The sequence below is a fragment of the Candoia aspera genome, chromosome 2, assembly GCF_035149785.1.
Source record: "Candoia aspera isolate rCanAsp1 chromosome 2, rCanAsp1.hap2, whole genome shotgun sequence".
In the NCBI taxonomy this organism is placed as follows: domain Eukaryota; kingdom Metazoa; phylum Chordata; class Lepidosauria; order Squamata; family Boidae; genus Candoia; species Candoia aspera.
Window position 1 is genome coordinate 205,980,335 of NC_086154.1, and position 144,179 is coordinate 206,124,513.

At 39.8% G+C, this 144,179-nt stretch overlaps 2 protein-coding genes across 4 annotated transcripts; both read left to right on the forward strand.

Annotated features, from left to right (window-relative positions):
• The first annotated feature begins 44,367 nt into the window (after positions 1–44,367).
• SPIN1 (spindlin 1) lies at positions 44,368–101,977 on the forward strand. Of its 3 annotated transcripts, XM_063295236.1 has the most exons (7): positions 44,368–44,684; positions 83,995–84,195; positions 84,280–84,411; positions 89,890–89,938; positions 91,000–91,253; positions 94,510–94,743; positions 98,535–101,977. In XM_063295236.1, the coding sequence occupies exons 4-7, from the start codon at positions 89,913–89,915 to the stop codon at positions 98,732–98,734; spliced, it is 714 nt and encodes a 237-aa protein (XP_063151306.1). In that variant the 5' UTR covers positions 44,368–44,684; positions 83,995–84,195; positions 84,280–84,411; positions 89,890–89,912; the 3' UTR covers positions 98,735–101,977. The 3 variants fall into 3 exon arrangements, with proteins under 3 accessions (XP_063151306.1, XP_063151304.1, XP_063151305.1); XM_063295234.1 differs by lacking the exon at positions 84,280–84,411; XM_063295235.1 differs by lacking the exons at positions 44,368–44,684; positions 84,280–84,411 and adding an exon at positions 45,534–45,549.
• A 7,761-nt stretch (positions 101,978–109,738) lies between these two features.
• Positions 109,739–116,681, forward strand: NXNL2 (nucleoredoxin like 2). Its single transcript, XM_063296718.1, has 2 exons — positions 109,739–110,648; positions 116,354–116,681. The coding sequence occupies exons 1-2, from the start codon at positions 110,347–110,349 to the stop codon at positions 116,520–116,522; spliced, it is 471 nt and encodes a 156-aa protein (XP_063152788.1). The 5' UTR covers positions 109,739–110,346; the 3' UTR covers positions 116,523–116,681.
• The last annotated feature ends 27,498 nt before the right edge of the window (positions 116,682–144,179 follow it).

Genomic DNA, 144,179 nt, shown 5'->3' on the forward strand with positions numbered 1-144,179 from the left:
TTTGGGGCACGTGTCTTACTAACTTGACCTCAAAGATTTTTTGCTAACCACTCTTGAAGGCCACATTCCTCCCCTCAACCCCACCCCATCAGTTAGGCTACCTAACTTCATATTTATCCGATCCAACATTTAAGGTGTGTTCCCCATCTTCTCCTGATTTAAGCCTTGCTATATGCATAATGTGTGATAATTTGGCAACACAACAGTGATTATGAGGCAGGGATTAGGATCTGTGCAGCTTCTGAAGGTGCTGCAGGGACATCCCCTAGTCACCAGTCACTGGCAATTATTGCCATGGCCATTTTGGCTTGGGCAGTGAAAGTGATCAGGCACCAGGCATCTGCCCATGTAATGCCTAACCAGTGCTTCACAGGAAAATGGCAGAACTGTTATCAATTTCACCCAGATTTTTTTAAGTCTTATGCTTCGTTGGTTCAGCTTAAAAAAAAAAGTCCAGCTTCCTACCCATCTGTTAGTCAAAAAAGTCTATCATTCAATGGTCCACAGTGATGTTTATTTTTTTTTAAGTTCACTGGTCCTCTCTGACCAGTGCACTAACTGCTGGTATGCCAGTTGCATAAAATAGGAGCTGGATAACAGGTACTTCAGAACACTGTTTCCTAAAAACATAGAAGGAGCCCATATAAAGCTTGAGATCTGCCTTGCAAATCACAAAAGGTTCAGGATTTACCTAGGCATGTTTTTCTCTTGAATACAGACAGCCCCAAAATGGCTGTGGAGGGCAGCAACCAGTCATCAGAGGGGAAGTGGCAGCAGCTCTATACAGTAGGATTGCAATGTTGACCAGGTCAAATTAAAGTGCAATAGAGGAACCACATAGCTGGGCTTGTTGCTGCACAAGTAGGAAAGCACCACTTTTGAAGACTAAGAGGAAAGCATCATTTGCAGGCTGCCTCTGCACTGAAATAGGAGTGAACTGAGTGTGACACCATCTACTCAAGCTCTCTCAATGCTGAAGTGTTGCCCATCTGCAGTTAGCAGGTTGTGCAGAAGAGTCCTGAGGCTGAGTAGTAGCTGGCTGGCAAGACACATTGAATTATTCTGGCATACTTTTTAGTGTGCCCTTAGGCACAACAGCCAGCTGGGTGGCTCTGGGCCCATCACACTCAGCCCCAGAATGAAAGTACTGGCAAACCATTTCAGAACTGTTGCTGTGAAAACTGCCTGAATGTGTCCATGTAGTCACTGGGAGTCAGGATTGACTCAATGGACCTTAACAACAACTTTTGTGTCACCTCATGGACTGGAAGAAACAACAAAATGGTTCTGAGGTCCCAGTTGAAGCCATTTAGTGGCCTGCTAGGACCACATAAAGGAGCAGAGTTTAACACAGTGGAGGAAGCTATGCACAGAAAAAGAATATTATCTTGCATAGCTCTAATGAGCACATCAGAGAAACACAGGTTATTGATCTTACACACTTAGACCTCCCAAGCATAAAGAATCACACGCTTAGACAGAGTAGGTTCAAAAGTAAAAAGAATCTTACTGACTTTATTATTTGGTCCAGTTACATTCATCTTTGGTGGAAAATGAAGTTTCTTGTTTCTTCTGTTCTTTACCTATACTTGGTGATCTCTCAGCCCTACAGCTGCTAAGAGCTGCATATAGAATAGGGGCAGAATTCTTCATCAAGGCCCCAGCACGTGGCCCTGATGAAGAGAGCAGTATCCATGCTGCCTACTTACCCAGTGGTGGTGGAAGAAGGAGGAAGAGAGGGAGATGGAGGAAGTGGAAGTGGCAACAGCTTCCTATAACAAGCATCATGGGACAAACTCTATTTACATGCTAATTGAGGCATGCTGATTTGCTAACACTTCTAACACCAGTCAGGTTCAACCAACTATAATGGGCAATAGCTATAACCTTGAACAACAGGAGGAAGAGCTGCAACCAAGACAATGTTTGGACAAAAGAAATTTGAATCCAAGGCAGAAATGTAATTTGAGGAAGTATCTCAGACTTGACCCTCCCTAGTTCCCATGAAGATAAAGTGGGGAGGGGAGAGGCACATTCAGACTTGCAAGATTCTGTTACAGTAACCTTATAATAACATTAGTATTAGCATTCATAATTTTGTTTTCCTAGTCTGGTCTACCTTGAAGGGCTGACATCAACTGATTACTACCAGACTTGGGCTGCAAAGCTTCTAACAATTGCTAGATGGCAGGAAAAAGCAAGTCTTTTTTTCTCTCTTTGTGGCCATCTATTGGTCTTCTGGATTTTTGGAGTCCAGATTTGGTAGCTCTACAGCTTACAAATGTATTATTGTTTCTGAGTTGTTCAGTCACTTCTAACTCTTCATGACCCAGTGGGCTTTGTTTCATCAAGGTTGTAGCTTCTTCTCTGAGTTCTCACAAGCTTATGTTTCCCCATCAAGGATAGTATCTAGCCACTTTGTTTTCTGACCACCTCTTTCTGGAGTGCCTTTAGATTTTTCCAAGCATCAGGATTTTCTCCAGTGACTCTTGCCTTTGAATCATGCAGCAGATTTATGAATTTTCTAAATATTGCTTCATTGTAATATTAATTGCTTCATTAATATTTATAATAAGTGACTGCTCAATAAGTTAGGGCTTACAATCTTTACTCCTTGTGAAACATGCTTCCATGAAACCAACCAACCTTCGAATGCCTATCTTTCAGGATTTGTAACTGGCCTAATCCTGAATCATATCTTTCAGAAGACAGTTCCTAGTTCAAAAGCTAATCGTTAATCCAAAGCATGCAAATGGTTTTATGCTGTTAATGTTGATACCGTATGTAATATTTTCATTCTTGATAAACTTCAAGAATGTGCTTGACCTTGAATAATACAGTTCTACAGCTTTTGACTCTTGCATAGCTTTTTTCATCTTGTTCCAGCATTCTCCCTTTAAATAGTATCCAAGCAAGTCTGCTCATTCGTTTTTTACAACCTTGGCTGGAATTCATGTAAAGTTTCTTGCATTTTTCTGGGTCTTTCTTGGAATACAATAACGTATTTATTAGCTTCCTTCTGTATGGGGGGTCATTCACATAGAGGCTTCACAATGCTTTGCTGCAGTCCCAGAGTAGTGAGGAGATCATGTCAGCCTAAACTGTGCTATCCCCACAGCATGCCCTTGATATGCCTCTGGAACAGATCCATACTATGGTGTTATCTGTACAGCTCCTCCATGAAACACTGTAAGGTCAGCAATTGGCATTTTTTCCTGGGTGAAATTCAAATGTCAGCAACCATGGGAACAGCAGCCACCAATCACAATACAAAATGTGTGTTGGGTTGGTACTGTACAGAGTAAACAGGATGGCCTTGAATGAGAGAAGGAAAGCATAGATTAAGTCCAGGACATGTAGAAAGTGTGCACAAACATCTGAGAGAGGTACCTCCCTAATTCACACAGTTATAAAAGAGAAAGGAGAGGAGCCCAGCCAGACTTACAAGATTATGTTACAATAGCCAATCTAAATAAAAGAAGTGTTTAGTCTCCTGTGGAGTTTATTTCTTGTTCTGGTCTCCTCCTAGGGCTAACAGGTACTTGTACTGGTCCAATATTTTTTCTGTTTCTTTTCCTCAAAGGACTGTCACTCTATCAATCTAACACTAGATGGCAGCATAGGATTTGCCTCTCTTAATTCCAACGTGGTGGTCATCTGGATTTATGCTGTTCTTGGAGCAGACACTTAAGAAAGGGGGTTTTAATGAGAGAGATGTTCAGCTGTCAGGCACAGCAGCATAATTTCTCCAAAATGATTATAGATCTGTCAACCAGTTGACTTACCAACCTATCTACCACTAGGTGGCAGCAAAGAGTTTTTCTCTTCCTTACCATCTTGTGGTGGTTTGGATTTACCCAGCTGAGATGCAGCAGAGGGATACCTGTTGAAGAGTCACTATGTTATCCAAAAGGGCAGGAGAGGAAAAATGTGTCTAAATTGAAGCTATATTTGTGCCTTTTATAACAGAATGAACTGTTTAAAAGGGCATCCAATGAGAGCTTCTCAGAGCAGGGGCCACAGGGAAATGGAATTCCCATCAGCCAGGCTACAGAAGCTCAAAAGCCAATGCCAATTACTTTTGCAATTGTATGTGTTAAGCCAGGGATGGGCTAGTCAATTTCAGAGCTGGGCACTCCCTAGGTGCCTTGACAGCAGTGGCCAGTCAAGCCAAGGTCTTCTTTTAGGATTCAGAGGCAATAAACATACCCAGGGAGTACAGGCAATGCAACAAAAGTTTGTCTGCTACAAGATTTAAAGTATAGAGAGAAACATAATGGACATGTTACACAAACACATGCTCATTCTGCTGCCAGAATCTCCTTCAAGGCAGCAGCCAACACCCCCAGCCAGTCCAAAGGAGCATCTCACCTTCTCAATGATCTGCACTGAAGCCCCCAAAATACAAGTGTCCTCAACTGCCTTTAATATTTTAAACCTCACTTTTTTCACTGTAAGTTTTGTCCTTGGGCCAAATGCCAAGGACATCTTTATCTGGGTATGTTTGGGTCTCTGCAGATGTGCTATTAGGGAGTATCCTGGTGCTAGGCAGAAGATTCATATACAAAACTTTGTGTCAGTTTTCTACATTGGGAGAAGTCCAAGTACAAATAGGTAAGTGGGAAAAGAAATAAACTACTTTTAACCTGTTCGTGTGAGTGAAAAATCTGGCCCCCCACAACACCTCCTCACCCAATCTGCCAATACACTGGGTCAACTAGTTAACTGGTCCACCAACTGGTTTTAAAAAGATGCCCCCCCCCAAAGGAAGCAGCTGCAGAAGTTGATGTTCCGGGGTCCCTCACAATCAGAGCAGGCATCAAGGTCAGGGATCAGAAGGAAAAGGACAGTCCCATAGCAAAACTGTCAGGACAATTGGCAGGTTTTCCAATCCAAGCAATTATTGCCCTGATCGTGTCACCTCAAGCTTCCTACTCAATGTGCAATGGATTGAGATGAGAGATCTTCCTTCATTTTCCGAAGGAGGTGGGGGCAACCTACTTTCAAGCCAGAATACCTTGAACAGTGGGCTGCCTATGAGATTAAGACTGTTGTGAGAACATGTCCTCAGCAAACAGTAAGTGAGGTATCTTCATGCCATGGTAAGCAGGCTGTGTGAATGAGGAGCTGGTTTCTAGCAGCAAAAAAAATGGAAACATCTTTTTTTTTGGTAATAACTTTATTAAATTTTAAACTGGAAAAATAAAAACTAACAGAAACTAATGTTTAAGTTAAGGAAAAGAGAAAAAGGGAAAGGAAAGAAAGGAAAGAAAGGAAAGGAAAGAGCCAAGAGTGCAAGGAAAAAGAAAGAAAGAAAGAAAGAAAGAAAAGAGAAATATCAAGAAATTACGTCCGATTTTCTTTTACAGTAGTTATAAATTTAAATTGAACTCTTACTCTAATGTTACAACAATGTAACTTTCATTTTTTCAATCATCTAATAATTTTTCTAATTGTCAAACCCATATAGCATGATTTCATTTTTTTTCTGTTTCACGCAAAAAGTCCAGAAGAGGTTTCCAATTGGCATTAAACTTAATGTCTTTTCTCTAATCAGTCCTGTCAATTTAGCCATCTCAGCAAGCTCCATCATCTTCACGATCCACTCTTCCAATGTGGGTATTTTCAAATCTTTCCACCATTGTGCATATAAAAGCTTTGCTGCTATCATATATAAAAACAAAGTTCCATAAGTTTTTTCCAACTCTTTACAGTCAGTCCCAAAAGAAACTCTGGCTTCAGTTGTGTATTAATCTTCAAAATCTTCTGAATTAATGTAAGTATTTGAATCCATTTTTTTTTACCATTTTTACATGTCCACCAAGCATGGTAAAGATTCCCCTCTTGTTCGCATTTCCAGCATAGATTCAAAGTCCCTTTATACATTTTGGACAATTTTTCCAGTGACAAATGAAAGAATTTTGTTAAATAAGTTTTAATTAATCACAGTCCTGCATGGAGGAAAGGAATACACACACACTATTGGGAGGGATGGAAGCTACAGAGGAAAGAAGTGGTGAAAGAAGTGGTAAAAGATACTGAGAATTGCCAATAGTGATCACAAATAAATCTTCAGGTCTGATTCAGGCATTCTTGCACTGAATTGCCAGTTAATATAAGAATTATGTAGTTAATCCATGTGAAATTGTATTGTATCTTATAATGAATTCTACAACTGAGTCTTCCCTCAAGAACTACTACTTGTATTTTGTGATCCGTGGCAGAATGCCCTGGAAAACTGAAATGTTTCTCCAATGCTTTGGGTTATTACTAATCTAGATGTTATATTTGTGTCTTTTTATTCTTCTAGATGGAGATTGGCCAGGTTGTCCAATGTGAAGTGTAGAGGGACAAGGCTGACTGATGATGTCATACCTCACATTGGTGGATGAACAAATGCATGTTCCTTGACGTTGTGGGAGAAGTTATTAGGTTCAGTTTTAGGGTCAGTGTAGCTATGAGGGCATCTTTTTTTATTTATCTATTTTTATCTTCAAATAGTTATTTTTTTAAAATAAATGTTTTCAGTTGACCTTCATCTAATAATATATTTAAAATAACTATATTGATATAATCATGCGACAAGCTGGTCTTGAGGAATCCAAGGCTGGAGTTAAAATCTCTGGAAGAAACATTAACAATCTCAGATATGCAGATGATACCACTTTGATGGCTGAAAGTGAAGAGGAACTGAGGAGCCTTATGATGAAGGTGAAAGAAGAAAGTGCAAAAGCTGGCTTGCAGCTAAACCTCAAAAAAACCAAGATTATGGCAACCAGCTTGATTGATAACTGGCAAATAGAGGGAGAAAATGTAGAAGCAGTGAAAGACTTTGTATTCCTAGGTGCAAAGATTACTGCAGATGCTGACTGCAGTCAGGAAATCAGAAGACGCTTAATCCTTGGGAGAAGAGCAATGACAAATCTCGATAAAATAGTTAAGAGCAGAGACATCACACTGACAACAAAGGCCCGCATAGTTAAAGCAATGGTGTTCCCTGTAGTAACATATGGCTGCGAGAGCTGGACCATAAGGAAGGCTGAGCGAAGGAAGATCGATGCTTTTGAACTGTGGTGTTGGAGGAAAATTCTGAGAGTGCCTTGGACTGCAAGAAGATCAAACCAGTCCATCCTCCAGGAAATAAAGCCAGACTGCTCACTTGAGGGAATGATATTAAAGGCAAAACTGAAATACTTTGGCCACATAATGAGAAGACAGGACACCCTGGAGAAGATGCTGATGCTAGGGAGAGTGGAAGGCAAAAGGAAGAGGGGCCGACCAAGGGCAAGATGGATGGATGATATTCTAGAGGTGACGGACTCGTCCCTGGGGGAGCTGGGGATGTTGACGACCGACAGGAAGCTCTGGCGTGGGCTGGTCCATGAAGTCACGAAGAGTCGGAAGCGACTAAACGAATAAACAACAATATTGATATAAGGGAACCCAGTTAGCAGACCAATAAAGTTAAATCAACATCTCTTTTTTCATCACAATATATGGTAACATAGTGGTCAACAGAATGGTTAGTGTAAAAAGCTTCAAATCCAGAAGCTCTTACAAAGATCTTTAAAAAAAAATGGAATGTCCAGCTGTAACATTATTATCCAATGTCATGCTAAAGTTTCATAAATTATTCCTCCCTCCACCCACTCTGTCAAAGCTGCCTTCCAGCTCATACACATTAGCTTCTTGCTTTACCAACGTGTCTCAACTTTGGGTAGTTCAAACGAAATGTTTTGCCCCACTTTGAGCTGGTCTCACTGTTCTCATGATGTCGTTTGTTTTCAGAAGGTGAGCCAGTATACCTCTGACTCTGCTCTAGTTTATTAGAAATGGCTGCAAAACTTGTTTCTGGTTCACTTTACTTTTGAATTGCAAAGTTTCCAAGAAGCTCCTGCTGAGTTCCTGTTTCAGTTCTTGTTGCTTGTTTTCCCAGCAAAGAGAATCCAGGCCTTGCCCTGCCCCTAGTTCCAGGCCATTACCCAGCTGCCCCCAAGGAAGCTTCCATCGTTCCAATGGATGTCAGTACTCTATTCCTGAAACTTACATTTTCATAGATAGATGCTTTAGAACACATCCTCCTTCACTCTTGCACAAGTCACAACTACTGGAAAAGTGCCTGGTTGCAAATTCTATGACATACTGTCATGCCACCTTCACAAGTTACAGGGTTATTTTAACATAGCAGTGAATGTCACCGTGTGAGTGGGAAGCTTTGGGGAATTGTTAATGGATTGGTTTACTTTTTTAAAACTCTTCCTTCCCCCACATATCTTCCCTCCTAGCAAGCTGTCAGAGATTTTGAAAACATCAGACAAATATAAGTGGAGCCTTTTAAAGGACACTAAGTTTGCAAGCGTCACTTTCTAATCACTTTCAGGAATTGCCTATTAACCATTTTAATGCTATTAGAAACCTTTCGAACAACAAGTCTGAAAAGTCACTGGGTGAGTTTAGCTTCAACTGTGAACAACAGAAAAATTAATTATAAGCTTAAGAACTTAAAGAATTTGAAATAAACAGCTAAAAGCTAAATAAGATTTTGATCTAAGAAAGTTATAAATGTATTAAGGATCCAGATAAATTTGGAATATTGACTCTTGCTATAAGGTTTTGGAATTCACTATACAAAATAAATAGCTTCTAGAGGGAACCAGATTTATTTTGGCTATCTTGGCTATTGTAAGTCATAACAAAGATAACAGACTTTATGATTTTATTTTAGAAACTGGACACTAGAGGGGACTAAAGATTCTAAGTAGAAAGGAAAAAATATACAAGCCTGCTTTTGGTGCCGGTTAGTACTGGGACTTAAAAAATGACACAAAATGTCATAACATTGGAAATATTAAATGAGATCTTTGAAGAATGGAGCCAGAAATTAGTAGCTACAATATCAACAGTATCAGTAATGATGTCCGACTCTATAGATAAACTGTGTCCAAAAGATGCTAATGAGGAAATAACAAGTGTGGTGCAAATTTTGTCTGACAAGACAGAGAAAATACTGAAAGTGGAACTACATATGACAGGCTAAGAGAATGATTTGGAAAAGGATGCTTTATTGGATATACACAAGAGATTGGGTGAAGTTTTAAAAATACTTGGATTGTATATTGGAAAAGGATGCTTTATTGGATATACACAAGAGATTGGATGAAGGGGAAATACAAATGACAGACCAAGAGAATGACCTGGAAAATGTTTTCTTATTGGATCTACAAAACAGGCTTGTTAAACCCTTGAAGTCGTGTGATGGGATAAAGAAGAATTGAAGAGAAATCAAATCTTACAACAACATTTGAATAAACTAAAAATTAAGATGATTAGAAGTAAAAGGAAGGAATATAAAGCTGATTTATTTGATCAAGGTTAAAACAAGATTTTTGTTTGTTTGTTTTTGCAAAATTCTGGCAGCCTTTTACAGACACCAAGATTGAAATGTTGATGTTTTATGGATTTGCTAATAGATAAGGGATGGGATATGGGATAAAGAGATATCCCATCAACAGGAGGGATTTATAGGAGGTAAAGTGCTATTAAATTTCTCTATACTTGTTGTAATGAAGGTTGGAAGTCACTTATTAATATATTTCTTTTCTTGCACTTTTTATTCTTTCTTTCTATTCTCTTTTCTTACTTTAAATTTAGTCTGTATTAGTTTTTACTATTGTAATCAAAATCCATAATAATAACAATAATAATAATAATAATAATTCCATCTAGACAAGAAATGGCATGGTTTGCTCAGAAAACAAAGCTGAAAACAATCACAATTTTCTTTTAAAAAATCCAAGCTTAATTGTATAGTCAAGGACTACAGCTGCTATCATCCTCAATTAACTTACCCAACTGCCATGGTATTGGGCATTGTGGTTCAATGCCTTTGAAAGGCACCAACCTGGGAAAGGTTGGGGTGCTCAGCTTGACTTTCCCAGATCTCAAACCAGAAAACTTCCTTATTATATACACAAGGATGGAGGAGGAGATTTTGAAGTGCAGGAACTCATGATATTTCCTTTGCAATGGAAAATATATAGTGAGATTCTCTCTCCCCCCTCTGGAAAACTTATATTCTCCTTTTTTACCATTTACACACCAGGAAATGACCACTTGGCTTAAGACCCTCTTGTAAAACACAGCATCCCAAACAAGGAAGCTTGCAGAGGGGTCCACAGTCATATGCATTGTTACCCGGGAGAAAGCCCACTGAACTCTGAGGCCAGTTTCCTTCTTTGTTAACATCACATATTCTGTGAATCCAACTAAATATAACTTATTCAACAAGTCATGATTAAGTAAAGTATGGATGACTATGTTACATGATGCTTGCTTCTGAGTGCATAGGCTCCACTTGAAAACATCTTGAACATTAACCTCAAAGATCTTGAGCCTGCTAAAAAGCAATTACAGTACAGCCTTTAGCTTATCATTAGAAATGTAAAGACTCTTGCTCAGTGTTAGAATTTAACCCACTAGCTTGATTTAGTAAGAGATATCCATGTTAGTCTATGGTAGCCAACAATCAGGAGGATTCTGGTAGCACCTTTTCAGACTTAACAAATTTTATTGGCAGGTTTTATTTTGTTTTTAATAAAATGGGTTAGTCTGGAAAGGGTTAGGGTTAGACTCCTCCTGAGTTTTAACATGAGTGTAGAAGTCTCCAATCTCTACCTGGATTCACACATTGTGTAAAATCATGGTTGGTTTAATAAGCCATTGTGGCTGGATTTATAACCTAGCCATTGTGGCCTATTCCACAGAGCATAGCTAAAACAAATACTGGTTTAGATGGTGTGAGGACACAGTCTTTGACTTTGTCAAATAGGGCTACCAAATTTGGGCTGCAGAAACCCCAGTCTCCACTAGATGGGAGCAGAGATACAGAAAAGGCCAGCTCTTTGCTGTCAACTAATGGTCATCTGGATTTTTGCAGCCCAAATCTGGTGGCTCTATCTAACCAGGATTGCTTCCATGTATTAAAGAGGACCCATTGGCAAAAAACTCCAAAAAAACAAAAATCTAAAACATTGGGAAAGGACAGGTAGAGGAAGATGCTGGCTAAAGTACATAAGGGAATTTTTTTAAAAGTAATCTTATACTGAATGATAAGCTAACTTAATGAATAACAATGAACTGATACATACATATCATACTAAACCATAATGTGTTTTGTCTGACAGTACTTTATTCTGTTGTATAAATGCACCAGTTGTAGTTCATTCAACAAATTGCAGTTAAGTAAATCATGGAATAGCATGATATAGGAACTCAGTCAAAAAACTCCATGCACTCCATGCACTTTAAACCTTTAGCTTTCATCAGCCATGTCTTTTCCGAGTTTGTGTTCCTTAGCTGCTGCAAACTTTCCATGCTACACTACCCATGGTTCTGGGTATCCAAAAGTACAGTAGCAAGTGGTTTTGTGACCTATGAGACAAAACCACAGGCTGGTTAAACAAACCTGACAATTACTGTCTCACTGTTAAGTATGCTGGGAAACAAACAGCCTCTCTAGTGACACTGAAAGTTGCATTCTGTTTCCTTTCTGACTTCTTTAAAAATAAGTCTGGAGGGATTTGGAAATACAAATTGGTTTTGTTTCCACATTCTTGCATGTAGCAGAAAAAGCAGTATAAGTAGATGATTAATCTTCTAATGTAGCATTTTAATGTTCTGGAAACAGAAAATGCATTGGTGATAAATATAGTTTAAAAAGGGAGAAATTATGTGGGAGATAGAGGCTGCCATGGCAATTGAGGTGGGGGGGAAGTGATTTAATTCTTGAATAGCAGGATATTGTACTATAGAAATAGACTGCAATTGAATGAGTTAAAATCCTGTACTTTCCCAGGCTACTATCTGCACATACCATCTCCATAATAATTGGAGGAAATTCAGTCTGATTTTTACACTACTGCATTTCAGTGTCAGAACTTCATGACATAGATCCAGACTGAGTTCAGACATCTCTTTAATTGCGTTTTCTTGAATGTATCAAAATTAGCTGTGTTCTCAGAACACACTGAACCATAAATCACAGTTTAGAGAATGTAGTTGCTAGCATCAAATACTGAATTAACTCAAAGCATTGCATTGGGCCAAGCAAGCCATGTTGCAGCATAGTGGGCATGAACCCTTGGCTTCAAAGGTCCTGCACATGAATTGAGGTTAGACTACAGGAGCTGACAAAGGTCCTGCACATGAATTGAGCTTAGACTACAGGAGCTGACAATCTACAGCTTGAAGCCATTTGTAGCCCCTGGTCTCATTTTAGAGGACCTCAGCATAATTGAAGAAGTTCTTTGCAATTATTCATCGTGCAAGAGATACTTCTTAGCAGGTTGCAGAGCACAGAAAAAGAGGAGGAGATTATAAGGGACAAAGAATATAAATAAAATAAAATAAATAAAATATAATATAAAATAAAATAAAATATTGCAAGTTTGATGTCAGCCATACCAGGTAGACCAAACAGGAAACATGACCAGATAAGCTAATTCTACTTTGTTGTAAAGCTACATTAACAGAATCTTACAAGTCTGAAACTACAATTCTCCCACTGCCTCCTTTACAGCCCGAGAAACTAGGGAGGGTCCCTTCTGAGCCTCTTGCCCCGCCCAGTACCCAGCTGTGGGCTATGCCCTCTCTTACCTGACCATTCCCTAGGCAGCTCTCTTCACCCCTCTCTCAAGGCCTTTCCCACATACCATTACAACTTCATAGAGCATATGGGCAAGCTGAGAACAAATCTCATAGGGATTATTTTTAACTATTACAGCTATGATCACTAATATTTTGTTTCATATAATGGGGGCTGACATCACTCTGAATTCCGAGTTTCTGGCTAACAACTATTTATGCAAGCTGTTCATAAACTCTCAGTTGTTCCTCATCAGGCACAGCCTTCTTCATTCTTCAGTTATTTCTTCATTCCAACTTTCACAAACCTAAAAGAAAGAAAAAGTAACCTAGTATTTTCCTGTCACGATACAAGTTACAAATATCTGAGTTGTTGGCTCCAAAAGGTTTTAGAAGAAAATGCCAATATTATGAATCATGGAAGAACTTCTCTTAACAAGAAGACTCTTTCATGGGAAGAAAATGTCTTGGTTACATAACCTTCTGTAATTTAAACTAATTTTGGAAAAATGCAATACAGTCATAGGTCCTTTAGATTGTAGAACTAGTGTCTGTCTATTGCATGGGGAAAGAGGAAAGCTGCAAATTTGGGACCAAGTTTTTATTAAACAGGTCATGTTTCTAAAGCTTGAATCTAAAGAAGTTGTGGTAGGAAAAAAAATACTGCAGTGGTATGTTTCCAACTGCATCATAATAGTTTCCACAGCAATGTTCCACTCTTGTTATAAACGTCACATTTCCCAGTCATAGAACCGAAAGGGATCAGACAGGCGATTTGTCCAACTCCTTTATGTTACAAATGTTCTCTTAAACCAAACTTCCCCAACTGGGGTCGTCTAGATCCACAGGAGTACAACTCCCATAATCCAGGGAATATTATCCCAAATTGAAAATGTAGGGAGCTTTGCTCTGACATATTTGGAGGGTGTTAGCCTGAGGAAGGCTGCTTTACACAGATCCATCTCAATCCTGGCAGTGAGAGGAAGGGGGAACTGCTTCTTCCTAAGATGGCCAAATGGCTTCTGCTGCAACAAATATGCCTGCAAGAGTCATCCTCCTGCCTACAAAACTATCACTGGCTGGGAATAATGGGTATTATTGGTCAGCATCAGGATACAAAAGGCAGCAATAGCTAAACAGCCACAATCCAATTTCCTTTGGTTGAAGCAAAAGGGATTGTTGCAGTATCTTTATAGGATTGATTTTCACAAAATCCACTCTGTTCCTTTCTTTGCTCTGATCATTTGATGAGTTTCTCTATATTTAGTGTTGCTTGTCAGATGGGAAGCTGATGAGAACGGTGGTCCAATGCTTCTGAAAGGCACTGGATTGGGAAAGGCTGTGCTGCAGAGCAAAAGGGGAGACCTGTTTGCCATAAGAAGCCCAGGTGTGCTCTAGACAAACAGGAGGTTATGCCTGCAAGTACAGATCTGTGAGGTCTCAATGGAATCTTCCCCCTCATGCACTGCAGGTAGCTTTGGGCACTGGGACTAACGTGGTGGTTAGTCAAGAATGAAATCATCCCATTTCACCTCACTCCATCTTAAAAGGCAACCACACACTTCAGCCCCAGTAGAAATGCAATCATGTTGATCTTGAAGCAAATACAAAATGTTTGCAAACACACATCTAAATCTTGAGAAAAATACCTCCTACAATTTATACAGTGTTCTGGTTATATTACTGCATCATAATAGCTTTATTCAGGCATTAAACTGTATGTAAATACAATATTCTAACACAAGTAAGCGAGATAAGTTTAGTGCTCTATTCCTACCCATGCCCTTGCCCTTGCTGTCACCTGCATTTCCTTGCAGCTGTATACCAGTTCCAAAGCTTCTATCTGGAAAGCGTGCATAGGTTATAATCACATTCACTTCAGGCACTTTTGCAAAGTTTAAAAGCAGCTCTAAACTTCAAAGATCCTGCAGGGTTTGATTGCTGAGCTAATCTATTTTTTGTCTTAAGTAAAACTAAAAATTTCTTTGAAATACTACACTTTTGTGGAGCCCGTGAGTTGTCCATTTTCAGAAACTCTTGCACACTCCAACTCCTGAGCTTCAACTCATCTAGCAGGAAAGGTGATTTGTTGGCTTTGCTGCTGCTTCATTTAGGAACTGTTTGGATTTTTCTTTTGTTTTTACAAAGAAATGTATTTATTTATTTATTATCCTACCTTTATTATTTTTTACAAATAACTCAAGGCAGCTAACATACCTAATACTTCTTCCTCCTCCTATTTTCCCCACAACAACAACCCTGTGAGGTGAGTTGGGCTGAGAGAGAGTGACTGGCCCAAGATCAACCAGCCGGCTTTCATGCCTAAGGCAGGACTAGAACTCACAGACTCCTGGTATCTAGCCCAGCACCTTAACCACTAGACCAAACTGGCTCTCTATATACATCACATGAAATAACGATGTGTGTGGGAAAGGTGCAAGTATAGATTGGGATGAGAAAATGTTTGTTTCTTCAGTATCTACAGTGGCTCAAGACAGGATAGCAATTCTTTGCTCCCTATCCTCAGCTTTGAGAGCTGTATTCAAACTGCTTTGGGGAATTTAAGGGGGTGGGAGCAGAGTGGCCTTGAATGTGAATTCTACTAGAGATAATCTCCAATAAAGTAGGATTTCAAATGAATATGAGTAGAAACCCTAGGAGATTTCTGCTTTCTACACAAGGAAGCTGAAAAGAGTTGTGAGAAAGTTGGAAGTCAGCAAATAGGTCTAGCTAATGTTTGTTACTCTTGTTAACATGCTTCAACAGACTAACAAAAGTGACTTAATTAGAATTTCATTGCTAGGAGCTAATAGTTGGGACATCATATTTTAATAGTTGGGGTAATCTCATCATATTTTTTAATGAGATACCTTTCAAGATGATGGTACTTTCAGAGCTCAGAAGAACAGGCCAAGGTATTTGAACCAGAATCTTACTTGTAGATTACAAAGAGAAAGAAATACAAAAAAAAAAAAAAAGTTGAGAGTTTTTAGTGAGGGTTAGCTAAACCTAGAAAAGTATCTTGGGAGGCTGCATATCTTTTTGTAAAAAAGTAAATTCTGCTTGAATATTTATAAATAATAAAATAATATAGAGATATAAGGTTCGTGTTCTCATTCAAAAGGAAAATCTAGTAGAAATCCTATATGCACGTATTTGGGGATCAGACTGATGGAATTCAGTAGGATTTCTTTTGAACAGATATATGTAGGATTGCAGTGTAAACCAAGTAACATTGTTCCAGGAATTTCTTGCCAATTTGATAGCATGCATCAAAACTTTTACTTTTTATCAGATGTGAAAACAGGGAGCTATGCGAAACAATTTGGGCTTTTTATTCCCTCTTTTAACCTTACTGGTTTGCTTGGTATCCTAACGCTACCAGCTACTTTTTAATTCTCCTTTCTAGTATTATACTGTGCACTGATATCTTACTGAACAGCTCAAGAGCTTGTGTTTTTGACCCTGTCTGGATCTACGTATGCATTATGTCTCATCACAAAACACAAGTAGATGCTCTGTCCTCTTGATACTATATTTCCTTAAAGCCTGCGCTCCCCCACCTGACTGCTATCACACTGGGTGTTTTGTACAAAAGGTTGTATTGCCAAGTGCCAGGCAATTGGTTCTTTTAGGATCCAGAGACAATAAACACGCCAGTAAGGAAGGAGATTTTAAGCTTTATTGTTAACTTTAGCAAGCAGATTAAACAGAAATACAAAAGCATAACATACCAATAAGATGATAACAGATCTCTGTTCAGCTGTCGGGAGTCCCAGTGGAACGACAGTGGAGAGGTGGCCAATTCACACAGCACCCAATACCAAGTCTGTGTTGAAGCTCTCCCTCAAAGGGCAATACCAGGGTTTTTATTCCTATCTTGCACCAGACCGTGTGCCAAGAGGTTGACAGTCTACACCTGGTACCAAAACTTCATGACCTTGTTTACATGGTCCTGAGATTACATGACCTGACCTTAGCTAGATGTTATATCTGTTCCTCATGCACACTGACAGCACCTGAGATGTAGACCAAGAATCTGGTAAATGTACAGATAAGCAAATGCCAACTTAAGTAATCTTGGGGTCCTCCCTGATGTACTACAGCTGTGTTAAGATTCTTCCCTTATCTTTATCTGTTAGCAGAAGTAAAAATCAAGCAATTTAGACATCATCATGACTCAGAATGAACTTTAAGCTTCTAGAATCTTTTTAATATGAAGGAGAAATTAAAAGATGTCACTACATTCCTCAAAATACAATGTTGTTCTGCAATGTCACTACAAAGGTGTTTAAAAACTTGTGATAGTTCCATTGTGGGTTGCTGCTGGAGAAACTGCACACCATCTACATAAGCAGGGAAAACCAAACTGAGGAGAACTAACCAAATTCTGACACACTGATGATTTCTAAGTTTGTTCTGTGAAGTCAACAATTCCGGGAAAAGATGAAATACAGAGTTGTTAACTGGTTCTGTACAGAACATGGTCTTATATTGTTTCCTTTTAGAGCTCCCTCCTAGGTTATTTTATAAAGTAGTTAAAAGCCTTTGGAAGTAAGTCCCCATCCTTTTTGTTGCATAGAAAGACTTCAAATTTTGAGAATATACTGTAAGCTTTTCTACACCTTTCTGGCATGAGGGCTTACCCATTGACAAAACAGCTGCTATCGTCAAACTTTGAACCAGACATTGCAATAAAACCTGACACTTCAGATGTTCAACCTTGTGTTCAGGTAAAGCAGAAGTTTCACAGACATAACATGGCTAGATAAATTCCTTTATTGCAGACAAGAAGATCTGCCCACTGCAGAACACATAAATCAAACCCTACTAATATGTCTCGATAATATGTCTGCTACAGGGTTTAAATTTTAGCCCTTTCCTCCTCTGGCTTCAAGTCAACAGACTTTTGATCTTTTCTTGGCTATGACAGCTGGAAGCATCTGCTTAGTGTTGACATAATGGGTCTATCTTGGCTGAGAATCACTGGTTCTACCTCATCAGTTTCAGCCTTATACCACATTCCTTGATATTACCTCCTTCCCCTCCCCCTGAAGTCTGGCAATCACAGATCCAGCTGGCACAGCTACAAAACTTATTTCCTTAAGGATGAAAGACCATATTGGTAATAATGATGCAGTTCTATCCATTCCCAAGAAAAGGGAAGGTGAGGAAAAGATGAGGTTTCCCCTCAAAGTGAAATAAAATTAAGGATAGTGCTCAAGATTTAAAAATGGGGAGCAGCAAGGAGTGCCTACCTAAGAACATCTAACCAGATGGATCAAATGAACTCTCTCCAATGAGCAACAAATTGTGAATGTCTCCTAAAACCCAAGGTCTTAGTCAAACAAATAATTCAGCTAGGTTGGTTTTACTGATTTTCTTTGGAATTGTGCACGTGGGAATGTTGCCTTCTATTTTCTGAAAAAAATTCTTCTACATCTGGAAATTTGGCTTCATTAGTTTAATGAGAAAATTTCTTCTCCATATGCAAGTTGTCCACTGTGTTTTAGGATTGGAACAAGGTTTGTTAAGGTCATTACTTCTGGCCTTGGGCAGGAAGATCTAAAGCATAAACCTTTCTACTTTTGTTAAAACTGGGCTGAAAGCAGAAGTCCTTGGTAGAAAAGTTGAGCACTCCACATCTCAGTACATTAGACTGGGGTAGGAGGTTCAGCCTGACTAGTGATACCTATTGTAAGTATCTTTTACTGTGGACCCTTTGTAAGAAAGGGCCTGCCAGTTGGATTTTAAATGATTGCAGACCCAGGGGGCTCTGTCCCAAACAAAACACTGAGTTAAATCCACCTGAATTTTTAAAGAATGCTTACGGAAAGGATGTCAGGTCCAGAGGGGACCTTGAGACAATCACTTCTTTCAGCCCTAGGAAGAAGGCAATGGCAAACCACTTCCAAAAATCCTGCCTAAAAAATTGAAGGGACTAGTCCAGGTAGTCACCAGGAATCAAGACTGACTCAAAGGAAGACGTGTGTGTGTGTGTGTACGTGTGTCTGTCTGTCTGTCTGTCTGTCTATATCTACACCTACACCTACACCCACACCCACACCCACACCCTGATAGAGACAGAGACAAAGAGATAGGCATTGGGAACAACACCAGAGGCTCAAAACACCAGTTGCTCATAGATAGAGCAGTCGCCCAAGACTCAAAGTCTAGACAGACCTATCTGAGCACAGCCTGGATTGACTACAGGAAAGTCTATGACTCACTGCCACACACATGGATCTGTGAATGCCTGGTCAACAGGACATTAAGGACTTTCCTCAAGAACTCAATGGGACTGTGGAACACTGGAAGTCAACTCAAGACAGCTCACACAAGTGGCCATCAAATGCAGCATATAACAAGGTGATGAACTGTCCCTGCTGCTGTTCCACATAGGCTTGAACCCTCTCAGCCAGACAATCACAAGGTCTGGATATGGATACAGATTCAAAAGTGAAACTACCATCAGCCACCTCCTCTACATGGATGTCATCAAGCTGTATGCTAAGAGTGAACAAGAGATCGACTCACTGATCCACCTGACACGGATCTACAGTGAGGACATTGAGATGTCATTCGGACTGGAGAAGTGTGACCGGATGGTAGTAAAGAGAGGGAAGGTAGTTAAGACTGATGGGGTGGAACTACCAGCAGGCCACATAGCAGACATACAGTCCAGCTACAAGTACCTTGGTATCCTACAGTCACATGGGAACATGATGAGGCAAGGAAGACAGCAACATCCAAGTACCACCAAAGGATAAGACAGATCCTGAAGAGCCAGCTCAATGGGAAGAACAAGATCCATGCCATCAACATGTATGCCCTGCCAGTCATCAGATACCCTGCTGGTATAATGAGCTGGCCAAGGGAGGACATGGACTCATTGTCAGAACCAAGCTTGCCTCTGACTCGGAAAGTGAAACTATTTCTGAGTCAGAGGAGGAATTGGAAACTTACTGGGCTGAAATCGGAGAAACGAAACTCCAGCATGACTCAGCAGAGTGGGAAGAATCCATAATGCTGATTGGGCAAGATCTGGAGGAGGATTTGCATATGCCAATCAGCACATGCCAGAGATGGGCTGAAAAGCATGCGAAGGAGAAGGCAGCCCAATTGGCTACAGGAGACTCCAAGCGTGCCAAAAATCGGGATAAAAGGCAGCTGCGCAGACAGCGAGCTGCCAGAGACAACCAATCTCTAACGCTGCAGCTTCGGGAGAAGAGTCCTTACCGGTATCAGAGTCAGCGTCTGTGGATGAAGAGGAACCAGCACTCGAGCTCCATTCTGAAGATGGATTGAATCCTGCTTCTGCTGCCAGCGAGGAATCAGCGTCAGTCATGCCCAGTAGCCTTTGCCTTGCTTCCAGCTGTAAAACTCCATGATCTCCTTAGCAGCATGGGCAAGCCTTGATGTTCCAGCATTGCCATTTGCCTTCAGGCCTGCGTACCCACGCTTCTCATGCTCCATTGCATCCAGGAATTTCACACCTATCACGTTCAGGATCTGGGTGCCAGCTTAGTCTGGGGATTCCAGCCGAGTCCAGCCTTGCTCCAGTTTCAAGCCTTGTCTTCAAGTCTTCAGTTCCGAGTATCCAGCCTAGTCTAGAACCCCAGCCGAGTCTAACCTTACTCTGAGTTTGAGTCCTGCTCCAAGTCTTCAGTTCATCCTTGTCTGTTGTTCGTAGTCCTGATCCCAGATCCAGTGAGTCAGAGATTCAGTGTCAGTGTCATTCTAGAACTGTTCCAGTTCGAGAACAGTTGCCTCCAGCCTTCGTCTTCCAGTCAGATCCAGTCAGCCCAGTTGGGCTTGCTTAACCCAGTCTCACATATCAAGGACTTATTGTAAATAGTTATTTAATAAAGAATATTATTTGAGAACTTGTCCGGTGCTTAGTCTGAACAGGACACTCACAATGTACAGAGGCTTCCACCCCAAGTCCAACACCCAGAGACTGTACACCAGCTGGAAAGAGGGTGGGTGGGGTCTGGTGAGTGTCAAAGCCACTGTCCTGGATGAGACCCAGAGCATCCAGGAGTAGATCAGTAAGATGGCACCTAAAGATGAGCTGTTGAGAGAATGCCTGAGGCAGCAGCAGACATGGAAGGAAGACCAAGCTGAGGAAGTGCCATGGCAAGACAAGACCCTGCATGGGATGCACCACTGACAGATAGCTGAGGTGGCTGACGTTGGGAAATCCTACCAGTGGCTGGGAAGGGCTGGACTAAAAGATAACACTGAGGCACTGATCATAGCAGCACAAGAACAGGCACTAAGCACCAGATCCATAGAAGCAGGGGTCTACCACACTAGACAGGACCAGAGGCGCAGACTGTGCAGAGAGGCCTCAGAGACAGTCCAACACATAGTGGCAGGATATAAGATGCAGGCAGGAACAGCATACACTGAACAGCACAACCAAGTAGGAACATCTGCACAGTATATGGGCTAGACCCTCCCAAGTCCAGATGGGAGATTCCACAGAAGGTTGTGGAGAATGGACTTCCAGATCCAGATGGACAGACAGGTACTGGTGGTGGTAGATTGTGATAAGAAGACAGCAGTGGTGATAGATGCAGTGGTGCCAAGTGACAGCAACATCAGTAAGAAGGAGTATGAGAAGCTGGAGAAGTACCAGGGCCTGAAGGAGGAACTAGAGGATGTAGAAAGTGAAGGCCAAAGTGGTCCCAGTGATGGTAGAAGCACACAGCGCTGTGACTCCTAGGCTGGGAGACTAGTTCCAATCCCAGGAACACCATCAGAGCTCTCTGTCCAGAAGAGTGCAGTGCTAATAACAGCTAAGATACTGTGCTGAACCCTCAAACTCCCAGGTCTCTGGTAGAGGACCCAAGGTTGAGGAAGACACATGCCACCCATAGAATTGAGAAGGGATTTTTTATATATAAACAATCAGGTGTGGCAGTGATCTGATGAATGCCGAGCAGTGTTCATAGGTTCATTGGTGCCCAAAGACAGCTAAGTAAGGATTCTAAGAATAAGTGACCCAAGGCATATATTTCATTTGAATGCATCTCATGGATGTTATCTAATTAGTTTGAAAGACCTGAAACCTCAAGTGAAAGGATGTTCTCTTTCTGAAACTTTAGTGGTTATCTTACTGAAACACAGTATTTTTCTAATGATTAGCCCCTACACTCAGTCTTTCTTAGGATAGATCATGGAGAATGACAGGGCTAATGTGGACTCTCCTATCTGGACTCGGGAGGGTCTAGCCCACATACTTTGCAGTTGTTCCTGTACACAATGCCAGCTACTTGGTTGTGCCATTCCCAACTTTTTTCCTTCATGTAGAACATTACGTCATCAATAAAATCTTTCAACAACTGCCCCATATGCCACTTGCTGGTAATGTGGTATCAGGGATTAACCAAGTCTCATGTGGTCTCTCTATATGTCCTCTGCAGATCCTGGAAATTCAAGAAAAAATAATTTTCAAAACAGCTGAAATCTTGTAAAATTGTCAGATCTGGCGATTTGTTTTGCTTGACATTTTATTTGTTCAAGAATTGCAAAATTTCATGAGATTTGACAGGTTCCTGAGGTTTTTGCTATTTTAATACACAAATGCATGCACCCACCCACCCATCCAATTTTTGCACCCACACCAGAGACCAAAGAACATTGGTTTAGTTAATCAGTAGTCAAATAATCATTCCATAGTGAAAACAACATGAAGCTGACTTATTATAAGCCAGATTGTTGCTTTCTCTCTTTGAGTGGGGTTAATATCTGCTTTGCTCAATCTATAGCCCACCAAACAAACTGGACTAGAGTGGTATGAATCCAACATATCTGGAAGATAAGCAGTTGGGAAAGGCTGGTATCCATGGGCTGACATCAGTTCTCTGGAAACTTGGATGAAGATTCTGCCAAGCCTTGTTATCTGAGAATATTTTCAACAGAAGATGCTGGAGAAGAGCTGTGGAACTCTCTCTGTCCAAAACCTGCACTCAGCCTCTCTGCATAACTGTTCCCAATTCCCAAAAATAAAATAAAATTCAGTAAGAAACACCTAATTTTTCTATAATAACCATTCACTTAAGTGAAAATATAACTCCTATTTTTTTGCATTTTAAAAAACAAAGTAAAACTGAAAACTAGCAGAACAGAAGTGACAGCCTTCTTACAGGAATATTTTGGGTTCAGGTTGGGCATTTTCTTGCTCTTTTCAGACATTTAAGGTTCCTTCCTCTTGGTCATATTGTTTTGAATTGTTTTTAATACTGTACACCACTGGAAGTCATTTGAAAGTTGGGCAGCCTTAGAAATGTGATAGATAGATGAAAGATAGATAGATAGATAGATAGATAGATAGATAGATAGATAGATAGATAAGTAAAACAGGACTTCAAAGGTTGATAAAATGACATCATATGATTTCAGGATAAGTAGTCTAAGATCTGGTAACATTAGAAACAATATCTCCACATGAATTAGAATGAGTGTTTAAAATACTAGAGCATGCTTCTCAACTTGGTACCCTTTAGGTGTCTTCGAGTACAATATTTAAAGTTCCCAGTCAGCTTATGAGTGATGGGTATTATAATCCAAATGAGCTTAACAACATACAAACCTGGGGACCATAAAGATGTCTCCATCATATCGAGACAAATTAAGGAAACTTTTCAAACTGAAACAATTCATCCAGCAATACGTTGTGATAGCTACCTTAGTTAAGGCTTTTATAATGTTGAGGTTGAACAAAATAAAATAGAAGGCAAAGTTAATAGCCTTCAGCCCAGGAATCAGAACAACCTATCTAAATTAATGGGGAAAAATCATTAATTTATGTTCTGAAATTGATAAAATTACCAAATATATGAATTTTCACAGAGGAATTGATTTGGTTAATCTATATCTGGGAAAAATTAATCAATGTATTTTATTATTTTTTCAAATATAATTTTTATTGAAGAAATTTTTAACAAGATAAAAACAATATAAGTATTAGAAAAGAAACAAAGAAAATAAGGAAGAATAGTGAATAAGAAAGAAAATAGGAAAAGGAAAAAGATTATAAAGAACCATCTTCCAATCTTTTTGACAGTGATTATATATGCATTTATATTTTATTCTTCCTCTCTCTCTAAGGTTATATCATATTTTCCTTCTTTCCATAAGCTACCCACCAATGCAATGACTTATGAATTACTTTTTTACATGGCAGCAGAAACTGAAAACATGTGAAATTTATACACGTTATAATGTTACAATGCTTCAGGAGTCTAACCTAAACAATAAAACAATATAGAAATCTGAAGAAAATGAAACAAAATTAACAAACCACCTGAGGGTTGTGTCAGGAAAAAATATGACATCCCAAGAGTTTATTAAGGTTTTGTTTGTCTGTTTAAGGATGAAACATTTTAAGAAACTACGAACTGTTTTAAATTGAATCAAATTACTGGCCTATCTAGTCTAGCAGTGTCTACTAAGGCCATGCTTGGCTTTGGATCAAGAGGCATAAAGTAGCTTGGGAGTGTAAGATGGTTTTCACATTGCACCTGTTGGAAACTCTTTAAATCAGCTGAGTCTTTTCCTGGGATCACATGGCTGTCCACGTTGCAGTGCAATCCTGGGAAAGGACATGTTTGGTTGAAGGAGTTACCAATGGTTGGTATGTCCAAACCCACATATACTCTGAAGCACATTTTGCCCTTCAGTACTGCATAGTCCCTTTATCTAACTGAACTAGCAATGACTATCTAGAATCTTAGGTAGATATACTATCTGTCTCTTGGTTATTATCATGCTCTTTTATTAGTCAAAGCCTAAACCTGGGATTCTCCCTATAGTTAGTGGCTTGGTTTATATATCTCATTAAAATATAGTTTGCTTAAGCTATGGGTTTCTCTCTCTCTCTCCCCGGGTCTATGCTACGTGGCATATAGGGCAGTAAGGGCTCTCCAGCTGTTTCAGTCTTAGGTGAGTGTTTTGGCATCCTTCCATGTGATATGCAATGCCTTCAGGTCTTGTGTCAGCATTCTTTGCCATGTTATTGGAGGGTGTCCTTGTTGTCGTTTAGTATCAGGAGTAGTCCAACTCATTGCCACTTTAGGGATCCGGTTGTTCTCCATGTGAAAGATGTGACCAGCCAGTTGAAGTCTTCTACGTGCAACGTTATGAAGTTTCCATGAGCTACTCCTTCGGAGCACCTCCTCGTTAGTGATGTGATCAACATTTCAGATTTTTAGAAGTCGGCAGAAGCATCTCTGTTGGAAGACGTCAGGCATCTTGTTAATACTTGCTGATACCTTCCAAGTCTTGCTGGCATAAATAGCTGTCGGGATCATGACAGAAGTAAACAGATGGAGCTTAATCTTCAGCGATATGGACGGTGAGGACCAGAACTTATTTATCCTCCAAAAAACGGCTATTGCCTTCCCAATGCAGCACTTAAGGTCCACCTCTGCATCTCCATTCCAGGCAATCACACTACCCAGATAGGTGAACCTCTCCACTTCCTCTAACTGCTGCAGTCCAAGTACAATTCCCTGTACTGGGGCTGTGGAGCCCATGCGCATGATCTTAGATTCCTCAGCGCTTATCCTGAGGCCAACTGTATTTGCCTCATCGTCCAAGACAGTCATGGCATGTTGTAGTTTCCACTCATCTTCCTCAAGCAAAGTGATATCATTGGTGAAATCCAAGTCACCAAGGTAACATCAGTCAGTCCAATGGATGCCTGTCCCATTGCATACTTCATCTCACCGCATGACATAATCGAGGCCCACGAGAAAGAGGAGTGGGGACAAGATACAACCTTGTCTGACCCCAGTGGTAATATCGAAAAAGTCTGTATGGCCATCCTCTGTCTTAACACAGCAGCCTGATCGTTGGTACAAGTTCTTAAAGATGGCAACAAAGATTGCCGGCATGCCATATAAATGCAGGATCTACCAAAGGGACTCTCAAGGGACACTATCAAAAGCTTTTTTAAAATTGACGAAGTTAATGGCTAACAGGTGCTTATATTTGATACACTGTTCTATGATATTTCTTAAGGTAAAGATTTGCTTGTTGCAGTTGCAGGACCTTCCACAACAGAATCCAGCTTGTTCCTCTCTCAGGCGTTGATCAATGGCGTTTCTCAATCACCTCAAGAGGACTGCACAAAATGCCTTCCTGGGTACTGAGAGAAGGGTGATGCCCCGCCAGTTGATACGTTCAGAGATGTTACCTTTCTTGGGGACTTTAACAATAGTACATCTTCGCCAGTCTTCCAAGACTGCACCACTTTGCCAGCACTTATTGAACAGCTTTGTCAGCTCTTTCACCATAGTCTGACCGCCATACTTTAGGATCTCGCAAGATATCTCGTCCAAGCCAGCTGCCTTGTTGTTTTTAAGGCTTCTGATCACAATTCTGACTTCTTCAATAGTAATCCCACCAGGGTTCACCTGGAGCTCTTGTTGGGCATTCTCTTCATTGAAATTATATGTACTGGTCAGATCTGGTTGACTGAGGGTCTCCTGGAAGTATTTGACCCATCTTCTGTTTTGCTGTTCCTGGGTGACCAGAAATTTCCTGTTCTTATCCTTGATTGGGACACTGATGCTCTTCCTCATTCCAGTCAATTCCTTAATGATACAGTAAAGAGTCTTGGAGTCATTTTGGTCAGCCTCTTCTTGTGCTTCAGCACCTTTCCATTCCATAAGCTATGGGTTTATTGAAGAAAAAAATTGTTGAAGTTCTCACAACATTCTGCTCAATTATTTACAAACTACAATGGTCAGTTCACATAGCAGACCACATTATGCAGTTTAGGAACCCAGGCCATAATTTTTAAGATTGTTGAACAATGATGTTATTCTACTTTAGAATAGGGCAATCATAGTAAAACGTTTTTGAATCAAAGACAGACATTAACATAAGAATAACTACTGCATAATTTTTTAAAAATCCTTTTTTTAACTGTCCTTATTCTGCCAACAGGAGAAATATTCCGAGTTCATAGGTTAACTTCTTTTATTCATATGAAACCTGTTAATATAATTAGGCCATAAAAAACTGCTAAGAATATGTTAAGAATTTAGTATTAAAGGCATATTAGCTGACTTCACTTGCAAAGTATACAATTGTTGCAACAGTTCTCTTTTCTGTGTTTTACAGTGTAATACACATATATGTTCTCTTACATTAAGCCTAATTTCTCTCTCTCTCTCTTTTTTTTTAAAGTAAGACCATTTAACTTTTTCCCCAGTATTGCATTTGGGTTTAATCTTGTCCAGCTTTTTCAAAAGATACAGGGAATAAAAATAGGACACTTAGTCTGGCCTGTGTAAGTTCTAGATAAACCATTTTGTCAAGGTACTTGTCATGAGTACTGATGGTGGGCAGGAGGGGGCCCCTATCCAGGGGGGAAAATGCATGCGTAGTACTGAGGAGTTAAGCAGCCATTCAAAGAGACACAGATCAGACCTGCCTTAACTTTTGGGGTTTATCTGTCTGGTTTTTTCCCACGCTTCTTCAGTTTGTTAGGATTCTGTTTAATGTAGCAGTAATAAACACTAGAGACCTACTCCTTGTCTCAGCGTGGTTCCTGGCTGTTAGGACATCAATCCTAACAAACTCTACTACTCTCATTGAAAGAGGGAGGAACAAAAAAAAAAAAAGGAAGAGACATTTGGGAAAATGTCTTCGGAAAACCAGGAAATTCAGCAAGCCATCCAACAACTGGCAGCAGCATTGCAACAACATCAACAACAAGTAGATCTCCAGATCAACACATTACAAGCAGCCATGCTACAGCAGTTACAACAACCAGCTCCAATTAACCCACAACTGGTACCAGCAGCAGCAGCAGCAGCTCCGCCAGTAGTCTTGAGATCCCAGGGCAGTCTACCAGAGAAGTTTGGAGGAGAAGCAGGACAGTTGAGAACCTTTCTCACACAGTGCACAATGTTTTTTGACAGCAGACCGGCAGAGTTTCCCACAGACAGAACCAGAGTCAACTTCATTTTAAGTCTGCTAAAGGGCCTAGCAGCCAAATGGGCTGTTCCCATGGTGGAGAACAACGACCCAATTCTCAACAACTACCAGAATTTTCTGGCAGGGTTCCAAGCAAACTTTGATGACCCAATCAGAGAGGTCACCGCCAGCCGGGAAATTCAGAAGCTCAAGCAAGGCAACAAGAGGGTGGGAATTTACATTGCTGATTTCAAGCTGTTAGCAGGAGATCTGGACTGGAATGAGAGTGCCTTGAAAGACCAATTCAAACAGGGGCTGGATGAAGAAATTAAAAATGAATTAGTGCGCCAGGGAACACCAGCTACCCTAGAAGGTTTATATCAACTGTCTGTGGTCATAGACGCCAGGCTAGAAGAGCTCAGACAGATGCAGCCGGGGAGAAACAGGGGCCTCAGAGCGCTTCCAGGATTTCCAGCTCTCTCCGCAGCACCTCTTTACTCAGGACCAGAGGAGCCAGTGCAGATCAGGGCAAGCAGGAGGCTTACTTCCAAGGCTGAGAGACAGAGAAGGAGAGAGAGAGCCCTCTGTTTCTACTGCGGAGTCCAGGGGCACATGGTGAGAGTTTGCCCAGCGAGAAGCCAAGCAAATTCCGTAAGAGCCCCAGGGCAAGCAGCAAAACCAAGAGCCACCTCCACCTCGACTTCCAATCAGGGAAACTCCATTGGTCTCCCTCCACAGAGCTCAGCAGGGAGACCATCAATCAATTAAGAAGGGCTCATTCCGAGGATTCCAGGCAATCCTTTTACTACTTACCAGTCATAATGCACATAAACCCAGAGCACCAGGTCAAGCTAGAGGCCCTCATGGATTCCGGAGCTTCCACCAATTTTATTGATGTGCAGACCATACAAGACCTCAACATCCCGACCATAGAATTGCCACGTCCCATAGAAGTTGAGACCACTGACGGCCAGCCCCTCAAGGCAGGGCTGATTAGAAGTTTCACAGAACCTTTGCAACTAACAACAGGAGACCACACTGAGTGGATCCAACTTTATGTTATGGCATCACTTAATGTGCCTATAGTCCTGGGCACACCACAACCCATTGTTGAACTGGACTACGGGAGCAATCTCCTTCCCAGCTAAGGAATGCCAGCACAAGATTCAAGCCGCTCTTCTCTCTCCAGCAACCAACACAGTCACAGAAGCAGGGGGGGGGGGTCCAGTTGCCAGCCAGGTATGCAGATTTTGCAGATGTTTTCAGCGAACAAGAGGCCACAGCACTACCCCCCCCATAGGGATTGTGATTGCACCATTGAGTTGATACCAGGAGCCAAGATTCCAGCAAGGAAACAATATCCCATGTCCCCCAAGGAACTAGCCACCTTAAAGGATTACTTGGATTCTAATGTCCAAAAGGTTTCATCCAACCATCTACTTCCTCAGCATCTGCTCCTACCTTCTTCGTACCAAAGATGCCTGACCTGTTGGCACTGGCAAACCAGGAGGCACCCATGAGAGTGGTGCATGATTTCAGTTCCCTCAATAAAGTCACAGTCAAGGAAAATTACCCACTCCCCCTAATATCTGATCTGCTGGATCGCTTACAGAAAGCACGCATTTTTACTAGGTTGGACCTCAGGAATGCATACAATCTGATCTGGATGAAAGAGGGGCACAAATATCTGACTGCCTTCGATACCAGGTTTGGTAAATTTGAGTACCTTGTTTTGCCCTTTGGCTTGTCTAATGCAGGAGCCATATTTTCCTGATTTATGAATCAAATTTTCTCTGATTTACTAGATAAGTATCTGGTCATTTATCTAGATGACATATTAATATTCTCTGAGGATGCTACAACTCATGTAACCCATGTACGTAATGTCTTACAAAGACTGAGAGAACAAGCTGTTCGCCAGGCTAGAGAAGTGTGCCTTCGATTTAACTGAATTACATTTCCTGGGCTATAAAATATCAACAGAAGGCATATCCATGGATCCTTCTAAGGTCCAGGCAATTCTCTCATGACAACCCCCCCGAAATGTGAAAGAGGTACAAAACTTTCTAGGGTTCTGCAATTTTTACAGGAGATTCATAAATAAATTTAGTGACAGGGCTAAACCCCTCACACAGCTTTTGAAGAAAGGATCAAAATTCATTTGGGGGGAGAGGGAGCAAGCAGCCTTCCAAGAATTTAAGCAGCTCTTTGCATCCCAGCCACTTTTAAAGCACCCTGATCCCACAAAGCAATTCATAATGCATTCAGATGCTTCAGATTTTGCTATCGCGGCTGTTTTATTGCAATATACAAACAAATAAGAGAATACATTGCTCCCTTGTGCATTTTTCTCCCGCATGCTCTCACCAGCAGAGAGAAACTAAGATGTTTTTAACAAGGAGTTGCTGGCAATTAAAGCAGCATTTCAAGAGTGGAGGCACTGGCTAGAAGGTGCAACCTTTCCTGTGAAAGTTTGCACTGATCACAAGAATTTCAGCTTCTACAAAACACCAGATCCCTCACCCCACACCAAATCAGATGGAGCCAGTTTTTCTCCAGTTTCAATTTTGTTATTCCTTATGTTCCTGGGGTGCAGAACTGTTTGGCAGATGCCCTGTCTCGATCCATTCAGGCAACCCCCGCTACTCACCAGGAGGTACAGGCTACTATATTACAACCTCACAACTTTCAGCAGTCTATGAGGGGGAACCAAACAGAGATTTTAGCAGCAGGCAGACAAGCAGAGGACCTATTTACAAGAGTCAGAGCTCAGCAGCAACAGGACCCGTATGCCAGGGCCAGGATGGATGACCTCCAAAGGGGCCCGCAAGACACTGCCTCCCCATTTAATGTGGAAGCAGGAATCCTCTGGCATAGTGGGTGATTATACATTACCCCCTCATTGAGGGAAGAAGTACTGAGACTTTGCCATGACCATCAAACGGCAGGCCACGGAGGTGTTTTCAAAACTCTCCATAGAGCTCTGAGAGACTACTGGTGGCCTAAGATGACTGCAGACATAAACGTTGCTTCTTGTCATACCTGAAGACGAGCCAAGCCTCTCCCAGGGAAGCCCACAGGACTCTTGCAACCCCTACCCACCCCCAGTAGGCCTTGGGATACAATCTCCATGGATTTCATCACTGATTTACCCCCAGTCCAGGGGCTGACTTCCATACTAGTGGTGGTCGACCTTTTCACTAAAATGGCGCATTTTATTCCTTGCAAGGGCCTCCCATCTGTGCAAGCCACAGAGCAGTTGTTTATGGACCATGTTTTTAGGTATAGAGGCATGATAAATCACTTGGTGAGTGACAGAGGCCCTCAGTTCACTTCCAGGTTCTGGAGGGCCCTTTTCATTAGGGGTCCAGATCCACCTATCATCATTGCATCATCCAGCTAGTAATGGGCAAGCTGAGAAAATTAACCAATGGTTACAGCAGTATCTCAGGTGTTACACCACTTATCAGCAAGACAATTGGCCAGCCCTGCTCCCCATGGCAGAATTTACTTATAACAACTCTGTGCAATCCTCTACCAAGATGTCTCCTTTCCAAGGGTTACAGGGTTAACCCTCGGGTGTTGCCCACCTCCTCCCAGCATGGAACTGTTCCAGCCATGGCGAATTTTCTTAAAGAGCAACAAGCTGCACAAGAGTTGTTAAAGGAGCAGCTGAACAGGGCAAAGAGTGCTTACAAGAGAGCTGCAGATGCTCACAGACAAGAGGGGCCAGTGATTGCAGTAGGAGGCAAAGTGTGGCTCTCTACCAAGTTTTTGACCTCTACCAGGCCCTCCAAGAAGTTGGACTCTATGTTTGTGAGCCCTTTCACTGTGGTACAGCAGATAAATCCAGTGGCTTATCGCTTAAAGCTGCCAGCATCCATGAAAATCCATCCAGTTTTTCACAGAGCCTTGCTAACCAAAGACCCTCCCCCCAAGTACCTTACGATCACAAATGCCCCCCCCCAACTCCAGTAATTGTGGAGGGGGAGGAGGAATACGAAGTCAAGGAGATTCTGGACTCTAGGAGGAGGCGAAGGGGCATCCAATATTTAATACACTGGAAAGGGTACCCTGAGGAAGAGCACACATGGGAAAATGCCAGAGATGTGCATGCACCAGCACTGGTTCAATGATTCCATCAGCTTTTCCCTCACAAACCCAAGCCTCGCACTCTACCAGAGATTCCTCACTTGACTGAGCAAGCAGAGGAATCCCAAGCAGAGGAGTTTGTAAGTTGGCAACTTCCACCCCCGCCAGAGGCTCTGAGGCCAGCGAGAGAGGAGGAGGGGGAGCCGCAGCCCTCCACCTCCAGCTTGCATTTCCCAAGGGGGAGGGGGGAAGAATCTTCTAATTATCTAGCTATTTTCCAGCAGCAGCCACCTGGGCCAGAAGCGTTATCAGACCTGGAGAGCAGCACTGATTCATCCTTGGAGTTTTCCTTTGAAGAATTTCCATCATTGCCCAGTTCCCATGGGAGCTTGGAGGGGGAGATGGACTCTCATGAGACCCTGGAGAAGAAGAAACTCTGGAAGGGAGGGGGCTGAAATGGAATGTGAATCTGGAGGGGAGGGTGATGTCATGAATACTGACGGTGAGCAGGAGGGGGCCCCTATCCAGGGGGGAAAAACGCATGCGTAGTACTGAAGAGTTAAGCAGCCATTCAAAGAGGCACAGATCAGACCCGCCTTAACTTTTGGGGTTTATCTGAGTTTTTCCCACGCTTCTTCAGTTTGTTAGGATTTTCTGTCTAATGTAGCAGTAATAAACACTAGAGACCTATTCCTTGTCTCAGCGTGGTTCCTGGCTGTTAGGACAGTACTTTTGGTGTTTTCTTTAGAATAAAGAGAAGTTCCTACCTTACAGAGGAATGTTGGACAGTACCTGGACAATCATCAAAGAAATATGGAGTTTGACCAAACCTGAGAGACTGCCATGTTTGAACAGAAACTAATTTGTGAACATAAACAATGATCATTTGCTACATGATTGATGATCGGCTTAATGAGTCATGCTAAAATGATTCATTTGTTTGCAAATGTGACTAATGAAAGAAATCATGGGAATGAACAGGAAGTCATTCCATTCTTAACAAACATCCTTGTATCAAAGATGGGCATAGAATGCTTGGATGGATATAAGAAATACGATCCAGTGATCAAAAGCTGAAACGCTCATTCTGATGAAGATATTATATTGTTACCTGAAGATAGCATTCCAGATATCAGAAGAAAACAATTTGTTCCAACATTTCCCTTCCAAACAGGGAGTAAAATTGTAGTACTGTCTAGATTAGGATTAATTGGAAATTATGCTCAGAGCCCAACGCATTGTGCAGTTGAGTAGTATAAGTTGCAGGAAAGGGGCTAATCAATTCAACTTTTCACTCAGCTCATTCAACTTTCTCTCCAATTATACCCTAGCTTGTAACCTCTTCCCATCTTCAGACTGGGAGCTTCACTGTGACGGTTGCCTTATCCTAAATAAAACTCTCAGACTCAAAATGTCAATTCAGGTTCTGGATTTATTTAGAAAAGAGTGCAAACAGGTAAAAAGCTGAGAATGAGAAAAGCGCACCTAAACTCAAACTAAATAGTGTCTTTGCAAACAACACCCCACCCCCTCCCTCACATACAGTTCTCCCCACATTCCCAGGTGCTCCTAACGAGCTCTGCTGATCAACGGGCAAAAAGACCTTGACATTTCAGAGACAGCCTAAACACATTCCACCAGGCACAAATCAGTACGTCTTCTGTACAAGGTTCCCAGCAGCACCCTCCCAGCCCGGACACGTATCAGCACCTTGGCAAGCGAACCGTTACGATGTAGAGAAACACCGGAACGGTGAACATGACACACTGGCCTTCATTACTTTTACATTTACTGTACTTTACATCACTAAATTACCTTATAGAATCTACCATTTTAAACCTTTTTGAGTAGGAGCAATTAGACAGGAAATTATAAATCTGATTTTTCATTTAGGTATGTAACCTGTAACTGAACAATTGTCACAGAACAAAAGTAAGTATTATGAGTTTTGTGTTGCTGGTGTGACTGATGCTTGTGATCATGAGGAGAGTGAACTATAGTCCACATAATGGTGCATGAGGCAGAAGCCCTGGATGTTAGGACCCAGTTAGATATTGGGCATAATAAAACGGTTTGGATTGGAGAAGATAGGCTTTGTGCCAGATGGTCAACATCTGGACTTGCTGGAAGATGCAAGTCTGCTCAGATATCACTGGTAGTTTACCTGTCCCTGTTTTACAGTGTGATGATTGAAGAGGAGAAGTCTTATGGATCTTCCCTCTACTGGCAAATTGTGTTCATCCAAGCACTTATAAGAGTAAGGAAACGGGGGGGGGGGCATGAATGGAAGAAGACTGGTGATTCAGATAAATAATTCTGTTCCATTTCTCATTCTGACTTTCGGTGCTCACTTCCTCCTGTACTAACCTAACCTGGTTTGAACAGAAAGCTTTCTTGGAATGGAAGGAAAATAGGATGCATTCCTAATAGCCCCATTTAAGACACAGATATCTCCCTGTTCATCCTACTAAGAAAGTAATGTAAACAATTATGGATATATCCAGGAATTATGTCCTAGAATTGAAAAGTGCATTACAGGAGCAATTGTTTGAAATTTTAAATCTATAAATCTATGCAATCGCTGTTGAAATGCACTCTGTTGTCTCCTGTGATTGGTGGGCCCACTGAGAACAAAGGTCCTAAATTGGCTTAAGGTTATCCAGTCCAGTAAGGTGCACCATTATCATTGTTGTTGCTCAGGCCTTTAGACAACTTTATAGAATACAATAGAACCAACAGCAGTCAAGCTACTACTTGGTATATAAGAATTGCCATAAATGCATGAACACAGAACAAATACTCCATTCTGCCCAAATCCATCTATTATATCCAATTAATCACCTAAATAAGAGAGCCAGTTTAGTGTAGTGGTTAAGGTACTGGGCTAGAAACTGGGAGACTATGAGTTCTTGTTCTGCCTTGGGCACAAAGCCAGTTGGATGACCTTGGCCCAGTCACTCTCTCTCAGCTCTAGGATGAAGGCAATGGCAAACCAATTCTGAAAATCCTTGCCAAGAAAACTGCAAGGACTTGTCTAGTCAGTCACTGAGAATCAGATATGATTGAACAGAAAAAACAAAAAAACACCTAAATATTTTGATTCCTAGGGTCTAGAGCTCATTTGTTGTCTCTGGCTCATAAATCCTTCTGGTTCACCCTTTCCCAACACATTCATTCATTAAGGCATTCACTTTCAAATACTGTAGCAGTAAACAACTCCTAATGGAAAAATCCAGGGTTAACACATTTAAATGTGTAACACATTTTTAACTTAATAAAATTAAGTTTACGTAACATTTTTGCAGAGACTACATAAAAAGTATGTGACTTATGAGAAACAGAAATGCTACACTTAAGAAGTAGGTGTAAGAGCTGGATAGCCAATCCATTCTTCAACTGATGACTTGTGGCCTTGGCTGGAAGATGCAAAGAAGCTAAAGGGAGCTCAGGACTGCCTGGAAAGTCAAGGAAAAAAGCTACAATCCAATGAAGGGACAGGGAAAAATCAGCAAAATCATTAATACAATCCTTCTTCCAAGCAAGTAAAACATGAATCTTTTATTTTCTCCAAGCCCCTGTTGCTTCAAAGATTCTCAGTTCCCTGATTCTCACCAGCTCTGGTCTTTTCTGCTCTTGGTTCTCCGCCATGCTGGATTGGAAAACTCAGTACTTGGGACTGGATCTTCTGGGGCAACTTTCAGTTTCAGGTTCATCATGACTGGCAGAGCAAGTGCTGCATCTTCTTGACACTAGACACATGGCATGAGGCAATGATATGTAAAAGTCTATGCCACTCAGCATTGAGGGGGTGTTCCCGGTTGCCTTTAAAGAGGCACTGCTGCACCCCCTCCTCAAGAAGCCATCTCTGGACCCAACTGTGCTGGACAATTTTCGTCCAGTCTCCCACCTCCCCTTTTTGGGGAAGGTGGTTGAGAAGGTGGTGGTGTTGCAACTCCAGAGGATCCTGGATGAAACGGATTATCTGGACCCCTTTCAGTCAGGTTTCAGGCCAGGATATGGGACAGAAACTGCATTGGTCACATTTATGGATGATCTCTGGCGAGAGCAGGATGGAGGCAGTGTATCCATCCTTGCTCTCCTTGACCTCTCAGCGGCTTTCAATACCATCGACCATGGTATCCTTTTGGGACAGCTCAGGGAGTTGGGGGTGGGTGGCGTAGTTCTGCGCTGGCTCACCTCCTTCCTCCAGGGCCTGTCCCAGTTGGTGGTGATAGGAGAGATCTGACCCTTGACCCCTCCATTGTCGGGTGCTGCAGGGTTCGGTTCTCTCTCCTCTCTTATTTAACATCTGCATGAAACCACTGGGTGAGATCATCCATCACCAAGGGATGAGGTATCATCAGTATGCCAATGATACCCAATTATACATCTCCATCCTGGGTGAGGTAAGTGATGCAGTGACTGCCCTTTCTCAGTGCCTGGGGGCTGTGGGGGTCTGGATGGGGAACAACAGGCTTCAACTGAACCCTGGTAAGACGGAGTGGCTGTGGATTGATAGTGCTTCATCTTCCTGGAAATTGTCATTCTTAGTTCTGGATGGCGATGCACTGCCCCAGACAGACTCAGTGCGTAATCTGGGAGTTCTCCTGGACTCACAACTTCTGCTCAAAGAGCAGGTGGCAGTTGTGGCCAGGAGGGCCTTTGCGCAACTTCAGGTTGTGCACCAGTTATGTCCGTTCCTGGAACGAGAAGCCCTCCGAACAGTCACTCACACCCTGGTCATCTCCCATATAGACTACTGCAATGAGCTTTACATGGGGCTACCCTTGAAGAGTATCCAGAAGCTTCAGCTGGTCCAGAATGCAGCCATGCGGGCCATTTTTGGTGCCCCTAGGTCGGCACATATAACAACGTTGCCGCGCGAGCTGCACTGGGTGCTAGTTTGCTTCCAGGTCCAATTCAAGGTGTTGGTTATCACCTTTAAAGCCCTACATGGCATGAGGCCAGGTTACCTGAGGGACCGTCTCATCCCCATTATGTCGGCCCGTCCCACCTGATCATCCAGAGAGGGCATGTTGCGGACCCCGTCTGTAAGAGAATTTCATCTGGCAGGGTCCAGGAAACGGGCCTTCTCTGTAGTGGCCCCCACCCTCTGGAATATCTTGCCCCCAGAGGTGAGGCAGGCCCCCTCACTCCTGACCTTCCGGAATGCCCTGAAGACTTGGTTCTGCCGTCTTGCCTGGGGAGGGAAAGTGAATAACCATTCTTGGGGGTGGCTCGCACCCTAGAGTCCCTCCCACCAGCTGGATTTTATACCTTCTTGGATTTCATATTTCTTTATTGTATTTTATAATAATTGTGATGTCGTTGCTTTTATGAGATTTTAATGTTTATGTTGGGAGCTTGATTTTATTGTAAACCACCCAGAGTCCCTCTTTTGGGGGAGATGGGCGGTAATTAAATTTGAATAATAAAAAAAATAAAAATAAATAACATTGTCCCATTAGCATCTTCTTGTCACTTTCTAGTCTCCAATTCTTACCTCTTTTTACATCCTGAGATGTAGTATTCCAGCATGTTTGGTTAACAGGCAACACCAGAAGGTCAAAGAAAATCAACAAAACAACAACAACTCTAAGTTCATTTCTGTAATAAAGCAGCTATTTCATGCATCAAGATGAACATTCAAATTTGAAGATAACAGATTGCTAATCGTTACCTTGTCGTGGTGCTGGAGCTTGAGCACTTCAATGATGCCATGAGCTAAACTGTGAAGGGCCACCCAAGACGGGAAGGTCATGACAGAGAGGTCAGACTAAATGCGATCCCTGAAGAAGGTAATGGCAACCCACCCCAGTATTCTTGCTGTGAAAACTAAATGGATCAGTACAAACAGAGATATGTCAGTATACCATCGGAAGATGAGATCCCCAGGTCGGAAGATGGTCAAAATGCTACTGGGGAGGAACAGAGGATGAGTTCAACTAGCCCCAGGGTGATGACGCAGCTAGCTCAAAGCCAAAAGGACAGCTAGCAGCCAACGGTGCTGGTGGTGAACGGCGAATCCGATGTTCTAAGGATCAACACACCATTGGAACCTGGAATGTAAGATCTATGAGCCAGGGCAAATTGGATGTGGTTATTGATGAGATGTCAAGTTTAAAGATAGACATTCTGGGTGTCAGTGAACTAAAATGGACTGGAATGGGCCACTTCACATCAAATGACCACCAGATCTACTACTGTGGACAAGAGGACCACAGAAGAAATGGAGTAGCCTTCATAATTAATAGTAAAGTGGCTAAAGCAGTGCTTGGATACAATCCAAAAAATGATAGAATGATCTCAATTCGAATTCAGAGCAAGCCATCTAAGATCACAGTGATCCAAATATACACCCCAACCACAGATGCTGAAGAAGCTGAAGTAGAGCAGTTCTATGAGGATCTGCAGCACCTACTGGACAACACGCCTAAAAGAGATGTTATTTTCATCACAGGAGACTAGAATGCTAAGGTGGGCAGTCAAATGACACCTGGAATTACAGGTAAGCATGGCCTGGGAGAACAAAATGAAGCAGGACATAGGCTGATAGAATTTTGCCAAGACAACTCAATGTGTATAACAAACACTCTCTTCCAACAACCTAAGAGACGGCTTTATACATGGACTTCACCAGATGGACAACACCGAAATCAGATTGACTACATCCTTTGCAGCCAAAGGTGGCGGACATCTATACAGGCGGTAGAAACAAGACCTGGAGCTGACTGTAGTTTAGATCACGAACTTCTTCTTGCACAATTCAGGATCAGACTAAAGAGATTAGGGAAGACCCACAGATCAGCTAGATATGAGCTCACTAATATTCCTAAGGAATATGCAGTGGAGGTGAAGAATCGATTTAAGGGACTGGACTTAGTAGATAGGGTCCCGGAAGAAGTCTGGACAGAGGTTCGCAACATTGTTCAGGAGGCAGCAACAAAATACATCCCAAAGAAAGAGAAAACCAAGAAGGCAAAATGGCTGTCTGCTGAGACACTAGAAGTAGCCCAAGAAAGAAGGAAAGCAAAAGGCAACAGGGATAGGGGGAGATACGCCCAATTAAATGCAAAATTCCAGAGGTTAGCCAGAAGAGATAAGGAATTATTTTTAAACAAGCAATGCACGGAAGTGGAAGAAGACAATAGAATAGGAAGGAGAAGAGACCTCTTCCAGAAAATTAGAAACATCAGAGGTAAATTCCAGGCAAAAATGGGTATGATCAAAAACAAAGATGGCAAGGACCTAACAGAAGAAGAAGAGATCAAGAAAAGGTGGCAAGAATATACGGAAGACCTGTATAGGAAGGATAACAATATCGGGGATAGCTTTGACGGTGTGGTCAGTGAGCTAGAGCCAGACATCCTGAAGAGTGAGGTTGAATGGGCCTTAAGAAGCATTGCTAATAACAAGGCAGCAGGAGACGACGGCATCCCAGCTGAACTGTTCAAAATCTTGTGAGATGATGCTGTCAAGGTAATGCATGCTATATGCCAGCAAATTTGGAAAACACAAGAATGGCCATCAGATTGGAAAAAATGAACTTATATCCCCATACCAAAAAAGGGAAACACTAAAGAATGTTCAAACTATCGAACAGTGGCACTCATTTCACATGCCAGTAAGGTAATGCTCAAGATCCTGCAAGATAGACTTCAGCAATTCATGGAGCGAGAATTGCCAGATGTACAAGCTGGATTTAGAAAAGGCAGAGGAACTAGGGAACAAATTGCCAATATCCGCTGGATAATGGAAAAAGCCAGGGAGTTTCAGAAAAACATCGATTTCTGTTTTATTGACTATTCTAAAGCCTTTGACTGTGTGGACCATAACAAATTGCGGCAAGTACTTAGTGGTATGGGGATACCAAGTCATCTTGTCTGCCTCCTGAAGAATCTGTATAACAACCAAGTAGCAACAGTAAGAACAGACCACGGAACAACGGACTGGTTTAAGATTGGGAAAGGAGTACGGCAGGGCTGTATACTCTCACCCTACCTATTCAACTTGTACACAGAACACATCATGCGACATGCTGGGCTTGAGGAATCCAAGGCTGGAGTTAAAATCACTGGAGGAAACATTAAAAATCTTAGATATGCAGATGATACCACTTTGATGGCTGAAAGCGAAGAGGAACTGAGGAGCCTTATGATGAAGGTGAAAGAAGAAAGTGCAAAAGCTGGCTTGCAGCTAAACCTCAAAAAAACCAAGATGATGGCAACCAGCTTGACTGATAACTGGCAAATAGAGGGAGAAAATGTAGAAGCAGTGAAAGACTTTGTATTTCTAGGTGCGAAGATTACTGAGGATGCTGACTGCAGTCAGGAAATCAGAAGTCCCTTAATCCTTGGGAGTAGAGCAAAGACAAATCTCGATAAAATAGTTAAGAGCAGAGACAACACTGTTGTTACACTGACAACAAAGGTCCGCATAGTTAAAGCAATGGTGTTCCCCGTAGTAACATATGGCTGTGAGAGCTGGACCATAAGGAAGGCTGAGAGAAGGAAGATCGATGCTTTTGAACTGTGGTGTTGGAGGAAAATTCTGAGAGTGCCTTGGACTCCAAGAAGATCAAACCAGTCGATACTCCAGGAAATAAAGCCAGACTTCTCACTTGAGGGAACGATATTAAAGGCCAAACTGAAATACTTTGGCCACATAATGAGAAGACAGGACACCCTGGAGAAGATGCTGATGCTAGGGAGAGTGGAAGGCAAAAGGAAGAGGGGCCGACCAAGGGCAAGATGGATGGATGATATTCTAGAGGTGATGGACTCGTCCCTGGGGGAGCTGGGGGTGTTGACGACCGACAGGAAGCTCTGACGTGGGCTGGTCCATGAAGTCACAAAGAGTCGGAAGCGACTAAATGAATCAACAACAACAATGTAAATATAACATTACCAAATATCTAATAGATCTTGTGAATACAGCTGTTTTCAGTTATAGAAGGTATGGTAGCAATAATTCTACAGTTTCTGTCAAAGTTACGTACCAGTACCAGGCAAAGCAAAGCAACAAGAAGGTAAAAAGTTGAGGATGAAATATACTTTGGGCAACTAAATTAAATGAAGGTCCAATCTCATCAGAGTAGCTGATTGTACTCCAAAATATGAATTCTAATTGGAAATGTACATGTGAAAATCTGACCTTTTTAAAGGTGAGATTAAAATACTCAGTTAAATGCATAATGACATTACTATTCTATACTAGAGGGGGGAAGTTATTAATGTTTTTTGAACATCAACTTTGGCAGATTTTGAAAAGAAAATAGTTATCCTTATCAAAAACTTTAGCTCAGCCAGTGGGTGACACATAATGGTGCTAACAAGTTGGAGAAGACTAGTAATTTTCACCTTTTCTATATCAAATCCACTAATGTGGAGTGAGAGAAAGGCAGAATTTGATACTATCTACTCAGTATTGGCAGGTAATAGGAGCACACACTTGCTGGAAATTGGCGGTTACCATCTATTTATTTGCTACCCAATAAACCCTCCAAGTTCATAGAGAATAGAAAGTCAGTTTACCCACAGCCAAAACAATAGAAGGCAGTGACTTAATGGGCCACATGTATATTAAATCTGTAAGTTAAGCAATAAGGATGACCATTGCTCTTGAAATCAGTATGTCAGGTTACAGGCTGAACAATAACCTCTTCTCAGAATCCACTTGAGGTGATCTCTGAGGATCAGGGAATCTTGTGGATAAGTCTTACAGCAAATGATTACTTCATATTAGAAGCTTTAATATGGGTCTGATGGGTTTATTTACTACTTGCTTTAGTTTATGAAATAGTTAATGCCCATATTTAGAAGAAGTCATGAGGCAACATTCAGAGTCATTGAGAGTCAGGTGGCATACAAGTTTAATAAATTATTATTATAAATTATTATTTGACAGCAGAAATAACATTTATGTCTTCTTTAATGAGACCTTGACAATAGAGATCAATAGCAAAATAAATTAAAATAAATACTTAAAAGAGCAATTCGTTTTGATACCACATACCAGTTTCTAAATTCTAAGTCTTATATACTGAATATTGTCTCGTGACTTTTTCTAAATATGGGCATTTAACATTTAAATTCATTCTAATCTAATTTAATCCACAACAAAAATATGCACAGTCTTACCCAGTATGGAGAAGAATATTACATTCTCAATATTAGGCCTCTTTTTCAGTGTGAATGTGCACCTGTATATGTAAATGTGTGTGTGTCTGTGTGTGTGTATCTTTTAGTAAGCATTATCTACAAAAAATTCCTTGCAGGCTTTGCACAGAGATAATCACAGAAACACCTTTAGGTGTTTAACCACAAACATATTTCAGAGGGTTATGCCCATGGAACTCCTGGTTTGAGTTATTAACAGGGAAACTTTCTATGAGGCTCCTGCCTTAAGCTGTTATCAAAGAAAACTCCCTACAGGACTCAATGTCTAGGTTAGGGGTTTGCCATTAGCTGTTTCTTAACAATTCCACAAGGGCAGTTAGCAATAAACACATACACATTTGTTCTAGGTCAGTGTTCCTTCAAGTGTGGTCCAAAGACCCCTTGGGGTCTCCCAAGACTCTCTCAGGGGTCCACAAAATCAAAATTATTTGCCAGCCTATGTTGAAAAATAATACAATATTAAAATCCCATCAAAGAATAGTGAGAAGTGGTAGTAGCAGTGAATATGTCAATTTTAATTTTTAATAGAGTAAATATTGATAAATATAACCCATACAAACAAAAGCTCTCTTGGGGTCTTCCATAATTTTTGAAAGTGGGAAGGGGTCCTGAGAGAAAAAAAGTTTAAGAAACACTGTTCTAAGTAATTACATTAGCATCCCTTTTCCTAGAAAGCTAGCATCTATAGCTGATGCAATAATAATGGCTGAAGCAATTGTCTTTCACAGTGATTTCCTGACAGATGGCCCAGTAAATAGGAATATGAGGAAACCCAAATACTAAAATAACAGCATTATAAAATAATCATTCCATGTGATAAATTACCGACATACTTTAGAGACGGCAGCAGCCTCCACGAGGGGGCGTGTATTAAAACAGGCAAGATATTAGTTGCAGCATCGGGACTGAAGTCCCGCCCTTTTGCATGTGCATGCAACATGACACGCATGCAAAAGGAACGGCATTTGGTTGGGCTGCTCCAGCCACCATGTCACCTGCTTTGACTTTCTGTGCAGATACTGATGGATAAAGAGTCATTCATATGTGGGGCCTGGGGCAACTGCCAACTTCTCGGAAAAAGCTCCATGAATAAGGTACAATTAATTTAAGAGAAACTGGAAATGATGGAGCAGGAACTGAATGAGATTTGGAATTTAACTGGAATTGACCAATTCACCAGCAAGGTAGAAAAAGAAAGATGAAGTCCTCTTTATGGTCATGTCTACATTGTTTCCTTAGCAGGACTATGCAAAATGGTTTGCTATTGCCTTCTTCAATGATGTTTTTTTTAACTTCCCAGACTAGCCAATTGCTTTGGTATGCTGTGGAAGTCTCCCATCCAAGGACTAAGCTGGCCAATCCTGCTTAGTTTCCAAGCCTAAATAAAGTTGGCCAGCTGCTGCCACCTGCTGAGTATAAACCCTGTTTATGTATTTTTGAAGCTACATCTTGATACAAAAATTACCATTTTTAGATAGGTTGTGAAAGGAGTTTAAAAAATAAAAAAGTAGCAAGAGCCACTTTTCTTTTTTCCAGAGGAAGCATTTTTCTCCCCAACACCTGTTCAGTTATTACCAATTAATTTTAGTTGAAGAGAGTACAGGGATAATCTGTTTGGGTGCGAATAAAATTTACTTAGTGTGATTTGGATGAGAAATCATCTGGTTTTACCTTCTATGAAATTTAAATCATTTGTAGTCCTTATTTCTATGATTCCATAGGCACTCACCAATGCAAAGTTGTATGCATCCTTTAGGCCTGTGTCCCAGATCTTTCAAGAGCTTAACAACACAGAGAAGGACATCTTGACTAAGAGAACAGTCTGGTTCTGTCCATCAAACAAAAAGCAGCAGCTGCAAAGGGCTTCCTTTGCTGCCAGAAATAAGAGTCATCCCTGGGACTCAGAGGAAGCCCATTCTCACCACATCTATGGGCCAGGCAGTTGTGTATTGATACTAGCATTGTGGGTTTTACCTGCAACACTTTTCAGTCCCAAAGTAGGGAGTTGGAATAAATCTTCTTAACACATGAGAGAATACTGATGGAACATAGTGCTTCCATCAGTCCTCACAAGCCAACTTTTGCATACCTCACTCATTTCATTCCCTGCACAAGAGGCTTTTCCACCTACGCTGAAAATGTATTAGCCTGCAGAAACCATGATGCAATTCAGCCTTCTACAGGAAATCCAGAGTATCACCGAAACACAGGTACCTTGGATTGGGCTAACACGGATTTTCTTCGCCCCCTGAAATAAGACCTAGAATAAGGGAAGCTAACACAAAGTTTCCCGCGTGGATTCTGGGGTGCAAGGGGACTGCCTCCCACAAGGGCACCCAGCGCCGGGAATGCTCTCCAGCCCGGCAGCTTCTCCGCCAGAACCAGCCGAGCGCTGAGCTTCCCGTACCGGAGTAGGAGGGAGGTGAGTGAGCTCGAGGCGCTGCTCTCCTGTCGCAGTTCAAGGGACGAAGTGCGCATGCGCGCCGCAAAACGGAGGAGGGCGGGGTCGCGTGTTTGGAGCGGCTCATTATTTGGCAGGAAGGTGCGGAGGCCTCTCTCCTGGCAGCGGCTCCAGCGCAGGCAGAGGGGAGGCTCCCAATGTGGCAAGAGAGAGGAGGGCTAAACAGCGGCGGAGAAGGAGGGGGCCAAGCGAGACAAGGGGAGCCGCAGCAGCCGCCGAGGAGCTGAGCGGCCTGGACAGGCGAACGGGGGTGGCGAAGCCTCTGCAGCTCTGGCCCCCCCGCCGACGCCACCCCCCCGCCGGGCACCTCACGCCTGCCCGGGCGAAGGCGGAGGCGGCGGAGGAAGCCGCGAAAGACGAGGCTCCGGCAGCAGGTGAGAGAAGGCGAGCGCGGAGGAGAAGGGAGGGGGAAGCGGGAGTCGCCGCGCCGCCCTTGGCTCGGCCAGTCAGTACCGGCCACAACCGGAGGGAGTCGCTGTGGGGGAGTCGCCGCTCCCCTCCCCTTCCCTCCCTTCCCCTGGGGCTGGAGTTATTTATTATTCATTCGCGGCGGGCCTGGGCTGCTGCTCCTCCCTCCGCTTCTCCCTCGCCCCCTCCCTCCCGGAAGCTGCCTCCCCGAAGAAAGAGGGAGCGAAGCCAGAGGGGAGCCCTCGGCAACCTGGTGGGGGAGCTGAGCAGACCCTCCGCCCCCTTCTCTCGCGCGGTGCTCTAATTGCTCCTCCTCTGGGGGGAGGCGCCAGCGTTGGCCTCAGTCTCCCCCCGTCGCCTCAACGTTCTGGTTCCTCCCCGCTATTGTGTGCCAGGCGGGGGCCCCTCGAGGGGCGCTCGGATTCTCCCCCTCTTTCCTCCCCCCGTCTCCCCGAAGAGCCGCGGGAATTGTCTCCCTTTTGCCTGAGAGGAGGGGGCCGAAGGGGAAGGTTGCCTCGGGCGGGGGGAATCTGCTGGTAGTGGTGCCCGGGAGAATGTGCTTCCCCCTCTATTTCACTCCCCGAGTAGGGAGCTGAATCGCCGTCAGGAAACAGCAGACATTTCCACAGTTCCTGACACTCCGGCTGTATGTGTGTGAGTGTGTCTGTCAGGCTTTGCTGAGTTCCTTTGTCTGCTGTGGCTGCCTGTCTCTCCTCCCTTCGCTCTTTTCTTTCTGCTTTTCTCCCTTCCTTCCTGGTCGCTCTTCCTCCCCCTCCTTTCTTCCCCTCCCTTCTTTTCCTCCACAGACTCCAAGAGCTGCCGCAGCTGCAGGTTTGTAAATACTGGGGATGGACAGGCACATACATGCTTATGCCCACACAAGCAAAACATGGCTGACACGGCTCCCCCCCCCCCCCGCAACTCATTTTCCGTATCTACATCTTAGTCTTGGTATCCTTGGCTTTTACCTTCTCCCTTTATTTCCCCTCCCCCTCCCTCTCCCTGTCAAAGAGGAAAGGAAAGCTGTTCATTCTCCGTGGTGCGTGTATTTTGTGTGGTTGCTTATCAAGTGTAAGGATTTTTCCACTGAAGCTTTCTCTCTTTCGGTTGGTGTAAAAGTATGATGAACTGGGAGCCCATCAAATACTGGGAGCTTAAAGAGGCCTGGTAGAGGGGGAGGGGTGAGTGAGGCGACCTCTGCCGAGAAGCTGGACTGGAATGTGTGTTTCTGTCTTCCTAGGTGTGGGGGAAGGGAGGCCGATGCACCAAAACGTTAGTGATTATTAAATAGGTGTTAGGTTAGCAAAATGCTCAGGGCTATTCCCTTTCTTGCACGTGGGAAGGATAGGCCTCATTACCTTATAAAAGGCAACATGCATAAAGCATTTTGTTAAAAAACGAGCTGTATGTTTTTTTTCCAAAACAGATTCACCTCCTAATGGGGCACATAATAATATCTTAGCTGGCTGTTGTGAAAAACAAAACTTTGAACTGCCATTACAATAGCTAGTCTGTTATAAAATGATTTTGCCACCGTAGTGGCTCTGGCCTAACCAGAATATGGGCCTGTAATAAAGAATTGTACCAGGTCCACAGATCTAAGAGTCTTCACCATTCTGTGTTGCATACAGTACTGAAAGTTTATCGAACAGTTTTGCCCCTACCTCCAGTCAAAACCTTGGGCAGATACCAGCACCCCCTTCTGGCTTCTACAAAACTTCATAGAACAGTTTTGAGCCAAATCTTTAACAAATCTTCTGTCTGCCCCTCTCCCTTCCCATGCACTTAACCAACTTTTTTTTTGTAACGAATGACCTTGAGTATAATTGCTATTTAGTTTTAAAGGATGGCGATGTGCAAGGATTTATTTTGTTCTTCCTGTGGGAAATTGTGACTGATAAAAACTATTTTGCTGTTGTTTTTAAGGATCAAATGGATAATATCTACTATTATCTACTCTGGATAATATCTACTATTATAGGATCTAAGCTTTATAGCCTCTCTTTTATTCAATAAATTTTGCATAAATTATCTATAAAATGAATATTTTTTTTAAAAAAAAGAATATAACTATTAGGAACTTACTCTGTTTTATGTAGTGATTGATAAATTTTCTTCAAAATTACAAACTGGATTTGTGGGACTTTTTAACAGTGTTTTAGGGTTTAAGTTTTTGGATTAATTCTCTTATCACTTAAGTGATACAAATGTTTAATCATGAGCTTTTGTTAAGTAGAATGTATTAGTTCATATTTATATATGTTATAAAATATTTTCAATGGAATTTCCTAAAATGGAGGGTTCTGTGTTGTGTTCCCACTGAAATGAAGTGGGGGCTTCTTTTTTCTTTTTTTTCCTTCTTCCATATTATTGGTAGAACCATCAACTAATTGTGAAGATCACAACCGATGCCTTGTGCTCCTTTTTTTTTTTTTTTGGAAGATTGTTTACCATGTTTCCTCTTAAGAAAGATCCTCTTATGTCCTCTTCTAAAATTATAGAATGAAGAATAACACTAGAACAGAAGGTCTGTAAAATAAAACCCGTTTGTAAAAATGTTGTGAATCTCTACAGACGAAGAAAAACAGAATTTCATGTAAAGTGGGTTGGAGTGCTACATGATTTGCGATATATAACTTGATTTAAGGATTATTCTGCGATGGACTACTTTCTGTTTCTATAAAGGTTGTATCTTTTAAGAAGCTGTGGTTTATGAATTGTTTATATAAATATTTACTATTTATGAGTTACAGGAGATAGCAGAAAGATGGATTTAAAATTATGAAATTTAGGTGGGTGGATGTTGTTTCTTTGGATAGGTTCAGCAGTTGGGATGAGAACCAACTGAGAAGCTGAAGTATTTGCTCAGTAACTATTCTGATGTTTCTAATGGCATTTAGACCATTATAAGAGATGAGACTAGTTAGGAGCTTTCGACCTATTTGCATTGTTGGTTTTGTGAATGTTGTTAGTGACTATATTCTTGACTAGAAGATCTGAGGTGCTGTGTAGAAGTTGTATTTGACCCAATAATATGGACAAAGGTGACTATGAACATGCACCAATATGCACTTGACTATTAAAACTACATGCTAGGCTGGTTTGGGAGTGAATCTCAATCTTGAACAGTTCATTTTGTTCCTGCAGGTTCTGTTAAAAATGCCTTTTAGGCATCACTATACATAAATTCCCTACCATCTTAAGTCAACAGTTTACTTTAATAAGTTAGCCCAGTAATGTTTCATTGTCCTGTTTCTTTTAACTATGCTATTTAAATGAATAACTGAAAGTAATGAAATAATTTCCAAGATTCACAGTGTTTAATGTAATTCTTAGGCAAGCTTTAAGCCTCTACAATGGAAAGCACTCTTTGTGTCCTCTCTTCTTTATTTGAATTTATTTAAAATAAAAGCAATGAGAGCACTCTTTCTTGTTCTGCTGCCTGACTGTAGCCTAAAATGACCAAATGTGTACCTATTACGTAACTAGTATCTATTACATACTCACTTGAAGCTCGTGCCCCGTGTGCTGATAGGACAGAGCCAAGAGTGGCATAATACCTAGAAGGAGCGCAATTGGCAATAATTGGGAACAGACACATTTGCTTACAAAGAAAGCAGATACACATTTTTTAAAGGAACAGGTGTCAGATCACCACAGAGACACAAGAGCTTACCTTTCACATTGCTGTGCTCCAGTAATAACTTTTTATGTTGATATTATTTCATGCAGTCATGAACCAGCTTATTCTCTCCACTAGGCCTCAAAAATTATCTAAATGATTGAGAAGCAGTGGCGTCCTTGGAAAAAGTGGTTGGCGTGGCACAGATTTTTGTTTCCTATGAATAATATGAATCAGCTCTGCATGCATCTGCCTGGGATATTTCATATTTATGTATTTTACATAAATCATATGTAAAGTGTAAAAGGTTCAGTCTCTTGTCCTTGAACAGAAGACTGCACCTTTTAGGAGTCTTGGAAGTTAGCTTAATGCTTTATTCATGGTGCTTCAGGCAGTATTTTTAACTGTGCTTATTATTACTCTGGTCTATATTGCTCTCATAGTTTCCTGCTACCTTATTTTCACACTTATCCTTATTTACATGATATACAAAACTAGCTCTGAAGAATGTTAAATAAAAGCCTTGAGTGAGTTGAAACATTTTACAATGTGTTCCTTTTGTTCTCAGTCCATCTTGATAAGTTGCTAACAGCTTTGTAATTGTCAGATTTAATGGCTCCCAGTAAAAGGTATCTCGTCACTCTCAATAAGCTCGTGTCTTGGGTGTTCTTACCCTGTTCCTCTCACCTCATTGAGGGAATCATTAGAGCTAGAGGAAGATGAGGGCATAAAGGCTCTTGACAAGGAACACAAGACAACTTCTAGATCCTGGATATAGAGCAGAGGTTAACCATACCCCTGAAACCAGATGTAATGGACTGTGAGAATAACCTTGGGAGACAGGAGGAATATCTGCAGCCTAGACAGTGGTCTGATAAGAGAAATCTGAGTCCAAAGGAGGGATGGAGGTGGCGAAAGTGTCTCAGAAGGGACCTTCCCTAGTTCTCTGGAAAGTAAAAGCAGGGGAGGAGGAAAATGCTTTCAGATTTGAAAGATTCTGTTACTGTAACCTTACAGTAAATGTAGTATTAGTACTCATGGTTTTGGTTTGCTGTCTGAACTACCTTGAAGGGCTGATACCAATCAACAAACAGTTCTAAGAAACATTTTTCATTTCAGCAGCACACATTTCCCCCCTTTTTAATAACCCAATTTCTTGAAAAGATTAACTTTTGTTGCTGAGTAATGAGAACAGCCTCGTGTGGCACAGAGTGGTAGATGACAGTATTGCAACCAAAACTCTCCCCACGACCCGAGTTCGATCCCAGAGGAAGCTGGATTCTCTTTCAGGTAGCCGGCTCAGGTTGACTCAACCTTCCATCCTTCCAAGGTCAGTAAAATGAGTACCCAGCTTGCTGGGGAAGGTGACGACTGGGGAAGGGAATGGCAAACCACCCCACTATAGTCTGCCAAGAAAACGTCACGAAAGTCGGGTCCCCCCAGAGGGTCAGACATGACTCGGTGCTTGCACAGGGGACCTTTCACCACCAATGAGAACAAGCGAGAATGATTTACAGACAAGTTCAAAAATCCCTATTTATATAGAAGGGACCTCTAGACTGCCTAAGGGAATTGCCTCTTTATTGATGTAGGATTATCAGACTACATGAACTGCTCCTATGATGTGATCCCTGATGGGTTGAAAATAAATGTTAATGATTGCTAGTTTTCCTGATAATTGATTGCCATCATTGATAACATCTACTTATAATTTGTTACTCATGAGGGAAGTATTCAAACTAGATTGGAATCTAAATTTTCTCTTATTTTAAAATATAAGAAAAATTAAGCAAAGCAAGAGAAAGATGCAGAAGCATCTTAGCATTTCTTTTTCTAGAAAAGCATAAAATGATTTTTTTTCTTACAACCCAGAACTCCTCCTTCCAATTCCATGCATACTTAGATTCTTTTATTATGATAAATTGCTGATGGAAAAAAGGATGATAAAAATCTTGAAGTGCTTTACCTAGATAAAGTACTTGAGCTGCTAAAAAGTAGATGAAAAGGTTCTCCTTGGACAGCATCAAAATAGTTTAGTTTAAAAATAATAATGGAAGAAGAAAAGAAATCATAGAGGGCTTTTGGGTCATCCATCTCTGTTACAGGGGAGGGTGTGTTGAAGTGTTTACCAAGTGGTGGTGTAGTGTATACCAACAATTGAGCTAGTTACACACATTAGTCCCTGTGCTTGTCTCCCTACCACACTGTTGGCAGATCCCTAAAGCTATTTTCTTCCACTCTTTTTACAATGAATAGGTGGTCATTTGTTACATAAAAGTCAGTGAATCTGACTTTTTAAAAAATATATCAGATCATTGTGTTAAAGGAAGAAGAGAGGGACATAATTTGGCCACCCATTCGTGACAATTTTGGGGTCTTGATTGGTTTGCAGACTGTGAGGGTCAGATTAAACACATACTTGATAATCCAAAAGTGGTTTTCCTAGAGCATGCTAATACTCTTTTGGGACTGAAGTAACGTTTGCATTTGCTTATAAGACAGGACAAGGGACCTCAAGGGTGCTTTTTTGAAACAGCATGCTCAATACAGGTAGTCCTTGCTTAATGACCATTTGTTTAACGATGGTTCAAAGTTACGACAGCCTTGGAAAAAGTGCTTTGTGACCTGTACTCACAATTATGACTGTCGCAAAATGTTGTACCACCCCTGCAGTCACATGATTGCAATTCGGGCACTTGGAAGCTGGCTCACATTTATAACCAGTTGCAGTGTCCTATGCTCATGTGATTGCAATTTATGACCTTTTTTGCCAGTTTCCGGCAAAAATGTCCATTGGGGAAGCTGGATTTGCTTAACAACTATCGTAAAATGGTCATAAAATTGGGTCCAGTCCTGTGGTGACTCACTTAACAGCCGTACCGCTTAACCAGTTTTCCGGTCCCTACTGCAGTCGTTAAGTGAGGACTACCTGTACTATTTTTTGTTCAAATAGCACCTGGAAAACTTAAGGAACTGATACCATTTTACAAATCCTTTCTAGATTTGTACAATATTTTTCAGGCTGAGGACTTCATTGACCTTGGGAATATGCCTTATTTTGTCAGTGTTCCTGGCAAAAACTACATTTAATTTCATTCTGTAGAATAAACATTAAAATGCATAAAAGTATTATGATTATTGCACACCTATTTAATCATTTTTGTCACATGAAGCATTAATATTATTGGCAAGTTTTGAAAGGACCCTGGGAATGTAGAGGGATGAGAAACATTAACAAGGAATTTGACAATTTCCTTCATGTAAGTAGTTATGTAAACATTTCAGTAACATTCAGACTAGATCATTTCTCACCTAATATAGTGTAAACAACAGATAAAAAGGAGCATCAGGTTGACATATTTGATCAGACAGGTTGATTGATCCGGTGACAGCCTGGGACTTTTCCCCCCTGTTTTGACCTACAAGTGAAAATATTTCTGGTTCAACCCCAGTGCTATTATGCGTGAATGCCATTGGATCAGTTCAGTTCAACTGAAAAATCCCAGGCTGTCCATCTAATGGGGGTCAATAAGTAAAGCCTGTTTTTTTTTAAGTAGTATGCTATTACTCATCATTCTCTTAATTGATATGCTTTAAAATATGGGGAAATTGTTACATTCTAACTTAAATGTGGTACATGTGTGGTGGTTCTGCTTTGGCTGTGCATGGATAAGGAACACCAGTCTAAAGCTAGAGACCAAGGTGAATGACATGAAATTTTGGTTTTTTAGAGTGGTTGAATAGCCACAGTATCAGATTTTCAGTGATACTCTTAATAACTGCTGTCATCCTATAAATTCAGATTCATAAATCACAGTATAACACTCCTTACTCAAAATACATAAAGAATGCTAGTAGGTACCTCCCTGAGGTAAAGTCTGCTTAGAGAGTATTTCTCCTGGTAGAAGGGAAGTAGGTGCATAAGAAGGCTGGGTTTGCTCATTTCTTTTTCTCTAACAACTTTGCCAGTGTGGGCTTCCGGTGTGAGTCATGGCTCACTGAAGATATCTCCACAACTGAGCGGGGATGACTACCACAGTGAAAAACAAAGACCAGCAAGTAGACAGGTCTTTTGAATTTCGCCAGAGAAGGAGAGATCGGGAGATTGCCCACGAGTGCTCTGAATGGCAACTCCTCACAAGGAGACTGTAAAACAGTGGTCTCCTGCGGATTTGAGTGCCAGGAGCTGAGGGAAACAACATCTTTGCTCTCAGCAGTGGTAAAGCCTTTCATAAGGACACTAAGCAAGCCAAACTCACTTTCTAATCACATTTGGAAATGTTCAGTTTAACCACTTTATGGATATTAGAGACCTTCAAAACGGCAAGCTTAATTTGACATCTGGTGAGTTTTACCTACTTATTCAAATTTAAGAAATTTTAACAGATTTGAGAATTTAAAATAATATACAATTGCCAAAAAGCAAATATATATATATTTATTTTTGATTTAAGGAAGTTTTAAATGGATTGGGAGACTAGAGAGATTTTGACTATTGGTTGTTCTTGCTGTTAGATTTGAAAACCAAGTATATAATTAAATAATATACTCATGAGAAAATACTGAAATGGATCTAAACCCATATTAGGAACTGAGGCTTGATGAAGGTTGCAAATGGATACTAGAGGGAACTAAAGGACCAGGCAGAAAAGAGTTAAAATGGCTAAGCCAGCTATAACTTTGTCTTAAAGAGTTCTGTTAAATATGGGCTGAAATATTAATAACTAATATCTCAGAAAGGATACAGATTTCAGTGTATAAACTTTTAGAAGATGATAAGAAAAACTTTTAAATATGTTTACCTGACATAGATATTATAGAGTTTGAAAGCATGGAAGACAACAAAATTGAGATTACCAAAATGGGAATACAAAAGATAAATCAAGAAAAGGATCTGGACATGAAACAGCTGCTACAAGAAATCCTGGATGATGCTCCTTATGGGATTTACAAAGTAGGCTAGTGAAACCTTTGAAGACTCCTTTTAAATGCCAGAGAGCGATGAAAGATCAAATCCTGCAATGCCACAGGAATGATTTAAAGGTCAAGATTGTGCAGAGTAAAAAGAAGGAATATAAAGTTGGACTATTTGACTATTTGCTGAACTAGAATTGAAAAGATGATGGTTTCTGGATTGCGTATAGATAAAAGGCTATGGGGAGAAGAGTTTTTTTTAATTTGAAACTTTAAAAGAGGGCGAAAAGTTAGTATATTAGCTTATGCTTGGTGTGATGAAGGTTGGAAGCCACTTTATTATTGTCTTTGTTGCCTTTTTCTTTTCTTTTCTCTCCTACTTTTTACTTTTACTTTTCTGTTTCTGTTTCTGCACCTTTTGAACTTTTATTTTTATTTTTTCCTCTAGTTTAGTTTGTATTAGTTTTTACTATGATTATTAAAAACTTCAATAAAATTATTAACCAAAAAAAAACCCTTTGCCAGTGTGCTATAATGGTGACGTTGCTAGACTGGCACTGGGGTGACCCAGGTTCTAGCCTACCCTCAGCCACAGAAGCTCATTGGGTTACTTGGGACCAGTCACTTTCTCTCAGCCCAGTCTATCTCACAGGGAGGTTGATGTGGGGAAAAAATAGGAGGAAGCAATATATACACTGCCTTGAGCTCCCACCAGAAGGTGGCATACAATTCTAACAAATACTGTTTTGGATGTTTCACATTCTCTGCATGAGATTTTAGAAGCTTGAGGGAAATCAATAAATATGTCCTCCTTTTCTACTTCTGATATTGAGGGGGGGGAAATCATTACTGCTCCTGTAGCATCATGCTTGCATCATATATTTTGCTTCAGGGAGGAAAGAAGGTTAAGAAAGTGGGAATCTCAAAATTAATACAGTGAGAACTGAGGATGCTCAGCTTCTATAGATTGGTATAAGAGAAAACAGTACCAGATGGGAGAGTAAATCAAATGGATTGTCCTGGAGGACTTGACTGGCGTACTGAAATAATAAACTTTCTCAGCTCTACAACAGGGAGAAGAGCTCTTGTCCAGTAATTCTCTTGAACCTGAAAGTTTGAAATTGCTTAGCAGCTTTCTGTATGAGTGTAGAGACTTGAGACTGTACTCTATATTGGTTATCGCAGGCCTGCTGGTCACATGCATATATGTTGTTGAAATAAGAATGCGTAACTTACATACATGAGTGGGTGAGTGAGGTATGCAGTCAGTCCAGGTCACACACAGAAATATCTCTCTTAGATAAAAGCTGGGTGGTGGTGATATTTGCCAGCAATAGTCTTTTAACAGTTCCAGTAAGAACTCTGGTTTTTACCTGCTTCACACTTTGCACCAATTCTGCTTAGTTTCCTAAGAGAGGCTAAGCAGCAATGAAGGTTATTCATGATGGTCTTATGTGATTCACACGTGAGCTCTATTTTTATATAAAGCCTGTTGGGAAACTTCCTAGAACTTGTAGAATAATTTGGTATTAGCTCTGCCTCATGTGCAGACCATGCCAATAGTTTGTTTTCAACTGTAACAACATTAACACATTTGTACTTGAGCTCATTTTCCTTTTGTTACAAATTTTTTCCCTTCAATTCTTCTTCAGAGCACCTTATCCTCCCGTCACAGGTATTTGTCCTTCAGTCTCATGGCCTTAACAGCCTCCTTCCATAAGTACCAGCATTGTAGATCAAACTGCCACATTTGATATGCATAAATGATGACTTTCCCTGTCAGCCTATTGAGGTATGTCAGGTTAGGAAAGAAACTCCACAAGGACTATTAAAACTCTATTGTTAAAGGGTAGAATAACAGAATCATGAAAGCCTGACAGATACTCATCTCCCCCACCCATCTCCCTTTTTACCAGAGAGAATCAAGGGGGCCAAACCTTTAGTTTCTTTCTCACTCTCTTCCAGGGCTAAGCAGATGTTTATGTAATGGCTGTTGATTTCCTTTTTTAAAGCCATCTCCATACTCCACTACTTTCTTGCCATAGTCAAAATCACATAGTTGACATTTGTGGCACTATGAGACATTTATAAAATTGTTTGTATGCCTACAATCCAAATATGCCACTACAATCCAAAAGGACTATCGCTGAACAGGCTGATTTTGATCACCTTTCTTCTCTGCAGTCCGCTTTCTCCCTTTGTCCTCTAAGCTTTCTACTATGTTTCAGAAATAGGCAGCTCCTTCATTTCTTTAAGAGACTGATTTAATTCACTGCCCATGGAGGATCCTCAAATCTCATTTCTGCTATTACTGGCATTGACGAAATCACCCATTCATGGTTCAAAGCCTCCTAAGAGACCTGTCCTGCTTGATACCAAGTGCGGCAGAAAGAAAATGTGAGCAGCTTTGGGTTCCCTCCCACAGTTATATTCTTCAGCACTGCTATCCCTGATTCCAACGATGATGGATTTGCTAATCTGCATTGTCCAGTCCTCACCAAATCCATATGGGTTCATTATATGGGTCTTTGTAGTTGTTACCACTCATACAAGATGTGTTAATGGTTTTCCTACTAACAGATTAAGGTGCTATTGTATCTAATCATTTTGGCCGGGTGCAGAGGTTGAATTCAACTGCCCCCTTTTTGAATGTTAATTATTGCACGGGGGGGGGGGGGAACCTGCCTGGACTTGGTTCAGTTCCTCTTTCTCTTCTGTGCAGGCATGTAGCAAGCCAGGTAGCTCTCTATGAGAGCTAAGTCCTTTAAATATGTTTTGCTTTTGTTTTGCTTTCTGTAAATAAATTATTTTTATAGAAATGCCTGGTATGTGACTTTTCTGATCTCTCCTGGGCCAAAGGCTTTCCCAGCAATCTGCCAACAGGTTATGGGCCCAGTGAGCAGCCCAGTAAGCCCAGTAAAACCTAGAGAGAAAAGAGAGATCAGCTCCACACCTCTTGCACAATTTAAAGGCAAGTAGCAAAGACCTGTGAAGATTTTCTTTGGAGCCGCCTGGAGATTTTCCAGCAACTGCCGGTCTACAGGACAAAGAAGCTAGCTGAGGTGACTTGCAAAAGAAGGAAGAAGCCATGGCTACCTCCCAGCCCTCAGCGATGCCTCTGGAGCGCCTATCAGAGACCAACTATTTGAATTGGGCCCTGAAGATGGAGATGTATCTTCACAGAGAGAATCTTTGGCTGCCAATTGGTGAGCAAAACCCCCCAAATCCCAGTGCTGAATGGCTGAGACAGGATGAGCGGGCTAGAGCCACCATTATCCTGGGAGTTGAGGACAATCAGTCCACGTGTGAGGCATGCAGTCTGCAAAGCAACTTTGGGACGCTTTGAGAGACTTGTATGTAAAGGCAACAGCAGGGAGTAAAGTTACCCTGACGAAAAAGCTGTACAGAGCCTACCTTGCAGAAGGAGATAGCCTTCCTGAGCACCTGCATTATATTCAGCAGCTGTTTGTTGAGTTGCAGGAGAGAGGAATGGAATTTACACCTCTCACAAAATCATATCTTCTCCTGTCCTCACTGAATGAAACATGGGACACGCTGATTTGTACCCTGGAGGCTATGCCTGAAGCAGACCTCACCCCATCGTATGTTACACAGTGCTTACTCGCTGAATGGGAGAAGAGAGAGGAAAGATCCCCCATCTCTTCTGGAAAGCTGCAATACCAGAAAACGAGGGAAAAGAAGGGAAAGGAACCTGAGGCCACAGCGCTAGCCAGCCAGCAATGCTTCACTTGTGGTTCAGCTGGACATTTGCAAAAAGACTGTGCCTTGAGACCCAAGAGCAGAAAGACAAAGAAGAATACAAGGGCAACACAGAAGAAGGCTCTTCAGACAACCCAAATTGCACAGGTTGCTGAGAAGGGTAATTCTGATGTATGGGTGTTAGATTCTGGGGCCAGTTGTCATTTATGTAATTGTAAAAGCTCTTTTGTGTCACTGTCTAAAACTGAAAGACAAAGTGTATCTTTGGCTGATGGGTCTGTCACCAAAATTATGGGACAAGGTGACTTGTATTTATCCTGCTTAGGAGAAACTGTAAAAGGTGTGTTGTATGTGCCAAATTTACAATCAAACCTTTTATCTGTGGCACAATTGGCTGCAACAGGGTATATCATAACATTTAAGAAAAATGGTTGTGAGATACGAAAAAATGGGAAATTGTGTGCTACTGGTATGTTAAAAGACTCCTTGTACATTGTGCAAAATGCAAGGAAGCCAAGCTGCAAGGCTGCAGTTGGCAACACTCCATATCATGACCAATGTGTACACCTGATGCACAGGAGATTTGGTCATGCTAATTTCAAGTATATAGCACAAATGCCACAGCTGTGTGCTGACCTAAAGATAAAGCCCTGTGATAAATACTTAGACTGTGTAGTTTGCAAAGAATGCAAAACACTAAAAGCTCCTGTGAGTAAGCACAGTGACAGAGTTACAACTAGACCTTTGGAAATTGTACACTCTGACATTATTGGTCCTTTTGCTCCAAGTCTTGGACAAGCAAGGTATGCAATGACCATCATTGATGATTTCTCAAGATACACATTTATCTACATCTTAAAACATAAAGATGAGGCATTTGAGAAATTTAAAAGTTTTGTGACACGGGCAAATGGAAAATTCCCTAGGCCTGTATCTGCACTCCAATGTGATAGAGGAGGAGAATACCTTTCTCACAAATTCAGAAGGTTCCTAGTGGAAAAGGGGATAGAACAAATTCTAACCCTTACACCCCTCAGCAAAATGGTGTTGCTGAAAGAAAGGGCAGACCCTTGCAAAATGCGATGGAATGCATGCTAAAAGATTCGTATTTATCTTTTAAGTATTGGGGAGAGGCCATATCTACTGCTTGTTATGTACAAAACAGATTATATAACTCTGTGATTCAGGATACTCCATTCCATCTGTTTTATGGTGTGAAACCAAAGGTAAACCATCTTAAGAGTGTTTGGTAGCACTGCTTGGGTTCACATTCCAAAACAGCAGAGAAGGAAAGGAGGCCCCACAACAAAGAAAGCCATCTTTGTTGGCTATGAACAAAGCCAAAGGAGCTACAGGTTCATAATGGGAGAGAAATTAATAATTAGCAAAAGCGCTTCTTTTGCTGAACAAAACTGGGGGAGATTAAATTCTAGCTCTCCAGTTGATCTGACCACCACAAGAGAACAGCAAGGACTTGCTGATGGTGATTTTTTGCCTGATGAGGACATTAAACCAGAAAAGCAAACTGAAGATCTGTCTGATGAGACAGATGCTTCTCAGGAAAGTGATAGGAGTCAAAATTTAAGCCCTGTATTACCTCGCAGATCTCAGAGAAGTAATAAAGGCGTTCCTCCATCACATTTTCAGGCTGAAACAGTAAAGGCTTTTCACATATTCACAGAACCTGAGTCTTTAGAACAAGTGAATGCTTTACCACCTGAGATTGCACAAAATTGGCATTCTGCCATGCAACAGGAATTAGCATCCTTGAAAGAAAATAAAACATGGAAACTGGTAAATCTACCTCCCAATGAACGCTGTCTGGGTTGTAGGTGGGTTTTCAAACTAAAAAGGGATGCTGATGGCAAAATCCAAAAATATAAAGCAAGGTTGGTTGCAAAAGGGTTCACTCACAGGAAAGATTTAGACTTTGACAAGACTTTTGCACCAGTTACTAAAGGTGAATCAATTAGATTACTGTTAAAAGTTGCTGCACTGAAAGGAATGTCAGTTAACCACTATGACATTCAAACTGCATTTCTCTGTGGTGATTTAGACCACAGATTATACATGCAGCAACCCCCTGGCTATGAAAAAGGGGAGAATCTAGTCTGTGAACTGCAGAAGTCAATCTATGGGTTAAAACAAGCTGCTAGATCCTGGAACCAAAAAGTAGATGAAAAACTGCAGAATTTTGGTTTTGAAAAAGGAAAAGCAGATCCATGTGTATATATGAAGAAGGTCAAACAAGGCTGTATGTATCTGTGCATTTATGTTGATGATTTGCTGCTGTTCACATCAACAGAAAAACAAAGGCTTGATTTTGAAGCCTGCGTGAAAAGCCATTTCACATTAAAAAACCTTGGAATTATAACAACCTAGGTTTGGAAAAACACAGGAAGAAGGATGGTCGCTTTCTGTTAAACCAAAGGGGAGATAATGGTAAAATAATGTGAATGGAAAGACATACAAAGTTGTCAAAGAAGATTGGTTTGCATCTTAATCTATAGTATAAAAAGGGGAGTGTTAATGGTTTTCCTACTAACAGATTAAGGTGCTATTGTATCTAATCATTTTGGCCGGGTGCAGAGGTTGAATTCAACTGCCCCCTTTTCGAATGTTAATTATTGCACCTGGGGGGGGGGGGACCTGCCCGGACTTGGTTCAGTTCCTCTTTCTCTTCTGTGCAGGCATGTAGCAAGCCAGGTAGCTTTCAATGAGAGCTAAGTCCTTTAAATATGTTTTGCTTTTGTTTTGCTTTCTGTAAATAAATTATTTTTATAGAAATGCCTGGTGTGTGACTTTTCTGATCTCTCCTGGGCCAAAGGCTTTCCCAGCAATCTGCCAACAAGATGTTCCTTCAAAGGAGATCTTACATTTGAGTTCCAGTCAAAATATTACCACTTACCTTTCAGTAAGTTATTCTGCATCAGCTGAGGCCACTCAGTCTCAGAATTTGCCTATTGACCTTGAACAACAAGATCTACTCTGTCCATTTCTTAGCAGAGCTTTTACTTATTTCTCTGTATCTGATGCCTTTTCAGGCTCTTCAACATTTCATTTGATGCTCAGTTTATGTCAGGGTTCTGTTAGTGCAGGAGTTCTTAACTATTTTGTGACATGAACCCTTTTGAGAGTCTGGTGAAACTTATCGACCCCTTCTCAGAAAAATGTATTTAAATGCATAAAATAAAACACATATAGATCGTATTATAAAGAAAACCAATTATGTTCAAATGCTAAAATATTAAAATAACAAATATGTAATATAGTAATACATGGGCTTTATTAATCCATTAAATCAGTAACAAGACAAATACCCTTTTTTAGGAAATAGTAATTTTAAAGAGTGAGATTTATTGAAGTTAACAAACATTTTTGTAGTCTAGAAACCCTACATTACCTTGTTGCCTACGTACATTGTTAATATATTGTTTTCTACTACAGATTAAGGTTACTATGGTAACTAATCATTTTGGCCGGGTGAAGTGGTTGAATTTAATTGTCCCCTTTTCGGATGTTAATTTTTGCACCTGGGGGGAAAGAATGGACTTGCCTGGACTCGTTTTAGTTTTAGTTTCAGTTTCCCTTCTGTATAAGCATGTAGAGAGTTAAGCAGCTCTCACTGAGAGCCTGTAAGAATGCAGAAGCTTTTAAATATGTTTTGCTTTCTGTAAATAAAATTATTTTTATAGAAACGCCTGGTGTGTGACTTTTCTGATCTCTCCTGGGCCAAAGGCTTTCCTAGCAATCTGCCAACATACATTACTGAATGAAATGCTAAATTTCAGTTAGTGCTTAGTAAAAATAAAGTTGTAATACTTTTCCCATCCAAATTGATGGACATCCCTCCTCCCCCCCCCAAAAAAATCTGTCCACAGATCCCAGGATAAGAATCCCTGCATTAGTGCCTGATATATTCAGAGCAAGAATGCGGAGAATATACGATTGATTATCCATTTACCAGTGAGAGGTTTTTTTCTAAACATAGGGCACTTGTTAATTTACTTCTGCCTCCAGTGTCAGGTTAAAAAGGATTAGCAACACTCTTCTTCTTAATCTCTGCCTTTTTGGGGTGATTAGTTATATTGTAAAAAATAGATTACATTATTTCAATAAAATGTTATTTGACAGTATTAGTTAAAATTATTGACATTTTATTTATTTAATAATTTAAATTATCAATCTATAAACAAGTAATAAATTATAATTAATTAACAAATTAATGTATTATTATTAGTGGGTAATTATTGACATTCTATTATTTAGATAACTTAGAATGCATCTTTTTCTTTATTTCTATAAGTACCATTTACAATTTAGGATATCGATATTACAAACATAACATTATTTGACTTTTTCATGCAAAATTGAGTATAACAGAAAAAACAAAACTGCTACAGATTACCTCAGAGTATTCATTGTACAATAAAAGTTTCAACCTTGAGCTAGTTACTTAGTATTGAAGTCTCCATTGTATAATAGCTGTGTGTGTGTGTGTGTATGTATTGTGTGTTGATAAAAAGGAAGAAATGTAAGCAAAACCAATTTAACAAGAATTTAAATAACAAAAAGTAATTAAAAAAGAAAAAGAATAATTGGGTTTCTAACTTCCCCTTTTTGTACATTCACTAATTTACCAAATTTCAGGCATTTAAGCCCCCTTAGAAGCCAAGCTGTAAGTGATTATATTTGCCGTGCTGTGTGATATATTGCATATATGGGAACCATTCTTGCTTGAATTCGGTTAAACTTCTATTATGTATATATACTGTTGGTTTTGCCATTGCTGCATATTTTCCAAGTTGAAGTTCACAATCAGATATTGTCAGAATTGTATCTATCTTCCTGTGTTGAGCAAAATTTATTCTTCCTGCTGTAAGCATATATCTCATTAAGTTACTATGTTTCTTATTTTTTTTCTGAGATTATACCTCGTAAGGAGAGTTGTGTTTTCATTTCGAATTTAAATTCTAAAATTTTCTGCATTGTACTATGTATATCTTTCCAGTACTTTTGGTTTTTTCCTATGCCTGCCACATATGATAAAACATTTCTTCTGTTTTGTGGCATTTCCAACATTTATTACTGTATGATTGTCTATCTTAGATATTATTGATGGACTTGTATACCATCTGTGGGACATTTTGTACCAAATTTCCTTTAAGTTATAACTTGGTATAAATTTAGTCCATAATTCTTCCCATTGCTGTAACTGTTCTGTGTCTGGATCATATCTAAGTAAAAGTTTATGTATACGCCCTAACAAATAGTGTTGGTTTTCAAATTCTGTCTTTTTTTTTCTTAATATCCCTCCTTCCTTCCTGAGATCCATTTTTATCGTTCCAGCAGTTTGTAAGTACATCATCCATGGTATCTTCCGACTTTCATTGAGTAGTTCTTGTGTGTGTTTCATCTTCTGCCTGGGTTGTTATCTAAGCATGGTTGCTGCTAGACTTCATAACTAAGTCAGTGTGCTGTGTTTTTATACTTTTTTTATCAGACAGTTCCACAGGAATGTGCCTGCTTTCCATGAAAACCAAGCACTCAACCTAACTGTTGTTTTAGAAAATGGCTGGGGGGTTGTCTTTTTGTAAAATATACGTAACTTTTTTCTCAACCTAGATAACTGTTTCCCAGCTGCATATTTCTGTGCTGAGGTAGTTTACCACATAGAACAAGTTCTTCTGTTCCTATGGTGTCTTGATCTCTAGGTGTGTTATGGAAAGTCTTCTTTTAAAAGTTATCCAATTCATTGGAGTAACACCATGAGGAACTGTTTTCCTACTGTTAACATGTTTTCCTACTGTTAACATGACTCCATAAACTTCAGGCTTTGTGCATCAGACCTCCTAATTAAGCATCAGGGCCATCCTCATTCTATAAATGATTGTGATTTCATTGTTTGTGTCATGTATCTTTCTTTACATGCCTTTCCATTGTATCCATCACAGTAACTGAAGAAATTCAGTGGGAGCCATGAATTCATAGAAGGCTCCTCAAGGAACTGTGAATAAATAACCAGTTCTTTTCCTGGGCTACTGTGTAGGAGTTAATTTAAGAAGTTTGTCCTATTAATTACCCATCATCTGTGGCCTTTGCCAGAATCCCCAAATTAGGAGCTAAGTGTAAATGTTACATACATTTTCTGAATGTTGATATTCTCAACAAGACATATGTGATAGCCAATTAACTTTATTGAATTCAGCTATAAGTAGGTATACTGTTATCTTGTTGTTCTAACATTATGAAACTTACTCAGTTTATAAAATCAAGCTTGACATTGCTAAATTATGCTTTCCTGTGGCAGAGAAGACAGCAACATATCTTGGATCTGATCCCTCTAGTCAAGGTACAAGTCTGAAAGGGATGCTTAGGCACCCAACAACAGCCCATTCAAAATATATTTCTTCAAGAGTGCATGACGATAGAACATGTACTGATAAGGGTGTTTCTGAATATACCCCCCTCCCATTGTCACACATAAACTTGCAGTGGTCATACTATGGTCAATTTAAAAATAATAATGTTTATGACTAACATCACACATGCACAAGAAACATGATTCCACTTCCTGGTGAGCAGAACTTGTTGCTGAAAAAAGGATACTGGAAGGTTATGTTTTCTATCCAGTTAACTGCCAGCACAGGTAACACAGAAGTACACATATATTCTGATGCTGAAATTAGTAGAAAGAATAACATGCAAAAAGACTGGGTAAGAAATTAATACCCTAGTTGGATAAAAAGTAGCCCAGCATGGGTATTTTTATATGATATTTAAAAAACTAAATGCCTAAGAGACATCTAGAGACTGGAAAGAAATTGGAAAGGATGCCATGTTGAAGATGGCACAAGGACAAACAGAATATGCTCAGAATGTAAACTTCACCACAGAGAAATAAGGAAGGATTATATTTTATGTGTATCTTAACCATCAGGCCTTTGGGCAGCCAAGTACAAGGGCAAACAAAAATAAAACTTCTACAGATCCAAATCAAAATACCCCAAGAGTAGCAGAAAATTAAAGGATGAAATCTTAACCAGGACAGAATAAAGCCAAGAACAAAGAACTGAGAAGAAAGAGTGGAGAAGTTGAATAATATCAAATGGCACCCAAATTGAATCCTGATATATTTGAAATATAGTTTGTTTATTAAATATAACATTTCAAAAAGAAGTTCTTGAGTTTCCGTGTACCTGGACTTTATTCTGTGATCAGCAACCTGAGTTATTAGTAGGCAGTGTTTTGCTGTCTATAGAATTTACTTACTCCTTTTTCCAAAGAATAAACATAAGGGAAATTGCTATACTGCACAGCATATTGACTCAAGTTTTTCTCTTGATAAGAGTGCAACATTATCTAGAACTACAATAACAGACAGCTGTCATGGTATAATGTCACTATCTTGTTTTACCTAAGTCTATTGTAGTCTTCTCCAATCTGGTAAGTGTCTCTTTAAAGTTTTCTTACATAGTTCGCCCTTTGTGTATTAGTATTCTCAGACATGTTTTGTCTATGAAATAAATGGTCTCTAATTTGCTTTAAGGCTCAGGAAGATTTATTCCTAGAATGTTTCAGTCGTGAATTAATATACCTCTTTGACAAAGTTCTAGGACCAAATTGTCAGTAACTTTAAAATGTAGTTAACAATAGAATAGGTTAAATATAGGCATCTGACATATGAAGTTAAAAGTTATATATGAAATGAAGGCATCTTCTCTTCTAGAGAAGTGCTTCAGTTTTGCATATCTGAACAGCAACCTAATTTTTAATGTTACTATCTTAAAAGTATTACAATAAATGTTTTCAAAAAGGTTCTGCCTCCTGCCTTCAGCATGTAAAGCAGAATAATGAACCTGAGAATTGAATTAGGCTTTTTTTTTTCATATATGTGCACATATTTTTTCTTGCTACAAAGTCATCCTTCTTCCTTTTCTTCTTTAGCCAAGCTCATGTAAGCCTCAGCCATTATAGTTCTAAAAACTCAAATTGGAAAGCCCAGTTTGGTGTAGTGGTTAAGGTGCTGGCCCAGAAATCAGGAGTCTGTGAGTTCTAATCCCGCCTGAGGCATGAAAGCTGGCTGGGTGACCTTGAGCCAGTCATTCTCTCAGCCCAACTCACCTCACAGGGTTGCTGTTGTGGGAAAAATAGAAGGAGGAAGGGGTATTAGGTATGTTCACTGCCTTGAGTTATTTGTAAAAATAATAAAGGCAAGATAAAAATTAAAATAAATAAAAATAAAGTTTGTATATTTGTTTAAATTCTGTTTTGTTAGATATCTTCATTTAGTACAATTCCACAGATGGTAGCATCCCTAGCAGTATCTCAGCTGCTTCTGGGATGCAGTAAAGAGTCTCTCCTGTAGATCTTAATGAGCAGGTTGGAATATATTAGCTTTTAAGGTAGCCTGTACCATATTGTGAGAGCTTGGAAGTTACAAATAATCTTTTTTTTAAATATTTTTTATAAATAGTTTAGAAACCAATTGTGATAGGAAGTATCTTTTCATTTGGAAGAGAATATTAATGAATAAAATACAAATTATCTCCAAAGATATGGCATTTGGTTATATAGGCTGCATGAAGTCCAGAAAATGAATCTTACAGTGACAACAAACTTGAGAGAAAACATCCTGTGATGCCTACTTGCAATAAATGTAGAACTAGAAAGGAAAGACAATAAAATGTAGGATGCAAAAGTTATTAATTCATTTTGTCTTTCTTAGATAGGAGATCCCCAGAAAGATCTGGGGATACAAAAGTGTGCACACAGATCACAGAAATTAAGAGAAAGATTGTTCAAAAATACATACCATGATAGTGTTGGACACACGAATATTTTACAATTGGGGAAATTAGTACTATCTCAGGTAATCTTTGTCCATGATTATCTGCTAAGCATGAGAAATGAATTAAGTAAATAATTAGATTAGAAAAATATAAAAGGGTTATGTGGAAGCCATTTTGACTAACAGAAAAAGAAACTTATTCCTTTTCTTTGTGTCTCAGAACTGATAATTATTTTGCCAAGCCTTGTAGAAATACATTAGTAATTTGGTTGGGTAAGTATTATGCTAGTCTAACCTACCATCGTAAACTCAATACTATTTAAGTCTGTTTTAATCTGTAATAAATACATTGTCCTTGCTGCGGTACAAAGATACTTTATTAACTGTTTTTTATTGGCATGTCCTCATGTTGTCACCTCCATCTCCTCCACAGCCAGTTGCTGAAGCAGCCTGGAGCTGCCTTTAGTTGTTCAGTTTCAAAATGGTGTGTTCCTTCTCCAGACACAAAACTACTACTGTGGATAATTTAGGATGCCTCAGGATTGAGTCTGGGAATGACTCCATCAGGGACAGCAGGTCTGCTGAAGTCTACTAGCCCAGCAAATCTGTAGAAATGCGCCTTCACCTGTAGTTGCTGGGCTTAAAAAGATCAGACATCTTGCCTTTTTTTCTTTTTGCATTGGATTGTCAGAATCCCAGAAGATCAATAGACCTGCCAGTCAAGAATCCTGCTGTTTGGTGTGTTTTGTGGTGAGATGGTAAAGTGGGAAAAGCACATTATATACAGTATATACATACTACATGCATGCAGAGAGAATCACATGGAATGTGGGTCGGGGAGAGAAAAGAGGTTGTTTGCCTGACTAAAAATTATGCATTGGTTTCAGGAAGGAGAAAGGAAAAAGAGATTCAGAGGCAAAACTGCACTGGTCCAAGCTTCTCTGTTTTGTATTTCAAATCCATTCTTCTGGGTGCTCAGGCACACTTCTTTGGGTGGTGTGCATTTGAGTGTGTGTTTCAGATAACTATATAGCTTCTATTTCTGATAGGAATATTCTTTGAAACAATTTATTGGCGAATAAAGTGCCGATGAGCTGTCAGTATTGGACATCGGTACCTGGCCAAAAAGTTTTATTGCCTGTCAGAGCAATTGGAAGAGAACCGCTCTGCTGTTTATATCTCACTTTTCTACCAGAATTTGTTTAAGTAAATTTGCTTGTGGGGGAAAAAAGAGAAATAGAAACTTGGATTTATTCTGCTAGTTCTTTGTTATTGTGGCTTGTTCTTTCTCTGTGATCCTCTATAATTTCCTCCAAATTCATACCCATGTATTTTTATCTTACTGTAAACTGATTTTTAAAGAACCAGTTGGTGTAGTGGTTAAGGCACCAGGCAAAAAACCAGGAAACCTAGGAACCAGGAAACCTAAAGCAGGACTAAACCGTGAGTTCTAGTCCTGCTTTAGGCACAAAACCAGCTAGGTAATTTTGGGCCAGTCACACTCAGCCCTAGGGAAAAGGCAATGGCAAACCATTTTCAAACAGTCTTGCCAAGGAAGCTGCAGGGACTAATCCAGACTGTTGCCAGGAATGAAGACCCTCAAAATACCTATCAAAACACCTGATTTTTAATATTTTAAAATACTTTACTTGCAAAAAAAAAAAAATATTCATATGACTACTCATTAATCATAGATAATTTAATTAGTTTAAAATAACCATATTATATTACATAATTAATTAGCTTATATTTAGTTTTCTTAGCTTCAAAGAAAATTGCAGATCAAACAAACAGACCAAATTTTTATATAGTATTCCAGTTGAGATTCTCAGTGATAGACTGCATGTTCAGATACAGAAAGAGAAATACATTTTTTGGACCATTGTATGACTGATGAAGAATGAGCGTCCTAGCCTTGTAATATCAACATTTTGCAATCACAAGAATGTACCATGTCCATTATCTTCGTCCTATGATTATTTCCCATAATATTCCTACGTAAGCTATCTTTTTTTAAAAAAAAAATTGAAAAATGAAATTAATATGCAAGATAGCATCATGCCAAAAGGGGTCCTTTGTGGCACAAGAGTACAACATACTGTATGAGCTGTGTTGCATTTCAAGCACCATACTTCCAGCAATCAATTTTCCCTACGAAAGTGTTGGATTTTTATGTTGATAGAACTAAGACTTATTAATTTAAAATGGTTTTGATTGGCATGGATGAAAAATCTTTATGGTAGACCTGTAATACATTCTCTGTTAGTCTGAGTCAAGTTTTTGTAATTTTTTTTTCAATTCTTTTTATTCTTCCCAGTCCTGTCCAAAATTAGGATTAAAAAATACTGTTCCTTTTCTGCTATACCTCTCCTTTAATTCTGTTATCTTTTTTTCAGTCCATGAGTGGGTCTGAATTAGTGCTCTTAGACTAGTGTGTATTACATGAGAAAGAGAGACTGTTGTATGTGTTATAATGATAAAGCACACACTTCCAGACTTTAAAAGAAGGTGTAGAAATAGCACAAAACAGGTGATTCTCAGAAAATCTAATCTTGCTAATGAACTATTCTAGCAAACTTGTCAACCCATTAAAACATCCCAAAGGATGGAGGACTCTGCTGTTTTTAGTAAGGGTTTACTTTTTAAATAAGCTTCTTACAAAGTACTTGATTTTTAAGTGAAAAAAATTTTCTGCACTAGTTCAGTCAATTACTTTGTAGCTCTTTGCTGGACAATTTGGAGACAGTGTGATGTTTCTCTTCATTCCTGTGATCTCTAACAAAACAATTATAAGGGAATATTTAAAGAAAAAAGTTGCACTGAAACTACCTGGCTGACATTTTTTCAAGATTAACGTTCTAGAAAGGGTCTACCATTCCTGTTATTTTAATCCCGTTTTATCATATAATAGAGCAGCTGTGTTTTTATTCTTTCCTAACGATTAAATTAGAATTGAATCTCAGTTTATTAATCCCATTGTATTACCTGAGAATCTTGAATTTAAATGGAATCTTGGCTTCCAAACTTCAATTGCATCACATGTTGAATAACATCAAACAGTAACAATTATCAACTTCAATATTTCTCATTAGTTTCATATTAAGGATGTTGGCCCTGATAGTTCACAATTTTGTTCACATTGACATCTGAATAAGCTAGTTCTTGATTCTTGTTTCCAAGCATTCCATTTATGTGTCCCAATACTCATTTTGTGGAAGAGTTTCCACAAAATAGGTGTCTTCTGCTTTCTTAAAAGTAGTTGCAAAGTAGTTTCTGTGAAACCATTTTGTAACATGTACTATATTTGTCTTTGTTTCAGGGGCACTGAAGTCTTTTGCTAGGAGTTACGTTAAATGAGCACTGCAACTTTATGTTAGTTTGAAGTATTCACTTTCTTCTCATCTTGGATATATGCATTCTACGCATTTGAAATTCTTTTAATAGTTTGTTGCAAGCTTTTACTATTACTTATAAATATTTAGCAATTTTTGCGTTTTCTGGTATATTATTTCAGTAAGGGAGATGCCCCATTCTGTTGGTACATATGATAGAACTGTTGTGGATATTTTTTATAAATATTCTCCAACAATTTCCCTGCATTATATGCTCTCTTCAATGGACTGTACCTGAGCCATGGATAAGAACATAAACTCTATCAATATTGCTTTGTCATAACAAAGCAATATTGATGCAGTTTATGTTCTTAGCCATATGGAAAGGAGAGTTTGTTGCATAAATAGAGTGATTTTAAAATCAATTCCATCTTGCTGGAATCTATATTTTTATTACAAAGCTACCTGTGCCTATTTCAGCTATCTTTCTGACATACATGATGTGGCTGAAACACTGCTATGAGGTAATTCTGAAATAGTAGTGACTAATGATGACATTGAAGTTGGTACAGATACAGTCATCAAATATTGTAATCTAGTAGGTACATTAGTGCAGTTTGCATATCTGTTACAGTACTCTTTATGCATAATTAAAAATGCAACAATAAATGTTGTTACTATTATTTAACAATATTAATAGCTATATGTGTATTTAAATAATTATTTAACAGCATTAAACTGCTATATTCCGCTGGTCCAGAATGCGGCTGCGCGGACAGTTACCAGTGCTGTAAAATCAGCCCAAGTGACAGCACTGTTACGCGAGCTGCATTGGGTACCAGTTTGCTTCCAGGTCCAATTCAAGGTGTTGATTATCACCTTTAAAGCCCTTCATGGCATGGGTCCAGGTTACCTAAAGGACCGTCTCATCCCCATTCCATCTGGCAGGGTCCAGGAAGCGGGCCTTCTCTGCAGCAGCTCCTGCCCTTTAGAACATCCTTCCCCCAGAAGTGAGGTTGGCCTCCTCGCTTCTGGACTTCAGGAAACAGCTGAAGACCTGGTTTTGTCACCATGCCTGGAGTGGGGAGAGGAAGAGTCACTCTTGGGGCTGGTTGGTTCCCTAGTCCTTCTGGAACCAGTTCTGGTCCCCTTTGGGGGAAATTAGATCTGCCATCACTTGGATTTTATTATATTTTATATGTATATTTATTGATATTATTCTGATTTTATTGTATTTTATACTATTTTATATGGTGGTGATAGGAGAGGAGAGATCCGGCCCTCAACCCCTCCTTTGTGGGGTGCTGCAGGGTTCGGTACTCTCTCCTCTATTTAACATCTACATGAAACCGCTAGGTGAGATCATCCATCACCATGGGATGAGGTATCATCAATATGCTGATGATATCCAGTTATATATCTCCATCCCGGGTGAAGTAAGTGATGCGGTCTCCACCCTTTCCAGGTGCCTGGGGGCTGTGGGGGCCTGGATGGGGAACAACAGGCTTCAACTGAACCCTGGTAAGACAGAGTGGCTGTGGATTGATGGCTCCTCGGGTTCCAGGAAGTTGTCAACTTTGGTTCTGGATGGGGTGGCACTGCCCCATTCGGAACCAGTGCAGAACCTGGGGGTCCTTCTGGACTCGCGACTCCTGCTCAAAGAGCAGATGGCAGTCACGGCCAGGAGGGCCTTGCACATCTTCAGGTGGTGCGCCAGCTACGCCCATTCCTGGACCAAGATGCCCTCCGAACAGTCACTCATGCCCTTGTCATCTCCCATATAGACTACTGCAATGCACTCTACATGGGGCTACCCTTGAAAAGTATTCAGAAGCTTCAGCCGGTCCAGAATGCGGCTGTGCAGACAGTTATTGGGGCTGTAAAATCAGCCCATGTGACACTACCGTTACGCGAGCTGCATTGGGTACCAGTTTGCTTCCGGGTCCAATTCAAGGTGTTGGTTATCACCTTTAAAGCCCTACATGGCATGGGGCCAGGGTACCTGAGGGACCATCTCATCCCCATAACATCAACCCGCCCCACCCGGTCAGGCAGGGAAGGCATGCTATGGACACCATCAGCAAAGGAATTTCATCTAGCAGGGTCCAGGAGGTGAGCCTTCTCTGCAGTGGCGCCCGCCCTTTGTAATATCTTACCCAAGATATGGAGTTGAGATGGGTTTCCTCGCTCTCGGACTTCCGGAAGAAACTGAAGACCTGGTTCTGCCGCCTTGCTTGGGAGGGGAAGAGCGACAGCTCCACCTGGGGGTGGCTGGCACCATAGCACCCCTCAGTGATTGTGTTCCACCTCCACTTGGATTTTATATTCATTTTCTATTTATATTTTAATGGTAAATTAGGTGGATATGTTTTTAGTGTTATTTTATTGTAAACTGCCCAGAGTCCCCCATTGGAGATGGGTAGTGACATTAATTTAAATAAATAAATAAATAAATTACTGTAATAACAGCTACAGTTTTTGGTTAAACATGAGAATTCTAGCAGCAGTTTGAGAAACTGGTTTGAGATGTGAGGGTGTTTGGTCTAGTGCCTGGGGGGAAGAATACCTTTGTTTTTAACTATGTTTTCGTTGTTTTTGTCTTTCATTGTTTGGCCTCATTATTTGCATTTTGTGCTCCTTTACAGAAACATATAAACTTCAGAGGATTCCCAAATGTGCTCTTTTTATGGCCTGCTGCCATTATTAAGTTTTAATCAACAGAATAAAGCTTTAGATCCAAAAATGTAGTTCTAAAATCCTTAGGATTGCAGGAATGTGTTATATCAACACTTCTCCATTTTGCCCATATCTACTCCATGACTTCATATTCTCTATTGTTAACCTTTGGCTTTTGCCTTTTTTGGAGAGAAGTCAGTCACCCAGTATTTCAATTAATTTTGTATCTCTATATTACCAAGTAGTACTGGCCAAGAGGCCCATGACTTAGCGCAAGTTGTCACCCAGTAAATCACACCAAGGTGGGAAGGCCCTTTGTTCTCTTTTATTTCTGTGCACAGAAACAAGAGAGGTCTCCTGCCCAAGAGCAAGAGCCCAGAACATCACACCTGACTTCTCTTTTTTACATTTTATAGCAAGGAAATAAAGGCAACAAAATTTCTTTATTGGCTATTTCTTTTAGCACTTGCGCAGTGACTCTACGCGTGCTATCCCATAATATCCCTTAGCATGTTCTATGTTTTCTAAGACCCCCCACCTTAGGGGTGTGTGTGTTTTACTATGTTAATTAGCCTTTAGGTTACAGCTAGGTTATCTAGTGGTCTCGTAACTAGGTCATTCTGTGGTTTCTGAATACCTCAAACCCAATCTTCCCTTTTTCCAAGTACAGCAGACTCTTCTACCTGCTGCCAGTCACCTGTTCAACCCACATCCTCTTGAAATTTGACCACAAGCATCTAATACTGTCTGTCAGCAAGCAAGCATTAAACACTAATTTTTCCACCTGTGCCCTCAGTAGAACACACAAGAATTAGAAGTTCATGACTGTATGTTTGGGCTACATTCATATTTATGTCAATCAGTTATATTTTTAAAACCTAGTCTAAATTTTAAAAATCTAATTTTAATTAAAACCATTTAAAAAGTCATTTTAATGACCCTGTAATTAATATTTTCCAAATTTCATTATAATGGTCGGGAGCTTTAGGGCGGTGGTGCATTTAAGGGTGGTGGTGCATTTATACCTATTCTTGGATGCATATTTTCAGTTGCTTGTTTGAACTGTTTTAGTTGATTCTGTATGGTATGTTACAAGATTTTCATCATCCACTTGTTGTTCTTGGCCACATTTTGAAAATCTGTTCCCATAAGTTAAGTTGTAAATATACTGTCATTAGTTTCAGCTAATTAGAATTTTTTGGATTGGTTTGGTTTGGTTTTGCTTTACCTATTCTGAATTGTATTGTACCATACATTATTTATTTTATAATTATTAGCTAGTTTGGGTATTGTTTAGCAGAAAGGGTAAATATGAAGATAATAAATTAATCAAATACAGCATAGAGATATGGGTGTTTCTGTATCGGATAGTTGACTAATCTATATCTTGTGCAGCTTATATTTAGTCTGAGAGAGATTATAACTTTTCAGAAACAACTTATAACTTGATTGAACTATATGTATAAAGAAACCTGTGTCTCTTTAAAAAATTAAGATAAATTTGATGTGCAAATTTAAAAGACTTGAGATGATGCTTGAGAGAGTTATTGATCAAAGATGTTGGTTTATGTGTGCAAATAGGCCTTCAAAGACGAAATAAACAGGCTGCTGCTGGATGGTCATCCCCACATAATTTGCCTCTATGAAAAGGTATATGAAATTAGTACTGCATTTTGAAGTAAATTCATTCTGAAGTAAATTCAATCTTCATACTAGATTTAGATTTGAAAATGCTTGGTTGCCTATTTATGTGGTCAGGAACAGGCAAATTATCTAGATTTTAGAGTCAAGCTGAATTATGTTATATATTCTAGGCATATAAAATTATTGTTTCCACCTTACATATTTATCTCTGTAGTACTACTGGTCCATAAAACCCCAAACTAGATATTATTCTGTCGATTTCCTCAATTCCAGTCTTCTAAATCCATGGTATGCTTGTGAATCTTGCAGTCCTGGAAGAGGTACTAATCGGTACCATTATATATAAAAAAAGTTTTATTACATATAAATGAAAGACATAATCTTTCTCAGCACTGAAGATTTTTTAAAGCATTCATGAATTTGAGATCTAATGCGAACAGTTTGCAGTGGCTGGAAATACAGTATACTTTTGAACCTGCTTCATGAATATTGAAGTGCAGCTCCTATAGATAGCATATCACTAATATAGTGGCCTGAAAGAACGTTAGTCCATATGGAGCTGCGAACATACATTCACATACATACTGTTGTATAGTGGCCATAGTTCATGGGGGAAAATATAGCTGTCATTTGCTAAATAACTTCCAAGATTTGTGCATGGGAAACAGCTTGTTTTTCTATCTAGTTCTGATTATGCAGCAAGAAGCAAATGTGTCTCTATTTGGTAACTGGCTTAGATGCATAAGAAATAAAACCTCCTTATTTGTAATCGGTTACGTACCTGTTGAGGAATACAGTACTTTTCAAGCTCAATGCAAACTGGGTAGGGGAGATTTGAAATGGACGATGCATGAACTTTTGTTACTATTTACAGTACTATGTAGAGGCTATTTGAAAAACCAGGAGAAATGCAAACATATTGAGTAGGTCAGTATGTGGAAGATCTGAGTGACTGTATTTGGAGCTGAAATCCTACTGCTGTTCACCTACACTGTTCTGTAAGAAGGAGACCAATTATTGTCTCCAAAAGTGGGCTCTTTAATAGCCTATGTGTAATTCTTGACTCATGTAAGACAGTGAATTTATTTATATTTTACTTTACACATTCATATACAGCATGCTAGATTATATACTTTAGGCAGTATATAACATTAAAATGTAATTTATAGAATTTAAAATATAACAAAATTTAAAATGTATAAAATGTGGCCATGATAAGTAGTATTGCAAGAAACATTGAAAATCACAGAGGCCAGAAGCCACACACCCTGTCAACCATAAAATCTCTAGGGCCACAGAGACCATGGGATGCTAGGAGGATCATTGTCTGGGAAGTGCTAGGAGATTCCCCTTGTGAGAAAGATTAGCTGACATAGCTGTAGAAAGCTGCCACAAGAGGGTGCCCAAATGCTTTCTTTTAAAAGTATAGCTTGATTCAGATACTGTTCTTATGTACGGCCTATGACTATGAAACGTTAGATATCCTCAAAAGATGAATATAATTGTATGCTGTCTACTGGCTGTCTTCCACATTCACAGAAATTATTAGTTCAGAGTTAATTGTAGAGTTGAGCAAAGTATGTCAAAACTATACCTACTTTTCCCTTCCTATTGAATTAAGTAGTTTCACATAAATATTAAAAGGCCATAGGATATAGCATGGAATTAAGGCACTCAAGAAGCAGCTTCCCATTGCCACCTTCTTACTTATTTCTGGCCATCTAATATTCTGCCTTCAAGTTCTCCCTTGGCTCAGAGGGAATTTATGTTCAGTTTCATCAAAAGTCTCTGACCGCAAGATTGTCATTACTGTCCAGCTCCCAGTGTGATAGAGTAAAAGTAGTAACTTGTTATAGCTAGGAGCTGGTCTACAAAAGATTTAATAGTAAACCAAGCCTTACATTCATTCTATAATATATTTTGTATATATACACACTCCATAACAGATCCATGATTGATATGCAGTCTATGAAATCTCAGATATTCTTGGTGTTGATATTAAATGTGGCCTTGAGATTCACAAATTCTTAGAATATTGGTCTCTAAACCTATTATAGCTCCTTTGTCTTCCTCTAAAATTCTTATATTCAGAAATTGCTGAGGGATTCTCTCTCCTTTTCTTGATCTCAAATTCCCCACGTCTGCATAGTGCCATTGGAACCAAGGAAATTAATTGATACATGGCCAAAATTTCTAAAAGATCTGTCCCATCTGATTCTAATCAGAGCAAAAAGAAGAAGACAAAGCTCTGTAGCCTCTCTGATACCTTGGCAACTCTAAGACGTGTGGACTTCAACTCCCAGAATTCCCCAGTCAGCATGGGAGTTGAAGTCCACACGTCTTAGAGTTGCCAAGGTTGAGAAACACTGGCTTAGGTAATCAACTTCCTGTATTGTTTTTACACCTCCAAGTTATTCCTGAACTTCACAATTGCCCTTTGTTAGATCTCGCATCTGAGCTTTAGCCCAGCATAGCCCCTTACTCAAAGCATGTTGTATCCTCTACAGTGAGAAGATAGAGGTAGGCCCGTATCATACTCCACAATGGAAGATACAGAATAGTGCAGCTGCTGTTGATTCAGGAGATCTGTCCTAATCACCATTCTGTAAGATTCAGGTTAATCTTTCGATGGTGATGGTTAGTTTTTTTATGCCTCCTTGATCCAATGGGCTTTTCCATCTAATTCATCCTCTGATGCTCAAATTGGATATCAGTGACTTAGTTCGCCCTCCAAAGGACTCCATTCTTATTGTAAGAAGGTTTGTCAAATCTCTTGACTTTGGAAGTTCCAGAATCACCACACATTGGAGTAACTGGCTTATCAGTTGCTACATGAAGACAGTGCTTCTCCAGTCCTAATTCCCATGCTCCTCGGCTAAACTGGCCACTATGCCATTAATCTGTTATTTTTTTTCTATATTCACCTCCCAACTGCATTATAGTGGAAGTATTCCAATCAGCCGCCCACTGTTGGAAACAAACTGTACGTCCTCAGTTCAGGGACTACCTGGTTCATTTTGAAGGCATGTGGGCTTCTATAACTAACGATTTGTAGGACTAGTCTTTTCTTTCCCAAGGTCATCACAGTGAATTCTGGGCTTATCCCATACCAAATCATCCTTTGAGTTTAAAAGCACCTCTAGAATGATATCAGGAAGTCTCCTACCTTCTGTAAAAAGGGCTGGCTGAAAGTGTCCCTCTGGGAGACTGTACACATATTTTAAGAATATAAGATTGGGCCTGAATTAGTCTAGCATTTTGTTTCTCAGTGACTAACCAGCTTTTGGGATGCTGCAAGCTGGAAAGGAAACATACCCTCCTGCAGTTGGTCTTTGGAGCCATGCTGCTTACAACCTAGAGGTTGCATTTAGCTTTCAAGACTATTAGCCCTTAATAGATCTGCCATCCATGAATTTATCCAATCCTCTTTTAAAGGTGTTCAAATTAGTAGCCATTGCCACATCCTAAGGTAATGAATTCCATACATTAATTATCTGTAGTAAAGGAGGGGTGGGGTTTTATGGTCTGTTTCTAAATTCCTAATCACCTTAGTTGAATTATCTCTTATCCTGGTACTCTGAGAGAGTCCTGGTTTCCCTCTCTACTTTTTCCATTTGTATATGATTTTGTATACTTTAATCATTCTTCCCTTGCCTTTTTCTAAGCTAAAGAGACCTCAACCTTCTAGCCATTCTCATGAGGAAGGAATTCAAGCCCCCTAATCATTTTGGTTGATATCGTCTGCATTTTTTCCAGCTCTGTTATATCTTTTTTTCATATAACCAGAACTACATGGTATTCCAGATGTGGTCATGCCATCTCTTTCACAATTTCCAAGTTGGACAGCAACTTTAAACTCGTCCTGGATTATTACCATATTAATGCATCTTAAAGCTCTCCCATTTCAGGATGATCTTGGTTGCTGCCTTTCTTTCCCTCCTGCATGTGGTTTTGATTTATCAATTTACCATCTCCCTTTCTGTTTATTATTTTTCATGACCAGAGTCAGGATGAAGGTGTGCGTCCATCCTTGTGCTCCTTTGGGCCAGCCACCTCACAGCATAGTTGTTGTGGGGAAAATAGGAGGCAGCAGTATTAGGTATGTTGCTGCCTTGAGTTGGCATACATACATACATATATACATAGGATAAAAGTATAATAATAAATTCTTGATCTTTCAGCGGCTTTCAATACCATCAGTCACAATGTCCTGGGCTGGTTCCATGTGTTGGGGATTGGGGGCACCATTTTACAATGGTTCTCTTCCTTTCTCTGGGGCCAGTTCCAGTCAGTGTTGGTTCATGGGGAGAGAAAGTTTCCTAGCCCCTCCTTTGTGGGATGCTGCAGGGTTCTATTCTCTCTCCCTTCCTTTTCAACATCTACCTGAAACCATTGTAGGTGGGAGGTCATCCACCACTTTGGAGTTCAGCATCCTCAGTTCACTGATGATACCCAATTACATATTTCAACTTGAAGCTGGCCAAGTGAGGCTATCGAGGTTCTGTCCCTGTGCCTGGAAGCTACGCAGGTTTAGATGGGGAGGAACCATGTCTAACTCAATCCTACCAAGACCAAGTGGCTATGGGTGTTTAGACCACCCAGATCAGGGGATATTCGAACTTTGACCCGAGATGAGATGGCACTTCCCCATTTATTTATTTATTTGTCAAATTTATATGGCTGCCCATCTCATTGCCATGACTCTGGGCAGTGTATGAGGTGAAAAATCCAAAAAAAAAAAATCAAAACAACCAAAACAATAACCACAAACGTCATTAAAAACATTAAAAACTAAAACTGTTTAAAACCATAAAAAACACAATCTGCAGGAGAGCACCATTCATTTTCCTAGAAATACAGCCATTTAGCACCTTCTCCACCAATGTTATTGGGTCCCCAGGCCAGATACTAAGCTCTTCCGAAAGGCAATAAGATTGGAGCCAATTTCACCTCAGGGGAGATGATGTTCCAAAGAGTAGGCCCTGCAGCAGAAAAGGCTCTCCTGGGTCCTGCCAGATGACACCTTTGTAGATGGGACCCACAGCATGCCTTTTCTGCCAGTTCTGTGTCATCTCACAGCTTGACTACTGCAATGCACTCTACATGATGCTGCCCTTGAAGACCACCTGGAAGCTTCAGGTGGTCCAGAATGCAGCAGCTCAGGCAGTGATGGGCATGTTTCAGTATGCCCACATTAACACCTCTGCTTCGTGAGCTGCACTGGTTGCCAGTTTCTTTCCAGGTATGATTCAAGGTGCTAGTTGCTACCTATAAAGCTCTACATGGCATAGGACCTGGTTACTTGAGAGACAGACTAGATTCACTGCTTCTAGGTTATGCCTTCTTGTTCTCTTAGAATAGATTTCAGTTACACCTTTTTCTATACATTCTCCTTTTGAGCAGGTTCCTTGCAAAAGTCCAGAAGAATTCTATCATCTGCATCACTGATACACTGTGGTAGCTTTAGCTGCCATGGTTTGCTCCTCTGTTGCATTTTGCTTGTTATTTTCCAAACCATTTTCTATTCATTAAGGACAAATGGACCACTGGATCTCAACTTCCTGTTTTGTAGGGTGGATTGAGTTGCTCCTCAGCTCAGAATCCAACATAAAGAAGTTCCTCATGCCTTCTCAGGAGCTGTCCCCAAGGAGCTTCTTATATATTGATTGATTGTGTGCTATCAAATCAGTTTCTACTCTTAACAGCCACATAGATAGATTTTCTCAATGACGATATATAGCTAAATGTAAAATCCTTTGAGGGCTTCATACATAAGGAACACTGACTCTTTGCAAAGCCAGTTCACAAAATTTGGGCATGCACTTCAGTCATAAAATAGCATGGCTCCTCTCATAAGGGTATACCTCGCAGGCATTTCTTCCTTCCACCCTTCAGCAGACAGTACTCACTTTTTTCTAATAAAGTGATAAAGTGTTTCATGAGGTCTAGCTTGCCTATTTCCAGCAGTAGCTCCACCATTCTGTCTGAAAGGTTTCCTTGTTCTTTTCATGTTATCAAAGTCTTTCAAGCCTTTTCTGCATGTGGTCAAAGCCTTTCAGATTGACCCAAGTCAATTGCAATCATAGAAGATGGCATTGTGACATCAGCTCACCAACTGAGAGCATTATGTACCTTGCATAGATGTGATCCATCTTTCATTTTCATGAGGTAAAGCTATCCTTTCTATCAGCAAAGGATTGTTACCTTGAGGTGGTGCTGGAGCTTGAGCACCTCAGTGACGCCATGAGCTAAACCGTGAAGGGCCACCCAAGACGGGAAGGTCATGACAGAGAGGTCAGACTAAATGCGATCCCTGGGGAAGGTAATGGCAATCCACCCCAGTATACTTGCCGTGAAAACTAAATGGATCAGTACAACCAGAGATACGTCGGTATACCATCGGAAGATGAGACCCCCAGGTCAGAAGATGGTCAAAATGCTACTGGGGAGGAACAGAGGATGAGTTCAACTAGCCCCAGATGTGATGACGCAGCTAGCTCAAAGCCAAAAGGACGGCTAGCAGCCGACGGTGCTGGTGGTGAACGGCGAATCCGATGTTCTAAGGATCAACATGCCATTGGAACCTGGAATGTAAGATCTATGAGCCAGGGCAAATTGGATGTGGTTATTGGTGAGATGTCAAGATTAAAGATAGACATTTTGGGTGTCAGTGAACTGAAATGGACTGGAATGGGCCACCACATCAAATGACCACCAGACCTACTACTGTGGACAAGAGGACCACAGAAGAAATGGAGTAGCCTTCCTAATTAATAGTCAAGTGGCTAAAGCAGTGCTCGGATACAATCCAAAAAACGATAGAATGATCTCAATTCAAATTCAGGGCAAGCCATCTAACATCACGGTGATCCAAATATACGCCCCAACCACAGATGCTGAAGAAGCTGAAGTAGAGCAGTTCTATGAGGATCTGCAGCACCTACTGGACAACACATCTAAAAGAGATGTTATTTTCATCACAGGAGACTGGAATACTAAGGTGGGCAGTCAAATCACACCTGGAATTACAGGTAAGCATGGCCTGGGAGAACAAAATGAAGCAGGACATAGGCTGATAGAATTTTGCCAAGACAACTCACTCTGCATAACAAACACTCTCTTCCAACAACCTAAGAGACGGCTTTATACATGGACTTCACCAGATGGACAACACCGAAATCAGATTGACTACATCGTTTGCAGCCAAAGGTGGCGGACATCTATACAGTCGGTAAAAACAAGACCTGGAGCTGACTGTAGTTCAGATCACGAACTTCTTCTTGCACAATTCAGGATCAGACTAAAGAGATTAGGGAAGACCCACAGATCAGCTAGATATGAGCTCACTAATATTCCTAAGGAATATGCAGTGGAGGTGAAGAATCGATTTAAGGGACTGGACTTAGTAGATAGGGTCCCGGAAGAACTCTGGACAGAACTTCACAACATTGTTCAGGAGGCAGCAACAAAATACATCCCAAAGAAAGAGAAAACCAAGAAGGCAAAATGGCTGTCTGCTGAGGCACTAGAAGTAGCCCAAGAAAGAAGGAAAGCAAAAGGCAACAGTGATAGGGGGAGATATGCCCAATTAAATGCAAAATTCCAGAGGTTAGCCAGAAGAGATAAGGAATTATTTTTAAACAAGTAATGCACAGAAGTGGAAGAAGACAATAGAATAGGAAGGACAAGAGACCTCTTCCAGAAAATTAGAAACGTTGGAGGTAAATTCCAGGCCAAAATGGGTATGATCAAAAACAAAGATGGCAAGGACCTAACAGAAGAAGAGATCAAGAAAAGGTGGCAAGAATATACAGAAGACCTGTATAGGAAGGATAACAATATCAGGGATAGCTTTGACGGTGTGGTCAGTGAGCTAGAGCCAGACATCCTGAAGAGTGAGGTTGAATGGGCCTTAAGAAGCATTGCTAATAACAAGGCAGCAGGAGACGACGGCATCCCAGCTGAACTGTTCAAAATCTTGTGAGATGATGCTGTCAAGGTAATGCATGCTATATGCCAGCAAATTTGGAAAACACAAGAATGGCCATCAGATTGGAAAAAATCAACTTATATCCCCATACCAAAAAAGGGAAACACTAAAGAATGTTCAAACTATCGAACAGTGGCACTCATTTCACATGCCAGTAAGGTAATGTTCAAGATCCTGCAAGGTAGACTTCAGCAATTCATGGAGCGAGAATTGCCAGATGTACAAGCTGGGTTTAGAAAAGGCAGAGGAACTAGGGACCAAATTGCCAATATCCGCTGGATAATGGAAAAAGCCAGGGAGTTTCAGAAAAACATTGATTTCTGTTTTATTGACTATTCTAAAGCCTTTGACTGTGTGGACCATAACAAATTGCAGCAAGTTCTTAGTGGTATGGGGATACCAAGTCATCTTGTCTGCCTCCTGAAGAATCTGTATAACGACCAAGTAGCAACAGTAAGAACAGACCACGGAACAACGGACTGGTTTAAGATTGGGAAAGGAGTACGGCAGGGCTGTATACTCTCACCCTACCTATTCATCTTGTACACAGAACACATCATGCGACAAGCTGGGCTTGAGGAATCCAAGGCTGGAGTTAAAATCACTGGAAGAAACATTAACAATTTCAGATATGCAGATGATACCACTTTGATGGCTGAAAGCGAAGAGGAACTGAGGAGCCTTATGATGAAGGTGAAAGAAGAAAGTGCAAAAGCTGGCTTGCAGCTAAACCTCAAAAAACCAAGATGATGGCAACCAGCTTGATTGATAACTGGCAAATAGAGAAAATGTAGAAGCAGTGAAAGACTTTGTATTTCTAGGTGCGAAGATTACTGAGGATGCTGACTGCAGTCAGGAAATCAGAAGACGCTTAATCCTTGGGAGAAGAGCAATGACAAATCTCGATAAAATAGTTAAGAGCAGAGACCTCATACTGACAACAAAGGTCCGCGTAGTTAAAGCAATGGTTTTCCTAGTAGTAACATATGGCTGCGAGAGCTGGACCATAAGGAAGGCTGAGAGAAGGAAGATAGATGCTTTGGAACTGTAGTGTTGGAGGAAAATTCTGAGAGTGCCTTGGACTGCAAGAAGATCAAACCAGTCCATCCTCCAGGAAATAAAGCCAGACTGCTCACTTGAGGTAATGATATTAAAGGCAAAACTGAAGTACTTTGGCCACATAATGAGAAGACAGGACACCCTGGAAAAGGTGCTGATGCTAGGGAGAGTGGAAGGCAAAAGGAAGAGGGGCCGACCAAGGGCAAGATGGATAGATGATATTCTAGAGGTGATGGATTCGTCCCTGGGGGAGCTGGGGGTGTTGACGACCAACAGGAAGCTCTGGCATGGGCTGATCCATGAAGTCACGAAGAATCGGAAGCGACTAAATGAATAAACAACAACAACAAAGCTATTCTTTGTCCAGGCCTTTTTTTCTAAAATCTGTTTCTGCATTCTACTTGGATCAGGACATTATATTGCCTACTATGGTTTCCCAATCCCTCAACATCAAAAGAAAAACTGTTCATTCTGTTGATGTCCAAAGAATGATTGACTTTCACCTGAATCAAATAGCATAATTCAGAAGAGACTAGTACTTATTTTTAGCCTTCTAAGATCCCTTTTAAAAATAGGGACTCTCTTCCGAATGTTTGTCTAAAGGGACAGAGGTAATCATGAAGCTTTAGTATGAATTGGCAATATAACAGTGGCCCCTTTGTATTAATTGTAGGAGAAAAGCCATGTTAATCTGTGGTGGCAAAAAAAATCAGAAGGAGCATGGTACCTTTTTTGACTTAACACATCTATCTGTATACTACTAAAACTTGTGTCTGTTTGATATTTTGTAACCTTCAACTGGATGAAATGGTGCATCATAGGGCAACAATATTTGGACCAAGGTACTTCAAATGGGCTAATTTACAGAATGTGTCCAAAATCCAGGACCCTTGATTCTTGTGGAATTGAAATTTGTCAAATTTTATAAAATATTTTATGACATAAAATTGTCATAAAACATTTCCTGTGGACAACTCCTGATGTTTGACTGGGCTATTTTCAAGCCAGATACATCTCTGAATATCTCTGAATTTTTAAGGACTTTTCCAGTGAAGGCAGTACATTAGAAGCTCTGCCACTGTTGAAGGCATTGAGGAAGGGAGGGAGGGATCTCTGACCTCTTTCCTGCCTTCCTCTGGCTCTTGCACACAATCAGCTGGCAGCAGGACCCAACAGGTGAGCAGCAATTGGCTGCTAGGAAACTCGGCCAAGAATGATGACAGCCTTGCTGTACCACAAATAACTCTCCTTAGTGATTCTACAATATGACATCGGAAAGTAAGAGGTTAGGCAGAGATTGCTCTGCCTAGCAGGGACAGGACAGGAAGGTCCTTTATCAATGGCATCTCAGGGAAGGAACAAGGAGGCCAATAATGAAACATGCATCACGATGCCACAAGAAATATTTTCTTCTGTCATTGTGACTTAATGTGGATGTCTGTGCCTTTCATTGGCCCAATTAGATGCATAGAATCTCTGATCATTCTACAGACTCTTTGCTAATTATCTTTATTTCTCTCTTTTGCAGAATATTGTAATTGAAGATCATCAAGGGAAAATAATCCTGTTTTGAAGTTTGGTATTATTATTCCAGACTGAGAGAAACTTTACAACTCTATACAGAACTGGATTTTCACCCTAGTTTAGCAGCTTTGCTGCTCACTTAAATACTGATGAATGAAGACCCCATTTGGAAAGGCACCAGGTCAGCGATCCAGAGCTGATGCAGGTAGGTAATACCGTCCTACATCCCATCGGTGGATAGCAAACATTGATGGCTGCAGATCCATATCTTGCATTGTGGTGCTTCTAGGTGTTGGAGGCCAGATGCCTGTACCTGAGAGTTCTGCTAGTTTCTTGCGTTTGTCACACTAAACATCCACTGCAAATGTAGACTGGCAGATTCATACTGGAGTGCTCAACATGGCAAGAGGGACATAAGAGGGTAGGTGATGTTCCTGCTGTTCCTTTAGAATTGTTGGCTGCTAAACAGGAAATCTATATCAGTTTCTCAGAAAGTCTCTTTGAAAATTTTAATCAGTTTAAAACTGACCATTAGTTGTCCTTACCCTTTTCTTCTTTGTATGTTCTCTTGCATGTTATGTATGGTTCAGGTGTGTTCCTAAACGTGCTTCGTTCTGATAAGACTTTGACTCTTTTTAATCAAATAGGATGTGCAGAGATATTTAGGCAGGCTTTGCTTACAGGGTCTCAGTATGCAGTGTGGTTATGAAGCATGCTGAAGGAGGGAGGCCAGCTGGCACAATTGCAATCCTTTCTTCCACCTCTGTGTATAGTTAAGAATGTTTCCATATAGTTAAAGAGGATTTAGTTTTAGTTTTTCTGCTTTCCTCATATTGACATAATTTGACTGACTCTCCATGTTTTGTTATTTATATCATCCCTTAAAAACACTTTAGGCAGGCTTTGCTTACAGGATCTCTGCATTTTTTAGATAGATTAGATACAGATACAGATATCGCATGAAGTGCCATGGCAAGACAAGACCCTGCATGGAATATACCATCAACAGATAGCAGAGGTGGCTGACATTGGGAAATCCTACCAGTGGCTGGAAAGGGCTGGACTAAAAGATAGCATTGAGGCACTGATCACAGCAGCACAAGAACAGGCACTAAGCCCCAGATCCATAGAAGCAAGGGTCTATCACACTAGACAGGACCCAAGGTGCAGACTGTGCAGAGAGGCCTCAGAGACAGTCCAACACATAGTGGCAGGGTGTAAGATGCAGGCAGGAACAGCATACACTGAACAGCACAACCAAGTAGCTGGCATAATGTACAGGAACATCTGCACAGTATATGGGCTAGACCCTCCCAAATCCAGATGGGAGATTCCACAGAAGGTTGTGGAGAATGTGGGACTTCCAGATCCAGATGGACAGACAGGTACTGGTGGTGGTAGATTGTGATAAGAAGACAGCAGTGGTGATAGATGTAGTGGTGCCAAGTGACAGCAACATAAGGAAGAAGTAGTATGAGAAGCTGGAGAAGTACCAGGGCCTGAAGGAGGAACTAGAGAGGATGTAGAAAGTGAAGGCCAAAGTGGTCCCAGTGGTGGTAAGAGCACTCAGGGCTGTGACTTCTAAGCTGGGAGAGTGGCTCCAACAGATCCCAGGAGCAACCTCAGAGCTCTCTGTCCAGAAGAGTACAGTGCTAGGAACAGCTAGCACTGCACAGAACCCTCAAGCTCCCAGGCCTCTAGTAGAGGATCTGAGATTGAGGAAGAGACATACCACCCATAGGGGTGAGAAGGGAATTTTTTTATATTGCATGACACTGTTGTGCTGAGTATTGCATGTGGCTTTAAGAAAACGTAGGGCCAGGAATGGTGCTGGATATTTTTGACATCACTGCATAACTGATTCTGCAGTTGCACTGCAGAAGGGTTGCACTGATTTTGTTTCCAGGTATAATTCAAAATGTTGGTGATAATTTTTAAGCCATTTCACCCCATAGGCAGTATAAATTTTGCCTGAGGTTATTATCTGTTCTCTTTGCCTATTCTTACTAGCTAATTCTTATTACAAAGGTTTATGAATACTTTTTAGTTCTTTTTCCATTTTTAATTTGTATGGTTTTTAATTGTTGTAAGCCATTCAAAACATATATACTTTAGAAGCATGGGATATAAATGTTAATATAAAATATTCTTTATTGGTCAAGATTATCAGGACAAATTATTTTTGTAACCTAGATTGATTGTAACTGATATGTTAGGAAAAAAAATCACCATTAGTAAGCAATTATATCAGAAGAGATCCTTTTGAAAAGGCACTGACATTTTAAAATGAGGGAAACATTTGTGATCTAGTATGAATTTTGGTCACAGACTGCAGTATACATCAAGATAAAAACAAGCGCAAGTACAAAATTGTAATATAACCGTATAAAAATAAAAGAAAATTTTATCTTAAAATTATAAGGTTCAGAGTTTAAATCTTAGTATTAGGGTTGTATCTGTCTTCCCAGATCCAGCAAATGAATGCACAGAATTTAACTGCTTCCATACTACTTCTTCATCTTAGTAAAAAGGAAGTAAGTGATGGTTCAGATTAATTCTAAAAAAATTAGGAGAGTGAGGCAATAAAGGTACAGCAAATAATTTTTATAAAGAGCACAGCTTAAGAGAACTTGGTCTACTGATTTTCCTGCTCTAGAACCACAAGAGAGTTTCTGATATAAAAGCAAAATGCAGTAGGTTTATCTAATTTTTCATGAATGACAGTACAAAAATACTTCTGCTATAGTTTGGTTGTGTTTTTTTTTATTGTCAGAGCACAACATAAATATATCTGACTTGCATAAAACAAGTATGGAATAGCTGGGAGTCATTATTCAAACTCAACAGTGGAAAATGAAACATAATTCTAGTGTGCTAGATTGGCAGTTAATAGCTGATAGAATAAAAACGAGTTAAATACTAGAATGTTATGTTGGAGGCTTGATCTGTGCAGAAGCTTTGTATACTGTTTTTATCTTCTGTGTAGGCATACTTTCATATCATTGCTTACATCCATTCATAGAGTTTTGTGAATGAGGATGGGAAACACATTTGTAATAAATAATAGTCAGAACACACATTGCATTAACTTTGTTTCCTCTGTTTAGAAGTTCTAAATACTACAAGTCTTTCAAAACAGTGGCAAGCCCTCTTCCATACCCATCCCACAAGTTTTATTGCAGTGCTAGATACATGTCCATAAGTAGCTTTCTCTTAGTTATGTAAAGTAATGAATTGCTTTTTTGTTCATTAATTCAGTTAGTTACACTTATTCTAATAACAGTATACCTGTCATGAGTACTGATGGTGAGCAGGAGGGGGCCTCTATCCAGGGGGGAAAACACATGCGTAGTACTGAGGAGTTAAGCAGCCATTCAAAGAGACACAGATCAGACCCACCTTAACCTTTGGGGTTTATCTGTCTGGTTTTGTCCCACGCTTCTTCAGTTTGTTAGGATTTTCTGTCTAATGTAGCAGTAATAAAGTACTAGAGACCTATTCCTTGTCTCAGCGTGGTTCCTGGCTGTTAGGACAATACCATTCTCAAAGATGGAAGTCTAAGTTGATCAATCTTTTATCTAATGCCTTTGGTGAACACTTTAGCCTGAAACCAGTGATGATAGAATAATATCTGTTAAAACACTTGACAACTGTGATAGCATCATATATATTACTAACATGAAAATATCTGGCTTTTCCACTCCCCCCCAAAAAATTGCCTAGACAAAATGTATTCTTCAACTTGAATAATGAGAGAATCTACTAAGGTCTTCAATGGAGTTATATGACAAGCTCCTTTTATAATAGGAACTCCCTTAGTGTGTTGTTACCACTAACTCTTTCTAAGCTATTTCTATTCAAACTGAATATTAATAATGTGTTTTAAGTCACATGGTGTACCTTAAACATCCAAGTAGCCATATGTTAGTCACCAAAGCTAGATTTTGAGCCACTGATACAAGGTTTGCTATGAGGAGTTTACCCTTCACGCTTAACTATGCAATATTACCTGTTCAGCAGTATGTCTGGCACTATTTCAATAATAGTGGTTTTATTAGTAACTATACTAGAATATCAAAGCTATGGCTTTGATATCTTGCTTATAAAAAGTCAGTTTTTTTCATTGAATTCATTGCTTGCTCTTCTTAATTTCATTTGATTAGAGACTAGTACCTATACATTTCAGCTTTCTTGTCCTAACTGATTCTAATCTTGGGCTTAGCCAGTCTTTGGGGATAGAAATGGAAATTCTAATGTCAAAAAGTGTGATGCATATCTTAAAAAACAGTGCAGCTGAGGCCTTTGGTAATATTAGGCTTTTCCTTAGAGAAAGGGCTCAAGAGTGTGTTTTCTGAATGCAAGTCTGTTAGCTCCCAGTTTAGGTAAAGGGAAATGATTACTATTCAGGCAGATACTTGGCCTATCAAGCTGACTTAAGTATTCTTATTTAATAGCTTTTCAGAATATTTTAATGCATTTCTTGATGTCACTTAGTAGTTTAATCTGTTATTGATGCCAGTGTTGGATGATGATGATGATGATGATGGTTGAACATTTTGTGCAAATAAATAAATAGAAATACTAGCTCATTAGTAGTGTACTTAGCAAGTGTTTATGAGCTGTAGAACTATTTTACATTTGTAGCACCTGTCTAAAGAATCTATATTTGTAAACAAGATCAAAACATTAACAAATTCTGACAATTCTGGAATAGAAGCCAAACAGTAAAATTGATGGGATTGCATGAAAAGAATTCTCATTTGGTATAAAGACTAGGTTAATATGCTAGCATTTAGCAACCACATACAGATTACAAAGACACAGTATCTGTCTAAAATGGATGCTGTCTGGCTCTTTTCGAATAAGAAAAGGTTTCAAGAGGATAAATGCTTCTCTAAGGTTGGCTTGTTCTTTTATAGGTGAAACCTACATTATATTTGCAGAGATGATTTGTATGATCCAGGTTCATAGGGTACATAACAGATTTCCTAGAACATGACTAATCATCACTATATACAAGGCAGTCTTGGGATATGTTTTATAAATAACCTTCTGTAATTTCAGGCTTTATCTGAATATTTTCATTGTGACCATGGAGGTAGCCCAAAATATTCTTGATCTGCAAAAATTTATACCTGTTTTACCTTTGCTAGTTAGATCTTTAGCAGTATGAGAACCAAAACTAAGGAGTCTTTTAAAAATAGCTATGTAAGAAAGTTGTCTCACCAGAATATTTGTCTTAATTCAGAATATAATTCAAATTTAAAATCCCAATAATCCCTGAAAGATTTTTTTCTTTTAGAGAACCTAAGCAAGACCAGATATGGATCCTGCCTCCTGTCATTGGAGACTCAACAGTATTTAGGGAGCGAAAAGTAACAAGTACTAACACTACCTGGCAACATGAATGTTAAAGCACCAAGCTTTATTTACTACATTTTCATCTGATAACCCTACAGGTTATAAACAAGGGGAGGTCATTCATAACATTGGGATATAAAACACCTGCTCTGCTGCTATACTCAGGCTTCTTCTTTCATATCCAGATCAAACCTTAAGCTGCCAATATGACGCCACTTTCTTGGCTTTGTCATTGGCCAAAAACAAGTCATTTTCAGTGCATGCTATTGGTAATAATCGGCAGGTCAGCAGGTGGGCCAAATTCTGTATTCTGTATACTCAGGCAAGCCTAATTTTGAATTGTGAACACCAAGATATCTTTGGGGGCAGGGGTAAAAATTTAATTCACTGAGGTTGATTTAAAGTAGGATAGATTAGATTTGAGTGATGTGCTCTATGTATAACCATAGCAAATGCTCTGCAACATAAGAATAGTCTAAATTTGCCTATCATGCAGCTTTGCCTCATGTCTTAGTTCTTGTTTGCTTTTTTCTTGTAGGGCATGCAGGTGTCTCTGCCAGCATGATGAAGAAAAGAGCTTCCCACAAGTAAGTAATGTTGTCATCTTAATCCCATGCTTCCCATTTTCATGAGGGAGCTGCAGTTGTAGAGTTTCGTGAAGAGTAGCTGTTCGTTGCATAATCTGCAAACGTTCTGCTCATCAAGAACTAGTTATCTGGACATTTTAAGACCTTATTATTTATCTAACATCATATTTAAAAAGGGAAATTTGGTGAGCCTCCTTGTGGAATATTCCTTGGGTATTGTAAGATGTTATCTCCTCTTACATTCTCTTCTGTAGTATATCACCTTTATCATGTGGTCCTTGCACAAAAGAGTGCTAAGGAATGTTATAGAGTTGGAAGGTATTTTTTACCCGATCCCAACATGCTGCTATATGATAATTTTAGCAAAGATAAAAACTATTATATGAACCAAACTGAATTCAAGTTAAAAGACATCAGTTATTCATGGTAAGAATTGTACCGTTTTTTTACACCTTTAAAATCAAGTACCATATGTTCAAGATGGAAGTATTTCAGCACAGGAACACAAGGCTGTTAGGTTTTCCAAAGGCTTGGCTGCAGTTTCTCATATAGACAAAGCTGCCTAGAGTGTTTCCCAGCCTGGGAGTTTTTTGGAGAGAATACAAGGCTCCTGTCAAGTTGCATGGTGGGAATAGGAGGGAAAAAAATGAATACAAGGAATGTTGTGTTTTTGGAACCCAAGTCCTAGTAGAATCTATATTTTTGAAACCAGATAGGTAAGATAAGTTTATGTATGTTACAAAACATATATTTGTAAGAAAAGACTAGTATTTCCTTGGCCCAGATCAGAGCTCTACATTAAAGTGGAAATTTTTTTAAGTTCAGTCAGAATCTACTTCTGGGATAATTCTAGAATCACATGAAATAGCTATAGAATGATCCAGGTCATCATCTCAAATGAGAATATACTTGGAAGTGTGTGTGTGTGTGTGTGTGTGTATTAAATAACTAAATTTCTTAATAGGAAAGACTAGTCAAGTATGAGATACTTCATATTACACAACATAATAGAATTTTTTGACATTATATTTACATCTTAATGGCTTTATATATAAATACAGAAAGCATAGAAACAACGTGGGACCAAGCAAACCCATTTCTCAACCCAGAAGAAATATTGTAGGCTGCAGAATACAACATGGATGGAAAGAAGGGAGTGGGCCTGTGACACAGTGGAAAGGCACCGTCCTAGACCAGGTTCCTGTAAACCCCTCTCTCTTCCTTATTAAATATGATGGATTTGATTGTGTCTATGGACTAGAACTGCACAAAGATGAGAGGGTTTCAGCACTTGAAGTCCTTCCAGACCGAGTTGGTAAGTATTTTGATGGAGGTTTGAAGTGTTGAGATATTAATCACCAAGGGAAATAGTACTGCCGTAGGCTATACAAGTGAATTGATAATGATTTTCTGAAATATGAAATGTTGGATAGAAAAGTTTGCTGATTTAAAAATTATCCCCACATGGCTTTCAGGAGAGCTGCCAACTGTACAGAGTATCTGTTTAAAGTGCAAAAATAAACATTTTCATACTCCACAGAGCTACAAATTAAAATTTGTCTGGCAAATGACAGAACATCTGCAAACACAAACCAGTTTATTAAGAATCAAAGCCTATCCCTTCTGCTGAATTCTCATTGAAATAAACGTTTACCAAGTTCTTCTAGTGGACCTTTTCAAGGATGGGCTTTACACAATAAAGGTACAACAGAAGACATCCTGGTTTTGTCAATAAGCCAGCTTCAGTGAAAAGCACTTCCAGGCAATATTGATTTAAATGTTGGGTGGTTGCAGTAGAATTGAACAAGCTTGAGAAAGGCCATTTGTTTTATTAATTAAATTTATAGCCTCTATTCTCGCTTAATATAGTGCTTAAGGGGACTAGAAACACAGAAAATAAAGCAAAAACATTTGTAATCTGCCAATTAAACATACCACGCTTCTGAGTCTTTACCTGCATGCAAATACAAGTGGAGAGCACATGTATATTTCTTAGACCACTATAACATACTCTCAAGTTAATAAGTAGACTGTTGCATTTTAAACTAATTTTCAAGTAGTCTTTGAAAGTAGGTGTATATAGAAGACACAAAGGTTTTCATCCTGGAAACTTTAAAAGTCCTATTAATATTTTTATTTTCGCTATTGCCATCCTTTTTAAAAAAAATATGTAAGCTAGTCTTCCTTTATCCACAAACTGTACATTACAAGAACAAATACTATATATCAATAAGAAGCACAAAAAAATCAGGGAGTAATATATATATTTTTTTTTTTAAAAAGCCAGTTTGGTGTAGTGGTGAAGGTGCTGGCCTAGAAACCAGGAGACGGAGTTCCAGGCCTCCCTTAGTCATGAAAGCTGGCTGGGTGACCAGTCACTTTCTCAGCCCAACCCACCTCACAGGGATGTTGTTGTGGGGAAAGTAGGAGGCAGGAATATTAGGTATGTTCACTTGAGTAATATATAAAAAAGGTGGGATGATATTGTATTGAAAAAAAGTTAGTTTACTTTTCATTACTCACGGAATTCCTTGACAGTGTATAATGCTGTGGAGTCCTTGGTGCTCTCTGAGCCTTGTTGTTTTCTTGCAGACATTTCATTGCCAGACTAGGCAACATCTTCAGTGCGAAGAGGGAGTGGGCCTTGCTCTCAGTTTATATACTGTGGCTTGCCCAGCTTGTGCTGGTGGAGGTGTTGTTCTCTCCTTGGGAGTTCCTTGATTGGGCTGTTGTTTGCTGCTTGGTTGATTAGCTGAGTTAATAGTTCTGTGATTAGGGTATATTGTGCTGTTTGATGGTTCATCTGGTGTTAATCCTAGTGCTGGTTTTTGCATAACTGGGTGTTGATTGGTGGTGAGGTGTTCTGGTCTTTTGGTTTTTCTATTGTCTCTTTTGAATGGTATGTAAATGTTGTTTACCTCTATGTGTCTGTTGATGGCTGCTTTGTCTGAGTGCCAAGCTTCCAGGAATTCAATAGAAAAGCCAAAAGACCAGAACTCCTCCTCCCCAGCAATCAACACTCAGTTACACAAAGATAAACACTAGGATTAACACCAGAGGAACAATCAAACTGCAAAATATACCCTAATCAAGGAACAACACCTCCACCAACAAAGCAGGACAAGCCACGGTATATAAGAGAGCAAGTCTCACTCCCTTTTCACACTGAAGATGTTGCCTACTTTGGCAATGAAACGTCTGCAAGAAAACAACAAGGCTCAGAGAGCACCAAGGACTCCACAGTTCAACCCTGAGCCACAAATATTCTCTTCGATTGGTAGTGTATAATGCTTTGACAAATGTTCAGTGAAGCACTCCATGAAAGCTATTTCACAAGCAGTGTGGCCTCCCACCCCTAAGAGCAAAGTGAAACAACCATAAACAGCCACAGTTCCCAACTTCCCCCCTACCCAATCTGAATTTATTCTCAGTGTTCTTGGGCATTGTGTACAATGCAAATATAATTGAGCTTTGGGTCGAGCAGTGGCTGCAACAACAAATTGCCAAATCAGAAGCTGGAATTAGCAAGTTCTGGATATTATGATCATACAGCTTTTAATCTGATGAGCTACTCTAAAGCCCTCTATGATGGATACGATTCTCTAAGATTTCTAGGTTTATCTCTGTGTATGATTATCCATATATAAGTTCTTCAGTGGATCCCTAATAGCAACTTGTCATACCTCAGGCAATATAGATATCCATGGCAAGAACTGTATATAGACTGCATCCCAGTAACCTAGGATAATGCAGAATAGCAGAGTATGATTTACTGAAGGCAGCCTATCTTCATTCATGGGAAATCACTGTTGTAAGATTTAGTGATGGCACCTGCATAGGTGCCTATAAATACTCACTGGTAAACCATTACTTAATAAGAAGCAGGATGGAGATCCATCCTGATCTCATCAGATGTGCTGGTGTATTTGTTGGATCATGAAATCCAATTACACGTTCCCCTTTTCAGTTCAGAGTCAGTAATGACTGTTTCTAATGAAAATTAACAATCAAATTAAAATCACATTCATCAAGCCTTACTGAATTCTAAATACCGATACTATAATTCAGTAAGCCCCTTTAGAATGTTTTCTAAGACTTCTGCACAGTCTTTGTCACTTTATTCAAATATCAGACCACTTTGCCCCATCTCCTTTTCACTCAGCAATGAACGTCTTAACAGGCCTAGACTAAACTGTTCTAGACAGTGGGGTCAATATTTCCCAACATTAAAATTCAATAAAGGTTTCATGGCCTCTTCTTTGTTACTGAATTTACCTCTAAAATTGAATCTTATTGAGTACTTAATGCAAATGTTTACTTTAGTTAATCTAATTAGAATTGTTTTCTTCAGCTTTTAAGTGCGATTGCTGAATACCTTTCTTGCCTAAGTCTCAATTAGAGATTTCTTCAGTACATTAATCTTGAATAGAATCTTGAATAAAATAAAAAAATTATCTAGCTTTGAAGTCAGGAAAATGTTCAATTGCTGCTTTTATATTATTTTTCTGACATCTTAAAATAGAGTGGGCATAGCTTATAACATTAACCAAGCATTGAACTGTATCTTTCAGCTTCGTCCCGGATCAGTGATGCCCACCTGGCAGACATAATGATTGGCAAAGCAGTAGAGCATATGTTTGAGACAGAAGATGGCTCAAAAGATGAATGGAGGGGAATGGTCTTGGCTCAAGCACCTATAATGAAGACATGGTTTTATATTACCTATGAAAAGGATCCTGTCTTGTACATGTACCAGCTCTTAGATGACTATAAAGAAGGTGATCTCCGTATCATGCCTGATTCTAGTAAGTTGATCCATATTTGATCCCCTATAAAAAATCAATTTAAAATTCTCGAAGTTTGGTAGAATACAGAGGCTTTGTAGATAAATTTGACCACCAGTACAAGAAATAATTCTTGCAAACTGACCTGAGAGCTAGACAAAGCAGAGAAGAACAGAAAGGGTTCTTCAGCACAACTAATTGTTGCATGCTTTGAATGTTCTCAGGCAAAATGAATTTTCAGGTTTCCATGACAAATACTTAATTGGAAGGGAAGGCAAAAGAGAATTGACTGCTACAGTTGGCAGTATGGCATGTAAATAGTTATCTAAATTGAGTTTAAAGTTCTTACATTCATATTTTCATTTTCCTTTACAGAATATAATTTTATCACCTCTTGTGTTCTACAGATCTTACATCCAGTTATAGGAAAACTAAGATCCCACTATTTGGGAACATGGGAGGATGAGGCTTACAAAAAAATATTATATAAAGGAATGTAGTGCTGATCTTGGGGAAGGTATGAGAGAACCATTAAGGGGGAGAAGGAAGGAGGAAGCCATTAATGGGGACTTGCAGAAAAGATTACACAGTCCTAGGATAAAAGGAAGAGTGAGAAAGAAACTCAAAATAGTCTTGTCTTGATTTTGTTTAATACAAGATGGGACAAACTTGGACAAGCTTTGAAGATTCTGTTATTTGAACTTACTACAATAAAGGGCTTTCCTGGAATCCTTGTCATGTCTGTTTTGTGACCTGCCCTACCTTAAAGGGCTAACAACGAAACAAGAATAGTAGTGAGGCCATGAGTAGCCTAACTGGTGTGTGTGTGTGTAAGTAAAGAAAAAGGGGAGGTTGTTGAAAATAATGTGAAGGTATGGCAGCATTGTTACTGCATTTAGCACCATCTAGCTGACCTTGGCTGTTCTTCAAAAAGCAAAGCAGAGTTGGAGATAGTACTTTGATGGAAGACTGCCAGAAGTTCTAGGGCTGTAAACAGGATTTGGAAGATGAAAAATACCCCAGATGGTAACGACAAACCATTTCTGCATTACTGCCAAGAACAATATGGACATGCCCATTAAGTCACCATGTGTTGAGCTTAACTCATAGGAGACTTTATTCAGAAAATAACACAGTGTGACCTTGCCCAGAATGGGGGAGAGAAAGCAGGAAAGATGTAAGCGTTCTTTCAAAAATGATTGTGTACTTTGTGTAATGGGAGCATGTGAGAGGTGCTTGCCTGAAAGAGAAACACTATAGGTTTCGAAGAGTAATAAGGTCACTTCCATCTTGTGTTCAGGTTCTGGAACAGGTCACTTACCTTGAAGCATCACCAGTTTGCCTTTGGTGATGCAGATGTTTTATGTCTTTGTAATGCAATCATTTGTAACAGTGCCAGCAACACATCCTCAAATTCCCACAGTTCTCAAAAAAATTAGTCACCTTTTTGTTGCATACTTGATTGTAGTAATTTTGATATTTTCTTTACAGTATATGCATTATAATTGCAAAGTGAATGGTTTTCCTTACTCAGTGACTTCACCTTTTGTGATTTCTTAAAGCAATATTTGTCATGCTTTAGGATTTATCCAAGACAGCTGGTTTGGTATAGTGGTTAAGGCATTGGTCTAGAAACTGGGAGACTGTGAGTCCTAGTCCCGCCTTAGGCACAAAACCAGCTGGGTGACCTTGGGCCAGTCACTTTCTCTAAGCCCCAGGAAGGAGGCAATGGCAAACCACTTCTGAAAAACCTTGCCAAGAAAACTGCAGGGACTTGTCCAGGCAGTGTCCGAGAATCAGACACGATTGGACGGATTAAAAAAAGAATTTATTCATGAGGTGTTGGGCTTGACTCCAAGCGTACTTTCAGAGATAAGTCCGCTAGCATTTAACATTCTCTGTTTGCCATCAGCTTCTGTGGCTTAATTTCTAGTGGGATAATTCAGCTTGAAGAGTGTGGTGGAAAGACATTCCATTATTGCACTCTCTTCAAGCTGGATACAAATTGGCCTATTTTATTGCAAAGTTTCCTATAGCTAAAAAAAGACTACCAAGAGTTCACTGTTTACCAGTCTGAACCTTAAAGGGAGAGATGGAAATATTAGACCTTCTGCCATAACTTCTTAGAGGCCTGTTAAGTTTGATTAGAGCATTTGTTATGTTAAGGAATTAGTGTTTGGGGGTTGGTCCAGTTCAGTTTAGCTCAATTGGTTTTTTTTCCAGTGTTTCATTTTTACATCAGCCTTCAATCTTTCCTTTTATCTTTACATAAAAATATATATGCATTTTTGTGTGCATTTTTATTTATGAATTGCATCGCAAAATAAAAATGTGAGAATCTAGTGCAAGTATGTATGTATGGATATGTGTGTGTGAGAGAGAATGAATGTTCACATATATGCAGAGTCAGTTTCCCTACTATCCCTGCTTGGGGTGTAGTGGGGGTCATGTGCTCATTATTCTCCAGCAGAAGCATCTGCAAGGGGACACATGATGAAAGCAGGGGCACAATGGAACAAGGGTTTTTTTAAAACATAGTATGTACTTAAAGCATTGAGACTTGCTACAGCAACAATTTTTTATGGCTATCTTGTTACATACTTAGTATATATAATTCATGATCTTGAACTGGTGGCTTAATTTGTTTTGGCTTCCTTTTTAATTAAATTAGAATATTTTTTTAAAATGTAGATTACAGAAGAGAACAAACATACAGACTGCACACTTTTTAACCCAAACCATCAAAATTTTGTTTACAAATAGGCCTATCTAACTCTTTGTCAAAAACAATTATGGTCTTATAATTGTTGGTCAAGTTTGGGAGATAGAGCACTTTTCGTTTGGGTATGGATGGAATATCTTCATGTCCAAGAGGAGGAATTTTTCATTACTGAGGTTGAATAAAGTTCTGTGACTAAGAACAATAATTTGGTTGCTGTATATTTTGAAGAGGCATTAAAGTGAAAAATAGTACTGTAAGCATATACTTCCTTAGGGCACAAAAATTGCCTTTGCTTTGGTTAACAAAACAATGATAAGTATCTCTTGTGATAGCAGAATGATTATTACTCCAAAAACACAACGTTAAGTCATTTTAAATTGAATATTGTTTCCAAATTGTAATTTTTAAAAAATTACAATTTGGAAACAATAAATCCCTATGTGTTCTATTATACTTCATGCATGTTTATTGTAATATAATCTTTATTATCCAAATTTTAATAAATTGATTCTTTGTCCATTAATGCTCCATTTTTATTAGCATTTCAGACTCTTAGGCCAGTGACATAGCTAAGGCACAGGTTAAACGTATATGAAGTATTGATCTTTGGTATCTTTCTGTACAATGCCAACATAGTTTACAGCATTTTTAATGTGTTATATCTTATCAAGAACAAATTTTGAATATGAAGTTGTTAGGTTTTTTAAAAAAAAATGAATTATATTATGAACATTTGTATACTATATACAGCTAACAAGAAAAAGCAACTTAGGCATCACTTTCTATCTATTTTCTTATGCTTGCCATAAGTGTAGCTATTTTTTTTTCAAGGTACTGAAATGGATCTCTAAGATAGAAATAAATTGGGTAAAAGCAGCACTATTTCTTTCAGAAATACATTCCTGGTGTTTTATTTTCACTTTGTAAAGAGGCAACTTCTGTTCTGGTCAAAAACGTTTTGCCCTCTGCTTATCGTTAGAAGTCAGTAAATTGATACTGGTAACATAGATAATTGCCATGAAGAAATGGACTTACAAGGGTATATTGTGTTAAATACTGTTGTGTCTTAACATAAATTTTGTTTTTCCAGACGATTCACCTCCAGCAGAGCGGGAACCTGGAGAAGTTGTGGACAGCCTAGTTGGAAAACAAGTGGAATATGCCAAAGAAGATGGCTCAAAAAGGACTGGCATGGTCATTCATCAAGTGGAAGCCAAACCCTCTGTCTATTTCATCAAGTTTGATGATGATTTCCATATTTATGTCTATGATTTGGTGAAGACATCTTAGACGCCACCATGCAAACTTTTGCCATACTTGTGGAACTTTCAGTGTAAAATTTGTAGACACGGAAGACTTAACTGCTTTCCAGTTTATTTGAAAGCTTAAATGTCCCTGCGAGCCCACAATCTCTGTCAGGAAAATTATTCCATTGTGAACTATACAAATAGACTTTGATGTGAACATGACACATTTTATGTAGGGGAACTCCTTTTCTTAAAGGAAGTCTTGTCGGGGGAGGGTATCTGGATGAAGTTAGGACAAAAAAAAACAGCAGCTGCAAATTCAAGCTGTGTTAAGAATCTAGCAGTGTAATCATTAATCTGATTTTCCCCCCAATTATAACTTTCCCTCGGCTTTTCACTTAACTTTTCAACTGCCACATGCAAGTGTAGCTTGATATTAAATTGCTTTCTTGTATGTAACATTAAGTTTCCTTGTATTAAACATATTACGTCCTTGTTTTGGGGGTTTGGGCAGAGATGATTAAAACTATTTTAAGCAGTGTTAAGGAGTGCCTAAACCAATTAATATCAGTGTCCTATGTTCCAGATGCTATTAAGCTTCTATTACGTGAGAATGTTGTACATTTTAATTGCAGGAAAATAGAACATGGTATACATGTGATGCAGTTGATGAGAAAAATGCAGAGCGAGTGTTTATTCAAATGTAGGACCTGGATAAAATTAAAGCAAGGATGCCTTCAGTTCTCAATATTGTTGTTGTAGGAATTTTTGTTAACTTTTAGCAGAACCCAGGTGCTTGGTGCCGTAGCAGCTTAGTCATTCATGTTAACATTAAAGAATACTACACAGCAACTATTGGGTGTCTCTCAAAACTAGCAACTTAGATTCTTGTATGTGGACTAAAATCTGTTACATGTAACGACAAACCTCATGAAAGAGTCCTCATACATTAAAGGCTTGTCTTACAGAGAAAGAAAGTCATTTGTTGCCTTCTATTTTGATATACTGCATTCCTTCTTGTTTCATTATGTTCTGTTAAAGAAGGCTTCTACCTTTTTTTCTCCTGGCCTTTCTTCTTGGGGTGAGTCCAGACAAGACGTACAATTCCAACCTGTTGTCGCCTTTTGTGCTGTACATTGTATTTGCTTGAGGTATGCTGTTTAATGTGAACTACATTAAAAGAACACTAGGGTTCTGCATGCTAATGGTGCACTATCTAACGAAAGCTAGGCAGTCTCCATGGTTCAGCCATCTGCAGCCGATGATGGATGTAAATAAGCAGCCCGCAGCAACAGAATTCATTCTTGGATCATTTTTTTGTAAAGTGGTAGATTGGTGTGGCAGCTTTTTAAACTAATCAGTGGAAAAATATAACAGCAACAAAATTAAGGCAGGGCATTGCAGTTACTGAAGAACTGCTTTGCACAAGTAAATGAGAACCAAACCTCTTTAACTACAAGGTTAAGGAATTTTAAAAAGTGTTGCTGATCAGCTTTCTGAGGTTAAGATTACCTCTAGTGTGAGTATGCATATTAAACTCCATGCGGTTTAAACTTTTTTTAGTTTTGCCTGAATTCATATTGTAGCCTTAAGGCTTGTGCCTCATTATGCTCTTTAATGGTAATGCCATATAAATACAGTATCTTAAAATCTCTTGACCATTGCTACTGTTGCATTATGTCCAGTATTTCATCATGGGCAACCAAAGGCAAGCTGTTGTCTTTTCCATGAAGAGTTTTTTCAATGCAGTCTTTAAGCCCTAAGTACCTGAGTCATGATGTTCCTGTGTTCTTGAACAAAGTGAGCAGATTTGCAACCCAGTGTTTTTCATCCAGCAGATCTGTATGTTTTCTATTGACTCTTTAGAGTCCTGCATGTAAATCTCAAAGCTGAGCCTGGCTCCATGAGCCCAAGTTGATATTTGTGGCACAAGAATGAGTGAGTGTATTAAACGTACACGAGAAACATGTAAATGTAGTACTTCGAATTGTGGGCTACATAAACAATAAATCCAAAGTATGTCTCAAGATACTTGCTAAGGATTAAGTAGAATGAAAACGTCACGTTCAAAGAGCTTGTAACGAGATGATTTCTGCAAGTCTCTTAATAATACACCACATTCTGCCAGTTTAGAGTAATCTATATTCTGTATAAATTTTATGGTTTTTTAAGTGTCCACATTGTCTGCTTTTTTGATAGCTTAGACCACCTTTTTCTGTTTTTGAGCTAGAGACTAATTTTACACCCTGCCCATCTGTTTTGGGCTTTGTTTTAGGCTCATGTTTCAGATCTGCATGCAGCGCTTGTCACCCTGGTAACTTAATGTTGGTTCCTTGTTCTAGGAATTCAGCATTGGTTTCCAAGTTATTACAAGCTTGTGGTGGCACAAGCTATGGATCTGTGTATAAAAGTCACCAGCCCTTCTCCATTTACCTGCTGTAGTATTGTATATTGTGTGTTTTATGTGATGTCAGGCTGCCCTGTAAAATTTTAAGACAAAATTTAAATGCAGACCATCCCTTTTTTGCATGCTTAGAAGGTAGAATGTTCAATGTAAGAAAGTTAAAGTTGCATGTTAAAAATGTTTAGGTTTTTAGGTTTTTTATTTTGTGTTTTTTGTGAATTTGCTTATTGTGCTGTTTTAATGGTGGTAGTAGGATTAAATGCACTGGTGAGGCAAACATAGTGCCAACAGGAGGTAACTTTCCAGTTGTATGTGTCATGCAGCGTTTGAAGGGACCATGTACTTTACTCAAAAAGAAATAAAAATTAGTTCAATTTAGTACCATGCCTTTTTGTGCCAAATCCTAAATTATGATAAAGTAGAATCTTATTAAAGCCCAGACAATAGTGGAAAAAGCTATTTTTGCTGGATAATTTTTAACTTCCTTAAATTGGTATGTTTTAAAAATTAAGATTTCACCATGGATACGTTAATTGCAACCATTTCAGAGAACCAAAAATGGGGAAAAAAAATAGTTTGTGGTTCCTTGGAAATGCTGTGCTTTTTATATTTTTCATCATTAGTGCAATTTGGATGGTTCTTGCTATGTGTATAGTTCAAAGGTCTTCGTGTTCACATTTTAAAATTAGGTAAATGACTTCATCTCTAGAGCTTGGTTTCATTTTTTTTTTTAATGATGTAGACAGTTCCCTGTTCTCTGCATTTAGAAGTATAAACACTTTAAATCTTTAAATCTGTTACTTAATTCTGTAAGTAATTTTTATAATTATGATGTAACTCTATCCTTAAAACATTTAAAATAAACCCTTTATGTGCAACTTATGACTGTAAATCTTGTTCTCATAAGACAAATGTGATGTGTTCAAATTGAAGAGAAATTTCTTCCATTTTATAATTAAAATGAAATTTTAAAAAAAATCATTCCATTTTGTAATTAAAACTATTTTAACAATGAACAATTATTACGCTGATAAATATTATTAGGCAATACTTTTTTAAGGATCCATCTACGGTGCAAAAAAAAATCTGTTTAAGTTAGATGCAACATTTCAGCAGTCGAGCTGCAAAATTTAAATTTCCAAAATCAAACATCTGAAAAAGTAACCTGATAAATGTTTCATTATCTTGTCCCTGCTTTACAATTAAACAACATAAAATTGTATGCAGACATTCAGGCACCCCTAGTCAAATTGTACCATCAAGTGAATTCCTAAGTGAACAGAAATTGATACATCTGGATATATAAAGTTAAACACATCTTTCTGCAAATTTCAGTGATTATGTGCACATTCAAAATAAAAAAAATGACCAGTTTGGAAACTATTTCAGTCAAAACTCCTTTGTAACATCTCCTTTGGCAGAAATAAAGGCTCCCAAATGTTTCCTGCAGCAAGTCAATCTTCCTATTCTTTGGATTTTTTTTCCCTCACTCTTTCTTGTAGAACTCTTCTAATTTCAAATTATTCTTAGGACTGCTTGCATGTACATGTTTCAGATTGCCCCTCGATAATATTCAAGCCTGGGGACTGTGAAGACTACTACAAACCCTTTCTCTCTCTTCCCGTAAGTACTTCATGGTTGATTTGGAGATACATACTTATGAAATTTAGCTATTGCTAAAAACCAACTGCACTCTATGAAGCTTACGAAGTATACATAATAAAAATGCAATATGAAATCAGAACAAGAATTAAAATGTAAGTTCCAAATGTCTTAAGATTATTGTTCTGTTGAAATATCCAATCTCTTCTCAGCTTCAAATTCTTCAATGACTGTGAGACATGCACTTCTAGGATATTTTGATACATAACGGAATCAAATACTTTAATGGTTAGGCAAGGTTTCCTTTTCTTCCAATTCTTTACTCTTTTTCTGTAAATGAATCTTAGGCAATGAAGTTGGAGAAAAGAGTTTCTCCTGACAACTCTCTCATGCAGATTATTGTTATACAGTGTAAGTATTGTGGTCCTGTAGACAACTACTCCAGTATTATCTAAACTTTCCAGTTGGTCATTTGCAGTGATCCAGGGGTTCTGTTTTGCAGATATGGCCAGTTTTCAAACAATTCTAGCAGAGACACTTCTTGGGCTTCAAACTAACATCCTACATGTCCAACAGACCTCTGTGGTGGTTTCCATTTTGTGGAACATCGTTTCCCTGGAGGCGCATGCAGCCCCAACTCATCTTGCATTAAGCAAACAAGTAAAATCGATACTATTCCAGCATGCCTTCAGCCCTAATTTATTACAGGCATCCTTTATAGGTGTTTTGATTTGCTTTCTGCTGCCCTAAAAATTTTCTCTGTTGTATTATTCACCACCCAGAATCTACTAAGATTGGGGCATCTTAAAAATATTGCCAGATGAATGTGAACAAATATGTCATGTTTAACTTTTTACCATACACATTTTCTCTTTACTTAGGGATACATTGAAACATACTATTTGACCAGGGTGCCTATATTTTTGCATGCATCTATGTAGTAATGATCTAGGAAGCATTTTTTCATTAGTGCTTGCACTGAGTCCATGATCAAACTGAAATATGAGAACTGCTGGATGAATGATGATTGAATGCATTTTTAAGAGTGGCTTTTCAAAGGTGTTAAGACTTATTAATATCTTACATTGCTAACAGATAATACATATTGACAGGGAGAGTAGAACAGGGATATGGAATGAATGCTTGAAAATTCAGTTGATTGGAATAGAGTGGAAATAGGAAACATTCAGATGGTCAGCAGGCACATTTAACTGGGGAGTGGGGGCAGTAAGCACAGTGATGATGCAAAGTAGATGCAACCAGGATTTGGGGGGGGGGGAGTAGGGGTTTTATGTTTTAAACTATATTGTTGTTTATTCGTTCAGTCGCTTCCAATTCTTCGTGACTTCATGGACCAGTCCACGCCAGAGCTTCCTGTCAGTCATCAGCTCGCCCAGGGACGAGTCCGTCACCTCTAGAATATCATCCATCCATCTTGCCCTTGGTCGGCCCCTCTTCCTTTTGCCCTCCACTCTCCCTAGCATCAGCACCTTCTCCAGGGTGTCCTGTCTTCTCATTACGTGGCCAAAGTATTTCAGTTTGGCCTTTAATATCCCCTCAAGTGAGCAGTCTGGCTTTATTTCCTGGAGGATGAACTGGTTTGATCTTCTTGCAGTCCAAGGCACTCTCAGAATTTTCCTCCAACACCACAGTTCCAAAGCACCTATCTTCTCTTAGCCTTCCTTATGGTCCAGCTCTCGCAGCCATATGTTACTACTGGGAAAACCATTGCTTTAACTATGGGGACCTTTGTTGTCAGTTTTAAACTATATGCTCAACCTATTTTAGGACTACAGTTTTCAAGTATTTCTGACCTCAAAATATCAAAAAACTATGTCATTGGTGTTCAACCTCTGTGGCCAAAGTTGACTTTGGAGGTCACCAAAAAGGGACTTGAGGGCCACATTGGGCTTGCCCACTCCTGTAACCTTATGTCATTTGGCCAAAAGTTCCTTTCATTGAAATAGAATGTACTTTCATTTAATGTGTTTGATACTGGGCTGTGCAGTGAAGAAATTGAGATCTTACATTTCCTTGCCTTTTTTTTTTTTTTTTTGAGAAAAGGAAACTCTAGAGCTTTACTGTTAACTTGTGTTATGGAGAATTCAAAAATTAATCTTATATGTAGTCTGGTTTCCAGTAATTACATTTTCCTACCACTTTATTCTAAATGCTTCTATCTAGCCTTTCTACTAGCACTGCTCAAAACTCTTCATGAAAGAAAAATGCAATCTCCCTTTAGCTGGCAGGAGCCAGCAAAGTTAAAATTCTTCATAAAACAGCACTAATAACCAGATAGTAAGACAGACTAAAACATGAGTAATGAAGGTCTGTCAAAGAAATGTTTGTTTTAGATACAGAACAAGGGAAATAAAGTGAGGTTTTAGGGAAGGAGTCTAAAGCCTGGGTATGGGAACTGAAAGGCTTTTTACTGTTTCCAAATCAAATGCAGCTCTGATGGAGTTACACAGTGGTTCTGTATGCAGTATTATTAAATCCCTTTTTCCAAGCTATTAAGAATTGGGAAGGAAGTTTAAAGTACTATGAGGATTTTTAAACAGACTGCTACATATTTACCAGAAGAAGGCAATGATAAATGGCTTCCATTACAATAAATAAAGTACCCCTTTATCCGTCCTTTCCCTTTAAAACTGTAACAGAATGAAAAACACTGTGTAAATCTTGGATCAGCAGTATTCTAAACCAGCAATTCTCAACCTTGGCAACTTTAAGATGTGTGGGCTTCACCTCCCAGAACTTCTGGTTGGCTGGGGAATTCTGGGAGTTGAAGTCCACACATCTTAAAGCTGCCAAGGTTGAAAAACAATGTTCTAAACTGCCTCTCAGAGTGTCTGACTGTTAAAGAAGGAAGAAATCGTTGAACTGTTTGAAGTGAATAACAGTTGTTATATGTAGAGAAGGGGGGAGGAACATGGGTTATAGTTGTTTGGAACTGTACTAAGTACCAGGGTGATGGAATTGATCATTTGGGATCAGATGAGTGAAACACTATGAGTCCGGTTTAAATAAAGACAGTCTGGCTATGGATGTGGACCATTTTGGACAGAAATAAAAGCAAAAGAGGAATTCACAAATTTCATTTCCTGTGTGGGTAGCTAAGTCATGCTCCAGATTTCAAACTTTGCCAGACCCCAACTGCCTAAAATGAAAAATGAATTTACATAAATCTGGAGTCATGAATAATATCACATTGACATTAGGCTGGGCAAGAAATGAGTACACCACTTTTAATAATTATATTTTAAACTATGTATCACAGAAGTTTTTAAAGTGCCGGGGTAGGGTTTGCATTGGCAAAATGCCCAGAATTGTTTCAGATTTGCTTAGAAACCTAGCCTAGAACCAGTTTCCCTTAGCAAAATGACAAATCTTTGACAGTGTTCCCACTTTCCCTCTGCAAAACTTTTCCATACATTAAAGACAGTAAGATTCACAATTTCTTAAGAAAATATTCATTACATGTATGTTTTTAATCTAATGGCAAATTATTACAGTTGGGTATTCTTCCAGCAAGTTAATTTTTGTAGACAGGAAAAAAAGCAAAAAAAAAAAAAATTCTGGATCTTGGGAAACATCTTAGATGGCAATCCAGTGAACACTTAGTTGGAAGTAGTTTAGACTGAGGCTGTAAATTTATCTCATAAATCTAAGTCCTTTTGAATTTAAGTGAGAATTTAAGTAGAAATGTGTTAATATTTCAGTGGACTTTTGGAATCTTTACAGCTGTTCCTATTCATTTTTGTTGCTAGCCAATAATAATATTACACTAATATATTTTTACATTATTTAATCAAGGGAAATTACAAAACTATATGGAGATGAAAAGTGGTTGGGCTTGCATACTTTTTAAGGGGAATGTTGGAAGAATTTCTATTTTCTAACAGGATCTTATTACCAAAGGAGTGTGGGGTTTACCTCCTCTGAAGATGCCAATCAATTTTATCTCCTGCCCACCAAGTATTTAGAAATATATTTCAAAATACATTTAAAATGCAACAGAGAAATAACACATTGTCAATAATTCTACTAACAATTTTCAAATATGAATATTTGGAAAGGCTTCAGGGTTATATCGGTTCATTATGCTACAAAACCCGTTCACCAAACCACACAGAAAAAGAGCAGAATTTTGGAAATACAATAAACTGTTAACCATGCTTTCAACAATCCTTTGGGCTTGATGTAAATTATCCTCATTTTGGTAAAACTAATGATCCATCAGCATTAACAATTATAGTGAGAATGCAGGATCTCTTCCCCTATCAAAAGTATATGTTTGAATTCAAAATAATTCTTTGTTGATTTGGAACACCTCTGTTTTGTAGGAGCAGAAAATGTTATCTCAGTCTCAGGCTAAGGTTAATTTGCTCCCTTGAGATACTATTAGGAACTCTGGGTAAACAGAGGTCTGATAATAAAACTTGGAGAGGTTTACTAAACCAGCACCTGATATAATAAATGTTATAAAAGTGCGTGTTAGGTCTGAATAAAACAGCAGTTCCATCAAACTCTATTAACTATTTGTGGAAGATCTTGCAAAGGTCTTAAATTATTATTATTGTTTCAATTTGTATCTCACCTATCTGCCTAGAGGACACTCAAGGTGACTAATAATAAAACGCATGACTAGTAAACAGATATTTTAACTGTTAATAAGATTTTAAAGTGGGGGCCTAGCACAATTCCCAAAGAAGTGTATTCTGTACCTTCAATTAACACAAAATAAGGCCTTCTCCCATGAGGTCAACAAATACACTTTGGAAAATGAAGTTATCTCTTAGATAGGCCTACCAATCTTTTGAAAGACCACTGAATATTTTTTCAATATGTCTACTGGTTTTCCAGAAGACCAGTATACCCACGGACATAAGTGTTACAAAGGGAGGTATCTCCTCACAAATGCGCTATTTGGTTTTTCTGACAGGTCAAGCCAAAATGGCCATGAAGTGGCCTGGGGGCTGGAGCCAATGAAAACTGGAAACCTGAAGCTAGAGGCCTGCAGACTGTAATTCCTGACATAAAACAGCATTTAATTTACAATAACTCCTTGTAAGTCTTTACAAGACACCAGGATACACATGTCCAGAGCCTGTGTGTAGATATTGAATCCCTCATTTCAAACAAAAAGCCTTTTACAAATTTGCTGCATTCCAATACTTCCCAGCCATATGAGCTGGGAATTATGGGTGCTAATGTCTAATAAATATAGAAGCATGCTTACAAAATGATGCATTATCTACCAGTTGCTCCTCCAACAAAAATGACTACAATTTATTAAACATCTGTAGCATATCAAGATTAGCCTTTTCATCAAATAATCAAGTAAAATATGTATTTGCTGTTTAATAGTTCTCAAGGGAGCATCTGTAATCGTGTTATAATTATTTAATTGCCAAAATAAACAAGCAGAACCTATTTTGTGGAAATCTGCTCTATTTACAATTAACATCATGCTTACAGTCATAAATATTTTAGTCTTATAAGAAGCCTTTTGTTAACAGTGTCCCCACACGCTTTTGTTGTATAACGTACAGCAATCCACACTTTCTCTTAGAAACATGTTGGATGATTTGGTTTTGTTTTCCTATAGAGAAAACAGGATAGCTTTCACTCTCTAGGGCCTTCTCTAAATCCCTAGATGATATTAGCTTTGCATCGTACATAAATAAACTGCACTGTATACCATTACCAGACTGTTAGAAAATACAGTACAAGATGCAGAAGGCTCCTATAGCCACAAATTATTTCTTTCTTATGCATATGTTATGTATGTTCCCTGGGGACTGAACTCTTGTTTTAATCTCAACAACTGTCTGTAGTAGGGTGGGCTGAGAGATAAAGACTGGCCTAAAATTACCCATGAACTTTGTGCTGATGTGGGGACTTGAACCTGGTCTTTCTGTTCCCAGACTAAAATTCAGTCTTTTCTCATGTGGCACCTGCCAGATGTTCAGGGACAGTAATCTCAGAGTTCCCAGCTGCCAACCTCCCAGTGACTATACTATAGAAACAGGGACCTGCATCTGTAGGCCCTTCCACCTGAATGTGTCTGCTTCTAATCTGTGCCATTCTCAAAGGGGCACTTGCTTGACAACCAAAGCAAATCTTGGCATTTTCAGCCTTTTGGCCACTGCAGATGGAGGGGCTTCCCTTGAGGGATTGTAAAATGGGAAGTTTAAGATAACAGGTGTCTGGAGAAATATCAGGCATATCTTTAATAAGGTCTGTAATCAGTTTAGGAAATCAAAGGATTTGAACAATTATATTGGGAGTGTATACCTGTGTCTCTTCTTAAGACTCCGTTATTGACCATCATAGATGGAGCTTTCTAGGGTTGGGGTCAAAAGCATTAGAAGGATGCAAGGTCATCTACATTGGTTTCACCCAGTTAAGGCAATGCTCATTTACCTGGACATACAGGTACACTTTCTATCCGTGAATGCTTGTGTCTATCTGTAGTGGGGAGCAGCTGACCCTTTAAATCACAAACCAGCCTTACGAGCCCAGAGGTAGTCACCTGAACCCTGAGAGCCAAAAGTGGAAGTGAGGATCTGGTTGGGAAGGAAAGAGTGGTGGCAGAAAGGGGACCTGTTTTCCAGTCACTGCCCCTAGGCAAGGGCTAGGGTTATCTCAGAACCAGAGTACCTGAAAGGGGGGTGGGGGTGGAATTGACAGATTCACATGATTTTGCAGTTTTTCATTGCTCTAGGCCAGCCCCTAGCCAGGGTCCTTCTCATTGTTCCGAATTTTCATCCAATGTGGTTATGCTGGTTGCGGTTTGTATTCCAATATACCAGAGCAGCTGGCTGAAGAAAACTCCTACAAAGGTTATTGAGCTATTTGTCCTTGAGGCACGGAGGTGCTGGCGAAGTACAACGAAAAAGGAGAAAGGCGTCCTGTTCACTATGGGGATACAAACTTTAGCTCTGCTTCTAATAACCTTCCTCCCTTCCCTCCCACCCACCCTTTACAGGACTGAGTGACTGAGTCGCCTGACACCATGGGATCTTGGATGCAACACTTGTCGCTCCGTCTTCTCAACAGAGACACGCCCCGTCGTGGTGCAATCGGGTCTGGGGAATATTACTGAAAAAAAAGCGAGCTTTTCCAGCGTTCCTCTAAGTCTGGCTTTCGGGGTCTATTTTTAGAGGCGTTCACTCCATTTATGGCTCAGGCAAACAAATTCGATGGTAACCTCACAATCCTTTAATCCCGCTCATCGGATTTAATAATCTTGTGAGCCCGGCGTTCATCTTCTTTCCCTGCAGCGCTTCTCCTGCCTGCGCGTATGTCCGCCAGACGCCGAGTTTTTTTCCAGGGCGGTTCTAGGCAGAGATCGGATCCGAAGACCCCTGTTGTTGACTTCGCCCCGCGCCTGGAGTCGCCTCCCAAGGCGCTTTTGTGAGGGAACAGCCTCCTTTTGGAGCAAGCAGTAGCGAAAAAAAGACGGTGCCGATTTTTCCCGCTCCTCCAGAAAAGCCGTCGGGGAAAGTTGTCCAGTGGGTGTTCTGCGAGGGGTCGACGTAGCAATTTCAAGGTCGGCCGACGTGCGGGTGGCTCCTTCCTTCCTACATAGCTCCTCCAGGCGCCCGTAAACCGTATCCTCCGGCCGCCCGCCCGCCCTCAGGATGGTGGACTTGTTCAGCGGGCGGACCCTCGTAAACCTGGAGGGCAGCTCCGTGGACCCAGAGCAAGCGTTAGAAAACAAAATCGTGGGCTTGTACTTTTCGGCCGCCTGGTGCTCCCTCTGCAGGGACTTCACTCCCATTCTGTGCGATTTCTACAGCAAATTGATGGAGGTCGTCCCTCATCCGGCCCCTTTCCAGATCGTGTTCATCTCGTCCGACCGCAGCTGCGAAGAGATGGCGAGCTATATGTACAAGATGGACCCGGGCTGGCTGGCCTTGCCCTTCCACGACCCCTTTAAGCAGTGAGTATGAGGAGAATGGTTGGTGCTTGCAAGCTGAGGAAAAGGGTTCTTCTTTCCCTCCTTCCCCCCCACCCCTTCAGTCATTTGCTAGAATTGAACAGGCAACGTTACAATCAGCTCCCCCGGTTTGGCGCCCTCCAGAGGACTTGGTCTACAAGTCCCATAATTTGACTGTTTTGATGGGGAGTTATGGGAGTTGAAGCCTAGCCCATTCTAAGAGTACGAGAATAGGCACTTTGATAAAAACACATGAGATGCGTTCAGGAAGGGAGCAGGGGAGCTCTGGCCAAAGTGCTTTGAAGGGCTGGCTGCTCTTCAGAAGTTCTGGTCCAGCATTTAACCCTTTACTGATCACACCAACTCTTCACCTATCCCTTCTATTCATGTACCCCTTCTTTCCTCTTCCTGTGGGCTGATAACCCTAAGGGATCTAAAGTTTTCCAATTTAAAAAAGAAGAAGAAAGAGCCCATACCAGGGCATGTTTCTGTCTCCACTGGTGTAGCATCCTTATTCAGAAACGAATAGGTGTGTTGTGGGACACTTATTTTATGATTCTTTTAAATGCCTAAACATTTGCACACCTGTGCCTTTGTAATGAATGTCTCCCCAAAGTGCTGAAGGGGAAGAGAAGAAGAGGTATGCCACTATTGGCCAGAGTTTAATTATCTCCCCTTCAGATTTAACTCTTCTGCTGGAATGGTTCAGGAAAATAATAGAAAAAGGTTAAAAATAGGCACTGAAGAAAGAAGCCAGGATGCCCTAGGCACTTTAACCAGTAAGCACCCATTACTTTCAGGCAATCATATAACTCTCCTGGTTAGTCAAGTCATTAACATTAGCGCAAAGATTTTACATTGCTATGCGGAGAGTTATTTTGCTGGCAGGTACGGCAGAAAGCTTGCAATCGGAATGATTAATTTCACCCTAGTGCAAAATCTTATCAGAGATAATAGCTCCTGAACTCCTTTTAGCGTCCAGATTTTCCTGCAGTCTGGGATACATTTTGAAGCTGCAGCAAGTTCACAGCAGGCAATCAACCCTGAAGTGCCTTTATTTGGCTCACTGTTCATTCGTAAATAAATGGGCATGTAAACAATAGCATGGAAAATTCTCTCTGGATACAGTTCACCATTCCATGTAGCCTGATTCCCCTGTTCACTTGCAGTGGGCTTAATTCTTCATGAGATTACATTTACCAGTTCTCATCACCTCATAATGGTACACTGATGCTTTTCTTGCCTGCTTTTAAAAGTACTACCCAGACTTTCCTTTGCCCCACCAGTATGGATACAGTAAGATGAAGGAGGTTGCCTGAGAAGTGATAAGCCTAAGCAGAGAACAACTGAATTCATTGTTTTCTCAACCCCAACACTTGAATTTTTACCCTAAACTAGCTGCTTCCTCAGAGAAGCTCATCTGGCACCAAATGTAATTATCTTTAATCATTGGTTGAAAACATTTTTATATATCCAGTCATATATATATACATACACACACACACACACACACACACTGTATGTATATATATACATATATATATATGTTTGTGTGTGTGTGTGTGTGTGTTTATATCTATATCTATATCAATATATCAGATTTTAACTCTTGTGATAAAAGTATTTTTTTAATCATTTGAACCAAATTGTAACATTGTTTGGAATTTTTCTATGTAGTCAGTTAATTTTATTTTTTAATTATTGAGTATTCAGAAATGTAAAGGAAAAAAGGATACAAAAAAAGAAAAAAACACAAGCAAACAGAGAAAGGGGAGGAGGAAAGGCCCAATATATATTATAATGTATATAGAAAAAAGCATATAGAAAAAAGCTCAGTTTTAAAACAGTATTAAAACTTGGAGTAATCTTAATCACTCTTTAGTTAACATCAATAGAGTTCCTAAGAATATCCAATTCATATAATTAATCCAAGACTACAAATCTTTCTTTCCATTAGAAAAGAGCAATCTTTTTGGTTATGACCGATACTGAATAAATCCATACTCCTTCATATAAAATGGGATATTAGTGCAGCAAAACCATATCATACGCATAAATTATTGTAACATTATTTTAGACTTTAGCATAATGAACCAAACAGTCAATCCCTTTAAAACATTTTCTGAGGTATCTACTAAAACATAAAAGAACATTTTGATGAATTAATCTCATTTTAAGGTCATAAGAAAAAATACTTAATGTTCTTTAAGACTCTTAATCATTGATTTGCTACTACAGGTATTCCAACTTTTTGTTATAAGGTTCTTATATCCACTTTAACAGTACTGTACTCTAAAAAATCCTAAAGATTAAGAATTGTTCACAACACATTTTAGTGCTGATAGTAACTCAGTAGTTTTAGATATTGTTAATGCATCTAGACCAAATTGTGAAGTCAAAAGATATTTTAATTGAATATATTACCAGTTCCTTTTGCAGTTACTCAGATTTGATGGGCAACTGCTAATCTAAATTAGTAATATTTCTATTAATCCATGATTTTTTAAAAAAAAGATTAACCTGCAATTTTCAGACTGTTGTTGTCCCAAATATGAATTTATTGTGTAAATAAGGGTCAAAATAATACTTCCTTCCCAACATCTTCCAAATATGCCATGCAGCTTTAACACCAGAAATAAGTAATATCCTGACTAAAAAAGGAACAAGCCAGCTGTCATAATGTCAAATAAATCCCATAATAAACTTCTAATTGTGCTCAGAATGGCTTTTGGACAGATTACATAGAGTCCATAGAGAAATAGAAGACAAAATAAATGCTGAAAGCAGGAAGTTAACATCCCTGAGATCATATGGTAATTGCCAGCTCAAGTCATTGGCCAAGTCTTGAATAAATATTGGATGGTATGGGTTTTTATAAGGAAGAGATAATATGACTTGAGACAATTGTGACCTTTCAGAGGGATCAGCTGGCTATATTTGCAACCAATTGAAAGAGGCCTTTCAGTTGGTTGCAAATATAGCCAATATTTGCCACCAAAGATTTTGGTAGTGATGAGAAGGAAGGGAAGATGGGATGATATAGCAAGAAGTTGGGCTGTTACACAGGAAAGGTGATGGACAACTTTGTGGTGGTCTCTTCTTCCAGCCCCACATCTTCAATCCTGGGTCTAGAAGGCTGGATTGCTGGTAACTGCTCTCCAGTTACTGTTAGTAAATGTCAGATCCATTTGTAATAAGACCATGTTTATCCATGACTTGGTGATGGATGAACAGGTGGACCTGTATCTATTATGTATTACTGAAGCTTGATTGGGCAAGAGGGGATGTTGCCCTCTTAGAAATGTGCCCTTCCATATTTCAGCTCTTGCAGCAGCTATGATGTCAACACAGGGAAGGGGTATGACAGTTAGAGAAAACTTAGCTCTGACTAGTGGCCCTGGTCTTGAGCTTGCAGGCCTTCATGGCAACCATGGGACTATTCCAAGTGTTCTCAGGCCCATTTCATATAGACGAACATACAGCTATATGCAAAACTTTAGGTGCCCCTGATCAAATTGTAAGTTTCAATAAATCTCTCAAAAGCTTACACAACCTTTACTTGATGCATAATTAAATATGACAACATTTTGCAAATTAGCATGCATAGTTATTATTTATAGTTGTTTTTGGATTCAAAACAAGGAAACAGTGAATATGTCAGAGGTGAAAATTTGGAAATCCTTTCAATCAGTATTTTGTAACACCACCTGTGGCAGAAATAACAGCTTCCAAACATTTCCTGTAGCCAACTAAGAATCTTTCTGTTACTGCTTTTGGAAGTGTTCTCTTATAGCTCAGAAATATTCTTAAGTCTTCTTGCATATACTGCCTGATTAAAATTTCCCTGAAGATTTTCAGTAATATTTAAGGCTGGGGACTGAGAGGCCCATTCTCAAATCTTTATGGTTTGGAAGTAAAATTCAGATCATTATCTTTCTGAAACATTTAATCTCTTTTCAGCTTTAATTCTTTATTGACTGTGGGACATTAGCTTGAAGACCAAGATAAATTTCTGCTAGGACTGCCCCCAAACTGGTCAGATTTGCTAAATAGATCCAATAGTTCACTGCAAATAAGCTGCTGAAACATTTAGCTGACAATGGAGTAGATATTCACAGATCCACAGTACAGTATTTCTTACAACAGTGATTTGTGTTGGACAGCTGTCCACAGAATTCTTTTCTCCAACTTAATTACAAAATTCATTGTCTCCAGGATGTACAAGAAAGCCTTGATGAGTCTGAAACATTTTGGAACAAACTGCTTTGGACTGATTAAATAACAATTGAACCATTTGTGTACAACCTTTCAAGACATATTTGGGGAAACAAAGGTGAAACATTTGAAGAAAATAACACATTGCTAACCATTAAGCACTGGGGTGGCTTGATTATACTTTAGGTTGTGCAGATGAAAGAAGAATGGACTCAACTAAATGTCAACTTATCCTAGCAAAGCAATGTCCTACAGTAAGAGAAAAAAAATTGAAGCTGAAAAGAAATTTGATATTTCTTTAAGATAACAATCCAAAACATGCATCCAGATCAGCCATGAAGTATTGACAGGAAGTAATACAATATGTAATCATTAAGACAGGTATGGGATGGGGATCACATAGTTCTTATAAGGCTGAAACACAGCAGGAAGACAGACTTACAAACTACTACATTATTTTAAATGTTATACAATGAAAAAACAATTGCTTTGTAGGGAGTATAAAGAAACAAGAGAACTAGGTAAAACTAGTACAATTGAAAAAATATTTAACCAGTGGTAACAAAAAGGGAAATATAATATAGAAGGAAGGAGTAAAAAAAAGAAAGGAAATTGAATGAACAAATAATTGAGGAAGGATCAGAAATAGTTTACAGGAGGGAGTGCTGTAACATGCAGAGCCTGGACAACAGGTGAGATTACAATGAACGTGCATATATACATCAATTTATCTTTCCATGGTCTTGTACCTATCCAAAAGATTGCCAGTGGGATGATCAATAAAAAGAGACACTTTGATTTGGGAAGAGATGTATGTTTGTTCATTTTGGGATCCAGTATACCCCCCCCTCCAGATTTTGTTGAAAATATATTAACATATATAAGTTTAATTATTTTCCTTTTTTTTTTGGACACATAGCGTATTTTCCAGGATGCTGAGTTCCTGAATTAGTTATTAGAGAAGAAGTTCCACAGGAGATTCTGAATTGGAGATACAAAATTAAGAAATACCCATCTCAGTTTGAGGGACTTAAAATGACCACAAATTGTCCTATTCTGTGCTTGGATCTGGTTTTGCACTGAAAGCCTTTTGCTACTCCTGAGTTGAAGTGGTCCTCACGCATCCTTGAGTTGGCTAGAAACCTATATCAGTATGAAATTTGCTGTCCTCATTTCTAATCCCAGTCATGCTTCTGTTGTCTCTGTTTCAAATCCAACCCAAGTTACCTGATTTCCCTTCAAAATAATGCGTGACAAAGCTAATAGATTTTAGACATTTTGAGTTTGCCCCTGTAAGGCTGCAGAATAAGGAAGAAGATGCCACTTTAACACTGATTCTTATTCATGGACAAGGAGCTAGATGAAGACAATGTCATGGGGAGAGAGCAGAAAAAAAGATCTTTCTGCCAGTTATGGACAAATGGTGAAAGGCCTGATGGTTCATCTACTTATATGCGCATAGTGTAGCCAGTTTTTTCTCTTTTTCTTTACAGTGAATTGAAGAAGAAATACAACATAACAGCCATTCCCAAACTTGTGATTGTTAAACAAACTGGAGAAGTCATTACAGATAAAGGGAGAAAACAGATTCGTGAGAGAGGGCTCAACTGCTTCCAGAACTGGCTTGAAGGGGCTGATATCTTTCAGAATTTTTGTAGCTGAACAATTTGCAGACTTAAACAAAACAAGATCTTTGCTACACTGTTTTTACCTACAACTAGCCTAAGAGGGGAAATCACATTCTCTTTTTTTAATGTTGATTTGCTTAATTTTGAATTCTACATGGCTGGAATAATTAAACATATCTGAGCCTTCTATAAATTTGCCTTTCTATATTTTTCTATTTATATTTTTATTACATAGAAGATAATAAAAGTAGTCTTAATATTATTGAATAATTTGATAAAACGGCTGTTATAATAGATCTATATTTAGCTCTTGAAAAGAGTGCTATCTCAAATCTATGCAAGCACTTTATTTTTGCAAAGACTAAAACTTTATAAAGTAAACTTAATAATTCTTGATGTGATCTTTTTGCATGTGGGTTTAAAATGTATATACTAGTATAATAGAATTTGTTTTAATAAATTTATAGTTTATCTGTCTGCCTTTTGTGCAACAAACAATTGAAAAGGAAAGTGGGTGGTTCTTTGTCTAATGCTGTCACTTGCTAATTCTTAATGTTTGGGATGTAGCTACTCTGGATCATAAAATCAGTTGCATTCTTCTATTTGCAAGATTTTCATTCTCTTTATCCAACTGGGTACTGTCCAGATTTATTGGGTTAGATTTATCACCTCAATGCAGTGTGATCATTGACCAGATTGAGGAAGGCTGCATTAGATGTTTGTATTATTGATGGAATTCAGGTAGATGGTAGCATCTAGGTAACCTTGATTAATGTGGAAAAGTTAACAGGGTTGGGCCTGGTTTTAACTGTTTGCACTTGGGATGTGTGAGGCCAATGAGAATAGGTTATAGGGTAGGGGTACTGCTACAAAATGCAACTTTAGCCATTTTTCTCATCTGTAGAAGTCAAGGCTTAAAGCCACTCCTACTGAAGAAATAGTTAGAAGCACACAGAAGTTTGTTTCCAGCTTATTTAACTAGGGCAGGAATGGGAAATCTTTTAAACATTCAGAGCCTCGCACGGTGCTCTGTGTGCTTCGTTGTTCATGCAAACCCCAGTTCTCATACTGTTCATATTCCATTTACATGATTGCTTTACATAATACACATGCAAAACAAACCATTCAGACTAGAGACATGCAGGTTTAAATGGCTTGGAGAAACAGCAAGCAATTAACCTTCACAGACTGCCAGTTGTATATCTTGCAGAAATATGGCTGTATAACAGCTCCCTCTTTCTTACAACTGGCTTTGGGAGGTTACATTAGTGTTAATGCTCTTGTAAAATTCATATCTGATGTTGCTGCTGGCATTCAGGATGACTGAATAAAACCCTTATGTCTAGAAATGCATGCCTAAGGGTTTTTAAGTTCCTTGAAATGCTACAGTTCTGAAGTAAAACTAATACGTTTAAGCATTCTCCAAAAGCAATAAAATTGTAACTAAGGAAGATGGATCTTTTTAGATGGTAATTATCAGCATCTAGGTAAAGGTTGCTTTGACTCACAGAAAAACATGCCCTATTAGAGTGAAAGATTCACATTTTTTTTCTTTTGACAACTTTTATATTACTAATTGCTTTTTAAATTCCTCTTGGTTTCAAAAGCAGCGTGCCATACAGCATCAAGGACTATTGACCAAAGAAAATAAATCTAAAGTCCTTACTTTATTTTAACTCCCTGAACTAATGTTATAATTTCTATGGAGCTGATCTGTGTCAAAATCTTTTACCATCACAGAAATAATGTGAAAGATCCCATAGGTTTCTAGTCCTGTGATACCTTATCTGAGATAAAAGTAATGTTTCCTTTGAGTCAAGTCCACATCCATGTAGTTCCCTTGACAACAGTGTTGGAATGGTTGCTATTGCCTTCTGAGGTGTGTGTGTGTGTTTTAATGTTTATACTAGCCAAAATCCCTAACACTTTCTCATGGTCTCCCATTTAAGTACTAAGTCCAGCTGTGCTTAGTTTTTTGAGATCAGCCAAGATTAACTAGGGACTCTCAGCTTTTACTTTAATCCTACCCTAAACAAAATAATGATAGAGAGAAACAAATGAATACAGAACAACAAGAATTCAGAGCACAGAAACAGAATTCAGTCCCAAAAATTCATCAACCACAGTAGAATGTTGAGAATGCAGGATAGTTTAGCTTTGCAGAATTTGCAAAATTCAACATGCAATTAATTATCATGTGATTTTCCATGTGACTGACAGAATCTTTAGTATTCGTGATTAACATGAAACTGAAGGGTTGTAGAGACTCTGGTATCAGTATATCATTATTATCCTTCTCAGGTCCAGTTTTGCTCATGGCATGGATGGAACTGCCTGCACGATTCTTGTGGACAGAATTATTTCTTCTGGCTTGCGTTCATCTCATCTGTAATGCATAATGATTCCCTATTATCCCTGCCAGCAACAGCAATAGCAACCAAAGTCAAGAAATGAGAGCTCAGAAGCTGAATGTGATCACATTGCAGCAGAAAAAAAAAATCACTGCTACACTTTAAATGAGCAAGCAGAACTCAGCTTTTGCATTCAACGTGGGATTTCTGTAGCTACACTAGCCTTGTGCTTACTGTAATATGTACATACATAATGACTTCAATTTATATCCCACCTTTATATTCATCGGGAATATCCAAAGAGGGGTCCAAAAATCAAAATGGTGGTCTTGACTGCAGTTGAAGCTGCTTTTTCACATGTGCTGTGGCCACAAACTTGACTTTTTGATCCTAGCTGGATGCCCCTGGTATCCATAGAAAACTCAACATGGCTAACAGCAATCAGGAAACAAATTGAAGCATAAGAAAAGAGCTTTTAAAAAGTTGAACTTAAGTTAAAAGCCGTGAAATTCTGGGAGAAGACAGAGCATTGCTTTAAAAAGTTATAGAAAGTGCTCCTTTTGTGTTGTCATACACTGCGAATGGAACCTGAAGCACTACTCAACTCTTATTTGTGTGTGTGTATATATATGTGTGTGTGTGTATGTGTATATAATCTGTTCAATCATGTCCGATTCTCAGAGACTGCCTGGATAAGTCCCTGCAGTTTTCTTTGCAAGGTTTTTCAGCAGTGGTTTGCCATTGCCTCTTTCCTAGGGCTGAGAGAAAGTGACTGGCCCAAGGTCACCCAGTTGCCTAACCCACACACATAGGCACACAGAAACACCACCCATTTTTAGATAAGATTCATTGGTTTTTGTTACTTGCAGGATAGTGACTGGCCAGCTTTAAGCATTAAAAAGGGTTAATTCAGGCAGATATTTGAGCAAAGTAGAGTTAAAGCTGAGGTTTTCCCTCATTTTGTGGGCAGCTGCAGGTCCTCTGCTTGTCAAGCTAAAGACAAATATACAGCTGACTGAGGGAAAGATTTATTGTAGTCATCTTTCTCCTTGTTTCATGAGGTAATATATATAATACAAATGTCTTGGATATAAAACAAGTTTACGATTATTTTTTTTGGCTTTAAAAATGACAGATGCTTTTCTGAGGGGGCATAAAAGCCAGAATGAAGAGGTTGCTATGGAAAATACCCCCTTCCATAAACTGAAGCATATTAGGCTGTTTTAACAACATGTATATGTTAAATGATCTGAAAAAGGCAGCTCCGGTCTTCTGGGGCAAGCAAAGGATACAGTGAGACTAAAAAATTAACTGTTTTTATTGCAGCATATCAGAGTTTACTTCCCACTTTTTTAAGTACAGAAATTCACATCAATTCTTAAGATCAAGCTACAGGAAGAGAATCCAAGCATAAAGCTGTCAAGACATATAGGAGACTAAAAAGATAAATTGTAGGGTAATCTGTGCATCACATTCATAACTTGCCACAGAACTTGCAAGGTAGCAAATCTGAATTAAAAGACCTAACAAGATACTAAAAGAGCAGCTGCATTAAATAAAAAATGGAAAAAATGCTTCACAAATTAATTTTTTTAATAAAAACCCAGTTTTTTTAATGCATGTGGTAGGAATGGTGGTGGTAGGGAGTAGCAGATGTTGCATAAGATTATGCCTTCTGGGATTGGTGGGAATTGTAATCCAACACATCTGGAAAACATCAAGTTGAGGAAGGTAAGATTATACTCATGGCATGCATACAACCTTGTGGAAGGAAACCCAGACTACAGCAAGTTCACCAGAGAAAGTTATGGAGCCTTATAATGATATTCTGCTCATTTAAGAAATTACCCTGAGTGCTGGGCTTGTCTGAGAACTCAGTCTTCTGGTAGGAATTCTCAAACTTTGGGTCTTACATCACTTTGTATCTTGTGCCATTTTAAGAAGTCTTGCAACTTCTTAAAATGACAAATGAATTTGTATGACCTTGTCCCATAAGTAAAGCTAAGGATAATTAGGGTTAGGGTCAGGCAAGTACACACACACACAAATTCATATCGACAGAGCCTTATACTCTGTTGTAAGTTTGTGCTGACAAAGTGAGGAACAAAAGCCAGCATGAGTTTTGAAAGCATTTCTGCTTTGCGCTCACACCTGCTTTGTCTAGCAAGTTCACAGCTAGCTTGCACATACAAAGTGGGGAGCAAGGCCCAGAACAAGTTTGATAGTGTTCCCATTCTGCATGCACAAGCTAGATCAGGCTTTTAAAAAACTATGGAACCCACCACCACCATCAAAGTTGTTCACAACTGGCCAGGGAATCCTGATCCACTGCTTGAGCAACTCTGCCGTGTGGTATTACATAAACTTTCTGAATCATTTCAGCCCAAGTTTGACTGATCCACAGAATGAAAACTGCTTTGAAACAGATTGTTCCTAGGGCTACCATTAAAAAGGCAATATGCAGTGGTTTTTCTCTCTCTCTCTCCTTAGATTTTTTTTTTTAATGGTAAGAAAAAAGATGGAAGAAATGGGAAACTTGAAAGAGAGAAGAGATGGCTTTGGCTGAGTGCACAACATCCTGGTGAAGAAAGGTTTGCATTAGGCAAGAAGGCATGTTTGGTATTGTCTGCTATCTATATTTCCTATTACAAATCTGAAAACTGCTGATGAATAAAGACTCTCAGAGACCAACACAGAGCAGTCCTGGGTTAGGGTAAATACAGGCAAAATGAAGTCTTATTGGGGAACCAACTAGGAACATTTGAGCACCCCATTTTTTATGCATTTAATAACATGGATGCTATAAAAATGTAATTCGGGATTGTGGACTATTTTCCCCTGCTGTGTTAAGAAATCTGTCTGCTGAGAGCTTGTGGACAATACTTTGTTTGTTAGTTACTTCCCTACAAAGTTTTCACCAGAGACGCTTCCTTCGAGGATCACAAAACAAATGACTTTAATCCCACTAGGCAAATGATCTTTAAGCAGCGATTGTTTCTCTATGGCTAAGGTAAAGCGGATCTCCAGCTCAAAACAAGAAACAGCTTCACAAGAATTCTTGTTTTGCTTTTTTTTTTCCCTAAGGGTTGTTTTTTCCCCTGTTTCTCTCTGGATGGTACTGCTGTCCCAATCAGCCCTGAGGCTCACTTTATGTAGTTGATCTAAGAGGTACCACAAGGAGGGAACCTGCTTGGGATTGAGAACAATGTCATCCCTCTGTGGATCAGAAAGTTGTGAGGTCCAGGTGTGAGTATAAGAAAAGCCCCAAAATGCAATGTTCTCCATAGCACTTTGAAGTGAGACTGGGAATGGAAAAAGGGAATATTGCCTGTCTCCCCGATGACATGCACCTCCTCCCAATGCTGGTTTACCTTTGTTAATGTTTTCTACTACAGATTAAGGTTACTATGGTAACTAATCATTTTGGCCGGGTGCAGAGGTTGAATTCAACTGTCCCCTTTTCAGATGTTGATTTTTGCACCTGGGGGGAAACAACTTGCCTGGACTTGTTTTAGTTTCTGTTTCCTTTCTGTGCAGGCATGTAGAGAGTCAAGCTGCTCTCACTGAGAGCCAAGCCTTTTAAATATGTTTTGCTTTCTGTAAATACAAATTATTTTTATAGAAATGCCTGGTGGGTGACTTTTCTGATCTCTCCTGGGCCAAAGGCTTTCCCAGCAATCTGCCAACAACCTTGGCCAGTGGCATCCTGGCCACGTTTGCTTCTCCGAGTCTTCTAATGCTGGCCTCCATAATGGCCTGGTGGGGCAAGATGAGGCTGGCTGGAGGCGAGACTGAATGGTGGCAAGGACAGTGGCATCCCAAGGGGGCTGCATGGCTTGTAGCAATCCCACACAGCCAGTAGGAGTTGCATCAAGCCGGTCTCACTCCAAGACCTCCCCATGAGTCCAACCGGTAAAGCTTATTGGCCAACTCAGCCCTGCCCCCCAGCTCTGAATTATCATCAGAACCAGTTGTTGCCTAATTTTAGACAATATATTAGCAGCTTTGCATAGTGGTAACAGAAACCAGCATTTTAAGAATGTTAGTTTTTAGTTTCCAGCCTTATGGCTACCTTATAAAATCCCTGAAGTAATGGGTCTTTAGCAATTTGCCTAGATGTTTGCCCCAGCCCATATCATTTAAATAATTCAATTTTCTCTGAAAAATTTCAGATGCACCTTAGGACATTGTTCTGATTTTTTAAAAATACGAAGTACAGATGCTTTTGATTAAAACCATTAAATAAAACAAGGCAGTTATAACAACCAGACAATTGTGTGTTGATAGGATTAACATAAATCTGCAGATTACTTATTCTTTAATCACTTTTTTCCAACTTTTGCCCTTTATCCTGGCAAACTTCCTTATCATGAGCATATAGCCTGTTTGACCATCAAGCTAAGTGTGCTGAGCAATCATTCTCAAGGGAGGATCACCACCTAAAGCAAAACACACCACCCAAGAAGATATTTGCCTTCAAAAATGAAGCAGCAAAATTACTGATAGAAAAGAAAGCATACGTTAAGAAATGAGTTAGGGTTGGTACCAGATTTTAGATGACCTTGGTAGCCTTTCACTCTTGTTGAACTGTTTTCTCTTTTTCTAGGGATGGCAGTGATTGTTTTCCGCTACCAACAGCTCCAGTAAGCCCTTGGGGTTACTCCACCCTGCCACTTTGGCAGCATGCTCAATCTCTCATCCACATGTCTGAGCAAGTGAATGGCAAGGGTGAATAGAAGCAGTAGACTACTACTTGGTCATCTGTTCTTGGGGTATTCCTGGATGTTCATTTGCTGATTGGAGAGCAAACAGCTGGCTTTAGCTCCCTTCTGTTTCTTTTTTTATTATTACATTATTACATTTATTTATTACATTATTATATTATATTATATTTATTATATTTTATTTAGTATTACATTATCAGGTTGACAGCATATGCTTATATTCAGTGTAAGATAGACCGAACCAATGGTGTGTATAGTGGTGGGAATTCCTCCTTTTCTTTCCCATCTGTCTTGGCCAAAGAGAAAGTGTAATGGTTGCCTAATCCCAAATACTCAGTCTCACAAGCTCGAGCTTAAAGATAACTGATTTATTAAAGGAATAGTATGCAAATACAGAGAAAGCTGAGAATGAGCAAAAGCGCGCCAAATACAAACCTAAAAGCCTTGCCTTCAATCCAGTCCCGCCCCAAGCACCCGTCAGCAACCACCCCCTCCCAGGTGCTAGCAACCGTTACACGCGCCTGGGAAAGTAACCTTGAATAGGATTGCAAACCCAAACATACATTCCAAAGTTCCAAAACAAAGGATAGAGCACGAATGGAAAATACCAGCAGAGCAAGCTGAGTATACACGGAGAAACGGTTTGACATGTGAAACGTTACGATGTTAACAGAACATGGAAATGGTGAACATGACATATCGCCCCCCTAAAAAAAATGCTAAGGAGCCGGCTTGTCCGGATAGGCAGAGTGAAAATGAGCAACAAGGTCGGGAGAGCGAACATCGTGAGCAGAAACCCATTCAGGATGAGGGAAATGTTTCCAGCGGACGAGGTACTGCAAAGTGGAGCGCTGGCGGCATGAGTCAAGGATGTCAGTAACCTTGAAGTGCTGTTGGTCATCAATCATGATTGGAGGTGGTGGGGCCGGTTGGGGATGCCAGCGGTCCGACTGCAGGTAGGGTTTGAGCAAGCTGCAATGGAAAACAGGATGTAAACGTTTGAGGTTATGGGGTAAATCAAGTTTGAAAGTAACAGGGTTAATTTGTGCAATAATGGGGAAGGGACCAACAAACTTAGGACCAAGTTTTTTCAAGGGTTGTGGCGATTTGATGAATTTTGTGGATAAGTAGACTTTATCCCCCACAGCAAAAGTAGGTTCGGGGGAGCGTTTGGCATCAGCATGTCTTTTATAGGCTGTTTGTGCATGGTCGAGAGCTTGTTGAATATTGTGCCATGAGTCTTTGAGAGTCTCAGCCCAGTCATTGAGAGAGGCTGGTAGTGGCTGCGGGTGCGGGAGTTCGAGTATCGGGACGAACTCACGCCCGAAGACAGTTTTAAAGGGAACTTGACCAGTGCTTTGATGAACGGCGTTGTTATAGGCAACTTCAGCAAATGGGAGTAGGTCCACCCAGTTGTCTTGTTGATAATTGACAAAGGCTCATAAGTATTGTTCAAGTGTAGAATTAACTGCCTCAGTAGATCCATCTGTCTCCGGATGCCATGCGGTGGAGAGGGCTTGTTTGGTGCCAAGCAGTTTTAAAAATGCCCGCCAAAACTGTGACGTAAATTGTGTGCCTCTGTCACTCACCAAACGGGCGGGGATTCCGTGAAGGCGGTACACGTGCACGAGGAATAGGCATGCCAGCTGTTGCGCGGTGGGGATAGAGGCGCATGGGATGAAATGAGCTTGTTTTGAAAAAAAATCTTTTACCACCCAAATGACTGTGTTTCGTTGACTTGGTGGGAGGTCGACAATAAAGTCCATGGATATGTCCTGCCACGGGAAGGACGGGGTCGCCACAGGTTGCAGGAGACCTTGAGGCTTGCCAGTCTTGCGCTTTATAGTTGCGCGCACAGGGCATGCAGTGACATATGCCTTAAGGTCCTTTAGTAAAGTTGGCCACCAGAATTGACGCCTAACTAGGTGAAGGGTTTTAAGATATCCAAAATGTCCAGCCAACTTGTCGTCGTGGCAGCACTGGAGGATCGTCTTTTGTAATGCATCAGGGACATAGAGATGATCGTTTCGCCAGGCAAAATTGTCAGTGAAAGTTACAGTGTGTAGGTTTGCTTGCAACCAAGTATCAGTTTTGAGGTGGAAGAGCAACTGTTGTTTCAAGTCTGATGGAATTGGCAAGCGTGGTGGATGGGGGGGAGGCGGAGCGGCTTGGGGCTGAGTTTGTTGCGCTCGTGCCCGGCTGCGTGTCACAGCTGCCAAACTTAATTGCTTTTCCGTCCATACAGTACCCTGCACCATTGGCCCTGGGCCAGCGTCTTGGGGTCTGCGTGATAAAGCATCAGCTAAAAAGTTTTTCTTGCCTGGTATAAATTTGAGGGTGAAATCAAAGCGACTGAAAAATTCAGCCCAGCGAAGTTGTTTGGGGCTGAGTTTTCGACTGGTGCTTAATGCCTCCAAGTTTTTATGGTCAGTCCACACCTCAAAGGGGTTTGAAGCCCCTTCCAATAAGTGGCGCCAAGTTTCCAAAGCAGTTTTTACAGCAAAAGCCTCTTTTTCCCAAACATGCCACCGTCTCTCTGTTTCTGTGAACTTGCGAGAGAGGTAAGCACAGGGTTTTAAAGTGCCAGACTGGTCTGACTGGAGCAGGAGTGCCCCGACGGAGAAATCAGAGGCATCCACCTGCACCACGAAAGGCTTAGTGGGGTCAGGATGCTGCAAAATGGGTTCGGTGGTGAAGATTTGTTTGAGCGCATCGAATGCCTGTTGGCACGTTGGGGTCCATTTAAGGAGCGCTCCTGGGTTCTTTGACCGTCGCGTATCCCCCTGAGCTTTAGTTTTTAACAGTTCAGTAAGGGGGAGGGCGATTTCTGCAAAATTTTGGGCAAATGCCCTGTAGAAATTGGCGAATCCAAGGAAACTTTGTAATTGCCTCCTGGTACGAGGAGGCTCCCATGCCACAATAGCTTCAACTTTGGTAGGGTCCATCTCAATACCCTTTGCGGAAATTCTATATCCCAGATAATCAATTTGTGATTGATGGAAGGCACACTTGGACAGTTTAGCATACAACTCAGCTTTTCTCAATTTAGTAAGCACTTGACGCACCAAGTGAATATGTTCTGACATGGTTTCAGTATAAATCAATACATCATCCAAATACACCAGTACCCCTTTAAACAGGTGGTCGTGCAAGACCTCATTGATAAGTTGCATAAAAACCCCAGGTGCCCCTGATAGACCAAAGGGCAAGACTTTGTATTGGAAAGCCCCAAGAGGACAGTTAAATGCTGTTTTCCACTCATCCCCTTCTCTTATGCGAATGCGAAAATAGGTTTCTCTTAAATCCAATTTTGAGAAGATTTTGCCTCTGGCCAGATGTGATAACATATCTTTGATAAGGGGCAAAGGATATTTATTTAATATTGAGACTGCATTGAGCCCGCGGAAATCGGTACAGAGTCTCAAAGAGCCATCCTTTTTTGGTCTAAAGAGTACAGGCGCCCCCACCGGGGAGTTTGCAGGCTCAATGAAACCCCTAGTGAGGTTTTTGTCAATGAATTCCCTTAGCGTCGCTAGCTCTTTAGGAGACATGGGATAGATTTTTGGGTGAGGTAATTTTACATTGGGGAGAAATTCAATGGCACAGTCTGTTTTTCGGTGAGGTAGCAAGCGATCTGCTTCCTTTTCCCCAAACACATCAGCCAGATCCTGGTATTGGTTAGGCAGTTCTAGGGCAGCTACAACATCAGGATGCATCAGCGAACGGGAACAACCCGAGTCTAGCATGGCCCAGACTTCAACAGTTTTGGTTCTAGAGCCCAATTTTACTTTGACAGTCAGTGTAGGAAAATTCCCACTCACCGAATCGTGGTCGCGCCCGGTTTCTTCCACCTGCCCAACGGCGCCCTTCAGGGCAGGTGGAAGCCTTTTCCCGCCGGCTGGTCAAACTGTAATTCCTCTTCCTCTTCCCCGAATGGAAAGTCTGGAGGGTCGAGTTCAGCGCAGGCAGCCTTCATCTTGCGCGGCAGGGATGGCGATTTTCCTGATGCTTTCCCTGGCCATTCCTCTGGTCGGCGTCTTGGGCACGAAGTGGCACGATGCCCGTCCTTTCCGCATCTCAAGCACTGACCTTTCGCAAATCGTCGTTCTCTTTCTTCCTCCCAACTTTTTGGTTTAGGGCGGCTCGGAAATCCAGCAGCACGAGTCCCCTTAGCGACTCGGGTTTGTCTCAGTTCCTTGCTATGGGCATACATTTGTAGAGCGTTTTCCACGCTGCCCAACTGAATCCACCCGTATAACGTTTTAGGATCGTCCCTACACAAAGCCCAACGGAGGGTTTCCGTCTCCAGCCCTTGCTTGAACATTTCCACTAAAGTCGACTGGGACCAATCCTCCACCTTTCCCGCCAGGACTTTAAATTCTAAAGCGTAATCTGCGACAGAGAGGGTTCCTTGAAAAAGTTTTCTCAGGGCGCTTTTTGCCCTCTCTTGAGCCAATGGGTCTTCAAAGTGCTGTTTTAGTGACCACAGAAACTCATCAAAGTCCTCTAACTCCGTGGCCTCTGCTTGACATAGCTGTACGTACCAATCAGCTGCCCTCCCCTTCAGCTTGTTGGCAATAAAATTAATTTTGCCCTGTTCCGAACGAAAACTTCGGCCCCAATCTTCCATATAATGTCTAGCATTCATAATGAAAAAAGAGAGCGTGGTAGGGTCCCCATCAAACTTCACCCCAAACGGTGGGAAGGTTCTTACCGGCTCCACCGGCTGTGGTGGCTCTGCAAACGTCAGTGCACGTCGAGCCCCCAGCGGTGGCCGATCTCTGGTTGCCCTCGACTCCTTCCCTCCCAATTGTCGGGAAGCCCGAGTCTTACTTCTTCCCCTGAGTGACAGGGACCTCTCTCTTGGGTAAGCCAGCTGGGAGGGGTCTTCTTCCCAATCTTCCTGTAGTGACCCCAGGCCCCTGGGGATATCCTTTAAGAGGGTCACTATCATATCCATTTTGTCCTCTATTGCTTTCATGCGGGCAGGAGTGACAGGCTCTTCTAAGGGTCTATTGGTCACCACCACCCTCGGTGATAAGGAGATTTCATGTTCCCAGGATGGCTGTGGAGATCCCCTCCCCGGTGCTGCTTCCACTTCGGGTTGGGGTTCACCCCTTGTGGCGCCCTGCACCGCCAACAATAGCTCATCCAATTGAGCCTCCCGCCTCTCTCGACGTGCTGCCCGTTGCGCTCTCGAAGTTGGAGCTACCAGAGTCTTCGTCGAGTCTGGCTCTTCTTCGCTCCCTTCACTCTCGCGAAGCTGAGGTTCGATCATCGCTAGCGCTCCTCTTGACCCAAACTTTGGATGGGGCTAGCGGAAGATGATATAAATGATTCTCAGCTTTATGTAATGGTTACCTAATCCCAAATACTTAGTCTCACAAGCTCGAGCTTAAAGATAACTGATTTATTAAAGGAATAGTATGCAAATACAGAGAAAGCTGAGAATGAGCAAAAGCACGCCAAACCTAAAAGCCTTGCCTTCAATCCAGTCCCGCCCCAAGCACCCGTCAGCAACCACCCCCTCCCAGGTGCTAGCAACCGTTACACGCGCCTGGGAAAGTAACCTTGAATAGGATTGCAAACCCAAACATACATTCCAAAGTTCCAAAACAAAGGATAGAGCACGAATGGAAAATACCAGCAGAGCAAGCTGAGTATACACGGAGAAACGGTTTGACATGTGAAACGTTACGATGTTAACAGAACATGGAAATGGTGAACATGACAGAAAGAGTATAAATGAGTTGTATAGTGAGTGGGAGCCATCACAGTTTGCTCCTCTGCTTTTGTCAGCAAGAGGATAGCTATCATTCCTTGTTGGAAGGTGGAAAACTGGCAAGAGTGGAAGGAAGGAGAGTGATTGAAGCAGACAGTGGAATGTGTAACGAAGGAAGGAAAGATGAGGAGGCTTAATTCTGCTGCTGAAGCCCAAAGACAGGGACAGAGAATGGTAGCTGTTGAGAATGATCAGCCTACAGCAGGGGTCTTCCTGAGGCCATGGCTTCACTAGTAGCCTAACACTTTCAAGCCTTGGATGATGTTTTTTTCATCTCAGACCATGGAATCTTAGGAGTTGGTCAGATGGCAAATTAGACTGCAAACTATAAAAAAACACAAATTACACAAACCCTGCATTCCCAGAGAAATAAACAAGTGACATCACCTCTTAGTTCCAAGAGAGTTTGTCAATGAATACAAGTTAAATAGTCTATGTGCTCTTCAAAGTTCAAGTTGGTGTTGTTTCATTCGTCTTTTGAAGACTGGTGTTCTAATTGTGACAAATTATTTTTTGGATTTCCTGTTAATTAACTTAGGTAAATGTTGAGGCAAGGATTAATTTTAGCATGCAGAATTTTCCAACTGAAAACTTTAATTGGATATGTAAATTGGTTACCTAGAAACACCAGTTATTAATACATGTAAATCTGTATCTGCAGGAGAAGAAAACTAAGATTACAAGCAAGCATGAAGACAAATCTAGTGCCATCAACAGTCTCCCAGATAATAGATGTACAGCTATACAATATTTTGAATGAATAAACCCTCACGTTTTGTTCTCCTTGCCCTTTCTTTGCTTTTAATCTGTTTTTTTAATCTCTGGTATGTATTGTGTTGGATTTGAATTTAGGCATACTTAGGTTATAGTCACTGAAATCTGGGGCTTCCAGATCTGGCTAGGACACACTTTTTCAAACTGGTGCCTTTAGATCTACAATATCTCGCTGCAAAAATCCTAACAATTACTAGACAGCAAGGAGACAGAGAAAAGTCTAGGTCTTTGCTGTCCTCTAATGGTCATCAAGATTTTTGCATGCTTAATCTGATAGTCCTACTGAAATAATTGCTTTGTGCAAAACTGAATACAATTTATTGGTTGGGTTGCATATGCTACTAAGCCATGGATAACCAGAGTTTATTAAATAAAGCAGCACTGGTGGAACTCACCAAACAAGCCACATTTTGGTTTAGCATGGTTTGTAAATACAGCCGTTGTGTTTACTCAGTTCTATTCAGAGCAAGTTAGTGAATACTTTGATTACACCAAAAGTAATGCTGCAAGTCAGTTATGATTTAAATTGAAATGCAACCAAAAGTTATGTTCAGTGAGACTTACTTCCAAGCAAATGTAATTATATTTTAGAGTTAGCCTGGCCAGGTTAACCTGTTTTGCATAAAAAGAATTCTTTTGCAATATAGTGCAGAATATGCAGGGAAAATACTCTGAGTTGGTAAATAAATGTCAGAATCTGAAGTCCATAACAGTTTAAAAAATCTAGCAGAGGAAGGGTCAAGTAGTTAAAGAATAAATAAATAAATCGGGAGTCAATTTAGTTAGCAAATGCGGGTGAGAAAAAGATAATCACACAAGCACTCCAGAGAAGATACTGGTTGCTCTTTAACAGAACTTAGCAGAGCCCGTTCAGGTAGACCTTCTTCCCCAGCCAAACGGATCTCCATAATCAAATCACAAAAGATCCCTTCCAGGGAGAACCTTCCTAGCTGGTAGACAAAGCCACAGCCCAGCAAGGAACCCAGCCGATCAGAACAGGAAACCACAAACAGCAGAGGGCCTGACCGCAGAGTGTCTCCTCTCTGAAGACAGGTAAACTGCACTTTCCTAGAATTCCTAGAGAGCGCCCCCTGCCAAGAAACTGGCTAAGTGCGCTTTCTGAGAAGTTCTTAGATGGCAGGAACCTTTGCATAACAACAGCCAAGCTTTCCTATACACAGGGCTTGTGCGGAAAATACACGTGTGGCCACCACCAACCAGGAGACACTGTACTCTTGGAAAAATAAAAATCACCTCTGTTCAAGCAGTCGCCTAAGAATTTTCATTCCCAGCTCGGAACGGACCTGATAAGATTTCCTTCAGATAGATAGATGATGGATGGATGGATGGATGATAAGATATATCACAGCTGTGTATAAGCATCTAAATATATACATATATACACACATACATACACATACGGCTTGTGAATCACATATTCACTGCTTCTACCATTAGGCAGAATAAAGAAGCTGCTGTTAGGGTCAGGTAGAGGGAAAAGGGTAAATGCTACCAGGAAACCTCTTCTGTGTCTCTCAGATTGCCTGCTGCTTGTGATTGTGGTGGTAGAAACTTTTTCCTGAGGAATCCTGTGATAAGATCTTTGTATACCTGGAAAAAGGAGGTGAAATCTTGTCTTATGTTTCAAATCTGAAAAGCATCTACTTTAGTTTGTATACTATTTTTGATACATATTGGCCTGAACCTGTTGGCCTTCTGTAAGGCTCTGAAGACCTGATTATGTGCCTGGGCCTGGGGCTCTGGGTGTGTTAAGGGCCCTGTTTCTTGGCTATATTAACATCCATGTATTGTTTATTTGGTGACCATATATATTTATTTTGCACTTTTAATTGTTTCAATTATTTTAAGTCTTCTATAGTTTTTATGATTGTAAGCCACCCAGAGTTGAGATGGATAGCTATAGAAATTAATTAAATAAATATTCAGCCACACCTAAGACACTAACAGCCAAGGCAGAACTTCAACTTATTTTAGATTGTATTTGGAAAAGACGTATATAACTGCTACAATTTTTAAGTTGGAGGGGAAAAAAATCACCTGAGAATTAAGGCAATCAAACAGTGCATGCATGGTAAGGGTTTTCAGAAACCATCAGACCCATGGTAAGGGCCAGATATACTGCTCTGGAAATAATCTGCTTCATCTTGGATCACTCAAGTTTCAATCTGACTAAATCCCTATATCTAGAGCAGAATTCTCCCAAAATCAACAATGTAAAAAGCTCATTAACTTCAGGGATGTGTTTGTCTTTTCTGGTTTTCATTTGAAAAAATGGCCAGAACCAAGCTGCTGCAATGCAGCCTGGCTTTTTTTTTAAAAATCCCTTTCTCCATTTAGTAATTTCTGATCACAGTCTTTAGAGGTACCCAGCACAGTAGCTGAGACTGTGCATATGATGGTAGATACCCTCCATCAAAGCTGTGTGTTGACCCTGCTTTTCCATAGACAGTTGGAATGAGTTGGTCCAGTCCCCAAACACAAAACTCTAACCACTGCCACCACCTGCCCATTGGAATGTCAAATCAAAGTGACAAGACCCATGGCATTGTGGGATAAGCGAAGAGGATCTTGGATTTATGCTGCCTCTAAATGTGGATGTGCCTTAAATGTCAGGTGTACTAAAGACCTGGGATTCAGAAAACAACTTTCATTTATGGAATTGAAGGTCAAGTGCCAGGTGTAAGTTGAAGTCAAGATAAATAGTTGTAAGTTAGAAGCCAGGAAAAATGTTCTTAAAGCCATGAATTAAGACTTTGGACAACAGGAGCGTAAAGGTGAAAACTTAAGTCATAGTATTGCTTCACCAGTAACCCATAGCAAAATGCAGCCTTAAGTAAAGAGGCAACCAATGTAGCCAATATGTAGGAGAAAAAATTGAGGTAACCCTGTTTGGAAATCTCCTGTTCATTCACTGAGGTCTATATTTAGCATTTGTGACTAGAGCCAACCCCACTAAAAGTAACCAGAAACAGATGCTGAAGGCCAAAATGATGTTTCTTGAAGAAGTTACATTCTGCAATAGAAAGCCTAAGTCTCTGAGATTTCTGTCCTCATGGTAAGGAAATGGGAGTGCTACCACAGCAGGCTGCAAAAATCTCTAATGCTGCCATTTAGGAATTGTCTACTTTTTTCCCCCCACCCCAGATCTGGTAGCCATAGAGAAAGGGCAGAAGGAATAAAGTACTCTGTTCTTCCTGTAGGAAGCAGGGTGAAGTGCAGAACCTCAGTCTTCCAATCAAGCGAAAGCAGAGCAGAAAAGGAACAAAGAGAGGATTTTTTAAAGTTATGATTAGACATAGAGAGCCAGTTTGGTCTGTTATCCTGTAAGTATATTGGAATATGAGTCCCATATTCTCAGCTAGAAATTACAGATTTGGTCCAACATCAGTAGCCAGTTTGGTCTAGTGGTTCAGACACCAGGCAAGAATCCAGGAGACCATGTGAGTTCTAGTCCCGCTTTAGGCATGAAAGCCGGCTGGATGACTGTTGGAAGAAATTAAGATTGCTCCCTGCCCTCCATGTTGTCTCCCCCCAGAACACTGTCTCCCTGCAATATTCCCTTCTCCTTGAGCAAGGTAAAAGGTTAAAGGTTACAAACAGAATGAGTTTGATGCAAAAAGGAGATGCCAGAGATTAATATGTAAAAGGAAGCCCAACTGTTTAAACCGAGGATTCCCTTCCAATTCAATCAGAAACCTTGGAACACAAAAGGTCACTCATTCACAGACTTTAGCAGAGCCCATCTAGGTAAACATTCTTCCCCAGCCAAAGAGATCTCCATAATCCAATCACAAAAGATCCCTTCCAAGGTGAACATTCCAAGCTAGGAGACAAAGCCACAGCCCAGCAGGGAACCCAGACAACCAGGACAGGAAACACCAACAGCAGGGGGCCAAACCACAGAGTGCCCCCTCTCTGAATTTGGGTAAACTGCACTTTTCCCAAGTTCCTAGGGGGCGGGAACACCTTTGCATAGCAACAGCCAAGCTCTCCTGTATAAAGGGCTTGTGGGGGAAATACAGGGGTGGTCACCTTCCAACCAGCATACCTTGTACTCTGGACATGCTCTTGGGAAAATAAAACTTCAACCTCCAACCCCTCCTACATGATGGTTGAAGAGATCATAGCCATCTGTATTTTATGAGCTGGGGTAGTTAAGAAATTGTTTTGGTTTGAATGGGATTTTATTGGAATTTTATCGTGTATTTATTTGAGTTTTTATTGTATATTTATTCTGTGTTGTAAACCACCCAGAGTCCCTCCGGTCGGAGGAGATGGGTGGTGACAGATTTGATAAATAAATAAACAAACCTCTGTTCCAGCAACTTCTTGTGTCTTTTCATTCCTGGCTGGGGCAAACCCTGGTAAGAATTCCTTGCAACATGACCTTGAGCCAGTCATGCTCTCTCAGCCCAACTCACCTCACAGGGTTGTTGTTGTTGGGAAAATAGGAGGAGGAAGGAGTATTAGGTGTGTTCTCTGCCTTGAGTTATTTATCAAAAAAATAAAGGTGAGATAAAAAATCTAAAAAAGAGGGAGAGAAGATTTTAGTAGTAGTAGATCCTAGTAATCAGTAGATAAATAGCACAGAGTTGATGTTTTTAGAGCTGCTTCTACAATAATCTAAAAAGCTCTTACATAATGAGACTACCACCCCATTCTCTATGTATATATTTGTTGATGGAGGTGATGATGATGATAATATAGAAATAATAGTAATAATAATATGAGAGCCAGTGTAGTGGTTCAGGTGCTAGACTAGAAGTAGGGAAGGTCAGGCTCTAATTTTCAAAGATGACTTTGAGCCAATTATTTTCTCTCAGTCTTAGATTGGGAAGTCAACAAATATCTGTTTACCAACCCACACTGGACCAGTGTGGTAGATTACAGTCCATAGCTTCACTGAAGAGGCTTCTGTGTGACTAGGCTGCAGTGCCATAACTAAAGATGAAGCAGGCCCAGAAGCAGAGGACAAAAAGCCAGGAATCTTGTCTATAAGATCCCTTCAGGAAGGTAGATAAGAAGGAAACGAAAGGAAACAAATAGTTAAGGAAACAAAGGAAAAACGTCACCTGAATCAGACAAAGGAAGTTGGGCCTGAGTGCATGGGAACCCCCCACCCCCACATCCCATCAACAGCTACCAAACTTGTAAATTAACAAGGCAAGAGTAGCTGCCAGTCTTGTGAATCAACAAAGCAAGGACTTTTATGGATACAAGGGATCCTAAAGCCCGCCCACCCTTTGAGTCATTTTTGGATCCAGACTTGGTGGCTTCTGTCCCTCTAGCCCTCTAGCTAGTGCCCGGCAGCCTAGCTGAGAAGGACGTGGGTAAGTGTGGATGAGTGTGTGTGCATGTGTGAGAAAGAGCAAATGTACACTGCAACGAGTAAAGTTTTGCTGTTACTTTAAATTCACTGGCTCTCCATGTCTTACAAAGAGCCTGTTGGGCCTCAGTGTTCGGTCGGAAGTGATTTGTGTGTGTCCCTAATTATTTCCTGGCTGTTGCCCAGGGCTGTGTGTCTTGTCTGCTCAAGCTGCACTATCTGGAAAACCCAGGTAGAAAGTAGGGGGGGGGGGGCTGGCAAGATCGGTGTGCCTCAACAGGTTGTGAGTGTGTGAGTGAGTGACCATAAGATGAACCTGGGAGTGTGTGTAACACTTCATCCTGCAGTGATTTGATTGAGACTGATAATAATCAAAAGAACCTTGAAAAAGCAGTTTAATGTACATGCAGAAATTCTCCCCATCTTATATAATCTTGGGGCTCAACAATTTTCCAGTTCCTGTAGTCAGTCACATTATTCACAACCCAAATATTCAGCTTCTCTGTTTATGAGTTCATGTCATGAACCATAGCAAAATAGGAAACAAAACTCTTTTCTGGGGTTCATGCCAGACTTCTAATTAAATTCAAGAAAATCATTCCCATGTGTTGCAGAAGGAAGGAAGGAAGGAAGGAAGGAAGGAAGGAAGGAAGCCATAGAAGTTTTAAAAGTGTAAAAAGGAAGCTGCCGATTTTTCCTCCTGCCAATTAATTCTAATACCCTGGGTTTCAGACATCAAAAAGCTTTGATTCAGAACCTCGGATGCCTTAAAAGATTGGATAGAAGTTGGCTGCCTTCTGGATGAGAATAAACAACTTTCCTTATGGCTTCCAGAGTTCCATTTACTAACTATCCACAAGAGGGCAATGTCATTCTTAAATTTGACATTTGCAAAGGCATAAAATGCCTCACAAAGCAGTAGTATGTTTCAAAGAGCAATGCCTTTTATTTGTGATTAATATTAATACTGTGCCAAACTCTTTCCTGAAAGTTTTGTTTTATCTTTCTGAAAGAGGTGTCTTTCAAATATTGACACTGATAAAACAATGTATTAAAATCAATTATTTGATTGGCCTATCACTTCTACAATCTGCAAGAGAAAAAAAGATTTTCTTTTTTAAATGGTTGAAAGTAGTTTTTTTAAAAAAAAATCTGCAATATATCTTGCTGACCACAAATTCATATGTTTCACTCATGGCAAATCCAGGAATGTAACAAAAACAGCCTGGTTACAGGGTCATCCATGTACTACTGCAAGATTGTAGTCATACCCCCTTTTTATATGCAATGTGTGTAAAAAAGAAGTGGGACTTCAATTGTGCAGTAGATGCACATACACCCTGCAGACACCCCTATCTGACTAGCTTTGTTTTCCCCTTCAAAAAAATCTGTATGAAGTGGCTGCTTGCCTTTATTTATTTATTTTCATTACAAAGAAGTGCCATATTTATAATAAAATATACTTTATGGCATTTATGGCAGCCTGGAGCTCTTTTCCTGAGGGAGCTTCCCTTTTGCAGTACATTATTTCCTGTCCTGACCATATGACCATGTCAGACATGGAAGCTAACCATTTTTTCCCCTCAGAAATGGATGTGCCCAGAGTATGCATATTTTTTTAAATGTATGAGTAGTATGTGTTAGTAGTAGTATCTAATACACATATGAAACTTCAGTGAAAAAAGGAAAGCCTGTTCTTTGTTGAAGGAGCTGAAAAATAAAAACGGCTTTGAAAAATAGCCATGAACCTCAAAATGGCAAATGAAACTTGTATTTCCCAAAGTCCATGTTTCTGTTTTAAATTACTGCAGTCCCCAACCTAATGTCCCCCTCCCTATCCCACAAATGCTGTTTGGGAAGTCTGTGAAGTGTCATCTCAACAAATTTGGGGAGCAGCAGATTGGTGAAGGCTGTGTAAGTGATATAGCCTGAATCTATGTACATCTCAAGCTTCATTGAATTCATAATTAATTCAACAGTAATTAACCCTGCTTTTCCACTGCAACAGTTACCTATATAAAATGAGGTTTTCAGATTAAAGCTCCAAGCAATTTGTTCCCATAAGCAACAGAACTTTGTTCAAAACAAATGCAATCTGGCTTGGTTGGATTTTAAACAGAGTATCTGAATATTTAGGAAATTCTTCCAAAATTTGCAGAACAAACCATTGTTAATTTCTGCAAGCTGTCACAGGAATGATAAATGGGTGACTGTGCAGCAAGAATGTGTTTATTATTACGTTCTCCTCTCATTTGTATAATGCTGCCACATAGATTTACCTACCCCCTGGGGCAAAAAAAGACCCTTGAAGTTTAACACTATTCAGTGTGTTTCATCATTCCTGAATTTTCTTCTGCTGATCATTGCTCCCATCTCTGGGGCATTCGGGAGAGATGAAGTTTTAAAAAAAAAAAGTCAAGATGGTGGCTAAAGCTTTATGATCAAATTCCAACCCTGGGGGATAACATAATGCATGTAAAAAGCACAGGGCTTCATCTGCACAGTCGCAGCCGTCACCTTGACTTTTTGACACACACCCATTGTAGGTGCTTTGCAAGTGTTACAGATGATCCATTAGTATCATCCAATGAGTCCTTTAGGCCCACAAATGTTTCTTAACCAGGATATACTCAAAACTAAAAGTGGGGTAACAGTTACCTGATGGAACATATTCCAATAATTCACTTTTTAATTATCCCTAGAAACTTAAAAGGAAGCCGTCTACTCACTCACATACATATCACAGTACTGTACCGTACAAATCATTGTATGAGATTCAGGTAACAAGTGAACAACCTTAAAACGAGAGAGCGTTCCTGGAAACCTGCAAGTTATGGGGGAAGGGGTTTTATGTAAGTAAAATACCATTTTTGAAAAAATAATGGTTACAAGGCACCCACTAGACCATTACACATATCCTTGAGTAGAAAGTCTGTGAACTTAGCAAGATTGTTCTGCCCCTAAACACCCTGTTAGCCCGAATGTAATCTAATGGTTCTTAACCTTTTTGTGCCACGGACCTTGGACAGTCTGATGAAACCTATGGAGGACTTCTCAGAAAAATGTGCATAAAATAAAATAGTGAAAATAAAGTTGTAATTGTTTTTCCCCACCAAGTTCAAAAACCCTCTGAAATTAATTCACAGAGTGCCAAGGGGTCATGGTCTCCAGGTTAAGAAACTGCTCCATGCTATCCGATTTAGGATAGATTGCCCCATTCACAGTAAGCAGACCTCATCACATCCACTTAAATCCTAAAATCCTCTGGTGATTAGCCAAGCCAGTGTGCAACTGGTACACAGTGTGCAAAGAGATCCCATATGCTCTGCATGCCCTAGACATTCTGGGATCCTCTTTTATTGAGAGCAGATCACCAGGGAGCAACAGTGTCTAATCCAGCTGAGCTACAATCTCTCTCTCTTTCTCTCTCTCTCTCTTTAATTTTATCATTCCTTGACATTTTACCATCTCATCCGAAGTAACCTGAAGCTGAAGTGGTTACGGTGCTGGGCTAGAAACCAGGAGTCTATGAGTTCTAGTCTCACTTTAAGCATGAAAGCTGGCTGGGTGACCTTGGGCCAGTCACTTTCTCTCAGCCCAACTCGGTGCAACGTGAACTAGCCTCCTCAGGCCTGGGCAACGTGACTTGTCACAGCTAAATAGTCTACACATCTGGCTGCTGGACCTCACAAGGATTTCCCAGCAAGAAAAAAAGCATGAACACCAAACTGCTATGCCATATGATAAAAAAACAACAACAACCTGAAGCTGTAGTGGATTGAGAAGATTTGCATTTCTATTGTACTGTCAGTAAAAGCCCCTCCCTTTGAACTGTACTTGTTATAAAACGATAAAACTGATCCAGGGCATTAAGAAAACCTTGGAATAATATGAGTTTAATGCTGTCTGATTAACGCGATTCCAATCCATATTCTCATGTGACCAGAATAATGAGCTAAAAAATGTTCATTTTATGTCTTTCTGACCTTGTGAACCAGTTTCATCACCATGAGTAATTTAGCTGTGAGTAACGAAATGACTATGTTAAAATCACTGTTGTGTTCTAAGTTCCCAGCAGAAGTTATTTAAGCAATCAATCAATCAATCAATCAATATATGGAATGTAATCATAACTGAAGGAAGTAATGCTATAATCAAAAGAGTCCCTCTTTTGAGGCAGATGGGCAGTGATGAAATTTGAAATATAAATAAATAAATAATATGTCCGGTGTGCCAAGATCCATGTCTTCTCAAGCCCTGTTCATTAGCAGTAAGCTCATCTTTATGTGCTCACTTACAATACTGAACAGTCTGTCATTCCCAGATTTTCCTGCAAAAGCTGTGCATGACATCCTTAAAAATAGCTGTTGTCATTTGAAATGATAGTGTCAGATCACAGGTCAATGTGATGTTATGGCGTAAGACTAGTCTGCATGTAGATCATGCATTCTCTGGAATGACAACAGGCAGTTTCTATGTTTCATCAAGTAGCACTTCTTTTCATTTGTTTTCAATTGACTATTAACCCAAAACTGAACTGATGACTAAACAAAATTCCCTTGGCTTTATCAATACTTTCTCTTCTCTCTCTCCCTCCCTCCCTTCCCCCTTCTCTGTATATGTATGTGTGTAGCTATAGATATAATAGAGATATGCTCTGACACAATGGCACAGCCATGTTAATTATGCATGATCCCTCTCTTTTGGTGCACTCCTGATGATATAATTAAAAATCAGATGCAGCAGTGTTTTGGCATAAACCTGTATCACAGCTCCTTTCTGTCTGCTGCTAAGGGTGAAGTCATTCTTATCTATTGCCCTCTATTTTTAAAATAAATCATATGAGATTATACTGGGCTCAGAGACTCCGAGCAGGACTGAAAGTATAAATCAAAGGTAAACAAAAGTTCAAAATGATTTGCTGCTCATTGTCCAATTCCAGAAGTAATGTAATGCCATTTTAGATTTGTGTAATCTAAGATATTATCACACCCAAAAAAGGGATAAAAGTTAGAGATTGCTTCATTCTAATATCTAGTCATTGCCAGGGACTGTTCTGCAAATAAAAATCACAAATGTAGAAGAGGCTGACAAAAGTTTTCCAAATACAAAAATAGCGTAACCGCTATTGGGAAAAGCAGTTTGCAGAAATAGGCTGAAGTTCTGCTCTGATGAACTCATTCAGTCTAACACAACCCTAATAGTTGGAATGTCACCCTTGTATCAGGAAAGTTTACCCATCAATGAAGCTATCTGGATAATTAACCTCCTGCACAAGGCTATTGTGGGAAATAAAACAACATAGCTCTCTGAGTGTCTTAGAAGAAGAGTAGGAGCCAGATTATCATCCAAACAACTAAATGCAGAAGAATATTATATGGTTAAACACAGCTTGTTTTATTGAACTAACACAGACCATTTCTGAAGAAAGTAGTGACTTTCTGAGTAGGACCTGCGAGAATCATGCAGACCATCAGATTATTAGCATTATGCCTTATTTATATATTTACCAAGTAAATCATTATTTTTGTTATTAAAATATTTCATGCCTACAGATAAGTAAACAGTAGAGAGGGGTATTAAAAACCATTCTGTAAAGATATGATAATTTCGGAAAAACTAGCTACTCTGACTTTGTATTTTTCATTCTTGCTTGTTGTCTCTTAGTATTGGCTTTCTAAATATGCTTATTATACTTTCCTTGATTCTGCTGTGTTATCTCCTCCCTCTTCTCTCTAGTTCAATGTTTCTCAACCTTGGGAAGTTTAAGATGTGTGGACTTCAGCTCTCAGAATTCCCCAGCATGCCGGCTGGGGAATTCTGGGAGGTGAAGTCCACACATCTCAAACTTCCCAAGGTTGAGAAACACTGCCCTAGTTTACCCCTCTGAGCTGCAGAAGAGCTTGGATTTAATTGGATGACTTTTACAAAGAATTTGGCAACTGATGCCATTTCAAAGGAATGGCTTTCTCTCAGTGCACAGTTGATTCTGGTGGGATTTTTGTATTCACATATAAAATAGCTGCATACAAAATTTATGTTGTAGTGCCTATTAAGAATTAATAATATCTGGACTTATTCACACCTTGATTTATGTTAAAGTGAATTGACCACCCATGTTTAGCTTAGTTTAGCTATAATACCCTTTATTGAAAGAATAATTGGTATAAAAGAAATGGTTTAGTCTGAGATTTATGTCTTATTGTTATAAACTCCTAGGTCACTGACAGATGATAAATTATATTTAAATTTACAAAGGCCTAGACATGTATGGTGAAAATTTAAAAATATGCCTTTTATAGCCAGACCATGAAGAATGAATGTTACAAAGCAAATATCCAAGATGTGCTTAAAAGAGAATAGTGACTGAAACTTAGAAAGACCTCCAATAAACAACTTTGAATAATTTCCATCTGAACTGCAATTCAAAGTTGCTGTTAGAGTTGCCATTAGTATAACATTAAATCTTCCTTAACCAATCCAATTTCTTCCATGTTTTGAAATCCAAGGCCCTTCATCCAATGCCCAGAGACATCTGGATGAAGATATACCTGTTAAAGTCCCCAAGACTTACATTGTTCTAAGTTTCCTTTTATCCCAAATAATGCAGACTCTGACTACACTGATGCTAACGTAGAACAATGTCATTGATTCTAAAAGTCTGTTTTGCAATGATCCATGGAAAGCAGAATAATCTTTAACTTGTATTGGCTGTTTTAAAACTTGCATTGCATAATGGTGTTTTTGTTTGTTTGTTTACAAACTTCATTCACGAGAATCCAAAATCAAAGCACACATGACATGAGACAAAACAAGAAAGAAGCTGTCAACAGAAGAAATGGAGTATTCCCACAGACCAGTGTCAAGTAGGGAGTCTTGTTTTCCATGCAGAAGAATGGGAAAAGCCATTCTTATAAGTTTAATGCATCTTACTGAGATTTAATGTATTTGATCATTGTAAGATTTATGCCAGAAAAATCAGTCAATCTCGAATGATCAGAAATGGCATGACTGTCATTTTATTTCAACTGAAATCCCAGGATTGCACCCATCCTTTACAGACATAGCTCAAGCCCTTGTAAGTTTATCAACAAAATTAAGCTACGATTGAAACGTCTGTATAAACAATTAGTGTCTGGAAGAAACTGATCAGTCTTTGAGTCCTGCAATAATTTCTGACTAGGACAGAAAAGATAATCTAAACAGGAGACTTGTCACTATTAACTTGAGCAGGCTTCCCAGCTAGAGCATCCTCCAAATTGTAGACTTCAAAATCCAAAATTCTCTACATGCTATGAACATTTTTGAGAATTTTGGAAGTTGAAATCCATATATCTTCAGGGGATCCAGGTTGGGGAAGGATGGACTTGGGAAGCATACCTTGATTGCAAAAATTCAGACAACCACTTGATGACAGCAAAGAAGTTCAGAAAAGTCTGTTTGTGGCCATCTGGTGGTCATCAGTTTTTCAAGTACAGATAGTGTAGCCCTAGAGGCGAATTGAATATTAGCTCCCATCACCCCGTAACAATTGTACTGTAATAGTGATGTCATTTGTGATCCCAAATATCTGGAGAACACTCTCTAGAGAAAGATTTTATTAAATTTTATTTATATTTATATTAAATGTATAAGGCCACCCAACTCCATGACAACTCTGGGCAGCTTTCAACAATACAGAACAGAAACTATATAACAAAGGGGAAAGAAAGATGCAGTGTGGATCCAACATGCCACTTCCCAGGCAGCCTTCACCAGACAGGAGGACATGGATCTAATAAACAGGTGGTCAGCTTCACAATCTTAAGGCCCCTGTCCACTTCCTCAGGAGTGACAGTTTCAAACTCACCCCAATTGATTGCCCTAGAGTATCCACTGCCCTAGATGATGTTACTCTGTGACTAAACCTCCTTTAAGTAACTAACTGGTCAATCAGACACATTTTATGTCACTCTCCTTGTGCCTGATTTAAATCCAGACATCATTTACATGGTGGTGAAATTTATTTCTGAAACCACACTTATTAGGAAACAAATGGTACTCCAGATGATGTACAGCTTTTTTTCTATGTATCTGTTGTCAATTGTTTGTTACTGTGTTTGTACAGTTTTGTTTCTACATCCATGGATCCAAACAAAATCATCCATCCATCCTGATATTTAAGGCAGGAACATTCAAGGAAATTCAATAAACACAAAAATCAACTTCCTATTTTAGCTGCCAAGCCATTCCAGGAAAAACTCAGCTGCTTTAAAGAGTTCAGGTAGGCACTTCCAAACACCTTTTGGAAGGGAATCCATTGCAAATCACAGCACTAAAATTTAATGCTAACCAAAAAAAAAAAATCACACTGGCACGTAATTTATTTCAGAATTAAAGATTTGAGTCAGAGATCACTATTATCACAGTACTCCAATGCCTGGAATCCTTAAATTAACTATATTAGCAAATGAAAATAAATCAAAGCAAGTAGGGGTAGAGGTAGCCATTGATTAGAAAAAGGAAATTACTGGCTTCTTCAAAAGCTAGTTCTAATGAGTGACAGGACATCGAATGAAGTATTCTGAAACCAGCAGGCTAATAAATGAGTGAATATTGGATAAATATACAACAGAAATAGCTTAACATAGGCAATGCATCTGTTTGCTATTAACTCTTCTCAAGATAAGTAAAGGTCGTTGTTTTTCCTGGTGGTTTAATTTGAAAAGCAATT

Coding starts and splice junctions, on each gene's coding strand:
- NXNL2 (XM_063296718.1), top strand. CDS start 110,347: ATGGTGGACTTGTTCAGCGGGCGGACCCTCGTAAACCTGGAGGGCAGC. Junction 110,649..116,353: donor TTCCACGACCCCTTTAAGCA/GTGAGTATGAGG, acceptor TTTTCTTTACAG/TGAATTGAAGAAGAAATACA.
- SPIN1 (XM_063295234.1), top strand. CDS start 84,144: ATGAAGACCCCATTTGGAAAGGCACCAGGTCAGCGATCCAGAGCTGAT. Junction 84,196..89,889: donor GCGATCCAGAGCTGATGCAG/GTAGGTAATACC, acceptor TTTTTCTTGTAG/GGCATGCAGGTGTCTCTGCC. Junction 91,254..94,509: donor AGTCCTTCCAGACCGAGTTG/GTAAGTATTTTG, acceptor TGTATCTTTCAG/CTTCGTCCCGGATCAGTGAT.